The following is a 144,179-nucleotide window of genomic DNA, read 5'->3' on the forward strand; positions in this document are numbered from 1 at the left end:
ATGGGGCAAAAGCATGGCGCTGCTATCATGTCGTAAATCAGGGTCAAAACACAATATTGAGTGGAGTAAATGATCAACCAAGGTGAGAAAGATCAAAAGACAAAAGCTACAAGGGAAACAGAGAAAAAAAAACGCTATATATTCATTTAACTTGCCAAAAGATGAGAGAAACGTCTCAAGAAGATGAAAAGGAAGAAAGCTGCAAAAGAAACCAACAAAATGAGGTACTTGGTATGTTTTGAAATAGACATTATGCATGAGAGGATAGTGGTATGATTGAATTTTTTGTCTGAATTAAATTAAAAAGAAAAAAACATTTGTTAAATCTGTTGTGGTCAGCATCACAGTCCATCAAATCAGAAGCTCATGCTCATGATTTCTATTGATGTCTTGTGGTAAACCACAGTGGACTGCTGCCTAAGGAGACAATCCCTATGTCACATCATTCACATATGGACACGGCTGGAAATCCTTTTTCATACTACTGCTATTAGCGTACAGCTCAATCTATAATCAATGTCTGCATGAAGACAAAATAAACTTACATTTACATTTTAGTCATGTACCTTAGACTCTTATCCAGAGTGACTTACAGCGATGTGCAGCATCAGAATACACTTCAGCTCCATAATTGACAACATTGCAACCATAAGAGTCAGGAGTGCAACTGTCTAGCCACAATGCTCAGACAATGAAATGTGAGTCAGGGAGAAATAAAGCCTATTTTCTTAACTTTTCCTCTATTACTTAGATTTAATACTGGCGAAGAGTAAGAGCCTGATCTTTTCCGGACAATATTACATCACATGGCTCAAAATTCATCCTCAGCCATCAGTCCTCATTCTACCAAATTCCCCTGTACCTCCCCTTTCCCCTGACCCCACAGGGTCAATCCTGGCCAAGGGCCGAGCGAAGAAGTCAAGAATATATCACCGCAGATGTGAGACAATGAGCTGGTTAACATGTGGAACCCATAGGCCCCTAAACGGCACTTGGTTAATGTCATTGTCATTTGATCTGTGGAGCAATGACCTCAATATGTGGACAATTAGGGGCGACCGAGGGTATAACTTCCTGCTGCATTTTGTTTCAGACAGACAAGAAATAGACAGCATCGTTGGCTCTGTGGTGACAGATGAGTGTTTGTGCCCTTACAACCATTACTGTCGAGTCAGATGAACAAATGTGTGTAGGCAAATTGAGCCTTTTGCAATCTGAGCACACTCCAAATTCTAGGATTCCACAAAATATGGAGGCCAAAGGGAAAACCGTTAGGCACATGAAGTTACTGAAGCATTATGTGCAGAGACCTGACTCTGCACATCTGGTGGGGAAACAAGTTAAATACTGAGGGATGTTTCATTCATTAACCATAGCATCTGTGGAGAATTAATGAGTTTGTGGGTAGCTACGCTAACCCCAAATAAGCTGTCCGGTGCATTCATTTGGCTCATTTTAAAGCATAATAATGTGCCGTAGGTAATAAAAGCTAGTTAGTGGATGGGTGGGTGAAGCTAAAGTGATAGCTGAAGGGGCATTGGCACCTGTTTGGCATGCAGCACAGGATCCTATCGCTAACTCCCCTGCAGTGGTTGTTACTTTCTGGCCAAGCTGCAAGTCTGGAACTTGTCATTATTTTCACCTAAAAAGCTAACTGCGACCTCATTGTTGCCCCTATGCCTAACCCCTACCATAAATAAGGCATATTTTTGAGATCAGTTTTTGAAGATATGGCATTTTTTTTTTACTTTGTGGCCAGTATATGGGAACCCCTCCCAGAACAGGACTTCTTTAGAAGGATATGAACTCTGGAAAATATTGGCCTTTGTGTAGTAGGGCATAACATTGTGGAAATAACTGTGGACAATGGAAAAAAAAAATCCTTGGATTATACTCTCACAAATTGCACACACATTATACTGTGAGATGTAGTGGTAAAATCAAAAGTGAGTGAACTGTGTGAACTGCCTTAAGGCCACCAACCATCTATGTAACAAAACAACTCTATTTTCAGAATAGTATTAATTTATGATTTTGTTTTCTATTCTCATGCAGCTTGCATCCATGTCAGTAATATGCCTTTTTGTCATAAAGACAGCCTAAAAAGGGGGTAAACCTCATTTGTCAAATAAAAAGATGACTAAACTGTTCAGGTGGGTTTACCCTCCACTACATCCCTGACTATACTTATGAGTTGAGTTGTGTAGTGAATTGACAATGAAGAACTGGCTTCAGATCACAGGTCGCAGTGAATATATTGGACCACAACTGGTTTCTCTTTGTCAAATTCAACTCTTTCTGCACATTCTCACTTGGGTCTTGATCATGAAAGAACGCTGACAGTGGTTTAGTGGAATAAATAGCTTCACAGGAGGCTTGGAGAATGAATGAATAACACATCGGGGAGGCACCAGAGGAGTTACAGTAAAGAGATTTCGCTCAACACAACAATAACTTCATCTCAGGAGCTCTCAGATTCAGACGCGGCTTAGGCAGCTTGACGTGGACACCGAGCCCACAGCTCATTTGAATTGACTCCATCAATTATTCTTCACATGTAGGAATGCACTGAGAAGATGGGTTGTAAATGAATCTTGTTTTAATAGCGAGTCCACTATGTTTCCAGGTGTGCTTTACACTGTTCACTTATGACTTGAATCATATTAAAGTAATACAGGGAGTGTTTTTTTTTCTACATTCAATATCTGTAAATTTGGCAATTTCCATGCCAAAAAATTGCAAGTAGGCATTCATTGTTTCCCTGAGAATCTTAATTCTTGGCAGGGTGGGAAAGCCTCAGCATTTAGATTATGGGACACAAAAACTCCCCATTGAAAGCCATACAGTAGGTAATGACATTCTTTAAGTTTGTTAGAAGCTCTTTAAGGCAACGGGATCTACCCCACCTAATTAACGCTAGAGGATATTCTGGGATACATACCTTTAAGTAGAATATATATTATCGAACAATTAAATGAATAAATAAAATGTCCAAAGAAAAGAATTTCATTGCAGGTTTGTTATATGTAACTGTGGTCAGGAAAGAACCTCCTTCATATCATCAATCGATGACATGACCGATATCTGGTATTCAATAAATGACCAATATCGCCCCGATATATCAGTCTAACCCCAAAATTGTGGTTTTAGCTGTATTGTATCCAACTCTTGTTTTTTTCCCTCTGAATGTTCCCTTTAGTGCGTGAAAGCCACCAACTTCAGAGTGTGTTTTTAAAATGAATAATAGCCATGACTTGGAGAGTCTAGATGTTTTGTGTGAAGTCAAAGAAGAAGAGCTTACAGGATCCAAAAGCGTTTCCGGTGAGCCCACCGAATCTAATCACGCACAATACTGTGACATTAGTGGCCAAAGGAGATGAAAAACAAGAGTCCTTTCACACGTCCATCAAGTGTGTGTTAGACTTTACGTGCCCAAATGATTAACGAGAAGCTGACCACATCATGGCCAAGGAAGTCCACTTCCTCCATTAGGCCCCAGTGAATAATGGCTCACAGTCTATGCTCACTAGTCACTACTAACCTTTTTTTTTTTCTATCTGTGCTTTGATAATATTCTCCCACGAGCTATAATTAGGTCTACATACTATAGTTGCCAAATGTATAATGTAATATACTTAACCTTATGATAAAGAACTATAATGTTGTGTTTCTTCTCTTACACTAACAGCAATAAAATGATGAGTTGAACCACGAGATACAGTTTAGGTTCATTTACTGTTAAAGTGCAAATTCAACCACACAGGAGTCACTGTGCTTACAGATCAATTAGCCTATTAAAGGTATAATGCCCATTGTATCACTTAACAAAAAGTAGTGCCAAATGCCTATTATAAATACTGAAATAATGTATTCTTTTCCAAATACATAACATAGTAATCATATAATAAAGTTTAGAAGGATACTATACACCAATCACAGCAAAACAAGTCTCTATAGGAGTATCACAAGAGTATTATAGGAATAGTATAGTGATAAGAGATACAAAATACAATTTTGATGAGGGAGCAATAAGCTCACTATTGAGCACCACAGTCCTATAGGAATATTATAGGAATATTACAGTGATACCATAGGAGATACAAAATACCATAAAGTACAAGGTCTCTATAAACTCAGTATTGAGTGCCACAGAAACACTAGTCCCTATGTGAATATTATAACAATGTTTGACTGATGTTTCGTTTCAGGGGTGTAATTGCATATAAACCTTACTCACATTTTCCCATTGGCCTAATTTAAGTTAATCACATATGATGGCAAACCTAAAACCCTGAAGTCATCTTTTATTTTTTATTATATATATATATATATATATATATATATATATATATATATTTTTTTTTTTTTTTTTTTTTTTTACAGATTAATTCAGATTGATACCACAGATTATTTCCATGGTATCAACCTAGCCTCCCACTGCAGCACACAAGCCTGCCCCACCAAATGTGTGGTGGTCGAGGCGCACTCACTATTGGCTCCGGAGCCTGTAGGGGCGTTGCTTCTGCAGTTGGTGAGCGCTTAGGGTGCAAGGGCTGTTCTATGGATGGAAGGGAAAGCGTACTTGGCACAGATCCCTCCTTTCTGTATAGACTACAGTTTACATTAGACAGCAATTTTTCCTGGGGGGGAAGGAATGTATCATAAATAGTGCGTGTTTATAGAGGGTAGTGGATGCATGTTTAGCAATGCGATGAGGCCAGTGCACTTTGCAAGATTTGCGCTGCAGAGAGCCTCAGCAGATCCCACGACCTGTTGCTGACAAGCCGGGAAAAGGAGAGGGGGAGCCGCTTGGGAGAGAGAGAGAGAGAGGGTACTGCCTTGGAGACGACAGCCTTGGTTTCTTCGCGGAGGAAATCATGCAGTTTGCAATCTGGCTGGTTGGACTCATGTGTCATCTGTCAGCACTTGTCCGGGACTCTTTGGAACACCGATTGCATCCGAAACAAGGTAGTATTTTGTTGTGATTTATGAGGATATCACACGGTTAAGTGATAATGTTGAAACTGCTTTAACGGTAACCTGTGGTGTTTGAGAATGATGTCTAGAGTGCTTCAGGCTGCATTTGAAATTATTACACTGACGCGTGGATAATATGATACCGCTACCTTTTCCCTGAACGCCTGACTATAACAACTTTCTCTCCCTTTTTTTGTTTTTGTTTAGAAAGCTTCATCAAGCAGCTGTCATCCTATGAAATCATCACCCCGCTCCGTGTAAATGATTTCGGAGAATCATTTCCCCACAAGTTGCACTACAGAAGGAGACGGAGAAGTTTAAATGATGACCTGTCGGGTTTACGGGCTCACTACAGAATTGATGCATTTGGGGAACGCTTTCATCTCAATCTGACCGCAGACTCCGGCTTCATCGCCCCCTCGTACACGGTGACACACTTGGGAGCGGAGCACAGCAACGCCACGGACTCCCACTTCCAAGACCCCAGCGATATGCGCCACTGCTTTTTCCGCGGACACGTCAACGCCAAGACCGAATACACCGCCGTCTTAAGTCTGTGCACTGGCCTTGTGAGTATGACTTTTCACCCTCTCTAAACTTAGATACTTTTATCAGGCGATGCTGACAGGCATCCAGGCTTCTTCCCATTTCAACGGATTCCATCCATGCATATCCCCCCCATAACCCGCAGCACAAGTGAAGTGCATAGGAGTGTAATAAGAGCAAGTGTTGCTGGACAAATGTCATTGGCCAATAGGCCTACTGGGAGGGAGAGCAGCCTTGCATCCCAATGCCTGTGGGGTGATGCTGTTGCACAGTGTAGGACTACACCTTGGCATTCTGGGCAGCGGGGTGGTGTAGTGGTAAGAGAGCGGGGTTCAAACCCCTGTGACAGCAAGCATCCTCCCTGCTGAAGTGTCTTTGAGCAAGACACTGAATCCCTACCAGCTCCAGTGTGCTGCTCTGAAGCTGAGCCTGCACTCTATCCATCAATAACGTATCAAATTATAATTCATTATGATTGCAAGCTACATTAAAGGGCTAAATTGCTGTCCAGTGATTTTGTATCATGCATGTGCTTTTACTTTATCAAGCCCGTTTTTCCTCACATCAGTTCTAATTGCCTCAAGATCAGTGCAAACCCCATTTGAGATAAGCTTTTGAGTCAACTAATCTCTAAACCTTCGTAAAGCAATAAAGTGTAATAATGCTACAGGTGTTCTCATTAGTAACTTTGCTTTAGACTTAACAAGAGTATCATTAATACCAGATGTATGCTTTTTGATTGCCATTTATTTATCATTGGGATCTTACAGGGCTGTAATGGAATTATTGCGTGATAATGACTTTATAGCCCCATTACAGCATAGGAGAATCCTGATGCCCAAGTGATTTTGTTTGCTGAGTCCTGTGTGAGAGAGTGTGATAAGTGTTGAAGGGGATGACTTCATGGGTCAGATAAGGTTACTGGTACAGGGGCAGGGGGTTGACCTCAGTCGCGCCAGCCGGATTCTGGTGTGGATTCTAGTGGGGGTGTTTGGCTGGCCACAGCAACAGAGAGAGAAGGACCATAGCCTTGGAGTCTCCCTCTGTGCGTCGCACAACAACCCCTATCAGTGACATAATCCTTATTTTAGATATGTGCGCTGTGTACAGTACCAGGATAGCATGTCACAGAATAGGTATCAGCTGCAGTTTTAGGCTGTATATCATCACTGGTACATTCACAATGCATTAAGTGATTGTACTCTTGCTGAAAATTGGCACACCGCCCGAAAGAACATAGTGCAATGTAGTTCACTGGTGTTTGATTCCCAGTCTATACACTCAAGGAGCTTTTGATAAGAGTGTCCACTAATTGAAATATGTTATGTTTCTTTCATATTTGTATAGCCATTTAAGATGTGAGTTATGCTGGAATTATCAGGGTAATAAGCCCTTAATTGCCCCTCTTCCCAACTTTGATGTATGACTCACTTATCCAAACATGTTTGCATCCTTTTTCAAGCAATCTTTGTTGGTTATCCGCATCATCACTCATTGAGAATGACAGGACAATGGAGACAGCACCAGAGGCTATTGGGTCATAAATGTGTCCGTCTCTGATCACTGGGGCTTAATGGCCAGGCACATTTTGTTGGGATGAGGTCATTAAGGAATGATTAAGCCCTAAAACAAAAGGGTCATTCTAGAAAATGCAGGTTCCCCCTCATCCAGTGTTGCCCAAAGCCGTCCTCAGGGGGTAAACGGGGGGGTGGGGTTGAGGGGCTTTTGGCCTTTTCAAAGTGAGCTGTGACAGACAGAAAAGAGGAGAAAATGCTGTGAAGAGGACACAACTGCCAATGAAGGTTGTGAGGAACTTCTCGATTACTCACACCGTGGGAAATGTTGCTTCCCAAAGGAGCTTGCTCTCTCAGTCCACTCACATAATAGAAGTGCATGCAGAGTCAACCATGTCCTGAGAAGCAGGGTTATTTCTTCATTCCAGTGCCAAGTGATGTACATCTGTGTAAAGATCAGAGTCATGACACCTTTATGCCCTATTTAACTTAAGAGATTGACTGCTACTGTATGTCACATCGGATGACTCAGCAGCTGCAGGACTTGAGAGTGTCTTTGTGGGCTTTGATACAATAGATGTGTGCCAACAGTCCTTCCATCCATGTCATGAGTCTGACCTTGCTTAGAATCAGAGTCCCCCAATTGTAAGGTCCAGTTCAGCACCCACTGCTGAACAGCAACCATTGTGTCTGTCCAAACTTTTGCCAGATTTGCTGCTGGGCTAATGCTGGGAAACCCCGAAACTCTGGCCCCTCCATTGACTAGACAGAGCATTTGTCTGTTCAACCTTGTGTGAACACCACATGAGAACTCTCAACCATAAACATTAAAGTTGCTTCACCATAGATAGTGATTTACCAGACACAGGTGAACATCGACCAGTTGTGATATTGTTTCAATCAATCATTCTGTTTAGACCATTACCACAGTTATTACTCAGGGCACATTCTCATATTTAATTAAAGGATTCTTCCGGTGTTGGTGAGAGTTAGCCTTACTTGCCTGCCTTCCACCCAATGTATGCTGGGATAGGCCCCAACTCCTCTTGACCCTGAATAGGAATACGCGGGCAAAGAAATTGAATGAATGAATGAATTCCATTAAATGGGCAGTTTTTACCTGCCTTTGTTCTGCATTGCATAGTCACTTCCAATGAATGGCACTACTCTCAGACAAACCACAGAGATTGTTTAGTGAACTGAGTCAGTTTCTCCAAAGAAGGCATGTGTGACAGTGTGCTCAGTCTCTGACCTGACAGTCCAGTACCTGAGTGTGAGAAGTGGAACTTTGTCATCTATGGCGGACAATCCTGCACCTCATGCCCATCTGCCTGTCTGTCTGTCTGTCTGTGAGGTAGAAGATAATTGCTGATGGCCTTGTACAAACACTCCCAGCACATGCTGCCATGCCTCACAATGCCACATTGTAACTGGATTCTGTTAATACTTTGGTCCATGCCAGCACAGCAGCAGCAGCAGTTTCATTCATCCCCACTGGCTTGCCAGTCCTGAAGAGATGGGAGCAGTGTGGGGCTGCATTCAAGGTAGCGGACATAGTGTGCAATGTTGAGGCTCTCAGGGCCCATTGCCAGCGGTGAGGTTGTTTCTACCCTGTGTCGTGTTATTACAAGCTAGTCATTATACTGCAGCACTGAACACGTATAGCACTCAAAGCCTGTAGCGTTTTCAGAGATGTATGGGGCATGCCTACTAATCCTGCGCCGTTTGAAAGGCGGAGAGGAGGTCTTTCCATATCCGATCTGTATGTTTTCCATTGTCAAACGTCCATCACTTGTGGAGATGGTTATGGAATAATGCCGCCCAAAAGATAACATTCCAGTGTCCAATATCCTGTTTAAGTGTGCGCATGAAATTACCATACAAACACCATTGTGCCTCATGGCTGAGTGAGCTAAGCAGCTTTGTGAGGGACTGAGCTGCCAAATCAATATTAGCATTCCTTTGACAGCAGCTCTGTCCATGTATGATGATGTCACTCCTCCCAGTAGATGTCTTTTTGTCGCTCCTTTAAGTCAGGTTGTGTGGGAAAATGGATTTTCAGAGTCCTCAGAACAACCGCTACCTTTCAACTGACTGTGCATAAACGTATGAAATGCTTTACTAAATCCTAATGTCTTATCCTTTTCCTATTTTGTCCTTTATCCCCATGGAGTTACGCTTCCAGTGATGATTGACAGTGTCATTTTATCGATATTTTCTGACCTTTCTGAGTCAGCGTGTTCTTTCCGAGTGCACCTGTCAAAAAGAGAACTTGTTCAGAAGCATGGAAATAATGTGTTCAGTAGTGCCCAAGGGCAACGCAGAATGATTGCAGTTAGACAACAACTACTTATACGAAACTATGCCATAATCTGTGCGATAAATCTACACACATATGCACACATGCAAGTACATGCTTCACACTAAAGCCCTCATAACACCTTTTCTCTGTTGCAGATTGGAACGTTTACAACACAACATGGCGAGTACTTCTTGGAGCCTCTGATGAATGCTGCGGGGGAGGAGTATGACGAAGAGCACAACAAACCTCATCTTGTCTACAGACATGACAGAAAGAGGAACAGCTCTGGCAGCAACACCAACACTGAGCCCTGTGCTGCCTCAGGTAACAGACTACAGACTGCCTAACTACACTGCCCGCAACCACTGTCTGTCTGACTTACACACTGTCTCCCCTTACACACTTACCTCCTGATGACCTGCATTCACTCTCTGAGCCATGGCAGTAAAAACTGCCCTAAAAGCGCAAATTATACTCAGTCACGATCTTTGGCTTGCAGGTTACCGAGAAGATTTCAGCCTCGATTAAGGGGTGTTATTGAAAAATCCTCGACTTAATTAAGCAAAACGCGTTCCAGCACCGCCTGGTGTTTTCACTCATGTTTTGCTGGAGCATTCACACCCAGGGCCATGGCAGGAGCACAGAGGGAAGAAATAATTACTTTTTAGTTTGCAGTCGGGGAAGAAAAGAACTGGAGAGGTTTTCTGCTTGGGAGGCTGCTTGAATGTTCCCCCAGTTTCATTTGAATTTTTATGGTTGAGGCCTTTGGGTGGTGGAGAGGCCCTCGAGAGAAATCAGGGTGACCGAGTAGAGTTCACCGCGACGCAAGGCCTTAGAGTGCCGCTTGCGGGGAGCTTTGTGGGCGGCCTTTGTTGCCTGATGTAATAAATCTTTTATGTGCGGGACGCTTGATTTGCTTGTTGTCTGAACTCGGCCATTGTCGCCTGGTGGCGGCCATTGTGTGAGGCAGAGGTTTAAAGTAGTTGGAGTGACCTGATGGGCCAGGCCAATACCTCCTTAATATGCTTCCCCCTTTCACTCCCTCAGTCTGTGTGTGGTAAACAGAGAGGGAGAAATCTGGAGGGTCTCTCAGCCCCCACTCTGGGCCGCTTTCAAATATGCTCTCCCTTAAGAACCGTGGGCGGGCGCTTGGTGAAAGACTTCTGATGAGGGTGTAGCCAGTCATCTTTTTTTTCCTTCTCACTAAGTCCCACCAACATCCAATGTTATCATCCAGTCATCCTTTAATATCTACTTAACCCTAAATGAGATACATCTGTGAGTTTTCATCTCACAACCTCAAGTACAAACCCCAAACTCCTTGTAATAAATCCATTCAGCGTGCACAGGGAGATAGTGGGGAGATAGCTGTGTGTACGGAGGAGACACCTGCAGGGCTTCATCAAAGGGCAGCAGGTAAACAATGAGCAGGAGGATTAAAAGAGCCTTTTGGGATGGGTTAGGACTATGAGGTGTCCCGGGCTGCGGTTCCTCAGCCTTATCAGATAGGCCCCTTTCCAGATGCGGTGATAAATGGGTTCTTTGAAGGCCACACTGGGCCAAGACTAACAGGCCTCCTGTCTTTTTATGGGAAGGAGTGCAGCACACACTGCTACTAGCAGGTTACATGTAAACACTGGCTTGGCGCGTGTCGTTCTGGTTTTGGTTTTAGCAATGCTACTCATGGTCTTAGATTCTGACTCATTTTGTCTGCTCTTGTACTGGCTTCTGTTTGGTGATGATTCAAGACTGTTGCTTTCGGGGATTGAATTTTGATTAAATCTTAGTCAGAGATGATGTGTAGCTCTGTGTACTGTAGCCTTGTCTTTGTCTCTTACAATCTTTGCTGCTTCCCTGTTCTTACCCCTCTAACTCTCCTCTACACCTTATGTCTGTCTCCTTAGTCTTCCTTTTGTTCCTCATCAGACTAAAATAATGTCTAAATATGGGGCTCCTAACCACAGTATAATTGCTGAGAGCAAAAAGTGTCGAGAAACACAGGACCACCTAGGAGAATGCTGGTTAGTTGAGAAATTAAGACCTGGATATCTAAGCGGCAATGTATTCAGAGGTGGTGAGGTGCAATCTAATATATAATAATCTTAATCTTATATAATAGAAAAATGCTTTTGCATCACATGTGGACAGTTCGATTCAGTTCAGTTCAGTCTTAATTATAACACCAAAAGGCAATTGATTTGTAGCCAATTATAAAAAACAACAACACATCACCTTTGAGATTTGGATCTATCTTATCACATCGTGTAGAGTAGAGAACCTGTGGTATCAGTGGAGGGTAGATCCCCGTCTTCCCAAACTCCTGTCCTCTCTTCTTGAGGAGGTATAAAAGCACTCTTTGTCAGGGTCAGTGATCTTATGGTCCTCTCTCTCTCTCTCTCTCTCTCTCTCTCTCTCTCTCTCTCCACTTTATGTTTCTGTGAACGGGGAGTCTTGTCTTGAATCAAAGTTGGTAGCTAGAGTTTGATTGCTGAGGGGAGTTGGCTGGTTTGGGACTTTGGAGGGGTTTGGGGGTTTAGAGGGGTAGTAAGTCTAAAACCTGCCAACTATCTCAGTTGGTCAGAACGCGCATGGAAATGCCAGACAGTTGCTCCAATGGCTCCAGTCTGCTGGCCAGCCACCCTCTCCCCTCTGTTAAAAAAGACATTTGTTTTGCCAAGCCCATTCACTTGCTGGAATTCTTGCCCCTCACCCCCCTTGTCTTTGCTGTGCTCTTCAAGGAAATGTATTTTTGAAAAAGACAACAATAAAACAGGCTGTGTTTTATCAAGCGGACTTCCAGGACACAAACAAAATGTGTATCAGCAGAGAGATACCTCTGGAGAGATAAGGTTTACTGTCAGACATGACGGCTCATGGTACTGCATTCAGTATGCTACATACAGCGTCAGTACAGTGACTGGGCCTACTGTATCCATTAAGGCAGTAAGAGTTTCCAAAGTTTGTATAGTCTCTCTCTGCACACCTTTGTGAAATGTGTTGAAAGGAAAGGAAGGCTATGTTTCCACATAGATGAAGTTAACAAAGAGGATGTTTAAGGGTGCCTTGTTTCCACTATTGTGCTGTCATCTTTGTCACACACAAATACTTGACATTTTCGTACATATGCCGTCACTACCTGTGAAGTGTTAAAAAGACAAGTGTAATGATAAGAGCTTTTAAAGTGTTACCTTGATGGAAAATAATGTTTGTTATTTCAGCAGTCGTGACATGGCCATATACCTGTCTTCAGCTGCTTTTCTTCACCGTGTGTGTTCATTTGTTGTTGATAAAGCAAGATGTCATCATTCTACGTATTGTTGAACGGATGTGACTTTAAACATGTTCTGCTGTTGGCAAAAAATGTTTCACGCAAAGTTTCCAATGAGCAACTGGGCCTGATATCACAACAGACCAACATTGCAAACTAGACAATCACAAGTATATCAAATGAATCTAAATTGCACCAAAATTAACCAGATTCATGTTTTTTCACACCCAGGGCCGTGTCAGGAGCACAGATTAACCAGTTTACCATGAACTGAGGTCTCCTTGACTCAACACTAGCAACTCTACCAGTCTTCTCTCTGTTGCAGCCAACCTGGGTGGCTTTGCCACTGTTTAGAATACCTGTAGAGTGGATAGCTGTTGAGTGGGTGATTAATGTTTTAAAGGCACAGCGTGTCTTGCTGTGCCAGGTTCGGGCTTTTAAAAGCCCCCGGGGAACAAGCTTGTCGGGCTCAAATCACAACACAGCTACGAGCTATGTGAATCCCTGTGTCATCCTCCGATGGAGATAGCCACTAGAATGAGGGTGGCTACGGATAGGGGCAGATTCTTCTGTTTCTCTTCCCTTTGCTTTCTGAAGTCCATGTGAAGACAAACAAGAGACGAAGCGAAGGAGAGTTATAGAGTATCTCTCTCACAAACATTGGCTGAGAGTCTGAGGCTTTTGGGTGTCATATTTTGTTTCACTAAGGAACAGTGAAGTGAATATAGAAAGCTTGACAACACAGATTACTAGTGGAAAACCAAGATACTAAGTAAAGGAGGTTATGTTCAAATGTTGGTTTGTGGGCTTCTCACCCATATTTTCAAACTGAAGCAGGGCAGCTGGGACAATGAAGTGACTGGCAACAGCTTTGATGTGACAATCCTTGGCACACATAGCATTTGTGCCCCCTAGCCCTGACCCCCAACACAATCGCTATATAGGATTCCCCCCTCGGTGCCCACTGTGTATACATGCTAGTCCAAATGCTAGCATCAGGTCTTTGGTCAATGGGTTCATTTACATGGAAAAATGCCCTCCCCCGCCTGGGGTTTGAACTAGCCGACTTGAATCGCTGCCCGCTCCCCCTTTGCGCTTTCATGTATGTGAATGGAAGCACTTGTTGATTGTGACCTCACTTCCCTCTTTGTTTGGAGTCACTCACTGGACGGGGGCATGTGACCTTGAGCTTTCCCCCCCTAGAGGTGCTCGTTTACTGGGCTCGCTGGCTTGTTTGCTGGGCCTCGGTTGGAGCTATGTATGCATTAGGCCCTTTGTTTTGCTCTTACGCTGGCTCTCGAAAGGGGTCAGGAAAGGTGGCTAGCTAGGGTGTGATGGACAGGCGCTGATCACTCAGACAACCTCTCTCACCTTTAGGGTCTGGATTGGGCTGGTGTGGGGGCTTCTGAATGTCAGTTGGCTCCACAAGGCTTAGGCCCTCTCTGCCCCCTCCTGCCCCCTCCTGCCCCCTGGACAGGCTGACCCTCCCCCATTCCAGGAAGCACCTATTGTTGCTAGGCAAAAAAGTTTGTTTTGGGGTTTTTGTGTGCATGCATGAATGTGGTTTGTTTGTGTGTGTGTGTGTGTGTGTGTGTATGTGTGCACACGTGTTAGTGATTGCACAATGCATCCATCACTGAGCATACACACAGTTCCATGTTATCTGTGTGTCTGAGTGCATGTCATCTCCCTGGCCCAGCAGTGGATGAAGTGTCCCACTGAGTGGTGGGAATCGCTGAGCGAGCAGTGGAGAGGAATGGGGAAAGGAGCTTCTTTCTTCATCTGTGTGAGCAGTCCTGGCCTGCGCTGCATGTGCCTGTCGGTCTCGCTCCACAGCTTGGCAGCGGCCCCAGCCTGTTCCAGAGCTCCCACTGCCCGCCTTTCTTCTTTTACACCTGCTTCTCTAAAGTAGCCTTCTCACCCACTGCATTGCCATTGGCCTACATACAACAGACTGTGAATTCCTGTCTTTTGATTGTCCTTATGAATGGCAACAACGTTTGCTTTAGACAGGAACAGCAGGTTGATAAAGTTGTTCTATATTGTGAAATGAGTTGAAAGTTTTTTTTGCATTTTGCCATCATGTAATGGTTGTGATTACGAGTCTTACTTTATGTGTGATTTTCTTTTTCGGGCATGAGACTCTGTCCCCTCATTGCCTCAAACTTCATAACATTGCAGACAGAATTACACAAGCAGCTAATAATACAGCTCATTGCGCTCATTGTCATCTGATTTAATGATAGCAGATAGCCTGGACAGGGCCGGGCAGGGCCGGGCAGCTATAGACAGTCTATAACTCTAATAGCTGCCATGTGTCTGCCTGCCTCCGAAGCCTCAGCCCTGTTGAACCCAAAGCGTTGTGTTGTCTCGGGAGTTCCCGTGACAAATTCCAGCTGGGGCTATTTTCTGCCACTGTCTACTGTCTGGGTATTCTAGACAGACGGGGGCTGATTGGAACGGTCAGAGCAGCTTGAGTGACAGTGACTATATGGTGGCATGGGTGACAGTCAGAGGTGAGAGGTGGTGACAGGTGAGGGACAGGTCCCCACCGAGGTGGCCTTGGCAGCGGCTGCACTGGGACCTGGCTGGTGAATCATCAGTGTCATCGCCTGTGGCTCTGGCTGTCCGTCATCTGAGAGGCCAGCCGTAATTCAAAACTGTAGGCTCGCTTTGTTTATGTCATTGAATTACTCTGTATAAATGTACTAAAGCTTTTCTTTCAGTCTCTTGTGCTCATTACTCACCATTCACCATTTTATCATCATCATAAGGAATGGGTGTATTGATCTGTAGTGGATAGTTTCCCATTTTATCTGTGTTCACACACTTCAGTGGGATATGTACTGTACATTATGCACTAAGTTCCCCTCCTCATATCTTCATTAGAAGCCAAAGACAGATGCTATGTTAATTGTTTCAGTACCTTGGTTTTATGACACTGTGGTTTTCAGCAGCCTCTCACCGTAACTGCACACTGTAGACCATAACTCACTCTCTCACAGTGGAGTGCATACGCAATAGACATACAGAACTTGCCTGGAAAAAAAGCAGCACCTGAAGTTCATCAATATCTAAAATACAAAGCATCCAATCTGTAAAAATTTTATCATTGTGTCAGCCAAGGACTTACCTCATCTGCTATCCTTTAAAAAGCATTAGTTTTAGTTTTATGTGCTATGTTTTGGAAGAGTTTCTTCCAAATAGTGAATATCTCATTAGAATGAAATTCTTAAAATCTGGCTGTCAAAAGACTCCCAACTTGAAAAAAAACAACAAAAACAAAACTCTGGGCCCCTGTCCATCAATTAGGAATCCAGAGCCATAAGTAGCGTTCTGTCTCCTCTGAGGAGGCCTGGTAGTCAAACACATTCTCCAACTGACCCACCATGCTGCCTTCAGCAAGTCTCTGGACTCAAAATAACAAGAGAGCTCTGAGAGTACTGTAAGTGTACAAAGCCCACCTTCTTCCAATGGGGTCAAAAGTCATGCCACTTCACATTTAAAAGCCTTCTCCAGCAGCAACAATTAGCTGCCTTCACTGCTCCCTGTCTAGCCACAGAATTGCACTTAATTGTGCTTCTGTCTGGAGGAGTTTCAACATTTTTTTCCTGCTTAATGTTGTACTGTCTGCTAAACTGCGGTAAGCAGTCTCTGACCTTGTATAGGACCGAGGCATTACCTATACTTAATGTAAAGTACACTGTCTATTTAATTGGCACCCAGGGGATAGAGTGCTTCAACTCTCAGCGGGCGATTGTAAAAGAATGTTAATTAGCTCAACAATGAAATGTATGTTCCCCATTGTTGGGCTCCTGGCATTGATACTTTTGACAGAGAGCTGATGGAGGGTCAGAGAGCAAACTCTTTAATCTAGATGGAAATCTCAATGAGATCATTTGGGAGAGTCTCATTGTACATGCATGGACTCAAACAAAAAGCTTAGGAGGATGATAACCAAGCACGGAAATGTTTTCCATAGCTTTGTGTTTGTGATTGAGTGCAAACATATGAATGCATTCAACCCCAACGAAATGTTTTCTGGGGATCTTCAAAGACCTTGTATGAAACTGTGTTTCTGGAGTGCTTGGTGTGCAGTAAAACACACTATTGAGTGGAGACATAAACATTATTTACAATATTTTGTTATGTTAAATCATTTAATGGTGTTATGGTAAAATACTTTCACAAGTTTACAAGTCTGGTAGGCGTTGGACCAGAAAAGTGAGTGTGGTTAGGGTCTACGTGCAAACTGGTGCCAACCAAACTGCAACATTTATAGATGCTTAACCGCCAGGGCTTACTTTATTGTACTCTGTTACACTGAACTGCTGACTTGGAGCAGAGTTTTACAGGCTCATGCTCATGAAATTTTTGCTAGTTTCAAGAATAATTAAATGGATTGCATTTTGATGTTTTGAGTATCTTGGCAAAAAATTCTAAAATGTAAAACCCAGAGATGTAGATGTGCTAGTGATGTTGACTTGGTGCCCAGTGCAAAGTGGGTGATGTCATGTCTCTGTGTGTCTGGCGGGTCAGGGCAGTCACCCCTGTCTTCTCATGGTGTAAGTAGCAGCTCACTACCCAGTGAGAGGGGGATTTGAACCTAAGGCGATTTGGGAAAGGTTGTGTGTGGCTAATCTGAGCTGATTTAAAGGCTATTATTACAGTGGCCATATTTCCACCTCCTCCTCCTCCTCTCCTCTTTTTTCAACTCGCACCCTCTCTCTGAGACTTAACACTAAGTACTGTAGATGCACCAGAGTCTTTTCTATGCTTTGATAATCCCTTTGATGTCAGACTGTCTGCAGTGATGAGTCTGTTTCAGGGGTTTAGAGTGAAGTTTGGCCCCAAAGAGGTTTTTCCTGGAAAATACAAGGCTCAGTTCTGGCCCAGCTGCCCGGGCTGTGTGCATGGGCACAGACAGGCTTGGCGCTGACTCGGATGCTGGCGCTGGCACGGGGCTGGGCCTCACGGCGGCAGGAGCCGTGTGCCGTTGTGCCAGCGAGTCACGCTCCGCCTCGTGTGCCCGCTGGGGGCATCGCTTGAATAATCTCGGAGCGCTTTTCGAGTTTTCCTTTTTTGCTTTCCTGTTTTTCTCTGACCTAACAGTTACACACAGTCTCTCTCTGTCCGACTCTGTGGAAAGACTGAGTGTTCAGAAGACAATGGGACACTTCACTACAATCGGGTTATCCAAAGGTGAAAAGAGGAGGTTGTTTAGGATGACGAACTCCAAAGTATGCTTGGCTCGTAACCACTGAAAATCATTTCATGTTTATTGAAAGTCCTTTTATGTTTGTTTTATATGGTTCGTGCCTCTAAATCATTAGTTGTTTTGTCTGCACGGTTTTCCTTTCCAAAAGATGGGCGCACTTCAAAAACATTGCAGAAAGTTACCCTAATGACTGTTGACTTACAAGATATTGTTTCACTCTGAAATTTATTGTCTAACCTTTTTATACAAGAACTGACAGTATGTGTCAGCTATCCATGAGCTCTAAATGTATTTTCATATAGTAAAACGTTTTTGATTTTAGTATTTGCAAACATTGGAGTAAAGTATACATTTGTGCTTTGAGTTACGATGGAATAAGAAATGGTCAAAGAAATTGCTGATTGTTCCTTCGCCAGCTGCTTGTGTCTGTGTTTTTGCATGATTTACCCTTCTTTCCTTCTACACTGATTGGGTGCATTGTCTGGTGGCTGGTGAAATCCATCTTCCCCCAGCTGTGAGACAGTAGAAAATATTGCAAGCGCTCTTTCCAACGTATCATCACATGTGGCTATACATCAGCGCAGACCTGGAGAGCAGGATCGCCTGCATGCTTATGCTTATGTCCTCAAATGGGCCTTTTCAACACAAAATAACTCTGGAAATCCATCCCATGCTAATAAATTATTGATCTTGGCTGAAACATCTCAGTATTTCAGACTATGCGCTGGAAAGGTTTTTGATGACGTGTTTGTTATTGGCTTGAACGATGATGATGATGAAGTTTTTTTTTCTTGACAGAGATTGATAGCATCCATTAGTTAGTTTAAAGTATGGGGGTGGTTTGCTGTGCAGGAATAGGAATACTCTGCAGCTGTAGTGTCTCCTAAACAATATGACCTTCTTATCGGGCGGCTTGAAGCTTGCCTGAGTGGAAAGTGGAAGGCTCCCTCCCCTCCCCGACCTGTGGCTCTTTCCCAGGCTACAGTCTCAGGAAACATCCCCGCTCACAGACAGTATAAGCAGCACGTGTAATTAAGTCCTCCTCTCCCTTAACCTTTGCAGGTTCTCCTCGGGGCACTTTTCTTTTCTTCCTTTCCTCCAATGAAACAAGCCCCTCTAGCTTTCCTTCTCTCTCTCTCTCTCTCTTAACTTCACTCTGTCATGGTGAAGGAATCCATCACTCATAGCCCAGTCGGCTTTGCTCGACACGTGCGGTTCAGCTGAGGTCCATCTGAAAGAGAGAAAAAGGTTGAAATGGATGCCAGTTAACCCTGCATAGTATATGGCTGTCTTTCCTTTTCTTTTTTTTTTTGTACCTCAGTCTGTTGTTAAAGGCATTCACCCTTGACCCATAAATAGAATCGTATCAGTCTGTTATGAGTTATGAATGTTTGATTTGTTGCATTTCAACATGATTGTCCACATTCTCTTTAATTTCACATAATATAGTGGCAGGGGTTAACAACGGCGGGATAGGTTGAGGAATTTTATATCCCCATATGGAGTGCATACTGGGGCCAGTCCCTCTGTGGCTCGGGGGCACAGTCGGTAAAAAAGTCGTCATAGGATTTTCCTTGTTTGTGTGGGTTGCACTCGGCCATAGGGGAGTGCAGCTCGCCTGACCTGAAAACTCTTAGCCTCAAAGCTCGCCAGTGACCCCGTGTCACTTGGTACAACTGTTTTCCCGAGCGTTGGAATGACACAATTATTTATGTGTCATTCCACATAAATACTTTTCGCCAAAGTCCAGTGTGCTGCTGTTATGTCATTGGAATGCAGCTAAGCCAAAACCCTCGGCCTTAACTGTAGATGTACCATGCTCTCTCAAGAAATGCCCTCATAACATAAAGTGGTGGGTGTCCCATATGGAATAATTTGAGTAATTTATAGTCCAATTCTGGCTTGGCTCCATATGTGTGAATGCCTCACTCAACTTCTCTGTAAGTTTATTAAAAGCCATATAGGCAAAGCGTCAGGTTTTTTGTTATGAATGAGTTGCAAACGTCTATTTCTCTCCACATACCTTTAACGACCATCACTTTTCTTTCTCAAAACAGAGGAGACTAAGAGGCCGGTCGCTTTTGAGGACAGCAGGAGTGTGGGAGAGGAGCTGGACTCTCTTAGAGCCACGATAGAAGAACGCCACATCGACCATGAAACACACACCAACTCCACCAGCGCACACCCAAGCAGACGCAAGCGTTTCCTCTCCTACCCCCGCTATGTTGAGCTGATGGTGACGGCGGATGTCAAAATGGTGCGTCACCATGGACGCAACCTCGAGCACTACATCCTAACAATCATGTCAGTAGTAAGTAAAATAATGTTTCTAAAAATTATTACTTGGTCTTAATCTTGAAGATATACTACCAGTCAAAAGTTTGGACACACCTGATTGAATGAACTGTCTTTTTCATGATCTTAAAGCCATTTTGATCTAAAGGCTTATGCTTAAATGCTTGAAATTTGTTTCTTAGACAAATATAAATAGTGAAGTTGATGCCTATGTATGAATTTCTTTCCAAAGCCTTTGCCTTTCCATCAAGGCAAAAGGCGGCTACTTTAAAGAATCTAAAATATAAGATAGTTTGTCCATCAGATCCATTTGTGTTATTTCATAGTGTTGATGTCTTTACTATTATTCCAAAATGTGAAAAATGGCAAAAAGAAATAAACATGCGTGTGTCCAAACTTTTGACTGGTAGTGTATATTTTCTTTATTCTGTACAGTATTATTAGAGGTGGGGGTGAATGTATACATGTGTATGCATGCACGCCATTTGTTTGTGCTTGTGTTTCATTTTTATACATGCAGCATGTACGTACAGTTCATCAGTATTTATTTTGAGATGTGAATCCCTCATGTGTCCAGTCTTGGCTACAGCCCAAGTCTGTGTGTTTCTACCCGCTGATTTTACTGTGCTGTATTTTGGTTGTAAACCCTGATGTGACCCTAGCATGCTGCCACATCGACTAAAGTGGGCCAATAAGTTGATAAACATCGGACTCAGCACCCTGACGTCTTTATGAGCCCCATATTAGACTGGGAGAGCCGGCTTGTAATCTAACCAATAACGTCCTGAGAAGCTAAACAACCACCAGTCTGTTTGACGGTCTGTGCACACATTAGAGTAAGAGTGTTGGGTGAGTGTCTGTGTCAAAACATGATAGGTTATCAGCTGTACTGAACTGTACCTTCCCCTGTCTCTCACTAGTATGGCAGACAGTATGTTCACGGCACTCATTAACTTATAAAGGAGTAATGATTGTCAGTGTGAGTGCTATCCTTAAGTAAGGTTGACAGGGTACAGTGAACGTTAAATAGCAATGTGCCACCCATTACCATCGCCAACTTGGAAGTCACAACGTTAGTCCTGCCATGCTTATGTACGAACACACACACACACACACACACACACACACACACTCATTATTCCTGGCAGTCTCTCAACTCTCAATCACTCGGCTTTAGCCACAATTCAACCAAACCAAGAGAAATCCGACGGAGCTATTTTAAGCAGAACGGACAAATCAACCGAGCCTGATCCATTGTTGTCATGGTGACAGCCAGTGAGGGTTTTCGGTCTTGGCCGGGCTAATGGACAGCCTTTTAGTTCTCTAATATGATGAAGTCATTTTGTTTACACTGACCACTGAAAAGGGGAGAGTGAGAGAGAGAGAGAGAGGAAGAGAGGGAGTCAGAAAGAGAGAGGGAATGAAAGAAAGGAAAAGAGTGTGTGTGTGTGTGTGTGTGCGTGCGTGTGTGTGTGTTGCTGACATTCCTTTGGACTTTCAGAGCTTGTTAGTGGCTACCTCGCTGTGTGAGACTGTGACTGCTCAGTACAGGCTGCAGCCCACCTCACTTCTAGTTCTTTGAACCACCGATCATGCGATTCACCTGGAGCAAGAGTACCGCTGGGCGATATTGAAAAAAATAAAATATCCCTATATTTTAGACCGAATACCTCGATATCGATAATGTGGCGATATTTTAGGGGAATGAGTATTCGTGCTTTCATAAGATATTTACAGACAAGAACATTTTAAAAATTAGTAATGATCATTATTAATCAGTAATATGTAATCACTAATAAGTAATATGGATATGATGAGCAGGCATAGCCAATCATTGTTCAGTTTACTCAGCCAGAAGAGGCTAATAAGTTCAGAAAATTGTATCACTTTACTGTAACGCAACCTTTAAGACCAGGAAGAAGTATCATTTAAGTTATTTCACAATATTATGATAACCAAAATCTCATATCACAATATCGATATTATACAATATACCGCCCAGCCCTATGAAGAGAGCATGCAGAGGAAGATCCAGTGTCACGTTTGGACAAAGAGCACGCAAAGACAAGCTCCCTTTGCCCGTCTCGCTGTGTCTCCCTGCTGTCCCGCTGAGCCCGGGCCTGTCCAGAGTGGGGCTCCACGTCTGCCCCCCCAGGCTAAGACAAGCTAAATGTTTATAGTGGGCTAATGAGTTCCTGTCAGGAGGCCGCACACGGCCCCAGGACCCCGCTGACCGACTGTGACAGGGGTGAACGAGAAAAACGAGAGAGGAAAAAAATACAGAGGGAATGTTTTGTTGTCCCCACAGAGGGGTACTGAGCTCCAGCTTTGCTGAAGTTTCACATTTGTTGCTGCATGGGTCCAGGTTTTATTTCATTTTTTTCCCTTGCTAAGGTCTGTAGGGGAATTGTAATTGCTTTTAATACCCTGTTGATTAAACTTCCCCCGAAGGACTGGAGACATTTTTTTCTTTCTTTTGCCTTCAGTGAACTGTTGCTATTTTGATTAAACCCCACAGAGCTTAGTCAAAATAGTAATAGCAATTGGCGAGGCTTATTCTCCCATTCCAAGTATTGAGTTAAGAAGTAGCCTAGCTTTCATTTTATCACTATCTGTGCTTTGGCTCAGGTTAGTGGAGGTTTGCATTTTTTGTCTGTGTGTTTTGTCTTGTTACAGGTAGCAGCGGTGTACAGGGACCCCAGTGTAGGCAACCTCATCAACATCATGATTGTCAAGCTAGTCATCGTCCACAATGAACAGGTGAGTGCAGGGTCTTGAACGCTCACCGCAGCCAGGTCTCCAATATGGCTGACGTCAGTGCAGGTGTCCCTGGCCTGGCCCTTTCTGCATGGGGCCTGTTTGAGAGGACACTGCCTGCCTTGTCAGTCTCAAGTCTCAAGAGAGGTCTCCTTGGAAAAAAATGATACCATAGTAGGCCAGCTAGCCACCTGCAAATGAGTAAGGGCTGAGGAGGCTCGCTGTGCTTTGCTTTGCTAATGCTAAATCACTGGAAATTACCTTTAACATGAGACTGTTTTGACAGTCTGGAGAGGCTTTGAGACTCACATGTGTCAATTTCAAATTTCAGCACAACTATATGCTCAGTTGCCTGTTTCTGTCACCCAACACAGGAAGGGCCAACAGTGAACTTCAATGCTGCTACGACCCTCCACAACTTCTGCGTCTGGCAGCAGAGCCAAAACGTCCAGGATGACAGCCATCCCTCTCACCATGACACTGCGCTCCTCATCACCAGGTACACACTCACCTCCCACCCTCACTCTGAACGCAAAGTCAAGATGCCCTAACTCAAGCAAACTTCATATCTTGTTTTGAGACGGGTTACAATGTTGTGCTTTATTTATGTTTTTTTTTCAGGGAAGACATCTGCCGAGCGAAAGACAAATGTGACACGTTAGGTAAACCATTGCCTTTTTCTTTTCAAAAATATCTCCACCTCCAATTCCTTTCAATTAACTTTCCACTCCGTTAACCACAGCTCATAAACTGTGCAGTAATGAGTTTATGGCAAGCTGTCAGCTAATAATATTATAGTGACAGAACAGAGTGGTAGAAAGGGGAGGAGGGAGGGAGGATGGAGGGAGTCGCTGGCGGCGCTAATCTCTCTTACGGAACCGAAGTTTTGATGGTTTAATCGCCTTTAACACTCGGGCAGCTGGGTTTTTTTTTTCAAGTAGCCATGTGTGTCTGTATGTGTGCATGTGTGTGTGCATATGTGTATGTGTGTGTGTGTGTGTGTGTGTGATCCTGTAGGGCTGGCGGAGCTGGGGACCATGTGCGACCCGTACCGGAGCTGCTCCATCAGTGAGGAAAATGGACTCAGCGCCTCCTTCACCATCGCTCATGAGCTGGGCCATGTGTAAGTAGCAGTACTGAACCTTGAGCCTATGACCCCCCCCTCCCCCGTCCCCCGTCCCCTGGAGACCCCCCCCCCACACACACACACACACACACACACATACACACACCAAGCCTTGACCAACAAAAGCCCTCTTATCAAGAGACGTAGGGTGCAGCAGACACAGGTGCAAAACATAATAAAGTGAAAAACGGGGGTTTTAATAACATGCCAGCCTTAATACCTTACTGTACGGCTCAGGGAGTTAACCCTCTGGGTGTCAGGGGTCTTTGTCCCGGGAGGAGGACGGGCTCAGCTGAAAGTCAGCACCGATGTGGTGGAAGAAACCCTCTAGAGTTCCACTGATTCGGAGGTTGTTGCTTAATACAGTGAATAGACCCACGGGATTTTATCAGACAGTACAAGGCTGAATATTCTGTTTAGTATTCAGGAGCTGACTTGTTCCCAGCCCTCTTCCAAATATCACCCCGAAAGACTGATAACACAACCTGAAGATGTCACAGTGTCGTCATACTCTACCGTGTTGTTGGCGTGTAATGGCTGTGTTATCATGACACGCCTCCCTGCCAGGAACTGTTTCCACAACAAGCAAATGTTGCAACATGTGTGAACTAGAAAAAGGATTCGTATGAATGACCTGCTTTGTGGTCAGATGACCAAGTCTCAACATATGTGTGACTGAATCTCTCATATGAGGCTCTGTGTATTCTAAACAGTGAGGCCCATCCATCACAGGCAGAAGAGTTGGAATATGATTTATGAAAGATCACACATCTCCCTCTCCCTGTCTATATATTTATCTCTTTCAATTCAATTCAATTAAGTTAATTTAATTCAGTTGAATTATTGGCATAAGATCAGGTTTAAGTGCATTACACACCAGTGCTTCTCCTTTCACACAAAACATCCCCCTTTCCCTCTCAACACACTCAATCCATCATGGCAGAATGGACATATTATGTGTTAAGATTGGCAAAACTTTCTCTCTGTCTGTTCTTTTCTTCTTCCTGCCCACCTCCCTCGCAGGGTGTAAATGTGAAACTGAATGGCAGTTTTACTTTCCGGTCCGCTCTGCCCATTTGTGCTGGGTAGTAAATAGGCCCAGTGTCAGTGTGAGCCTGTGAGCCACTGGGCAAGAATGAAAGTTATTCTGCTTCCTCCACTGTCCCGCTCACACATTCTTCCAGTGGAGAGACATCGGACCAGAGCAGCCAGATGGACGGGTCCATGGGCCTAGGGAAGGGGAATGCACCCCCCACCACCCCCCTTTCCCCTTGCATCCCGTGTGGATCTGTTTATGCTAAAGTTCAAGCAGCTGGAGGGCCAGTTGGCTCTGCCTCTTGGCGTGGTTAATCGCTGCGTTCACAAGCGTGAGCTCTCAAGAGTGTTTAGCACTCCGGGAAAGCCAGTGTCAGGTAGTGGGAGCCACTCGAGAGCGTTGCAGATTAAAGAAAGATTTAGACTAATGGATGGGAGGCCTTTCTCAGATGACTGCGAGGACGTGTGATTACTAATAGCCATCATGGGGATTTTCAGGCGAGGCGGAGTCACTTGATAGCTGTTCAAAGGTGACACATATATTGTAAAGCTTAATCAAGTTGGTCAATACATGTTGCCAAGTCTTCAAACCTTCAAAGTCTTCTTAGATCACAAATAATTCTGTCTGACATTTTGATATGTCATTAGGGCCCACGGCAGTAAACAGACTTTCTTTTTTAACATCTTAAGAAATATAGTTGAAAGACTACACCACAAAACTTCACTGGCATTTCAGTATCCTGAACACACATGGCCCAAGCAGGCTGGCTGGGAGGATGAAATCACTGGGGTTGTCAAAGATGGTTTCTATCGCGGGGCAATAAATTTGGAGGAGCTGAGATGGCTAATCCTCTGACGATGTAGCAATCCATCACGAGGCGCTAACTTCATTAGTCTTCAGTTTGTGTGGTGGCTCCTACTTTTTTTTTCCCAGCAGTGGGTGCTCTCTGATGTCTCTGAGCTCTCTCTCTCTCTAGAAGTGCTGACGAAGGCTGTTCCTGCAGACTTCACTGCTGGCTGTGACTTATTTATGTACGGCCTATCTGCAGGAATTCCCAATCAGGTCTTCATTGCTCCAGCAGCACGTCCTACTCTCACAGTTATTTATGGGCATTTCAGTGCAGAAATCATTTTAATGAGCGGGATATGAGGGTGTGACGTGCTGAGAGCAAAGCAGTTTGTTTTGTTGAAAGCATCAGCTGAAAGAGAGGACACACACTCTTTAAATAATGTGAATGGTGGATGGTGAGAATGCAACTCTGCAGTACTCGCTGTGCCCTCTCCCAATGAAATTGACTCTCTATTGATCTGCATCAGTATATTCCCCGAGGCTGCCAAGCAGCGAGCCACAAAGCTGCCTGATTTACAGCCTAATCACACTAAAAGGATTTCAAGCCAGTATCCTCATGCATGCTTTTCAAATCTGGGTTAAATAAATCATTAGCGTTTGTTTTAGCCTGTTCGGAGTACAAATTGGGTGGGGCTTGTCACATATCACAAGATAATAAGTACCAGAAAGTTTAGATAGTTACAGCAAAGTACTCAATAGTCAATTTAGTGTACTTTTCTGTGATTGCCGATTGACCTGCTACTATCTGAATCATTCTGATGCTGTAAACCCCACTTATCTGCTACGTTAAACCAAACAGTAAGAATTATTTGCAAATACTGCTTGACCCAGGTTTTATGCTTTTGTCAGTATCAACCAGCAGCTCGGTTTGTGTGTGAGGAGCTCATTACCGTGCCAGAGGCAGACCGTGGCTCAATTAGTCCCTGGGTGAATGCCCTCAGGCCCCTGGCTCCTGTGGGGTGGGCCCTATGCCAGCCATGCTGAGCCTTGTTTGTGTGGTGGTATGGTTTGACCCTCAGCCCCAGCCCAGAGCCCAGCACTGGCCCACATCCTGTTGTAAACACCATAAACATCATACAGCTGTGTGTGTGTATGCGCGTGCCCACATGAATGTATTTATGGGTATACGCCAGACCACAGCACAAAACAGGACATCCGCATTGGACGGCACTATTCTGGACATGAAAAAGACAACTTGCTTTATGAGACTGCCAACTCAAGACAGCCTGGATGAATTCATTAATTTGCAGATGCCGTGCTGTGTATCTCACTTTATACAGCTGTTCTTCTGTCAACTCCTCAATTCGTCATTTGTTAAGATTTCTATATAAGTCTGTCTTTTACTCCTATATTTCTTACATCGGAGCAGCATATGTGATAAGCATATGTGTGTGTTGATGTGCATGGTGTGCTGCCCCAACCTTTCCCTCAGCATTAAGCTCTTTGAGAATGTGAGATGGTGACCCTTGACCTCTCAGAGGTGAGCTGGAGGTGGTTCTCACTAGCATGTGGGCTTCGGTGGTGGAGGGGATATGCTGGTCAGACAGACAGATAGAGAGAGACGTGTTATGTAAAATGTCCTACCACCTACCGGCCAGGTGGAGTTTCACTGAAGCCTATCGAGGCATTTGAAAACATTTGGGTGATAGCATGAAGATGGAGTGTGTGTGTGTCTGGGTGTGAGAGACAGAGGCCGGAGAGAATGGTGCAGAGTGTGTGCCATTATTCACAGATGTGTGTGTGTGGCCGTGTGTGTGTAGATGCCTGCATCTGTGTGCGGCGGTCCACTGGGGTGGTGCGGGGTGATCCCTTGTTAAAAGTGGCTGAATATAAATCTTCTGACATTTATCCTCCTTGCTACGACTGATCCATTAAGCAGTCGATAATCGCTTTGTGTGTGTTCCCCCTATCCCTCTCCTCCTCCTTTCTTTCATGCCTCTCTCCACCAGGTTCAACATGCCGCATGACGACAACCCTAAGTGCCGGGAGGCAGGCATGAAGCACCAGTATCATGTCATGGCGCCCACCCTCAACTATGACACCAGTCCCTGGTCCTGGTCCAAGTGCAGCCGCAAATACATCACCCAGTTTCTGGAGTAGGTACCTCCTTTTAGGGTCCCAACCCTGACTCCAACTCCAACTCTACTTTCCAATGTTTAACTGACCAATCATTCGGACATATTTAGTTCACTGTGCTAGATATGGGCTTTTCTCACAAACAGAAGAAAAAGTAATGCTACTCCAATTCCATTCCAATCTTCAATATTCTCACATCCACTTTTTAATTGTGCATTTTGTCTTTAGTTACGTAACCAGCTAAACAAACCGCTGCTACCTCTCTCAGAGTGCTGAGTAGATAGGTCAGCACAATGTAAACTGTGTTGAGTTGTTATTGCCTGGTGTTGAGACAGTATTTCCTGTTTGAATCCGGGGGTCTTCCTCGGCTGACCTGAGCGATTGATCTTCTTCGCCCCTCCGCTGTCTCGCCACTCAGCCAGAACCCTGCTCTCAAGATGCTGGGCAAACAGTCATGTAGTCACTGGCGTGCTTTCCCAACCAAAACCCGTAACACAGGGCAACGGCTCATTCAGCGGCTCCCAAGCTGCGCGATGGCCACCGACCCTGGTGAAGGGCTTCCCTTTAAGTTGGGAAATGTCAGTTATAATTAGATCTTCCCTGGACATGACCCTTTGATCTTTGCCTCCCCTCCTCTGTTGATTGTGGATCCTCCACAAAGAGCTGCCTTGTTGACCAGATGCATCTCGGGAGAGCAGTGCTTGGCGACGCCTCATATAGGGCTTTAAGGTTATTCGCATAGTTTCCAGGCAGCGATGAGCTCAACTTTGAGTGGTTGGAACATTCAGCTAAGGACGAAGAGGATCTCCATGAATCTCTTTATTATTTGGGATGGCCCGTGTCAGCTGTGTTGGTCTGATGTATTTGGCTGATTGTCTGTCCTGCTGAAAGTATGCGCGTGAGGTAAATGTCAGTGTCTGTGAGCTGAATGTTCTGTGTGTTCCAAGGAATGGCCATTAGTTAAACATATGAGATATTTATAAACAGTGCAGGTATGAAGAGAGTAAAGCAGCAGCAGGTTCAGTGTGGGAGCCGCAGCGGTGGGAAAGGCTCTTGAGAGTGTAGCCCAACTGCTTTTGAAGTCTGTCTCCAGCCAACAATGAGGAGCATTGATTCAAACTAGCACTTCCAGCGCTCCTTCTCAGTGGGCTGACCTGGTCAAGTACGTCAGTGTTTTGACTGCCCATTCTCCCTGGAGAGCACTCCAACCTGCACCGCTCTCCTGTCACTTTAAAAGATGGAGGGCCGCGCCGCCTCTCAAACACCGCTTCCCTTTTCAGAAGCCGAAGGATCCCCCTCCTTCTCCTCTCATCTCACTATCGCTGTAATAATGTGAACTGAACTCCCACACCTGAAAGCCGATGAAAAGTGTCCTAGTGTTGTGCAGTGTTATTATGTGTCAACCGCCACATAAAGCAACCATTCATTCCAGCCCTGGCTCCCTGCCACTTGATTTAAGCCACAGAACCCTAATATAAAAATAAAATGCAAATCTTTGACTGTTGCCACCCACTAATTGTTATGTACGCTCGGTGTTGAAACCACATAATCATTAGTAGTGGGCAAGCCCTATCATTTTCCATTGCGTTGCCTAGACCCACACTTCACGAATTAGCCTAACCACACAAACAGCAAAGTATATGGCCCCCTTAAACATTCCCATGTGAAATCTATTCTCTAAATGCGTTTTTTTTATATCTGCCCTTTTTTCTTGATAAAATCAAGATGGATGTATGCACATGTTGGGTAGAATTCACCCGAAGCTATATGACATTATGTTCTTTGATATCTGGATGTACAGTAATTGGTACATGCTGTCAGGGACAAAACTGTGACATGGCAGCATTGCTACAGTCTGCTTGGCACTGTTTGATCAAACATTATACAGTGGTGCAATCCTCTTGAGAGATACAGTCATTCAATCCTCTGCACAAATCATAAATCTGATACATGAGTAGACTCCTGGCACTATCAGCTTAGGGGAAACCCAGTAAAGTCTTCATGGAATCTATTACTGTGTAGCTTCACATGACAAACATACAACAGTAACTATATATCATTTTCTAAATAAACTCACTTTCAAGAAGTCTCCCAATGGCTGCCAGGTGTGGAATCTCCTCCAGTGCTAGGGGAGGGGAGTTGGACTACTGTCTTGTCTCCACACAGCTGATCTTCTTAAAAAAGCAGATGTCTAATAAAAAAAAAATGACCACATTGACCCCTCCTCTCTCTGTCTGTCTGTCCTGGTTTTAATAATCATCCCATTAGGTTCCTGGACACTGATTAGACAGATGACCAACTGGTGAAAGACGCTGTAATATGGGACTGTCTTTATGAATCCTTGACAGGCTAGTTCATAGCTTTCATCGACAGTATCTTCCACTGCTGGTTTATTGTTCTTACACCGTCATTCCCCTACCACCAGGCACTCGTGAGCCTTTTTTGCTGAAACAAGGTCTCTTACATTATGAGTGGAAACGAAAGGAAAAAAAAAGACAAAGTGATGGTAACTCAGGATAATCCTGTGTAATTATTGGCCTTGTCACATCAGCTGGCGCTGTATGGAGCAGGTGTTTTAGCAACTCAGTCCGGGACGAAATTTGTAAGAGCGGTGCAGACCTGTTGTGTAATTACACATCTATACATGTCTCATCCACCCCTTTTTCGTGTTTCAAAAGTAAACAAAAAAAGGAAGAAATCCTTTGAGGCTGGGATTACTCTGGCTGATGGTATTTGACTAGGCTTTTGGGAACTAGGGTTAGGGTTAGCTAACCTTTTCACAACTGTGAAGTCTGGCGATTTAGGCTATTGGCATATACATTCAGTCCAGCTGTGCTTTTGTTGTCTCTGTTACTGTGTCGGGGTTCAGGGTGTGGCTGACATACAGTCTGTCATTATACTGCGATGTTGGCGCTGGCCCCGATTTATGTAACTTAATCAAGGTGCTTTATGATTCCAAATTCTCTTGTTTACTTTCAGCACAGAGAAATACACCTTGGATAAAAATGTGGTCAGCCTTCAGATCCTTTTCAGTCTGTATGAAAATGCTGCTTTATTCAGTCTATGGCGCCTGACTCCAGTTTCATAGTGACAGCGTTTACTAACAGGCCACTGAGGGGAAGTTGGTGTCAGTCTCACTGTTAGGTAACTTTACAGACCACCCACAGGGGAAAAACACATCTGAGGATGATCATCCATAGACAGTGACATAGAGATGTTTACCTTGCTCTTATGAAAGAGATGACATATGTTGACACTCGGTCCACACAGGTATTTTTATGATTAAGAAGGGCTAGAAAATACTAGGTTATCTTGAGAAATGAAGGTTTGCCCTGTGCACATGTGTGTGAGCGTGCACACGTGTATATGTGCATTGTGCATGTGTCTGTTTGTGCATACACGTGCCCACCTGTATGGTTTTGTACTTTCCTTTTCATTTACTGTACACACACTCTTACCTTATTTAGCACCGGCTATGGAGAGTGCCTGCTGGACGAGCCTGTAGGCAGGACGTACGAGCTGCCCACACTCCTCCCTGGTCAAATCTACAATGCCAACAGACAGTGTGAACTGATGTTTGGACCCGGTTCCCAAGTTTGCCCTTACATGGTAAGTTGGCCTGCCATCAAAGCGAGCAAAACCACATTGCAAATAGTGAAGAATTAAGGCTCCAGGTGGAAGTAGAGTTGAGATGGTTCTCTTCTGCCCAGAAGCCGCTTAGATACAGTACAAACTTTTTTATGAACCCTCAGGAATTTGAACAGACCAGTTAGCCAAACAGGCCTTCTGAATACTGTATGCAAAGGTATGAAACTGTATTCACTTAGTTGCATATGCCCATGTTGGTTTGAAGGCTCTTTCTTTTAATGTAGAGTGGAAAGAATTGAATCTGCAAATTCCTGTGCAGGGTGTTTAAAAACATGCACATGCATTTTTTTTTAAATATTTTGAAGCATTTCTTGATTGGTATTTCAAAGTAATTTCAAGAATCTCAGTTTAACTTGAATCCTAACTAACCTTCATTCCAAAGGGTTTTGGCATAGCATGGTTCTACAGCTTTCTTTGTACCATCTGGACTCAATTTTTGTGTGGCACTTTACACCTTTTAAAGCAACGTGTTTAGACATCTCATATGACTCACTGTAACCACATCTCAAATCCAGCCCTATAGCGCATGGCGTCATGCATCTCTTAGGTGCTTTTCCTCTATGATGAGGCTTTGCATGGTGAAGTCATACACACAACGACGTCTGCTGTTTTTAATAAGCAACCTGGATGACCGACAGCTCGGGGGACATTTTACAAGCCAATTAGCTTTGTTCAGCTTTAACAAACTGTCAAGGCGAAGACATTGTTGAACATCCTCAAAGGCAAAAGGCAGAGAAAACGACTCCCCCGCCACTCATGGTCTCTATTGAGTTCATTTTACTGTGGCTGCTAGCTACAGATTTTCAGAGTAAAGTGTGGCTAATCTCCCAGCACTAGTTCCAGCCGCCCAGGTGGATATAAAAGTTAGTGTCTGGTTTTCTGCTTTACTGCACTGTCCATAAAGTCAGTTACACACTCATTTCACCATAAAGTACAGTATCGTGTTAGCATGGGAGATCTATAAATGGTTTTCTTTAAGGCGGGGGATAATGCGGTAAGCTTTTGTACAGTGGGTGATGTCACGTTATTTGATGCATTTCCACAGAAACAGTGCAAGAGGCTGTGGTGCACGAGTGCAGAGGGGGACCATAAAGGATGTCGCACACAGCACATGCCACTGGCTGATGGGACGGACTGTGGACATGGAATGGTAAGTCGTAAATCTAAGCAGTGGTCCTGTGTAGTCGAAGTAGTCAGCTGTTGCATTGTGTTGCTCAATGAGTAGATCATAGGAGTTTGATTCCCAGTGGGGCCACCCATGCTAAACTTGTATGCACTTTTGGTACTTTTGGTACTCACCCTCATGTCAGTTGAAACACTGGTGAAGTTTGTATGTCTACATAACACAGCGATTTTCAGATAGATGATAGATACTACTGCATAGATATCCTGATGCAGTAAAGCCATCTGGTACTCAAAGCAGTGTTAAGAAAAATGCTAAGAATTACTTGCAGCTACTATTGAACCAGATCAGGTTACAAATATGGGTTAGATTTAAATAATTGTTTCAGTTCAACGTGCTTCTACACTGAATGTGCTTCCTTCCGCTCTCTAATCAGCATTATTGTTAAAGCCGGCCTCATTGGTATGTAGACAAAACACATTATTGACACAAGCCAAACCTCCCGTGCAGTCCTTTGAATCCTGATGCCTTTCCCTTCTAGTTCACTTCCTCTGCCAAGAGAAAGGAATAACTTAACATGCATTACTCTCTGCCCGCATTCTGGTCGCAGCAACCCATGTAAATGTGGTCAGGTGATGGCCCTAGTTAGAAACCTGAAGCTTTAGCCTCAGTCTTGTTGCGGGGCCCCAACCCCCATTAGCCTTCATGTTCTCCTCGCTCTGGGATGCTATGCTAATTAGACGGCTGAGACGGCGGGTCGGCCACTGAGGATACAGGGGGAGAAGGGCTGGAGGGGAGGGGGGCAGAGAGAGAGAGGGAGAGAGACAGAGACAGAGAAAGACAGAGCGGGAGAGAAAAAGAGAGAGAGAGTCTTGAGAGGGAAAGGTGAAGACGTGGGCCCTTTGAAAGAGGATGCCGCCCGCCGTTCACAGTTGAGTCACCTTGTTGTGAACCCATGACCCTAAAACCTCTTTAAAAGGCGGGTGAGTGGGTCAGTGGTCAGGCCGTAACGGAGCCCAGGGCTGAGGCCAGCCAGCGCTCACACAAAAGACCTCACATCAGTGATTCTGCAGAGCAGGAGGAGGGAGGAGAGGGAGGAGGAGGTACAGTGGGATGAGAGATATGGTGGGCTGGTGTTTAGCATTCGGAACATGCATGAGAGAGAGAGAGAGAAGGAGAAGGAGAAGGGGGAGGTTCTCTCCCTCCCTTCTCTCCTTAACCTTCTGCCCTCAAGGAGTCTCTTGCAGTGTGGGCCCATGTAAGCCTTATATCCCTTATATCCCTTCATCTGGCTCCATCTCCTTCCTCACCATGTTAGGTCCCAGATCAACCCGCTCTAGTGAAGAGAGGTTAACAGGGAATAGCTAACATCTTAATCCAACTACAACAACCGGACTATAGGGTAATGGTCCTGGGATAGCAGCTCCCATTCCGCTCTCAGCCGGTGTGTGGGAGAAACGCTTGAGGAGAGATGGTGTTAGTTTGGTTACGGCAAGTGATTTGCTTTAATAAGCTACAAAACCTAAACCCAATTCGACCCGACTTGACTAGAATAGCATAGAATAGCTCAGCTTTATAGGAAAGTATTCAGATTCTATCTATTGAAGACATTTTTCATTTCTCCCATCACTCCCCTGGCCTCATTTAAACAATCGTATCTGATCTTTTAGTGATTGATGTTTGCTTCATGAACTTGAATGCAATTAGGAGGATAGTTTTTCTTCCTTTTTCCCCTTTTCCCTCTGTGTGTGTGTAGTGGCACCACCTTTGTTTGTAGTGCTGAGGGCCCGATGTCATCTCCAGGCAGGGGGCTGTTTGAAGTAGAGCCAGTTGAAAGAGAGGGGGACCCTGCACCGACACTCACCTGCCCGTACAGAGCTCTTTTATGTGGCAACACAAGCAGAGAGCTTTCTGTGCTGTGTGTTTGTGTGTTCATCCTCATGCTCAAAAGTCAGAGCGTCGGCGGACTCGTTGCCTTTTTCTCCTTCCCTCTTTCTCTTCTGTCTCTTTATATTTCTCTCTCTCTGTTGATCTGTTTCTCTGCCTTTCTCTACTTCTCTCTTGTTTCCTCCCTCCCTCCCTCCCTCCCTCTCTCTATCTCCTTTCATAGACATTTTATAATCTGCCTTATTCATCACACCCTCTCACCTCTTCTCCTTCTGACCCCTTCCTAATACCTCTGGATCCCTCTCTCTTTCTTCCTGCCAGAAGTCATGAGGTTCGGGTCCAGGGGTTTACAGGGTCTGGGGTCGGGATCCTGGCTCTGAGGTGTCTGCAGGGCCCTGAGGGGGAGGCGTCAGATCTGGAGGATTAGGGCTATGGCCTCTATAGGGGGAAACTAGCAGCAGGTATTGTCTTAGTAACCAGAGCTTCCCCTTTAAGAGCCCTCTACCAGCCTATCATTAGGCCGAGGCCTGCCATGTCATTCCAAACCATTACACGGGAAACGTCATCTCTCGTAATTATGTCTTGAGAAATTTTGTAAATGGCTGTCACCTTCTCTGTCTGTGTCTTTTTGGCGGAAGTTCTTTGTTTAGAGCGAGTTACGAAACTAAGTTGTGATCTCATCGGGTAAATGAGGGCAGCACCCAAAAAGTGGGAGAGGGAGGCGTCCCCAAAATGAAGAGTGAAAAAAAAGTTTGTTTGTATACAGCTTGGTTGAAATAGGGCAACGGGCACTGTGGGGTTCATGGGTAGTTTTTTCCCCTCCGTTCCTCTCTCTTCTGACTCTGTTTCTCCTCTTTGCCTCTCTCTCTCTCTCTCTCTCTCTCCTTCCCTCCCTCTCCCTCTCCCTCTCTCTCTGTTGCCTGGCGGGCCCCCTCACGGGGCGCTGGAGTGAGTAATGTGGTAACATGACCTCTTGGCGGCGCGTCTGTCATCTGGCCCAGTGGGCCGTGCACTAACGAGGGCATCCCATCACTTGTTGTCTATAAATACCGCCACCATCCTCCCTCCCCTCCTCCTCCTCCCCTTCTTCTCCTCTTCTTTCTCCCCTACCCCCTTTTTGCTCCCTCTCACTCTTCAAAAGAACCCTGCCTGTGCGCGCGCGCGCGTGTGTGTGTGTGTGTGTGTGTGTGTGTGTGTGTGTGTGTGTGTGAGGCGGGTGTCATTTGTACGTGTATGTGTGTGTGAGTGGGTGGTTCTGTACGTGCGTGTGTATATGCTCTTGTGTGTGTTTTATGCATATGCCTGATGAATTTTCTGCATTTTGTGTGAGGGCACAAACACAGACGCAGGCGTGTGCGTGTGTGTGTGTGTGTGTGTGTGTGTGTGTGTGTGTGTAGATTAGGGGCCAGCCAGCGTGGTCAATCAGGACCTGTCAAGCCAAAACCAGGGGCAGCTTGGCCCTGGATCCACAGGCCGTCCCTTTGAAGCTCCCTGCGCTGCTTCTCATCACGTCGTCGCTCTGTGGGTGGCGCGGGAAGAGTGGCGGCTGAACTTGAATAAACCGAGATATTTTGTTGTTGATGTTCTCATTGTTCTCAGTTGTGTCTGTCTGAATATCAGCTTGAGTGTGGTCTTGACAGAAGGCTCCCTTGAGGTGCTTTTTCTGCAATTAGGTGCAAAATGGAAAATTAAACATTCAAGTGTTTTCGATTTTGTTCAATGTTATGACCGCACACTGAGCTTTTTTTAATACGCGTAAGACTTTCCCAGACTTTCTTAATAGGGGCTTAATTGAATGGTTCGTGTAAGTGAGGAAACGGGACGTTTTTTGATTTACAGAACATTCTTCGGAACAGAATGGCGACCTGCTCTGGTTTCAGCCAATTAGAGTGAGATAGTGAGGTCTTGAAAAGCGAAGCCAGGGCAGAATGGAGTTTGTTGGCTGAGGCGGCGAGTGTTGGCTGGGGCCTCCTGGCAGCCTGACAGACTTGTCGTACGATGCAGGGATGGTGTGTGTATGTGTGTGTGTGTGTGCCTGCACTGGAGCTGTGGATTGTGAGACTGGTATCAATGTCACTCTCAGCTAATCTCTGGATATTTGCAGGATGTTGCCACTTTGATTTGCCATCATCACAGACATATCTGTGGATTTGGGCTAACAAGAGGATTGTTGTTTTAGCATTCATGTAGTTTGCTGATGGAATTACTGTGTCCGGTAGCTAGTGAGTGGAGCTTTCATTGCTGGCACTGTAGATTGGTGGAGGGAGGAAGATTGGTCTGCATAGTATGATGTCAAAATTGTGACAAGCAACTAATCCATTGTTATTCAGTTGTCAAAATCAAATTATTATATGTGGTATATAGTACATCAGAAAATTCCCAAATGTGTTAAATAATCCCAAGAAGACAATGGTGAAAAGATTAGAAGAGGTATCTGTGTCTTGAAAGAGTGCAGTTGTGTGGAGATGATGATGATGATGATGAGTGAGGAAGACCAAAGGTAAAAGTGTCTCTGAAGTACAGGTGAATGGAACAGCTGATGGGGCCAAACCACTCATTCACTCTAATGACAACCTTTACACGGTTTAGAGAGATGTGGGGGAAGGAAGGAGCGCAGAAAAGTGGGACAGAGAGCATGTGAGAGGATAGGAAACAAAGTAAGGATAGGAGATAGGGTAGGAGAGGGGGCTTGGGGTCACAGTTGAGGGTTGCATCATTTTGCCTCTATCTCCTTCCTGTCATTTCTCTTCCTCCTGTCTTCACACCCTTTAAACCCAAGGAAAAGAGGAAATATGGAACTGACAGGGAAAATATGCATGCCTTGGCTGAGTGAAAAAAATGAGTTGGTGTAAATCAGGTCTGTAATAACAACTGTCATTTGACTTGTTTCCAGTCCTCAGCCCGCCCAGCCCTTTAAAGATCCCTAACTGTAGCTTCATGGGGTCTCTCTCACCTCTCACCTCTGTTTGCCGATCGCAATGGAACATCCATCCCTTCACCTTCACTCTGTTCAAGTTATTAGACGTATGTGTAATGATGCCTTATTGAAAATCAACGACGGTGGTCCGATGTAGTGTCGCTGTGAGAAGTGACCCCAGATGTTTCGGATTTTTATAGGACAGGAGTCTGTTTTGATTGTGCAGTGGAGAGAGGGCAGGCGTCTCAGGGTCAATCATCAGAGACAAAGACTCAGACCCCAGCAGGGTGCGGCCAAATTGAACTCCGAACCCAGAGCTGTGAGAAAGACACCGCGACATGAAAGGTGATGCCTTTTGGAAATGGCCATGTTAAAATGAAAGAGCGGAGGGCTTTTTAAATCAATCCCCTGCCCTCTCATTCCTGCGGTGATGTATGGCTTGGGTTCAGAAATGAGGTGCTCTCTGCAACAGCTTCCTGCCAATTACAGGGCGCTAACTTCCAAACCAGCCAGCCGAAGACCTCAGAGCAGATGCTGCTGTCCTTAGACACTTTTTCCCACTATGACTGCTGGGGAACTATTCTCTGTAGCTGTATCACTGAGTTGGTCAAACTTTGTTTAGCAGGGAGTGTTTGTTGGTGGTGTAATGGTGTGTGATTTGAGCATGAGGAGGTGAGGGTATTGTGCATGTATGTGTGTGTGCATGCGTACGTGCTTGTGTGTGTATGTGTGCAAATGCATGTGTGTGATGTGTGTGTGTATGCACACGTGCACATATGCATGTCTTGGTATGTGTTGGTGAGTCAGCGTGTGTGTCTTTGTGAAATTCCTAATTTGAAACACATGCGAGTGACAGCTGGACAGGTTTCTCTCACAAGGCCTTCAAATGTCTCACCACATTCTCAGTTGAGGGCAAATTCTGACAATCTTTTTAGGAAAGGGTCTGCCTTAAGTCCTTAATGCTTGTTTGAGCTTTGCAAAGATTGCCTTTCACGTCAGCGTTTTCCAAGGCTGTATTTGAGCACTTCGGAGAGAGGGGCTAATTGGAATTGAGCGTGGCCCCCAGATGCCTCCAGACTCTGAGCAATCACCCCCTCTCTCACACATACACACACACACACACACACACACACAACATCCCACACAGATGTTTTTTTCCTTCCTCTCCCCCTTCTTTCTTTCTTCTTTTCACCCACATCACCTTTTCAAGCCAAACAAAACGGTTGTAAACACGGGGTGCCAGCGGGGGGAGTGGAATGCCTTAAAGGCTTACAGGGGCTTTGGTCCTCTCTGACAGCCAGTCCGCCTTGTGTTTGACAGTTCCTCAGGTCCCGCCGCCTGGCTGCACTGCGGTGGGCCCTGCCTGGCCCTTGCAATCTCCCATAGGGGGATATAGGGGGATGGGTGGCAGTGGGAGGGAGGTATAGAAGGGACGCTCAGGTCTTGGCTGACAGTCCCTAAGCTGAGGTGGGGGAAGGGGATGCAAGAGCTGTCAGGGGAGGGAAACACTTATTTCTGTTGAAAATTAAACTGGATTTGGCATAAAAGTCATCCTGCCTAGCTCTGTTGTGCCTCAGGTCTCCGAAAAGTGCCTCAAAATGTGTCTCATGCCAATTCCCATTAAGTCTCCAATTTTTGAGCAGAACTCTTTTAGTCCTAAGGAGTTTGCTCAACACAAAGGACCAAGGACTGTATGCCTTATCACCATATGGAAACCATTTCCAACCACTGTTTTTTTTTTTTTTTTATCACATTCCTTTTTGTGCCTTTTATTTGAATTGTTCTCCGAATTCATTGCTAACACTCATAGAAAATGATCGGTGCCCTCGGTTTGCACTTACAGCGGAGTCAGAAAGGAAAAAGGCCCAGGTCATTACTCAAGCCAAGTCTGCATTATGGAAATGTTTGTGGCTTGTTTAGTCCATAGCCTGCAGCTGTTAACACCTGTCTGTCATTGAGCATGGACTTTACACTCCATCATTAGACCTGCAAGTGTGTTAAACACAAATGCTCTAGCATACTCTAGCCCAGGACAGCAGAGACAGCAGTGCCAAATTCTTTATATGTTTGCATGTGTTTGTGTGTATGTGGTTGCAGTTCTGCATTTCGCAGATGTTGTCCTAAGGTCATGGCCACAATTGTTGTGCATTTATGCTCAGGCAGACACTGGCCAAATTGGCCATTGTCCAGTATGTGACTTTGATTGATATCCTCCCTGGCTTAATAGTCTAATTGTGAAAATCCACTGAAGGATCTCACACTGTTCTGTTCTCTGTTCAACAGGGGGTGTGGGTGTGCACAGTCTTCAGAACAGGCAGTCTCAGATTTTCCTCAGAAGTAAGGGATTGAATGTCTTGTAGTGGAATGGGCGTGTGGCCAGTTGAAATGATAGTAGTTGAATTTCTCATCTGGAAAGAGCTGGCAGTGGAGGTAACAACTCAACTTGTTCGTCAACATCACAGACTAAACACTGAAACATAGTGATAATCCATTTGAACACACTGTGTTGTCCACAAAGAGCATCCTCTTTTCAGGTTATAGGTTTAAAGCTGTGTATCTGAACACGGGAGAAGAGAAGAGACTTCCTGATGTCAAGCCAGTAATGAACTTTGTTCCTCTTGTTATCACAACTCTAGAGTTTCCTTATCACGGTGCCACCGCTCCCCGTGCCTGTGTGCCCGGACGGCGGGCTACGTACCCAGACAGACGCCGTCTTGTCCTGCATTCTTTCAGTGAACAGGACCCTCCGCTATCTTAGCCACTGAGAAGGGGATTTGGTTTCACACAAAGGGAAATGGCCCTGCCATGCTTTGCTTATGAAAGCACTGTTAGCACTTCTTGGCACAGGTTGGTTGGTGGGTACACCCTGTTTGATACCAGGCGCCTTATTCTCCATGTCATATTGGGCCTCCTTTATGAAAGATCCCTGTCCACAAAGTTTGTATTTATGATCGAATCCAAGCCAAAGATGATTTAAGAAAAAAATGTCTGGATTTTTTCCAGTTGTCTATGGCATATCAAAGGATAACACTGTCTATCATTATCCAAGGTATGAATGCTATACTGTTGATCTAATTTTCATCTGTAGACTTATCATAGTTGAAATAATTGTGCGTTGAAATCTAGAATAATGTCAAAGAACATGAGATCATGTCCCACCATGGTTATTATATGGGAAACAGAGTGGCCAGGTGAAAAAAGGTATGAATCTGTAGAAAAAAGAAAGGCTTATAAGAGTAGCAATACGTTGTGAGTGTTGATTGCCACGGTTAGTATTAAATCTCCTGTGTGGGCCAGTTTTGATTCCATGAAGTGTTGATGGGGGAATGTGACACCAGCAGAGGAGGAATTTAACTGTTACTTGACTTGGCTCCTTTAGAAAAGAAAGCCCCCCAACTGCATTTGAAGATGTTATTTGCTGCCCCTTTGGTCAATCCATGATGTAATGAAGACTGACATCACAGAATCGTCGTAGCATATATAGCGCTGCCTCTGGTTCTTCTCATTGACACTGTCATCTATCTCCCTCTCACTTTCTCTCTCTGTTTCTGTCTCTCTGTCTGTCTCTCTCCCTCACTCTCCCATTTCTCTCATCCTCTCCACAGCTGGGGAGTTGGATGCATTCCTTGAGGGTAAACGATAGCAGGATTAGCGTTTCTTTTAAAATATAGTTTTACATCTAAACAGGGGATTAAGAAGGCAAGGAGAAACAACAGTCCCAGCTGTGCGTGCACTAAATCTGCACTAGAGCTGCGCTCGACACAATCTGTGTTTGTCTTCTGGACTGTTGAGTTGCAATCATAGCTGAGTGGTGCCACACTCTTTTAACAGGATCCATGTATGTGTGCGCGTACGCGTGCGTGTATGTGTGTGTCTCTGTCTGTGTGTGTGCATGTGTGATCTTCCATTGCAGTACTGCAGACACGGGATGTGTGTGAACAAGGAGTTGGACCTGCGGCCGGTCCATGGGGAGTGGGGCCCCTGGGGGCCCTATAGCGTTTGCTCCAGGACCTGTGGTGGAGGAACCCGGAGCAACAGCAGAGACTGCAACAAGCCTGAGTAAGAAAGAATCAGTCACAAAACAGACGTTACACACCAGTCATAACTGTCAGTCAGTTACACACCTTGAGTGAGACTGCAAACCAATAGCAGCAACAGTCAAAACAAGGCTGTGCCTGAATAAGAGTCATAAACAAGTCTGAGTGAGTAACAGGCCTGTAAGTCAAATTCAATGAGCCTCAATCTGACCTTAAGTGGTAGTCCGGCAAAGTTTGTTTCCTTACTCTGGACTTAGTGCAAGTTTAAAGGGAAACAACCTTGGTTTGAACTCATAAAGCCGTCAACACCAGTCAAATTTAAGCAAGCTAAGACTTTAAATTTAAAATGAATTCCACAAATGACTACATCTACATGATTTAGTGTTCTGTAATGTTTTACACCAGGCCCAGAAATGGTGGTAAGTTCTGCGTGGGTCGCAGGATGAAGTTCCGCTCTTGCAACACTGAGCCATGTCCGCGAGGACAGAAAGATTTCCGCGAAGAGCAGTGCTCTCATTTTGACGGCAAGCACTTCAACATCAACGGTCTACCTCCCACCGTCCGCTGGGTCCCCAAGTACAGTGGCAGTGAGTACACCACTGTAATCCTAAAGCATATAATTAGAATGCATAGAATGTCTTGTGGTAATTTGGGCTGGTACATCAAAGATGGCTACTATTTACATCCAGCCATACAGTTTGCTTTGAAGTCAGTGATACATTTGGTGAATGTAACTTAAATTGTTTTGTTTAAAATGTTTCCCTTTGAGATTGTTTTTTGTCTGTGCCTTAATCATTCATTGTTTACTCTCAAGTGTGCTTTTGTACACTTTCCATAAGATATTAAATCCACATTGAGGATTGGAGAGGAATACAGGGCAAAGCATGCAGAATTGCAACATGCTTTTATCTACTGCACTTGCATCTAGAGCACTCAATATAAAGACATGAGGTGAACAGATATAAAATGCATGTTGGGGAATGGATGGATATGGATGTCAGAGCATGTAAAGTTATGACCTGCTTATCTACAGTCTATTTTCTTAATGTAAAGACATGAGATAAGATGATATAAAACATGAATCCCCTTCTACTTCTGACTTCTCCATCCCACATTCCGTCCAAAGACAATTTCTGCTTTCTGCTCTTGGCTCGGCAGATGCTGTTTCTGTCAGCGTGTCTTTCCTTTGTCATAGTTTGCATAGCCATGATAGGAAGGAGCACGGGTAAATCTTTGGATTACACTGAACAACAGCAACATTAAAGCAGCACACAGCCCTTCCATCCATATGAACTCCCTGGCTGCTTGCCCTCTTGTAGGAGTATCTCATTCCTTACTGGGATGGCTTGCTCAGCTACATGAGATTACCATCTGGCAAAGACCACCATGTCTAAGTTACTGCAAGCGATTCATTCATTTAATTGATGCTATACAAGCAAACAGGCCAAGCCCTGGAGCCAGTACGCTGTCAAATACAAAGTGATTTTTCCAAACAACTGATACAATTTTGGCTATTCTAGCGAAAAAAAAAAAAAAATGTAAATAGCCTTATGATCAAAAATGTGAAGTGTTTTGTTTTATTTTATTTAAGTGGCACGATCAGCTCTTCTCTAGGCATTTCATCTTGTTTTTGTTCTTGATTTTTATTTTCCTAAGTCTATATCTTATTAACTCAATGAGCTATGGCCCAGCTTTTTCCAAAGTTTATGTTCTTTCTCCATGCAGTACTAATGAAGGATCGGTGTAAGCTCTTCTGCCAGGTTGCTGGGACCATGGCATACTATCAGCTAAAGGACCGTGTCATCGACGGCACGCCGTGCGGACCAGACACTTACGACATCTGTGTTCAAGGCCTCTGCCGGGTATATTTCTCTGTCTCTCTTTCTCTTACACACTTACTCATTCACACACACCAACACACACACACACACACACACACACATACACCCTTCAACATCAATGTCAGCTTTCAACCTTCGCTCACTCTCACACTATTATGATCTGGAGTGTCACTTATGTTTATCCGTGTCAAAACGACATTTTCTCTGATGAGAAATGATAATGATGCTGAAGCAAAAATACAAACTTGCACTCTCAGCCTTCTCTGGCCTTCACATCATTCGCATTTTGTAATAGTTGGAAAGAATGAAGCTTGAATTTTCTGTGAAATGTTTATAGATCACAATCAGAAACACCTTTATCTGCCAAGTACATGTCCGTGCAGCTGCAGTGTGTCCAGGTGAAACAGTGCTGACAAATGCACAGCTAAACAAACAAATTGTTGGAACAACAGTATGGCTAGAGAGTTTGTCATATTGCTATTATGATAAATCACACCGTTCAATCTTCTCCTCATCTGTGCTCCTGCAGCAAGCGGGCTGTGACCATGTGCTCAACTCGAAGGCCAGGAATGACAAGTGCGGGGTGTGTGGCGGGGACAACTCGTCTTGTAAGACGCTGGCGGGGACCTTTAACGACGCTGAGTACGGTAAGTCCCGCTCCTCCTCAGATTACACCGACGGTGTGCTAACAGCTGACTGCACACAAAGCAGGTGTTGCTATTGAACATACTGTATGTCAACAGCTTCAGCAGATGGGCTGTGATACATATGATATGCAGTAAACACAGAACAGCTAATAGAGATTTCAGCCGCACGTGGCCACAGCGCTGACATTTGGACACTGTGTATGACGACAATAGGAACTGATGTCATGTCTGGATGTGTTTAAACGTATTAAACTTGATTTTCAGCAACAATACGTGCCTCAGCCAAATTAGGGGAATGCATAACACAAAACTTCTCTAAAGCCTTAGAAAGTAATAAACAGAGCCATCTCACTCTGTCAGGTCGTACGATAGCATATTCAGACCTGACATCACCCCTTTTGAACTGTCCTGTTAAGTACTGTGCCTCATCTAGGGCCAACTACTGATTGCATCCAATCCTTTTTTAAGTCTGGGCAGCAAAACAGCATTAGCATAAAGGCCGAGGGTGTGGTTCCCGTCATGTTTACTCCGCATTAGTTTGGCGCTGAGCTTTCGCGTCTCTATCTCTCGGCTTTCTTCCTCCAGTCTGTTGGCTAGTGGGGGTACAGCGCTGAGGACTGTATTGAATTGAACCAGGCACTGACCCCAGCCCTGAAAATTTGGCTTAGCCTAAAGAAAGGGAACTTGAGTGGGAGCGCAGCCCAGGCAGGATATCCCTCTCCTCCCGGGTCTGGGCCTGTCTTTCTGTCTTTCACCGTGACTGTCTGTCTTTCTGTTTTTCTGTCTCTGTCTTTGTCCATGTCCCTTCCTCTCTCTCTGTCTCTCTGTCTTTCTGCTTCTCTGTCTCAGTCTCTCTCTCACTCTCTCTCTCTCTCTCTCTCTCTCTTTCTTCCCACTCTTCACCAGACCGGGCCATCTGAATCCCCAGATAAAACCAGCCAATTAACTGTCCGTAACACTTGCACAAGACCCAGTGAATCCTTAGTCGCTGTACTTGAGTTTCTAAGTGATAAGTGATCCTGATAGAGGCACTCTCATTTAACTCTGCATGGTTTTGTCCAAGTTTCCCTTGGTTTTTGTAGTGTTTTCTGCACATGAAACTGAAAAAAACATAAAAAGTAATGAAAGGTAATGAGCAAATGACGTACGAAAGAAAAATTGCTGTAGGAGTCAGTGAAACCCACAGGGTTTATTGTGTGACTTCTTCCCAGAAAGAAAAAATAAATAAATCACAGTAAAGTCAATCAATATCCTGCTGTCTTAATTTCCCTCTGCAGTCCATTAGCACTACTACTTTTTTTTCCCCCCAGTGCCAGAGAGGAGCGTTTTTGAGGTAAACCGCAGCAATCTTAGAATGCAACATGGTTGTGTTTTTTTTCCCGGGTGATGTGTTTACTCTTCATTCCTGGTCACTCTGTGGTGGCGGAGGATTGTGTGTGTGGTCAACGGTTAAGCTGGGGGATCCTGGGAGCCTCTGAAGGCCTGCCGATACCATGTGGCTTCCTCAGAGGGGGATCCTGTTGGCGGTTTGCAGAGTTCATATGCCCCTGTGTACTTATGTGCTTATCCTGTCCTCACTGGTTATGGAGGGAAATTGACATGATGCTTAAAAAAAAGTAACAGTACATCACACCACTGCATAGAGGTTTTTGGTGCTGCAGTGAATGGGATAGAATCAGTGCAAACTAGTTACGTTTCATGTGTTTAAGAAATTAGAGTAGGCGTCAGGTACAGTTTAACTTCAAGCAGAAAAGTTCAATTGTGGTTGATGTGGCTTGTGATGAAGTTAGACTGTATGAAATGTGCATGTGTGTGAGAGTGTGTGTGTGTGTGTGTGTGTTGAGAGATCTGCTCAGCTGATGGGAGGAAGATATGTAAACTTTACAAGTGCTGCCCCCGAGTGGCTCATGCTGTCAGGCTAACTGTGTTTTCACACCAACCCACACCTTCCCTCTCTCATTCCTCTCTCATTCATTTCTTCTCTCAACTCGGGGGGCGACAGTAGTCTGAAAGTCAGAGCGGTGGGCTCCCGGCGGCAGGAGGCTGCTGGTTTGAATCCCCAACCCGAATCGACTGGGAAAATCACAGTGAAGGGAGTGAATGGGTTAAGGATAACGCTCTCTCATCCATCAACAGCTGCCATTAAAATACCTTTGATCGTGCCTTTGAACCCCGAACCGTTTCAGTGCAAAGCTGTGGTTGTACTGGACAGTTGCTCGGTGTGACTGTGTGTAAACCTTCCTCCCTCTGCAACGATTCCCCCGGTCTGTTGCTGTAAACAAGAATGTATTCTCAGTCAACTGATTAAATAAGGGTTAAATGCTCTTTTTCCTCTCGCAACTCTTCTCCTTTCTCCTTCTCCGAGTCAGGTTACAGTTATTACAGATGCACAGAACCTGTAGCACCAGCTCTTTCCTAGAGCTCTTTTTTTTTTAATCACCTATCTGCAGTTCTATCTCTCCTCCCTCCCTACATTTTTCCTCTCACCTCTCAGCTTTCACCCGTATCCACGTTTACTCGCTCTTGCTCTCTCTCGCTCACTCGTTTTCTATGTTAGTTTATCATGGGACAACAGGCCCGGTGAAGTAATTACAGGCCAAAGGCAGGTCCAGGGAATAATTACATATCATTTCACGGGTGGGCCTCTGAGACTAAAACAAGGCCTCCTGCAGGTTATTTGAGAGGACTAGACTTTTTTTTTTTTTTTTTTTTTTTTTTGCAAGTGTGACATTCAAATCCCCAGCGGTTGTGAACCGGACTTCCCTGACTGAGGTTGCTGTAGCATAGTGAAGCTATTATGAAAGTCAAGGTGTGACCGCTCACTGCTGTTAGTGGCTACTTTGTTCATCTTTGTGTAATTGTGTAACTTTCCATGCTCTCTGTCTCATTCTCTTTTTCTACCTGTTTCTCTCTCTCTTTCTCTCTCTCTCTCTCCCTCTCTCTGTCTTTCTCTCCTCCTCGTCTGTCTCTTCTTCAGGTTACAACACAGTGGTGCGGATCCCGGCGGGAGCCACCAATATCGATATCAAACAGGTCAGCTACTCTGGAAAGCCAGAGGACGACAACTACCTCGGTGAGTGTACTGTATAAGTGTGTGTGTGTGTGTGTCTGTGTGTGTGTGTGTGCCTGGGTGTGTATTCAAGCAGTGCAGCATCAAATTGCAGGTTTTATGAGGGAAATCAATTCAGAATGGAAGCAGTCCAATCGGATAACATGTATAATTTACACTCCTTCAGTTCTCGTCTCACAGGTCAGTGCCATTATCGCCTCGCGCTACCATAAAGCACCAATACTTGCTGACCCCAAGGTGTAAGGGCAGGCTGTTAAGTGAGGCTACATGGGCCAAACCGCTGCCAATCCGCTGGTCATTTGCGGCAGTCAGAGTGTATACGGAGGAAGCGCGGAGGGGCGTCGGTCCATCTGGTCATGGCAGAGAGGGTTGGTTGGGAAAGCAAATGGAGTGTCAGGCTCGGAGCAAGATGAATGAGGCAGCAATAGGTGCTAATTAGAGGCATGTGGAGTCCAGGCTGCATGAAAGTGGATATAGGGGTATAGGGTGAGATGGACCCACCGGAGTGTGTGTGTGTGTGTGTGTGTGTTTCTGTGTATATGTGTGTGCGTGCGTGCATGTGAGAGACAGAGAAATTGAAAAAGAGAAGCCTGTTAGTGTGTGTTGTGTAAGAGAGAAAGAGAATCTCAGTCTATTACTATGTGTCTGTGTGTCTGTGTACAAGTTCAGCTGTGTGTGTGTGTGTGTGTGTGGGTGCATGTGACTGTGCAGGTGTGTGTGTGTGTATGTCTTTGTGTGTCTTTACATCACCAAACGCATATTTTTTCCCACCGCTGCAAGGCATCAGTGATGACAACCAGAGTCTACATCATTGTCAAAACCACACAGGCAGCCAAGGGGTTAAAGATGACTATGCTGGGGTCCCACACTAGTCTTGTGCAGACTTGAGAGTAAACAATGTTGCGTCTAGAGACTTAATCACATACATTGTTTCAGCATGGACTCTGAGATTGTAATTAACTGCATGTTTCTAGGAACCATACTTTTTTGAGGCAGAAAAAGAGGTCGTTGGTGTTCAATTTGTGTTTATGTGCTAGTCTGCCATGTGTGAGTGTGTGTAGCCGTGTGTGTGGATGTGTGTCTGCTTTTGTGCGTGCGTCCTTTCTGTCTGCATGTTTATGTACTTGTTTGTATTTGCAGCCAGTGGAGATCCTCTGTTTGCACTGTAATGTCAGTCACTGAGGAGAGTCACGCAGTCTAACTCTGCAAATGACTGCAATTTAGTGCCACCAGTGTTTCAACATACCTCCCCTGCAACAATGGCTTTGCAGAACAATAGGTTGCAGCTCAAAGGCTGTTTACTTAACATATGGCTTGGAATGATGAATGCCACATCTTGTAAACATTTCCAAAACCGCAATTGCACAAGAGTCAAACTGATTTCAGAACAAAACATTCCGTCTCTTGCTGTAAATTCTTTGACGTTTGGATTTCTGCGTTGTTCAGCGTCGCGTTGTCGAATCTGTAGATTCTTACCTGTGCGTTTCTTCTTCTTCTTGCATTTTGCAGCATTATCTGATAGCCAGTCCAACTTCCTCCTGAATGGGAACTTTGTGGTGGCCATGTTCAAAAGGGAAATCACCTTCAAGGGAACTGTCATCGAGTACAGCGGCTCGGACACCAAAGAGGAGCGCATCAACTGCACCGACCGCATCGAGGAGGAGCTCATTCTGCAGGCAAGGAGGAGGAAGCTTCTCTGTTTGTTAAATCCTACTTCTGTTCTCTTCTCTCTTTCTCCTCCTCCCAGGCTGTTTTAGTCTTGATCTCTCTATCTCTTTCTTCAAAAATATGCTTTCTTTCTCTCCTACTGGCATATTGGGCTAGATCCTTTATATCCTAGGCTCTGTCTAACAAGGCGATCCTATCTCTTTAAAAATAACCTACGCAGACTGAGACAAAATAAGAAAAGCACTGTTAAATCCTCTGACCTTGCCGTTCTCACCGTTGTTACCCCAGGTCTTGTGTGTGGGAAACCTGTACAACCCAGATGTCCGTTACTCCTTCAACATTCCCATCGAGGAACACAGGGAACAGTTTGTTTGGGATCCCTCAGGCTCCTGGCTGGAGTGCAACCGCATGTGTCAGGGTAAGAGCATGGCTGGTCACCCAAATATCTGTTGTTCCTACACCTGGCAGTCTGCAAAAAGTATGGATAAAGAATATGATCATTTCTTGTTGGCTTCAGATCATCTTAAAAAGCTTTGTAATTGCACAAAATATGTGGGAAACTGTGTAAAAATGTTGACATTCAGTCCCGATACACACATATAACAGGTGCAGGCCCACTTTTATTTCACAAATTATGATATTTGTTGTTGTGAAGAATAATTTTCAGCTATAGGATATATATGCAGTATATATGGCCTAGCTGACAGCCGCTGTCCCCATAAAGCATAAACAACACCAACGATAATCTTCAAATCCAGTCAAAAAGTGAAGGTCTGGAAAAAGTGTGGAATTTTGAAAGGGAAGATTTATAGCAACCCTAATGTTTCCTACAGCGTTGTTACAGTGAGTGAGCTGCCTTGGTGGCAGCTGCATGGCTTTGAGTCTCTGCACATTATGCTCTTACAAGTCTCTTGCCTACAATACTTGCCCTTCTTACTACACTCAGATGTCCAGTAAAGTTACTGACTGGCCTCACTACCGTTTGACTTTGTAGTTTCACATGATATGATCGTGTGACCTGACCGGGGAACGATTTATGATTTAAGCGTGTATGCAAATGGAGATTTTCCAACTTTTCACAATGTTGTGTCAGTGCTGTCAGCAACTCTTCCTCACTTGTGATCCGCTGCCATTTACATTAAACGTATTGTTTCTCTTGTCCTACCCAGTTTCACACACACACCTCTGTATTTAAAACCTTGCTCACCCATCCCCTCCTCCTAAAGCCCCTCCTGGCAGCCCCAGTGTGACCCCGGCCAACCGCATCTCCTCCTACACCTTCCCCAGAGCCTGGCCCTTAACCCGGCTAAGCCCCTCAAATCTCCCCTCTGGAAGCAGCCCAGTGAGGCTTCCTGTGGGTCGGAGCGCACAGCGTCATCAGCGGGATCCAGTAGAACAGCTTTTTTCCCGGGGTCGTAGACCGCCGCGGACCCCTGAGGCTGTGGGATGGAGGACTAGATGTCAGAAAGCCGATCGGACTAGTTAAAGGGGAGGAAATGCGATCTTTTGGCAAGCGAACCGTTTGCCAGATGTCGTCTAATTCGAACCTTGCCTTTCTTCGTGTGCGTCTGTGTGCGTCTGTGTGCGTGTGTGTGTGTGCGTTTGCGTGTATGCAGGTGAGCGGAGACGCAAGGCGGTGTGTGTGCGTAAGAGCGATCACCTTGAGGTATCGGACCAGCGCTGTGAACATTTACCTCGTCCCGGTGCTGTCACTGAGCCCTGCAACACTGACTGTGAACTCAGGTGCACATACATGTACACACACACACACAGACACAACCCACACACATACACACACATGCAAACACTTTCTCTCATGTATAAGCCCATATACAACAAACACAATAACACACACACACACAAACTAATCTAAACAAGCCAACGAACAAAAATGAACATCTAAGGATCTCAGATGCTTTGATGAACATGACATTTCATATCTCAAACCTGACAGCAATAACAATCCTTATTCTCTCTTTTGCACACGCTTTGCCCCCCTTTCCCTCTCACACAGGTGGCATGTAGCTGGAAAGAGTGAATGTTCAGCTAAATGTGGCCCAGGCTACCGCAGCCTGGACGTCCAGTGTATGAAGTACAGCCTGTTGAAGAGGCAGAGCGAGCGGGTGGAGGCCAGGGCCTGCGGGGAACTCTCCAAGCCCCAGACCAGGGAGTCCTGCCATGGGGACTGTCTGCTGAAGAGCTGGCAGTACAGCGCCTGGTCACAGGTACATGAAAGGATTATAAGTGCTGGCATGGTACAGGTTCAATATAATTTGAAAGAAAAGAAAACATGAGTCTCTGATTCATGTTTTCATGCAAGTGATATGCTCACTTTTTAAGCAGTTTAGGTGTTGCAAAACTAGTGCAGCAAAGACTGAATGTTTATAATCAATTCAAACATATTAATTGTCCAGTCCGGTACTGGGCTCTGATAAGTCATGTTTTCCATTTTCATACTGCATTTTTGGACAGAATGGATCTGTGGAAATTCTGAAAATAATTGCTTATTTGCTTCATTTCATTTTCCTCATTACTTAATTGTTTGCAGCTTGACATTACAAAATCAGTGCCTTATTGCACTGTGAATCATTACTCATTTTTTAATATAGAGATGAACATGTGGTTGAGGGGCTGAACCATTGTAAATATGTTGTATATGTTGTCAACAGTGCTCTAAGACGTGTGGTCGTGGGAGCCGTAGCAGAGAGTCTTATTGTATGAACAACCTGGGCAGGCGGCTGGTGGACAGGGAGTGCAGTGAATACCAGAGGGTGGTCACCGAAACCTGCAACGACCAGCCATGTCCCAAATGGTCTGCCAGCGAGTGGAGCGAGGTGAGGCTCTGACTCCTACACATACTGCACACACACATGCAGACATGTGCACATGCACACGGATCCACACTCACACATGCAGGCATGCAGGATTGAATCCTACTTTATTAATTATTATAAACTGATAACACAAAAACAGCCTTCACTGCAGTACAGCCCATCACAATACCCAAAGTGCAGTGTATAGCGCTAAGATAAGGAGAGAAAGATGAAGGCAAGAAAGATAGTCTCATGCTAGAAATTTGCCTCATTAAAATACCTAATCTCCTATTAAAATACCTAAGCAGCAGGCATAAGTGATCCTCTGAATCTTTCAGTTCTGCATCTCAGTAGAATGAAACGATACATAAAGTACTTCCATGCATGCATACATCACTGTATACTGGATGTTAGCGCAATATGTTAAGGGCCACACTTTCTCACCACAAACTAAACTACTGCACTGTAATCCAACTACCAAAATCATACCTACTGCAGTCTTCATACCTTACAATTAAAGAGTTCTCAAAAACGTAAATCCAGTTTTAAAGAAAAATCATTGCCTAACATTCATCATTCCTTATCTTAACAATATAGGAGATCCAATTGGTATAAATATTAGTGTTTTGACAGCTAAAAGGCTCCAGTTACTTGCTATCTTGAAAAAGAGGTGGATAGCCCATTTCGGATGTGAACACACAGACACTCATACACTTTCAACCCCCACTCTACCCCATCCCACCCCCACCCTCTGCCCCCCCCCAGTGCCTGGTGACGTGTGGGAAGGGGATGAGGCACAGGCAGGTGTCCTGCAGCATGGGAGTGGGGGAGGAAAAGCTGAGTGAGCACTTATGCGACCCGTCCAGCAAACCCCCTGCCGTGGGGAGCTGCGAGCTGCCCGAGTGTGCGTCCTGGCAGGTCGGCGTCTGGGGAGCGGTGAGTCACACACACACACACACGCACACACACACACACAGATAAAGACACAGACACACACACCGGGGTGGAAGTGACTCGATGCAGTGTTTGAGTGAGGAAATGGGTTTCATGTGTGCGTCGCTGTCTAGGAGTTTGACTTGTATCACTGTGTGTGTGTGTGTGTGTGGTGACATAGAAAGGGAGTGTGTGCAGGAGTGGTAGTGTGTATTCCAAGTTAAGTGTGTGTGTGTGTGTGTGTGTGTCTGTGTGTGTAACCTGATAGCCTGGTGAGTTATGGAGCAGTGTGCTCCGACTCCAGCTGCCATTTCCTCCATGGCGCTTTCACTTTGCCCTCATATCCTGTCAGAGTAAATCTGACCCAACACACACACACACACACACACACACACACACACACACACACCACCCTATACTTCCCAACCAGTTCTATGTCTGCTACTGGTTCTCTATAGGTTTAGATTTAGCACAAGCTAAATGAAACGTGTATGAATGGGCGTCTTTGGCCATTCAGAGTCTAGTTTATAGATCTAATGTCCTGCCAGACGTGTTTGTGGGTGGGAAAATCAGATAGCAGTATTTACAGAGCTGGAATATATCGGCCTGTTAATGCCTGTGTAATCATAATTTGCTGCTCAAATAAACCTATCCTGTGGCACTTCCTCTGCTCTCGCGTTGTGCCCAAACGTGGTCGGATCGGCTCAGAATTGGGTAAAGGGTCGAGTTTAGACTGTGTGTGTGTGTGGGTGCGTGTGTGTGTGTGTGCATATTGGTGATCATGTTGGGGGCTTAACCAGGCTCTGCTGAGCTAGACCTTGACTGAGGCCCCATCTAAGATATCGACCTTGACACACTTAGATAGAGTTTAAGATAGCTGGGGCTTGACTGTGCTTCTCTCTTCTTTGTTTCCATGTATGTGTGTGTGTGTGTGTTCATGCGTTTGTGTGTGTGTGTGTGATTGTGTCTTTCAGTGTGCGGTGACCTGTGGCCATGGCTACCAGATGCGAGCTGTGAGGTGTGTGTCGGGGGCCTATGGTGACACGGTAGACGACAGAGAATGCAATGCTGCGGCGAGGCCCAGAGACAGCCAGGTAAGAGAGAAAAGAAAAACAGAAATCACTCCTCACACACTCTCCAAACTCTTTAAATAACCATTCAAGGTTCAAGGTTCAAGGTACAACCTTATTTTTCCCCAAAGTGGGCAGTTTGCTTTGCAGAAGGGGTTAAAAAAAACAACCCAAGCTGCAATCAGCTTCATTTCACGTTCGTGTCACCCAATCCTGTGTGATAGGCCTCTTTGAATTACATTTTATCTCCTGTTTTGCTTTGGAAGTCCAAGTCAGTGTCAAGTTGGACGCAGACCATAAGGCCACTGCACTAAGTACCTGAGCAGCTGGAGTTAAGTGTCTTGCTTATGGGTGCTTGAACATGGATGGACACTGTAGGTGCAGAGTATTGAACTGCTGACCTTTCAGTCTCCAGCCAGCTGATCCACCTCAGCGGTTGGAATTAGGTATCTTGCTCCAGGGCACCTCAACATGGATGGACATTGACTGTACAAACGTGTGTGTCAGTTTGGGAAATAGAAACAAAGATTGTAGTTTTTTGTTTTTTTTTACAGCAAGAGACATATCGATCGGTGTATAAGCAACCACCTATATTAAGCATCCCTTGTGGAAAAAAGTCAATTTTGTTAGCCCTCTCACAACAAAACAATAGTCTCTCTGTTATTTATTCCTTTTAGATTGTTTCACAGTTATCATTACAGTGTATATCTTCACTGATCAAGACTGTCTCTAAAATATGTTTAGTAATATTCGTGCTATAGACTTTCATTGCATTTCAATCTAGTGACCTATGAGTCTCCAGTCAGCTGATCACCTGAGTAGCTGGAGTCAAGTGTCTTGCTAAAGGGCACTTGAACACTGATGGACGCTAGGTGTGTGGAGTTGAACCATTGACCTCCTAAGTCATTCAGCACACGCACACAAACGCGCACTAACATTTAAGTTGATAGACATATGCTCATTCACGGTGTGTGTGCATGTTTGTATTTGTAGGACTGTGAGATGCCAGCGTGTCCGTGGGCCTCTCCTCCGCACAGCACACCTCGTCCTGACAGCTCCGGTCAGCTGCTGACTCAGTGGAGATACGGCTCCTGGACTACGGTAAGGAAACATCAGCACACGTTACAATCCAAAGAATACACAAAAGGAATGTGTGCTGTGGTGGATAGTAAATTATTTCTAGTACTGTTTTGTACATGGCAATAGTGAGCGCCACTGTCATGTTGCGAAATGTAAAAAAACTGACATTCATCATTGCTGGAGACATCCTCATCTTTCTGCATGAGCAGCTTGTTGAAAAATGATCTGCTTGGTTAGCACTCTGATGCAATCAAAACAATGGAATCGGACTTACTGCGTTTCACAAATGAGGAAATATGGGATATTGATTTGGCAGTCTCTGTATATGTGTGTGTGTGTGTGTGTAATACAATGCCACATATGTCTCCAGTAATGATGGGTGTCCTCAATATGTGTTTACAAATATGAGGATGATGTATTAACTTTCATTGCATATCCCAGTATTCCTTTGTTCAGATAGTACACACTGTACAGGCCCATACTGTCTATCTGGCATTGTCTCTCATACCCCCTGCTGTATACACATACACATATACGCACACACACACACACACACACACACACACACACTCACGCATACATACACATGCACAAGCTCCACTGTCTGGGTTGGGAGGCCCCTCTGTCTCTCTGGTGCTTTGCATTGTTGCCGGTTGCAAATGAAAACCAGATTTCATCTAAACATGAGTCTACGGTTTCTAAGATTGAACCCCGTCTGTCAATCTGAAAGTCGGTGTGAGCTCACATGTCAAAGGGGCTAGCGCCAGTGTGGTCTTTCAGACACACATGCATACACACACACACATACACACACACACATAGATTCAAACTCTCTCTCTCTCTCTCTCTCTCTCTCTCTTTCTCTCTCTCACACACACACACACACATGGGACTGCCATCTTCTTTGTGTGAAGTCATGGAATTTAGAGTGTCATTGATATGAGTGGGATATTAGCGTGCGTGTTTCAGCTGGAGCCTTTTGATTGCATTAGGTATTCATCCCCTCAGCCATGTTTACTATGATGTCCTGTTGAGTTGGCTGGGGTTCAGCTGTAGAGTATCAGCAGGTGAAAGTCGCCTGGGGGAGTCATTTCAGGGCACCAGAGAGGGTAGATCATATCCTGGATGCCTTTATTTGTGACGCAATGTTAAAGATCCACTGTGTAACACTCTCATGAAAAGATGTTTCATGAGAGTGTTGTTTAGCCCAAGAGTGTGCTTGGGCTAAACAACAAAGAGTGTGCTTGGGCTGAACAAGGGAACATCCACCCATCAGTGATGCGTAAGACCACGCACACGAAGTGATGAATCAAAAACTGGAAAATGCATGTTTTTTGAGCATCTTAAAAATAAAAATATAAGATATCAAATTACCTCAAAGGAAGGCATTTCCATGTTTTTTGGAAAATGTTAGATCTTTTGCCTCTCGTTCCTTTGGTATCCTTTGGTATAAAGCATTCACAGCCCGGCAGGGTTGGTAAACTTGAGATTCCTATGCAAAATTTACTGATGTCATCTTGCATACAGTATCGCTCTACTGCAGATACTGTAAAACTGTAGATACATGCATACATACAGTTACCTCTCACTGCCATTTGGGGCCACCAACAAAAATTACATAGTGCAGCTTTAAGAAAACAGCCAGTGATCAATTTGGTGGCGGATGATAAATTGCTCGACAGTTTACCTGAGAAGTTGATTTTGCGTCGCACATCCATGTTAAAATTGAGTCAGAAAGCGCAGAATGCTGTTGATGGCATCTTGGAGAAGTTTAAGACCTACAAGATACAACTGCACATGCAAACATTTTTGAAATTCCAGCCGAGAGGGATATTTATTTCAACTATGCGTGTATGTGCGTGTCCTCCAGTGCTCGGTGTCCTGTGGCAAGGGGAAGCGGGCGCGCTACGTCAGCTGCAGAGATGCCCAGGGAGGAGTGGCCGACGAATCGTACTGTGCCCACCTGCCCCGCCCCCCGGAGTCCTCCGCCTGCTTCAGCCCCTGTGGCCAGTGGCGCGCTGGAGAGTGGTCTCCTGTGAGTCATACATCCAACACTGTGTCCAATCAGTACAGATGTTTTTCAGTACGAAGACTTACAGTAATCACTCAGTTCTGATTTTTCCAATAACTTAAAGGGGAAAAGTCGCCCTGAAACAAAATGGCCATTTGATTTTCTTATGCTCTTGTACAGTTCAGTCTCGATTTGTGAACGTTAGCAAGTCTTTCCCAAAGCAGGAAACAAGACAAGGCGCGTTAGATGATGTCATTAAAAAACAAATGTTATGGTTGTTTCATAGGCACTGAATGGGAGACCAGCTTTGTGGACACAGTGACATTGCTTGGTGATTTACAATGATATTGACACCTTTTCTGATTCATCTCTATTGATGTTAACGAATTGAAGTTCATTCAACTTCACTGAGAGGACAAAAGTCAAATCCTCAATTCATTGTATGTCAAGCCAAATCAAGTCAAATCAAGTTTATTTGTATAGCCCTCAAACACAATTACAGGCTCAAAGGGCTTCACAGCGGCCACACCATGAAACAATACATGAAAACAATAAATGAGAACGACACCCCCCAACCTCAGACGCTCAATGAGAACAAGGAAAAACTCTCACGAAATCCTCATTAGGGAAGAAATGGAAGAAACCTTGGAAAGGGCCTCACAGAGCGGATCCCCCTACCAGGACGGCCAGGCGTGCAATGGGTGCAGAGACTTGGCAAAAAAAAAGATGAAATACTGATAACAAAAAGTAACAACCAAAATGCACAGAATGAAGACAATAAATCAGGGGTTTTGTCCTTTAATGACATCTCAGATTAGAGCAGGGTTCGGTGGTTTCTAGCTGTGTGAGAAAGTTGTTCATGTACACAAAAAAATTTTGAGCTGTCTAAGAGAGCTGTCAGAATTGTAGGAAAATGTGACTTCTGTTTTTAAGGTTTAATTGTGGTATATAGATTATTTGCTTTTCAAATTGATAGTCCCCCTCCCCAATCTCGCCTTATAGCACATCACAGAACTTGATGGATAGAACGGCCATTCCCATTGCGTTGGGCTAGCTTCTGTATAAACTGACTTAACGGCAAGTCGCTGAGGAGAGGAGAGCTAATATGCTAATGTTGAGTACAATCTTTGCTAAAGCTACGTTAACATTGTCGCTAACGTCAGCTTTCAGTTGAGTTTTGACAGTTGGCTAAACACTCGTGCAGCAGACACATCTGCACAGTTCTCAAGCAAGTGTGACAGACTTTACGGCCTTAAATGCCCAGACTTGTGTTGTCACCATAGCAATTAACCCTTAAAATTCCATAATCGCTATTTTATGTTTTACTACCCAAATTACCATGGCAAACAGTGGAGGGACCATTCTATCCATTCAAGTTCTGTGAGCACTATGTAAAACTATAATGCCGGGTTTTCAGACTGCCCTCTGTCTCTCCTGTGCCCAGTGTTCAGTGACATGTGGCGTGGGAAGAACCACCAGACAGGTGGTGTGCAGTAACTACCACCAGCCAGTGGACCAGTCTTTCTGTGACCCGGACGAGAGGCCCAGCACGGAACAGGAGTGTACGGCTGCGCCCTGCCTCTCCGTCTACCAACGGCAGCGGGTCAACGACCAACCCTACGGATACCCCCAGGACCCGGGGCACCACCCCGGGCACAGCAGCTGGAACGTGCCCTCGGCTGACAACCAGTGGAGGACGGGACCCTGGGGCGCAGTATGTCCAGCATGTCATCTTTGAGGAAATTGTGCCACGTAGAAGTATTTTGTCCTGTGCTAAAATGATCTTAGGAATCAGAATTTGAATCACTTTAATTGCCATGTATAGGAATTTGTTAGTTTGCAAAACCTACTGAGAGATTACAGTGTTTCTCATGGAGGCCGCTTGATGTTCTAAGAAACTGTCTTTATTGGTACAAAAAACTGAACGTGTTTCGTCAGAAAACCTTCATGCCTTTACCAATAAAGACATTTTTTTAGGAACAGCCATTGGCCGAGTAGCTGAAGAATGGCTGATTTTGTTCTTCCTTTCTACCTTTTTCCCCGTTCATGCACCTTGGTTGTAAGGTGAAGTAGTGTAAGTTTTGTTTTTATAGGATAAAGGGATATACATGGTATAGGGAGAGTAGGACTTTACAAAGGGACAGTGCAAGACATAAAGTACCAACGACTGTAGACTATAAAGTATGTCACTCTACATATAGGCATTCAGTAACCAAGAAACATTCTAGGTTCCTTCAAGTGGGATGAATGATATGTTTTTTTCCTTTTTCTGAAAGGCCATGAGGACAACATGGTTCTATTTTGAATGCCTTCCCACCAGAGTGTTTCATCTCAATACGCTGCTTAGTCTCATAAAATGAGCTTGTCTGAGAGCGCTGCTGTTCAGGCTCACTTTGTCCTGTCCTCCCTCACATATCTAGAGGTCTGACTGTACTCACTCCCATAGACAGTGGGGATGTGTCATTTTAATTGCATGCAGAGTGTACCTGCTGCTCCGTTCAAGGCTGAGTTGTTCAGTGTTTCAGATCGGCCTTCAGTGGTTTATGTTTTCCATCTTTGGAAGAGTCCTTTTGCATAGTACAGCTGGTTTTGGTCTTGGTTAAACTTAGGTGAATGTAGCATGAAGGAGTGTGTGTGTGTGTGTGTGTGTGTGTGTGTCTGTGTGTGTCTGTGTGTGTGTGTGTGTGTGTCTGCATTGTTTCTGGATTGGAAGCATTGAAAAGACTTAGAAGATAATAATTTTGGAAAATCCTGGATTGAGGCTATAATATTGAGGTGTGTTTTTATCAGACCTGGGTCAAACAGTGTTAGCAAATACTTTACGTTTTAATACTCTTAGGTGACAGAAGGGTGAGGTTTAAGACACAAAGTAATACAAATGAGTGCCACATTATGTGAAAGTCGATTTCATATACTTTTCTATGGAGCCTGGGAGTAGCTGTCCTGTAGGGAAAAAAAAAAATCATGGTAATGAAGTATAAACCTGTGTGCACAACCTGCTATTGTGAGCCCACAACATATAAAATGTGTGCTCCAGTTGCATAAAAAGTGGGCGTATAAATAAGTTAATATGTTTAATCGGTACAACAACGCCAACCCGCTATCTGAGAGCTTGATGACTCTGTTACATCCCTCCAGTCTGCACATTGATGATGATGATTGAAGAGCCCCTTAACTGTAAATATGTCAGTCGTCAGTTGTTTTTACTACTAATAATAGGTAATGCCTTGATGACTCATCCTGAGTTTTTAACCTGAAGTAGAATTTCATAAATAAATCCATACATTATACCTATGTTTTCAGTAATTCAGCAATAATCAAGCTAATTCAACTAGCCTAATTATGGCGAGTGAGTGATTTGACTTGCTGCTGTAGCTAATCGAGCGCACACTTTAAATGCGCACATAATAATGAAAATGAGGGCACAAATTAACTAAAATGAAGGAATAGTATGTAATTGTTCACTCAAATTAATTAAAACGAGGGCACAAGATCTATTTTGTGTGCACGCATTACCATCCCATGCTCACAATATAGTTAATTGTGGTCTTGAATTTATTTATTTTTTCTCCACTCCCAAAATGCTCTGATGCCTGCTAAACCCCACCCATCTGGTACTCCAGACAGTTTAAAAGAAACGCTAAGATTTACAGTATTTGCCCAGGTTGGACCCAGGTCATGTAAGTCCTCATGCTGTCACAGTCCTCATGTAACACACTGTTTGTGCTCTCCAGTGTTCCAGTACATGTGCAGGAGGCTTCCAGAGGCGGGTGGTGGTTTGTCAGGATGCGGACGGCCGCAGCAACAGCTACTGTGATGAGAGGGTCAAACCTGCCGAGTCCAAGAGCTGCGACTCGGGGCCTTGTCCTCTGTGGAACTATGGTGTCTGGGGAGAGGTGAGGACGTGTTTAGGCTCAGGGACACAGTTTTCTGTCTACTTTCCCCTTTACTCATTCTGAACCCTCTTCCCAGATCCATTTCTTTCAACCCCCTGCCTCCCTACATTTTCCCTCTCACCTCCCGTCTTTCACCTCTTCTCACCTGTTATGCCTTCTCTGTCTGTCTCTCTCTCTCTCTCTCTCACACTCACGCACACATACACATACACACAGGCACCTGTGGGTCGAAGGACAGTGTTCTTGTAAACTCAGTGCTAATTCAGTCCAGAGTGAGACACAATAAAAGAATCCTAAACTTTATTTTTTTATTTCTCTCCTCAGTGCACCCAGACCTGTGGAGGAGGGAGGAGGACCCGCCTGGTGGTGTGTCAGCGGCCCAACGGCCAGAGGCTCAACGACCACAACTGCGACATCCTGGACAAGCCGCCGGACATGGAGCAGTGCAACCTGCAGCCCTGCCCAGGCTCTGCCTCCTGGCACCGCCGACCATGGAAGCCGGTACGATAGTACTTCCTTATTCCCCTCCGACACTTATGTTCCTCGCTGGGGGCGCGTCGCTGTGAGTAGACGTGGTGTGTGCTAAAATGACAGGGAGAGTACTTCAGACCTGTGTGCCGAGTGTTTTTTTAGCCTTAAACTGTAGGAGATTCAACTGAGTGCTAGGTATCTAGCGTCACTGTTGGCCTGCAAGCCCCGGCCCACCCAGACGGGCCTGCAGTGGCATGGTGCTGATTAGAATCGAGAAAAAAAAAAGGAAAAAAAAACAGAATGCTGCTCCACTTAGGGAATCATTAAAAACACATGGATCCCATTTCGAGCCTCGGCTCCAAATTAAAACCTATAAATTAGAGGGACAGTGCTATCCAATAATGCCATATATTTGTAGCGGCAATAATGAATAACTCAAGAAGATATTTATTTCATATGTGAAGCGTGAAGTAAACGTTCTTTGTTGATATTGCTGTCTTCATCCTGTATCCGAAGTACACAAGTGTATATTTGTGTATAAGAGTTAATATTATGACCTTTATTGAACAGCAACAAATGACTGTTACTGTATTTTGTATATGTATCTTTGTACAGTATGAATTTTTTTAGTAGCTAGTTTTCATAACTGAATATTATATTTAATATTTTTACTGGTGCTCTTGATCAGACCTCTCGTCTTTCTTCATGAGTAAATACATTTGTACAGAGGAAAATATTTTCAAAACAACATGTTTCATTAGTATTTTTGATATTGTGGAAGTTTTTTTTTTACTCATAGGTGAAAGTTGAAATACAATTCAAAATGGATTCATCTCTTTTAGGTCAAATATTTGAAACAGTCTACATTGACATATGTGATATCCCAGTAGCAAAGAAAAGTTTCCAACAGTCAGTTAAAAATAAATGGCTTGATGAGCACAAAGATAGAAAAGTAATCAATATAGGAAAATATTAATTCATTGTTAAAATATATTTTATTTCAATTTGCAGAGTATATAGTCTAGTATACATACTGTACATGAAATGGGAAAACAGGCTGAAATGCCTTAGAAAGCTACACTGTAATTATAATTTGTCATCATTCAAACATTTTATCATACCTGGTCACTTGTATAAAACCCCAGATAAGGCACAAGTCATCGTTTTCGTCATTTGTCAGTCTCTCACTAAGTCGATCAACAAAGTGTTGACCTAAACAAATATTTTATATGGTGAGCACTTTGGACTAAATATTACTTTACATCTGTGAACGGAGGACAATGTGAGATTTGCGCAAGATAAGATTTAACCCATTATCTCCGGTAAAAGCAATGCAGAAAACAGAAAAGTCAACATTAAAATGCAATTTATCGTGTTTGCCATTTTGATCTTTTTCCTGTGATTATGACATGGTGCTATAGAAACAATTACAGTATACCGCGGTGGGCAGTTTGTATTGTGAAAAGAGTTTTATTTTAGCACGTTTCCAGGTCTTACAATGGATTTATTTATTCTGGTAATGTGGAGTCAAAATCAATGCAGTTTATTAAACATAAAACTATCAGTGCAGTCAGTAAAGGTTACGGTTCAGCTGTTCTATTTTAGCTTTCATCTGAAAGTCTTTCGGTATATTGTTCAACTTCATCGTCCATAAAAACAACCTGAAACACACAGATACCTCTTCCTTATGATATTGTAGTCATTTGTTGCTGTTTCACTTTTTTTTCCTTTGGCCAGTTTTTATATTTCTGAAGGATTTTTTTTTTTTTTTTTTTTTTTCAAATGAAACTTATTTATTTGTTTACAATAGATTATTCATTGTTGCAGCTTTAATGTTTTGTTCCAGTTTAGACTGATGTAACACTTTACTTGAATTATTTGTCATTATCCACACATGTCATCTGAACACTGAGTACTGGTCTGGGCCTTTTATGTGTAAAGAAAATGGGTTCTTACCATAGACTGGTTTGCCACGTCAGTCTCTACAGTCATGTGACCTGACCAGTGATCCAGATCACTACTGCTACTCGTAAGGTAGTGATATACAGGGCAACTCTTTAGGCAACACTTATGGGCAACATCCCTGAGGGAGTTGCCTCAGCGTTGTTGCATTGATTACACAGAAACCTCTTCTTGAAATCATTTATATTAATTTTCAGACTCTGGGCCCCATTTTGTTTCCTATTGCTGATAAATATTGTCAAGCTCTTTGCCTAAAAAAATGCCCAGTGTATCTCAGCCTTTAAAAGCACTATGCAAATGGGACTGTTATCAGGTAGTAACTCTTGTAATTCTCAGTAGTTTACAGCATCACATACAGCTGCATTTTATGGCTAGTTAACCTGTCAACGCAGTATATAGCCAGATCCATTTTAGCCTTGCAACGTGTTAAAAAGGATCTGCTCTCAATACTTTAATCTGTTATAGTCTTACGGTCAATTCACAGTTTTAGTGTTCTGTGACAGCCTTGTAACATATCCAAGTGAATTTACAGTTCTCACATCAGTAGCTCAATGCAAGAGCCACTGTACTTTTGCCATATATGTGTATGTCCTGGACTCTGCTTTGAGACTCTGCTGTGAGACAGGCACTCACAGATACTTTCCAATGGTTGTGCAGCTTTGCAGATTCAGGCTCTTCCAAACAATTTGTGACCAGTTTGAGAATATGACTCTGCACCGTATAAGCACTCTGAATTACCTTTTAGTTATGGCAACATGAAGATATTGTGACACATAGTTCAGGTGAAGTGTTGCACTTGGTTCTGTATTTATGTCGGTACCCTCCCCGCTGAGGATGTCTGCAGCCTCTTTCTTTTGTTCCTTGGTTTCTCTCGCCGTTTGTGTCGTTCCCTCCCAAGACTCCAACCAAGACTCCTCAGCCATGGCAGTTTCCCTTGCAGCTCTTCATTTTTAACCCCATGGTGCACAGTTGCCAGACTACAGGGAGCAACTCTGCTTTATTTTGCATTTTTGGTTTCGTTGTTGTTCTTTTTGCTATTTATTTCATTCACGTGCAAAAATACATAAACATGTTGAATTTAGCTTTTCCCACTGTAAAGATTATTAAAGAAACATAAATGTGAAATTTGTGTTGTTTCTCAATGCAATATTCTACTGGCAAACTTAGCAAGGATTGTTTCTTTGGCAAACGTCCATCCCTTTAACAATATTAATAGTTGCTTTGTACTGTACGCTCAAAGTAAAACACAATTTATGTTCAAGGTTATGAAGACATCATATAAATCCCACAAAGCGTTTCACTTAGAAATAGCATTACAAGACAAAATAAGACGCAGTACATTACAAAATGGTAGCAGTCTACTAGTTTATTGCTTTAACATGGAAACATTTTGTTCAGTTTACATTTATATTCAGTAGCTATTGTAGATACTGTAGTTTTCCTCTCACCAATAGGTTAGAAGTTGCACAGCTCACTAGCACACTGACATGTACTGGTGAGCCATGTGTATGCAATTCAGCAGTGTGTGTTTATTCACTGTACAGTATGTACAATGCCTCAAGGTCAAATACTGTAATGTAAAGAGCTTATAGAAAAGACTTGACTTGTAGGTCATTTTGTGGTATTTGGTATTTGACCCACAATTGGCTTCATTCCCTGGAGCATAATCATTGTATAATGCTAACTTTGGTGGCATACTTGAAATCTTTTTCTATATTACCTCTGTGACTTCCCATACAGCTGCATAGTGTAGTGTAGAACAGACTGCAGGCCTTCTCCATTTATATTATGGGTTTTAGCATTTTATTTTGTAATCTCCCGAGAGAAAACATACACAGTCCAAATCAAACTTTGGCACTGGGTGGCACATCTGTTTACAATTGTATTAACAGAGCTCTCCGTAAGGCCTTTGGCAGGAAACCGACAGTGTATTACTTTTACTACAACAATAATTGGTATTAATCAGTGTTGGCAAAGATTGTTTAGTTGATGAGGTCCAAAATCAAGGCCTGAAAACAGAGTGTTTATGGAATATTGCTGATTGATTCATTTGTGCATCTGTCATATTGTCATATCTTCTAAGGAAGAGATCATTCTATCAGCACAAATATTAAAAAGCACCTGGGCGAAAAGTAATATCAGACAATTTAACTGAAAACATCTGTATGCCATACCAGAGGCCTCAGTTAACAAGGAAACTCAGAAAATAACAAATTACTAAGTTTGACAGTTGTTAATTTACCCAAGTGCAGTGTAGTATTCAACTAATATAGCTCTGTACAAAACAATACTGTACATGTTGTATTGGAGAGTTTTGAGCTGATTAAATTTAAACCTGAGGCCATCATCTGTGATAAAAAAAAAATGGCCTGGACATTGACATTGACATGTGACATTTATCATAAATCTGAATTCAAAAGCACTGGAAGCTTTAATAGGATTCTCTGAATTGTTGTGATGAAAGAGAAATGGTATCAGTTCATGTCCTGGTGAAATGTCATGTTTATTAGCAGCTTATCCTCCGTCTGGGGAGAGAGGAAAATAGCATGGCCTTGGATCCTTTTGTCACACAACATGGCCACAATATTTCTTATGGCTGTGGAGCATGTCTTACCTTGTGTAGTGGCCTCTTCTGTTGACAGCAGTCCCGAGTCATTTTTCTTTGCCACAGAGAAATACTAGCATTTGTGTACCAGTGATTAGCAATATCAATCAAATATGTTTGCAGCAATAACCCATAAGCTTGAATTATAAGGTTCTATCTGGGTGGAGTGCAGTTTTGAGATCTTGAGCATTAAAGATTTGACACACCAGCTGACAAAACTGTTATGTGCTTTATACATTTTTAAATATTTAACTCCAAATGGAACACCACAAAATCATAAAATAACATTCAAAGATCATGAATATGTGGATAACTCAATTTTGAAAAAAAAAAAAAAAAAAAAGTCCAATAGAACCTTATAATTGAATGAAATCCTGGTATTTTTGCCACAGTTATTTTTAAATTCTTTATATGCAATCAATTCTTTAATCAAATATATCTCACACATGCTTTGTATTCTCTGTTGTATGTTATAGATCTGCCCCCTCTTATGGAATTAGCCAACAAATTAGTTATCACAGTTACCACAGACGTTTTAGGCTGTTTAGGCTTTTTTTGTCAAGTCATTTGTTTAATGTTTTTTTATTTTTTTCTTGTACTTTCCTGGCAAAAAATGTAAGCACACCTTAACAGGGAAATTACTTTATTTATGGTATACTACCATCTCAACAATATTCACAACTGTGCATTGCTTCTTGGTAAACATTTGATCAAAATTAGTCATTTTTGTGATGACAATACATGACAATAATGTGCAAAAAAGCAATTTTACAGATCAATCAACAATCCAGTTTGTTGACAAAATATATATATATATATATATATTTTTTTTTTGAAAGCCTTGGAAACTCTTTCTCGATGAATGATAGCCAAAGCAATGTTCTTTACGTACTGCAATTCCTCCGAACACATTTCTCAGTTTGAACAGTTTTTGAGATATAAAAAAATAACCAGACACAAAACAAATATTTCTCATTTATTGCACAACCTTTCGGTATGGAGCAGCATACTTTCACATAAATTAGCAAGAATGTAAATAACTAATGGTGATTACCTTAAAAGCAATGTTGATGTCAGATGTGTGCAAAGAGCAACAATACGGCTGTGTGTGATGAATTGGCAACCGCGCCACCATTTTAGTAATTTATGCCTGTTTGTTGCTAACAAAAACATACCATTTCCTGCCGAGAGCGGGTTTCCCATGGAGGGGGATCGTAGTTGAAGTGACTCTGAACTAAACATGCTGGTTCAAATGAAATCCACATGCACAACATTGACATACTTGACTTTGGCCTGAGGCCACTGGGCAGGAACATTCTCCAAACCTGTCACCCTGGGGTCAGTTGGTCGTGACATCACTGGGCTTGTGTTTCCTGATCCTGCCCATATGCCAGTCTAGTGAGCGATTGGAGTGGTGGCTGGAAGGTTCCCCTGGTCTTCACCAACATTGCTCTTGTCATGGCTGTAATTGAAACCTGAGTTGGGAGCTAATGTTACATTTGGGCCTTTACGTTAGTTTTTTGTAGCTGAAACCAGCAAAATGATGCAACTGATGGTTTGTTTCGTTAAAAATGAAGCACTATGGCTTGCAGAATTTGGCAGACCAGTAGACTGAAGCCTTGGGAGGCACAAAACCAGATGCTGTGAGATGTTATCTGAAGATTCAAAATATTTGGACTAAAGCATAGCTTTCACAGCAGGAATGGAAGTCTATCTCAGGTCAAGTAGTTGGATGACATGGATAAAAGTTGCAACAATATATTGCAATAAAATATTTTTCATTTTAGAGTATTATTTTTCCCTTCACTCAGGTTCCGATCTGTTTTAAATCATTTTGTTTTGGCCCTGGATTTCATTCCAGAACGATGTAATTAGCATGATTTTCTTTGCCAGCACTTGTGTAAACAATCTCACAATTTATTGTAATTCAGAGAGCAATTAAAAGATGATACCACACCTCATTACAAAAAAATAACAAATGACATGTATCGCATGCTGTGATTGATCTGTGTTTCATTCTCATGCATGCACTGACAGACAAGATATTTATTTTGTACATATGGCAGATAAAAATTGAGCATCAGGAGCAGCGTGTCTTTCATGTAATGACCCTCCTGTTTTTATGGACATCTGCTATTGAGCATGGTTGACATCAAACGTTGGAGTATGAAATATAGTCTGTTGTATTGCGGCTCGGTGCGGTGCACATTTGAGTCTCATTTAGATGTAACTATTAATGCTGCCGCTGTAAGGCCAATGGCAAAAACGCCCCATCTGAGGGAACATGAGTTGACTCAAAACCACAACGAGTCTTTGCAGGGCATTGGTAGAAACGAACAGAGGGCAGATAGTGTTTGCGGGCGATCCAGCTGGGGAGAGATGCAATGAGATGAAATGAGAGGAGACAGGGTGTGAAAATCTGGAAGCATTTAAGTCGGGCTATCCCCGGCTCATCGAATGATAGGGAACATGGCCTTAGTTTGACATGGCGTCTGCTTTTCCTCAACTGAACGGTGAAGTATTTTAGAGTATTCTTAAGTCTCTGGGAGTCACTTCGCAGACGGCACTTAAATGTATATTCTTGTCACATGCAGACGCGATGGGGCCTGGTCATGTTTGGGCCTGTCGATGCTATCAAGTTGATGGAGTGGACTTTGGAGTTTGTGGAATTGTCAAAGAGCTTTTTTTTCCCCTCTTACGGTACTCTGGGAAAGACAGTGATAGATTGGGTGTCTGAGAAAATTGTTCTAACCCACTCTAACAGGGAGTGGAGGTCTTGTTTCATTTCACCTTTGTCTTATATACTAGACTACCGTTGCTGATGTGTGGGGAGTTAGCAACACTATAGACGCCAATTTACTTTCTACCAGAGACGAAGCTGTACTCGTACTATTTGAGTGTGTGTGCTGTACGATCCACACAAGTTAGCTACCTGCCGGGTCTGTTTCTACTTGCTCACCGTTCTGCGTTAGCAGAGCCGCTGGTCCACAGATGGTGAGGAAATTCCAGTACGTCAGTCAATGTCTGATGCACTATTCATCAAAGTTACATATTCAGCCTCTTCTACGCTTGTTATTAAAAGACACCGCTATTTAAAGGAAAAATCCACCCTTGAATACACTGTTGCATATCATTGATTTGTGATGTTCAAAGCATCCCAGGAGTTATGTTGTGGTGAAGTGTTTCCCACTTTCCCTCAACCTGTCTCGTTTATTTCTACTTAAGATAGTGAGTTCCTACATTTCCCAGAATGACTTTCAACAGCCCCCAGAGAATGGGGTTTTCTGTGCTTTATATCTGTAGGCGGAGAAAGAACAATGCAAATAAATTACAAAATTACAAATTACAAAAAAGGCGTTGTATTTCACACCCAACCGACAACAGATCGGAAAACATGTTAAGCTGTGGCTGCATTGTCCTCTCAAGTGTTGTCATTTCAGGGCTTTCGGATCCATTTTTTTTCCATTTTCCATTTTTTCCACTCGTTCTGTTCTTAAAATGGGTGAAATAATTGAATACTGAATTTTTAAAACATATTTTGCTAACCGTGATGCGGAAGTTGCGTTATTCTCACACCACAAAGCCACAAAATGCTGGAATGCTAAGCTAAGTAATGGCTAGAGATTTTTTTGTTTTTTCATTGCAGCTTCAAAACCCATCAGAATCTAACTCAACAAATAAACAAATGCATAATAGAGGAACCCTCAATAGCAAAACTAGTCAGTATTAGCATTGGGCGTAGTTAAAGGCAATCATTTTACACCCCTATCCGACCCCGGCGGGATCCAGAATCCCTTATATGGGACAAAAAATGATGTCTCGCTTGAGAGGACAATTGCATTATGGTCTATTGAGGCTACTGTCAGAGGAAGAAATTGGTGTCGCTGCCTCCTCTGATTGTTGAACATCTGTGTGAAATGGTGGGTCTTGAAGAAAGCCCTTGCTGTTTGATTCTGATGGCTGCCGTTGATGTTTTAGATAGTTGAAAAAAAATTCTGCAATCAAACTAAAAAAAAAAACTGCTATCATTGTAACTGTGCTGGAAACTATCTCGACCTGATGTCCTGTCATCTACGTTTGGCCAGTTACCCGCGAGAATAAGAAAAATACTCCACCAAACAGCAAAATGGGCCAATAAATGTATATTTCGCCATTTTAGCAGTGTTTTAACAGTGTTCTAGTGTGGATTTTTCCTTTAAATCATGGAACATACCTCTTTGGAGGGCATATTGCCTTTTTCAAGACTTAGTACCACCCATGGACTTGGCTGAGACCAGGTACATTAACAGGTTTTCAAAGTGTGGGGGTGGGGGGTGTTACAAAAGGGGATAGTAGTTTTGGTAAACAGAGCGATTTGCACTCAAACACAAAAAAACCACAATCACCCTCATAATACTTCCATAAAACGGAGCGGTGTAAACACGGTTCTGCTTGGGGATATGTGGTAATGAGACACAGAGCAGGTGTGGAGCTCCAATAAAAAAAATAACAAAATAACTGTTATAACTATGGCATCTTCCCTCCCTTGCATCATTTCATAACTTTTTTGTAAACCTGTAAAAGTCAAGCTCTTGTACATCTTGGAGCTTTGCCATCCCTCCTTGTATGCAAGCTGTGGCAAGCTGTTTGCTATGATAGATTAAGAAAAGCAGCCGGGTAACATTTAACAGGAAGAGGGAGTTTGACTTGGACATCCTATGTCAAAGGTCACTACTTTATAACTGTATGCCTGATCTGCTGTTTTTATTCAAGTTCTGTCATCAAGAATTATTATTATTTTTTTTTTTCTTCGCTTTTTTGCCATCTGTAGTAAACTGCAGCAGAGTATTCAGCTGGGCAGTGCTAGATGTTTCAGTATAACATGGTAATGGAAAAAGCTCCCAGTGGAATGTTTAGACAGACGGAAAAACTAGGCTGTTTTGTCATTCCATGTTGACTTATGGTTGCTCGGTGTATCTTTTCTGAGTGGTGTTGACTTAAAAGGAAACTGTGCTGGAGAAACTCTATATGCCCACTCAACCGGTTGTTTATTTGACTCTTTAGAGATGGCAAAGTCGTGGAGTGCAGACTGTGCCGTTGAGTTTAGTTGGCTATTCATCTTGAGTCGCAGGCACTCTGCAGCTCCTGTAGCCGACAGTCTATCAGAAACTGCAGAAACTGTATTGGCACAGAATAATTTCCACATTATCCTTTTCAATCAGCACCACCCTGGAATTAATGCAATGGCAAAATCAACATGTCCCAAATGAATTTTTACACTGGGTGTTGTATATTTACTGCAAAACAAGATTTGTCTGTAACCCATTTCATTTTTGTTGAATACATGATATGATTTCTATAGTTTACAATGTCTTCTTACCAGATTGGATTGGGTATGGACTAGGTTAGACAGTGTGAGGTGAGTTGCACATATATCATTAGTTTAGCCTGCTCCTGTGCATGGTTTCAAACAAGTCTGGGTGGCTATTTTGGCCTGATGGATAAAAGATCTATGACTCTTGACATTCCTCTGCCCCATGACGCCGCTCTTACCAGCTGTTCCCGCGTTGACAACATGTGTTGTTTTGACTTCTGTCTTTGAAACTTCCCTGCAAAACAGCACTTGAACAGAAAATCAGCCTTCATGCTCTGTGACCATATGTCTCATTCCCCCTTCTCTCCCCCCTTCTCTCTCTCTCTCTCTCTAATCTTCAGTATATCCATGCACTGAAGAATACAATGATACTCATAAAGTTGTAACAAAACACCCATATCACTGTGTTGAAGTGCATCAAGTTCCCTACTATCATTTGGCCTTGCTTGATATGGTGTCTATGCATAACATATTGTCTCATAAATTAAGATTTTGCATGGCCATGAAGAGCAGATAACTGTGTTTGAGATATCTCACAATCTTGACAACTTGTAGTTCAGGGTATAAAATTCTAGACTATCTTCACGCAGCCTTTACTTGCAAGTTTGTTCTTGCTCCAGGTCAGCACTGAGCTCCTTTGAAGAGTCAGTGTAACTACGGTTACCATATGCTTGGTATTACCATCATCTTGCATTGCAATCGTGCTGCAATGTGATCGGAATTCGACCTTGGCACTCACACATTCTAAGATATGGTATTACTTAGAGCCAGTAAATATAGGATAGATGCAACCAAAAAAAAAAACTATCCTTTGTGGTCTAAAATTGCGTTTGAACAGGCTTTTCCTTTACGCCTAACAATGCATCTTTGTTCTGACATGAAAAGTTGAACAACAAAAATCCATTTAAAAGCTGAAATCTAAAGAGGTGTTAATAACTAAACTGTAGTCCTGTGAAAGGCTTTAGTTTCACAAAACAATTTATTTCATTATACTGTAGTACATCAATGTAGTGATATAGAAGCAAGCCGAAACTGAGAGATAAACCAGCATATCTGTTAAGTACACTGTGGCCAAGGGAAGATCTGGCAGATCTGGCAGAGCTCACATTGAAGCTCTTTTTGTATTGCAGATTCAGCATAAGACCAATGTTTCACAAATGTCAACTTGTACCACTATCACCAAACAAAAACACACCTACGCTTACAGTTCTCACAGTAAAAAAAAAATGTTTGCACACACAGTTTGCACCCATAATAAACAGTGATAAAATGAATGCCTATTTAAACACAAAGCAGTTATGATCTAATCCAAAGTTTATAGTTGTGTTTGTGGAATTCCCCATCTCTCTCTGAGGTGCAGTATTAGCTGGTTTGATTGTCATATTGGCTTAGTGACAGATATTTCAACACTAGTGATGTTTCTCATCTGTATCCAACTGTTTCCTTGTGTCTTATTGGCTTACCTGTTCACAGTAAAGGAGTGGGTGGGGTCTTCTTGAGGGTGCTGCCTGCCAGTCCTACACAAAGACATTGCTGCCCATAAAAGAAAAAAAAAAAATCAATAGTTGCTAATGTTTGGATGTGTTTCGGTCTCATTATACAGTTAAAATGTACCTGTAAGAAATTATTTTTGGTAATTTCATTGAAGTCAGACATCTGCGCTGCAGAAATCCAAGCTGTTTTATAGTCAGGTTTAATACCATGCAGAATAAACGTGAATTAGCCAGATTTGGTTTGGCACTCAATTATGTGAATTGTTCCAGAACCATGAAACACTAGCAAATCAGGAATGCTTGAAGGCATTAAGCAGAATAAGTAAGAGCTGCCTGGCTGTTAGGTATGGCTTTAAATATCACATATCTCTTTCTGTGCAGTACTTCTGTTCTGCTTGGAGAACCTCGTTAAACAAAAGCCGTTTTAATTGGGTGGTTTTCAACATTGTGCCAAATTCAAGGCGATTGTGTCATTCCGTTTTATAGTAATCCATATTATGCCTAGATGAACCTCATCGGATTATAGTAGATTTAACCCACCTAATCATGTGAAATTAATTGCTGTTACAACTTGGGAGGCCAAATCTGTCTCAAGAGAGTTTCATTTCCCATGTGACTCATTGTTTTACATGCTACTTTTCTCATGGAGATTTGTCTTCATGTTGTAGAGACCTTGAGACGTTTTCTCCATATATATTCAAAACATTATAACACCTGTGTCATTTGAATTAGTACACAAACAAAACTTGTTAATATCTAACACAACATATATAAAAATGCAGACAATGTACATTTAATGTTACTAGTAACACAAGGCATTAGATCCTATCATGCCTCTGCATGTGCCTTGCAATTCTCAGTCACGTAATAATCAATCCTGCAGCAAGCTCCGAAGGATATGCACACATCCATTTTACATCTGACATTTTCCAAATGCAGGCACCGCTATTTTTCTTAAGTACAAGTTAGAATAGCAGCTTGACAGCGCACTTGTAGCAGCTGAAGTTTGGTAAGTGGAATAGTCTTACCTGAATGGGTGCTGGTGAGTGAAGCAGCCCAGCGGCAGAGCGGTGAAGCAGAGGTCCCTGAGTCCTTGCCCTCCTCTTGCTCTCAGAGGTGAAGCTGTCCTCTGGTCCCACGCGCTGTGCCAGTTTTCTGTGCTCTGTGTTACCAGCCCTGATTAACTAATGGCTGACAGATGAGGTTGGCAGGGTAGAGGGAGGAGCACACCGCCATATAACGTCTTTTCTCCCACCGTTAAACAGCAGATACAGTTCAGCCGGGGAGCACAGCCCGTATGGCTGCGATTTCCTTTCTTCCTCCCTTTTTTTTTTCTTTCTCTCGTTTTTTTTTCTCCTTCTTTTACAGCAGTAAGGAGGGGCTAGCCCCCTCCTTATCCCCCCAACATGTTTGCCTGTCTCTGCTCTTGTCTGAGGTAGAGGGAGTTCTGTTATCATTTTTGAGTGAGTGTGCAGCGGGTATGTGAATCTGCCGTGCTCAGGATCAGTCGCTCAGCTCTGGCCCGGCTTTGATGTTCCCCGTCAGCTGAGCCAGCCCTGTGTTTAAAATGCCTCGGTAATTACAATGCGTATGATGCATGTGTGTGCAGTGTCGACCGCTGCCCGCACCACACTAAAGAAGAAAAGGCAGGAGGTGACTCTATTGAAGGGTTCAAATGGGTACTCCAGACGAGTGCACTCACCTAAGTGCTACTCAAACCTTGAGCAGCAGAATGTTTTCTTCAGTTAGCAGGGGGAAAAAAACTCTCTTAGCTCTTAGAACTTGGAGACTAAGAGATAGGAAAGGGAAAAAAAATGCTTCAAGAAATTTCTCCAAAAGAAGCTCTTTCATTCCATTGTCCAGTAGTCTGTAGTATGATGAGCACAAGTGTACCATGAGCACACTGTAAAATGCATGTTTGGTGTTATGCAACATTCTGAGATCATAATTAGAGGACAATGCAATATTATGTTTATTATCTGGACTGGAAAATATGCTAAGACAAAACGTAACTCTCCTCGTCTTGTGTATTCGATTCCAGCACCCCATTTTGGAGTGGCTTTGTGTAGGGGCGCTCATTCGTCGAGCAGAAATAGCTGGCATCCTAATTGCTGTCTGGCCTCATGAGGACGGAAGAGTCTAGAATATTTTCATCTACCGTCTCAGGCAAAGGCCTTTTTCAATGCTTTCATCAGTGTCTCTGGTTTTTATTCATTATGTTTTTTTTTTCTTCTTCTTCTTCTCTCTAGCTTTCCTGAAGCATTTCTAGGTTCCTTATTGGAACCAGATGATTGTCTAGCCATGCACATGCATCCAGGTTTCTCTCTGAATCTTCTCTTCCTCTTACCCATGTCTCTACCATTCGCAGGGGCTTTAAAAGTAATTCCTCTGTTTACAGGTTAAATAGTTGGCTGCATTCCACCAGTGTGAGTGTTTGACAAAGGTTTTAGCAAAATCCATTTGATTTGTTTAGCTAAAATTTGTTTACAGTGTGTTCACTTGGCCATGAGATGCAACAAGTAAGCTGTTGGTGCACCCAGTGCTCTTGTCTTGAGATCTAAATATGTACATTATGTTGAGTAGAACATTTTATTGTACGACCATGTTTATGTCCATGGCTTTGTTGACTCTGTCTCTCAAGGTCTATTTTCTCTCTCTTAAAAGTTTCTTTAGCCTTCAATTCACCCTTATGTACTTAAGGAATCCCCCTGCAGCCGCCAATAAACTACACTGTAGATTAAACAAAGGAGTAGATATGGAAATATTGACTGCAGTTTAAAATTCAATATAGCATAACACAACTTCACAGCATCTGATTTTCCACCCTTGTTATATTACCCCACAAATTTTGTAACTGCACTGGATAACCTGAATAGTATCAGAAAACGTTACGTCATCATGAGTGTTAGTACAGATATAATCTTCAATGGGACTGTGCTAACACCACCCTCTTGTCTCTTCTCCTGCCCCCAACACCCCCCCTCCCTCTCTCCCTCTCTGTCTCTCTTTCTCTCTCTTCAGTGTTCGGTGAGCTGTGGTCGGGGGACCAAGCAGCGGGAGATAGCCTGTGTTTATCAGAATCAAACCCAAATAGAGGAAGAGCACTGCAGTCATCTGTCACGGCCGCGGACGCAGAAGGCCTGTCGGGCGAGGGGATGCCCCAGTTGGAAGGCCAACAAGTGGAGGGAGGTATGTGTGCCCTGGGCCCCTCGGGGACCATGCTAACAGTAACTGCTAGCAGCTGAGACACCAGCACAAACTCAGCCAAAAGCTTCCCAGAGGTCGCAGATGTAGGACATGTACACACACAGCACCTGTCCAATCACCAATCAGTTTACACATGTTCAAGAGCAATGTGCCATTTCCTCCAATGTGAGCTAAACACCACAGGCTGGATTTACAAAACTGTTTATGCAACTTGACCTGTCTACTTGAGGATTAAAATGTTCAGAAATAAAAAGTTCAAAATGTTTTTGCAAGTTTTATCTTGCTCGGTTTACAATCAGATGAGTTCTTCTTTTGAAGCTCTTTTATAGACCTGCATGTTTCAAGAGCATTTTTTTTCGCACCAATGCAGCATGACACACAAAAGCTTGCTCATGCAGTTCACATTCAATTAAATGAATCCTATAACAATTATTTTGTAGCCCAAAAGCATAGTAAATGAACTTACTGAACTTACAGATACACACGGAGATCCAGAGCTGCAGCTTATGTGGCCAAGCTAGCCCTCCCATACAGATGAAAGCATGGCGTTAAGAATGACAGAAGTCCCGGGGCACAGCAGGTTTCTGTAGCATTGTAGACTGGCGCAACCAGACACTGGCAGGGCAAAGGCCACGCACAGGAGAGTCATCAGGGGAGTGAGGTCACAGTCGCGGTGGAGCCGACCACACAGCCTCGGTGTCTGCTGCCGAGCGGCTACTCGTGCTGCTATGACACACTTTTGGCCCGAAGTCAGTGGGCCAGGGCACGGCCCAGGAGGCAGCACGGGGAGAGAGATGTTAAAACCCAAATTTATCACAAGGACACAGAGCAGACTGAGTGGAGAGATGCTTTGTCATGCTCTGACAAGTTACCCAGAGGAGCAAGTATCTGTTCAGAAGCGCACAACGCACACAGAGGGCTTGCATTCTTTGTGTCTCAGGGCGGGTGTGATGTGAGAATAAACTTGCGCCACTTCTTTTCTCGCACTCCATGGCTGAAAACTGTTTCATGATCTCCAAGTGCTGAAGGCTTTGTCAGAGATTTCAGGAGATTCTCAAAAAATCTTTCCATGTCCTGTATGAAATCTAATGTCTCCTTGCCCCCTGCTGGGTAGCTGTGAAATCCCAAAGGGTCCACAAGGACCCACCTCTGTCTCCCTCCATGAGACTGCTGCCATTCCCCAGCCTTAGAGAACCTCCTTCGCCCTCTCACTCTCCCTCGCTGGTGTCTGGAAGCAATCATCTTCCTCCACATACCACCAGTAACCATGAAATCCTCAACTAGAACATAAAGACATGTTTTATATCTTAACATCCATGCCTGTGACAACTTTGAAAACCTCAGCACCAACCGTTTGGGCTATTGCACAGCTACTCAGCCCTCTCACTCACCTCTGACTGGGGGTGTAATGGGCGTCTGGGGGTGAAGGTTGCCCATTGAGCCTTATAGTGTGGGGTATCCTGTATTGAATACTTCAAGGACACAAGAAGAACGCTTTACCTTTTACTGGCTGCTTTAACTTATTCTAATTCTGCATTGTAAGTCACTCTAGATAAAAGCATCAGCTAAATAGGGAAATGTAAATGTTTATGTATTGTGAAGTGATATAGACCTTTATAGATATAGACTAATAAACCTTTGATGTCTGCATGTGTCCACCCGCCCCTCCACTGTCATACCTCTTTAAAATCTCTACTGTGTCTTCTCCCCTCTCAAAAAAAACAAAAAAAACACTCATATCGTAGATGGCCAGGCAGCTTAAGTCTGGAGCTACTCAACACTAATATGAAATACCCTCCTCATTTTTCATCTACACTTGTAAGCCATTTCTAACAAGGAGAACTATAAGTCTTTTGCAGGAGAGATTAGAATCAAGTTTCTTAAGCCATAACAGTTAACAGCAGCCATGGCCGTCCTAATAGCAGGTTCTGTTTTAATGCTTTGTAGGATATTGAGAAATTAGGCCTTTTTTTTAATCTTTGTCCAAGGTCAGATTTCCTATGGTGCCTTTTGTTCTCTTTCCAAACTTGAGGACGTAAACCTTCACATTCAACCACATGCTCCACAATGATAACATGCAATTCTAATGAGAAATGAACAACACAAATACATCTGGAAATTTCTGGAAATTTGATACTCACTGTATAAAGCACAGCTTTTCTGGCTGTGTTGAATCACTGAGGCCATGCAGTGTTGTTTGAGGTCTGTAGGAACGTTACAATGAAATCAGCCTGATCAGCTCAAGTGCTGAAGAGTGCTTCCTCAGCATGCAGGTATGCTTCTCAAAGGACATCAAAGAGATGGATGAGATAGACCTGTGTGTGACCCCAGCTATATGGCTCGCAAAGACGCGACAAACTGGCTTTGGATTTATTAAGTACATTGTTAAGGAGCATCAAAAATTCTGACACAGCAGACCAAACAAAGCATATTTTAAAATATTGGGGTAAATTTTCCATGGGGAAAATGGACATGTCTGTGGGAATGTTTATTTATTTATGAAAGGTTTTAACAAAACAAAGTTGCTTAAATTAGAAACGAATGTGACTGTGTGAGTGTGTTTTTGTGATTTTATGTTTTTTGGAACATACGTGCCCTGGCAGCACCGGGGCAGGATCAGTGGGTAAATGACACTCAAAGAGCTCAAACATCCCATAAGATAGGTGGAGAATTGATGTTGCATGGCCATGAAAATAAGTAATTTAATACATCCTTGCAGCTGTATACTTTTGGGAGATATATGAGAAACACAAGGCAAGGAAACATGCAGTATATAAAGTTTCCTTTTGTTGCCTTGCTGTCATTCTGATGTGCGTTCTGTGTTTCTTGGTGTTTTGTTCTAGTGTTCTGCCACCTGTGGAGTCGGAGTCCAGAACCGAGATGTGTACTGCAGGCTAAAGGGCACCGGACGGGTGAGAGAGGAGCTGTGCGATGCTCGCACACGTCCTGACACTGTCCGGCCATGCCAAACTGCAGAATGCACCCATTTCACTTGGGTTGCTGGCGAATGGGAAGAAGTAAGCAAAGACTCTCTCTCTCTCTCTCTTTCTTTCTCTCTATCTCTGTCTCTCTATCTCTCTCACATACTCTCTCTCCCTCTCTCTCTGACTCCCCCTCCCTCCCTCTCTGTCTCCCAGTGTTAGATACAGATGTTAAATCATCTTATTGAGGTTTTTATTTGGCGGAGATCTCACCGAACTCTCTCTCCACCAGTCGTGTGCTGAAGGTCGCCCTGCACTCTTGCGTCAAACATGAGGGCTTTGCTGATAACCATCACTTGCCGATAAATCGTATCAAAACCTCAAAGCACCGATGGCATCAACCCTTTTGTCTTGTTGAGTATCACTGCATTCTGCGTCATGCTGGCAGACTCTTTCATGTCCCCTGCTTTGTCCTCAAAAGTGAAGCATGAAAGCGGAGCGCCATGTAAGGACTCAGCGCTGTATCCTCCTGCTGCAGGAATGTTTGCAGCGTTCAGACTCCTGTCTGCGATGCTGCGAGAACTTACAGCCTCCTTGCTTTGGCCATGAAATCTTTTTTTGTTCTCATGAGATTCAAAGTAATTGTCATGAACTCCACACACACACACACACACACACACACAAGACACTGTGTTGTTTGATATGAATTTATTTTAACATCCTGGTCCCTGTGATCACTTTTGATTGCTCCTATAAACCATTGCTGCGCTGCTCGAGTCAAACCAGCTTAACATTCAGTCTGTGATTTGCTATTCAGTTTATGTTCGCAATATCACTGGAGCAGATGTTTGGGAGTATGGTGTTTGAGAGCTGGCGTAGCCTTCGTCATACAACACTCAATTTTATATTAACTCTACCTGTTTAAATCTCTACAAAATAGGGGATTTGCAATTCTCAGACAGAATAGTTTCCTTTTGGCCATCTGGAGAACTAAAGAACCAGCTAGCAGGAATCTGAGACCTCCCTGTGTGTCGCTGCTCAAAGTACAACACTGCCCCCTCTGCCTAAAATCAGGCATTGAACAGATTTCCAATCTTACTGACTTGTCATGTTTGATCTTCCCTGTAGTGTAATGCCACCTGTGGGGAGGGCGTGAGAAGCAGGGAGGTGGTGTGTGTGGGTCCAGGGATGACCCCCGTCCAGGACGACTACTGTGAGCCCTCGTCTCAGCCTGCCGCGCTCCAGACCTGCAGCGCAACTCCCTGCCACTACATGTGGATGACAGGGGAATGGTCACAGGTAGGAAGAAAAGGAGACAAGCTTGAGTTTATAGTCTATATTTAAACAGAAGTAGATTTGTGCTTAGCCTTAATAATATCCGAGTCGACACGTAAGAGGAAAAAGTATCAACCAGATAACAGATTTTCACAAATAATACCTAAATACCGTGGCTTGGTTGAAAGAATACATTTCCATTTTAATAAACGTGCGACCAGCCACAAAGTTCACAGTGCCAAAAGGAAAAGGTGCAACAAAGTGAAAAGCAAACATTTTAATTTAGTATGTCATACCCAGTGTACTATCAATTACACTGGGTATGACTGGGTATGATATTATATATTTGCAACTACAAAGGTGCCCAGTACTTAAATAACTGTCCTTAGTATTATTACTGATCTATGCAGGGAGATGCTATTGATTGTTTATGTGTGTGTGTGTGTGTGTGTGTGTGTGTGTCTCAGTGCTCTGCCAGCTGCGGTGTGGGCTACCAGCAGCGCATGGTCTCCTGCTCCATGACGCCCTCCTCCCAGGCTCTGCACCCATACGCTGCCCAGTCCTCTGCCAGCACCCACTGTCCCGAGCCCCACCCTCCTGGCACCCGGCAGTGCCTCCTCAGGGACTGCCCGCACACAGCCTACTGGAAAGTTGGCCCGTGGAGCAAGGTGTGTGTGAACCAGAAACGCTTGTTAGTGCCGTGAGAAATCCTCTCTGCCTAATCACAGATTTCACAAAACATTTTGATGACTTGTGTATTTTACGGCTTCTACTGATAAATCTCATTTGTGGATTTGGATCTGTTTTGTTAACGGCTCTGTATCCATTGGAATGTTATTGACGGTGTGTGTGGGCATGCTTTTGTGTTTATGTGTGTGTGTGTGTACCAGTGCTCCCAGACATGTGGGGCAGGCGTGATGGAGCGCAGGGTGGAGTGTCTGACCTCCAAAGGCCAACCGTCCAAACACTGCCGTCCAGCAGACAGACCGGAGTCTCAAGCTGCATGTCGAGAAAGAGAATGTGAGTCAAACTCCTTCTCTTCTCTTCTCTTCTCTTCTCTTCTCTTCTCTTCTCTTCTCTTCTCTTCTCTTCTCTTTCATTCCATTCGAATCTATTCTCTGTGATATTATATGCCCTGAGGACATGTTTGGCTCTTGAGTTAAGTATATAACTCAAAATCTATCATCCTTGCCAACTCTTCTGATCCATGTAGTGCTTACTGCCGAACAGGAATGTGTAGAGTAATGGTATTAAATTGACTGTGCTGTATATGGCAGCCAAGTCTGTATCTGATTGTGTTTATAGAAAGCCAACTTGTTGCTTTATTTTAACACATTGAGCAGAACTGAGACCTCCACTTAAAACCTCTCGGAGTGATTGCTCTGTGGAACAATAAATAGACAGTCAGCAGTTTTCTACAAATTGTGACATGGACAGTCTGTCAAAACGCCTCTGGGGTGTGTGCCGGGGCTGAAGCTGCCTTCATTGTCGACTTGCAAGTAGAAGCCGGCAGCGGGCCAAAGTTTGCAGGTTCACTCCCCACATTTCAGATGTTTAGACACGGCCCCGAGGTTTGCGCTGGAGCGTTGGGCCATCGGTCGGCTTCTGCCAAGTCAGGCACTGGTGGAATTAAAATGATATGCTCGGGTGACGGCCAGTTCGCCGGTCAAATATTAATGCTAATCAGCTAATCAGAGCGATCTGGCCTCCACGGCACCCTGGGACAACAGAGGAGGCAACAAAAATAAAGAGACATTTCCCTTGTTTTTCTTCAGCTCCCACTCAGAACAATCTTTTTTGATTTGTGGTTTTTCTTTTATTTGCTTTTGCAGTCTTGTACAGTTCTGTATCGCTTTCATGATGGCCGTGTATTTTTTTTTTAGGTTTTCACCAACTTACACAAGTAGAGTGACTAAATTATGACCAATTTCAAAAGTTCTGGCAGATCTTACTGGGAAAGATTTGTGTCTCCATGCAAAATGTTTCCTATTGCTTGCTGTTGCACATTTCTCTTCCATCTCACAGCAGCACTAAAACCTCTCCCTCCGTTCCGTCATATTTCTTCTCCCAGGCCAGTTGTTCGCGTCCTGCCGAGAGGTCCAGATGAGACAGGGTGTGAGAATGGACGGGGAGTACTATCTCAAAGTCAAGTCCCGGATCCTACAGGTGTGTCAGTCCTGTCAGTATTACTCTCACACACATCATGACTCAGCCTCAAGCTTCCCCACAGGGTCTCATCTGTTGTCTCGATGTGTCTGGCCCCAGATTTACTGTGCTGAGATGCAGACTGATTTCCCCAAGGAGTACGTGACCTTGCGCAGCGGTCAGACAGACAACTACTCCGAGGTGTATGGATACAGGTGTGTGTGATCCAGAGTGACGACTGATATCCACGTGAGCTGTGACTTAATTACACAGCGTGGCTTCCCATAGGGATTTATAATGTGTCATGCTGTATTATCTCTTACTTGAAAGTAAAAATAAGGTAGAATATTGTTTTTTTAGTATTGTTTAGAATGTATTTTCTCATGTATGTGTTAAATTAATGTTAATATACATTGTTTTTAACACTTAAGGTTGCTGAACCCTTTCGAATGCCCGTATAATGGCAGCCGAAGACAGGACTGTGACTGCAGGAACGACTACTCAGCAGCGGGATACACTCTCTTCCACAAAGTTCGTCTGGACCTGGGCTCCCTGAGGATAATGAGTGAGTAATTACTGTGTGATTGCCCGACGCGGTCTACTGTAATGAGACCACACATCGGTGTTGTTTTAACCCCCACACACTTCGCCCCGTAGTACTTAATAATGGCTCGTGCAAAAGCCGGCGCTGTCCAAATGTAATATTTGTTGCCTTTCGCCACACTCTCCGCTCTGAAATCCAAATAACGGTCTTCCAACGGGCCGTGTTCACATGACGAGGGAAGGGAATTGAAACTGGGCCTCTCGACAGACACGTGAGCGCAGGAATAAAGGAATGCATGTGTGCTCATACACACATGCGTGCCTGCTCTCAAGCTCAATGTTGCCCCACACACACTTTCCTTTGGCCTGCATATACATGAAGACATGAAGACGCACGCTCACACACACACTCACACACATCTTCAGGCAATATTCCTTTTCTCATTACAATAGTCGGCCCCACCTTCCCTGTTGTGTCCATGTATGCCTTTGATTAGAGCTCACATGTGGATTAGTGGTAATGGTGTTTGGTGTGTATGTGTGTGTTTGTATTTGTGCATGTGTGAGTGTGTTTATGTGTGCTTGCATGCTAGCAGGGTGTGTGAGTATGAATGCGTGTGATACCGATGTGAATGCATACATGGGGTGTGTGCGCTTGCATGCGAGCGAGTGAGCAAGCGCACGTGTGTATGTCTGTGTGTGTGTGTCTAGAGGGGAAGTTGGCCTAGCACTCGCTAGAACCCACACAGTCATCCTCCTATCCTCTTTGTCTGGTCTGAGTCCTGACAGCACATGTTCCCACCCTCCCTCTGCATGGTACTCATTTGGCTTTCAGGCGGCTTGACGAGAGCAAGGGGGAGAAAAAAGAGAGAAGAAATAATGAGTTCAAGATGAAGGGAAGATTATGAAGAGGCGCTGCTTCGCTGTGTGTCTTGTGGTTCTCGTGAACTTCATCATCGTGTCACATAGGCAGCGTGAAGGGAGGGCAGGAAAAAGCCCTGGTCATGGTTATTATGTGTGACGATGCAGTGTAAATGCGAAACAACTAAAAAGCCTTTCACTCTTGTTAAGACCTGAGCAGAAGACTGTATGGAACAGGGCTGGGGTCAATTCACTCAATTCAAAATGTAAAATGAAACTGTGGTTCACGTAATAATGATTGCACATTCGTTTTCAATCATATCCTCATAAACTGGATATACTATAAGAACTTTTCTTTATTGCAAAAGGCTTCTAGGAACAAAATTTCCTGGATGGATACAATAAATCAACCCTGCACTGAAATTTAATTGCATGAACAGTATTTGCTGATGTTATGTGTCTGTTTTGTTATTTACCATCCATGTTTATATCCATTACTGCACATTGTGACTGTATTTGTGTCTTTATGTTTACCAGCCACAGACCTCCAGTTTTCCCAGACCCTTCTCGGTCGACCTGTGCCCTTCGCTACAGCAGGAGACTGTTATAGTGCAGCCAAGTGTCCACAGGTAGGTAAAATACTGTACCTTGTGGCCTCACAGCAATGCGTCATGTGTCGGGTGTTGTGTGCCACATGTTGTGAGCGGGCAGCAGCAGCCTGAAGGTCAGAGAAGTGCGCTTGTTACTGAAAGGTTGCCGCTTCAATTCCCTGGACCTGCTGGGAAATGTGTAAAGGAGAAGAACAACTCATGCCTTTGAAATCAGAACTACCGATGTGCCACTGAGCAAGGCACTGACTCCCAACTACTGCACTGGAGATGCTCAGTGGCACACAGTACAAAAGCGTGATAGTACAGGGCAGCTTGCATGCGTGAGAATGGGAATGTTTTTTTTTTGTTTTTTTCCTTTTTTCTCTTTTCCTTTCCCACTTCACTTCTCTTTTCTTCCTTTATCCTATAGCATAGAAATGAATATGAATAAGAATTGTGAAACTTAACAGTATAACTGACTTTTGAATAACACAATAAAGTAAAAAAAAAAAAACAGAGAATGGGAATGTGTGTAAGTCTCCCTCTCTCTGCAGCTCATTGCAGAGATCATTACCGTAAATGAGAAATGTGCTCTTCGTCAACTTGCCTGGTTAAATAACAGTTCAGTAACTGAATCTGGTGTGTGTTCGCAGGGCCAGTTCAGCATTAATCTGATTGGGACTGGTCTGAAAGTGGCTGAGGCCACCAAGTGGACGTCTCAGGGCAACTATGTTTCCGTCAAAGTCCACAGATCGGAGGTAAGAAGCTAACAGGAGATTCTTATTATGTCTGTCTTTGACATATGGCTTTTGTGTGGCTTACACTTGTACGGACTGTGTAATGTAAATTTACTTTGGCTGTCAAGTTACTGAGCTGTAATTGTGCTTCCTGTTGGGTCTTGATCAGTGTTGGAGTGAGATAGTTGAGATTGTTGGCACTGAAAAGCCATCTGAATTGCCATGTTGTATTTCTGTCTGATTCACTGAAGAGGAATCCCCAGTGACATTTATAAAGCTCTTATTCTCCATATAAAAAGCTGCTCTTTGCCCACTCCTTTCCTCTCTCTTTTGTCTCTGTCCGTAGGATGGAACAAGAATCTACGGTCGCTGTGGTGGTTTCTGTGGGAAGTGCATTCCCCAGGCTCACAACGGCCTCCTCGTTCAAGTCCAGTGAGGGCCAGGCAGGGACCAAACCCTAAATCCAACCTGATCACAGTAGTGACCCAGGAACATGCAATAATGGTGATTCGTGGGACCCTTTGTACTTCATCTGTGAATGTGGACTAGGAACATCTAACAGTGCTCATCCTACAATAACATCACCCGTTCCCAAATGGCAGCTAGAACATGCGGACAGCAGGACACTACGTACTGTGCGTCCATGTAGGGTCCTTCATCCAATCTGATAACTGAAGACGAGCCAGCTTGTTTTTGTCCACAGTGTTGTGATGCGTCTGTGCATTGGAATCTAAAAATCAGAGTGTTTGCTCTGATACTGGTTAAGTATTTTCAGCTTCATACAAAGGGACACAGTACCTAACAGACTATCCTCTCTCATCATCAAGAGAGAGATTATCATCTTATAAAAGCAACATTTGCTTGTGGTATTCTGTGAAATGGAAGAGGAAATGTGTATTCTATTAGTATACAGAATTGCCAGAATTTGTCATACAGTACATGGAAGTAATCTAGTTGTATGCTTCCACAGTACATGAATATTTAGATTTACAGTTACATTTTGGGCATTTAGTTCTTGCTCATATCCAGACCAACATACAATGAATGAAACAAAAATAAGTGAATATTTGTATGCAATCATCATTGCAAACGAACAAGACATTTGGATAGTATTTAAGGGATGGTTGTCTAAAATGTTCCGTGTTATTGCCTTATGTGCCATGTAAGCCACTAGGCTGATACAGTTCAAAACGATTAATACTAAAAGACATATTTGTTGATATCGCGACTACTGAATGAGCTACACTGCAGATCATACATCCTGACATGAGTTTTAGGCTCAAGACTTTAGGGAAAGAGTGAGCTAGCAGCTAGTTGTTCTGTTGTGTTCTGTCCTGTGGAAGTTTCTACTGATATCCTCCCAGACCTGCCTTATCTCAGAGGTCAAAGTTGAGGGGTTGTGAGCCGTTAGAACCACTACAAATGACTGTAGTTCTCATTGATGTGTATTACTAGAGTCTGCCTCCTGTCAAATATTGTCGAGTATTTTATACTACTACTGAAAACTGCATAGACAGAGTCCAATGACTGACTACTGGGACGCTTGAATGACACACAACTATGTCACAGAGAGACAGAAAAGACAAAAAAATCCCCGGTGCTGTGAGGAAATACCAGAAATATTTGTCAGTGGTAAAGTTTGAAAGTTTTTTTTTGTATCTTTTAAGCCGTTAGTATTGTTTTTTTTTAAGTCATAAGGTTAAAGGACAAGTTCTCATCTGTTACACAGTGACACAGTATCAGGTGTGATGTCTCTCTTCACATCCTCCATTGTCTCTTCTTGGGCCTAGGTACCTGCAACCCCTACCTCTCACAAGCATCCATACTCTACTGAGATGTATTGTACTATATTTATGTTTGACCATATTTATTCTGTAATGATTTGTAGATATGTTCTATGTTTTAAGGTACAATGACTACTACCAATGGAGAAGCCATTGTCTGATTTTTTTTTTGTCCTTTGTCTGCATTGCTGAAAAGGTATTAGCCTACCGTTTGTAGTATATAACCACTAACATTAAAAGAGGATCTTTTGAATGGTGCTTTTTAACTACTGGAATTACCTCTAATCTTGAGAAGGAAAACACTGGCTTTGGAACTGATACTAGCTGCGGTCTGACAGGGTTTGGCTCTAAGTTTCTGTAGCTGCACTGCAGAATGATGCCCAAATTACCCCGTCTGTCAGGCATGTCGCGGTCCTCTTTATAATGTAGCTGAAAAGCTAGCTGCAAGGTTGCCAGATATTACAATTATTATCACTGCATAAGGAAATCCGTCCTTGAGTAGTCCTGTCATCATGAATGACTTTCATGACCACTACTACAACTTGGCAGATCGAGCAACCTAACATGCTGGTACTCTGATGTTAAGCTTTAACCAAAGTTACTAGATAGATGCACATTAGAATTTATTTTCTCAGACAATGCAGCTTCTTTTGATTTAAGGAATGGCTGAAAAGTAAAAAACAAAACAAAACAAACAAAAAAAAACACTTACAACAGTCAATGAGCAGCTAGAAAACCTTTGGCTATCATTCATTTTTATGATGGTCAATTGTGCTATGAGGTCTGTATCAGAAATTTAAAGAATACTTGATGCACTATGTGCCATAAATTTTGTAGAAAAGTAATCCTGTTTGGTTTTTGTAATAACAGTTAAGATTTGTAACTTATGATATATGTGTATTTTTTAATATTCATACTTGAAGTGTAAACGGTGTGCTGAATATCAAATGGGCATTTGGTACTGAATAAAGACAATGTGCTTGTTTGCCATGCTTTATCCAAAGATGTTTTTAAGAATCATATGTACCTACAGTATGTATGTAGCCTGTATAAAAAAGATGAATGATTGATTCTGGTGCTATGGTTACTAATCGTACCAATACTGTATGTCTCGCTACTATACTAACACTGTAAAAAGCAGTAATAAAATATTTTAATGCTTTTCAGCTGACTCACACATCGATTTATTTGTGCATGCATTTGTGCAATGCAGCGGAGAAAAACGCTGCATTCACAATCTACTTCACAACAGCAAATACTGCAGCAAGACAATTAAGTAAAAGTAAGTTTAGTGAGTAAAAGGTTTCCATTTATTTTCATGTGTTTGTTATCATCATATCAATGTTGCACTCTACCACAGAGAGGCCGATTGGTTAATAGAGCGGCACAGCAGGTCAGCGCTGGCTAGGTGCTTGTGCCTGCCAGGGTGTGGGTCCATGTGGATCCAGAACACCGCAGGTTGCATTTCCACAACATGACTTTCTTTCAATTCCACTAAGAGACGCATAAACACAGCAAATGCTTTTAGCCCATTTCTCACTAAAAGCGCAAATATCCTTGAGTTCTGGAAACAGCTGGAGCCGTCAACTGCCCAATGACTCACCAAATTGTTATGTCAAATCAAAGAATGAGGTAAGTTTTCAATAGGCTTTGAAAACTTCACCGAGAGCCAGAGAGTGCCATTTTTGAGGAATTATGTCACCGAAAACGACTCGGTAATGAAGGTGCAGGTACTTTAGCAGAGGCAAGCTGTTTATGTACAAGCCACTTTTGCAGGGCTCATTGCACAGAGATAGCTTTGTACATTAAATGAAAACAGATACTGTGGTCCCTGAAGAACTACTTTGATTCCATGCCAGGAGCCTGCCTTGGTTCCTAAAATCTAATCTAAGGATTTGGAAGAGTCTTGAAGCACGACAACAGCTCCGCTCAAAAGCAGTTTTCCAGTGAAACCAAGCTGTGCTGAGGTCCTTCCAGACTCTCCAGGCTATGGAGAAGTTAAAAAAAAAAAAAGAAAGCTTCCCTGGCCTGCTTGCTGTGAGCAGAAACCAGACATCTTTAATGACTGAGCTGAAAAACACAAACCTGCGCTGAGAATCCTCATAAAAGACACTAATGATTGATGTTTACCATGAAGCACAGTCTGCTTTGAGCAAACAGCATCGGCATTCCACTGCACTCTGCAGTACTGCAACCTGCAGCACTGCAGAGTCCTGATTCACACCGCTGTTCAACAGATGAACGAGACATATCCTACATCTTAACTGTTACATTTGAAATCTTTTATGCAAGTGATTTTAAGGTTAGGTTTTTAGAAAATTCTTAATATTGAAATTGCACACAACACACTAGCTTTCCCTTTAGGACAATTAGGCTATGATGCTGTATCACGCATTAAAATCTACAGAATAAATAGTTGTTATTCCACAACTGCAATGAAATAATTATCTGCCAGTTGAAATTCAGTCATTGAAGAGCATCTGATGAACCTTTAGCACATCTCACACCACACCATTGCATTACAGCTATAGTAATAGCAGACTATACTAAGAGATAAACATCCAATGTTGCTTATTTTGCCTTTTTCTGAAAATGTTCACTGTTCCTATAGTTGTAACCCAGACAGACATGTATTTTCTTGAACTAAGCAAACAGTGACCCCTAGTGCACCAAACAAGATATTACATCTTGTATCTTCCATTGTCCCTTTTGAGGGGAGGGCAACTCTTTCAACAGGGGGTGCTATACTGCAATTATGGACTTGGGTTTTAATGTGGCTAAGGTCGTCCACCAAGGATGAAAATACACCTATCAACAACACAAAAGTGGTTACCCAAGGGTTTGAAGAGAATGAGAAATTATCGTTAGCTATTTGCCAAGGCTTTCTCAGCAACCAGATATGATGACAATTAACCATTTATAACAGACTCAGAAATGGCACAATTTTCCATCACTATTGTATAGATAGAAGGTGTAGATTATATTAGAAACCTTAATGATCTCTGTGGGGAAACTGGGCTGTTGCAGCAGCAAGTAGTAAGAGCATACGTCAAAGTGTAATAGGATATAAATAAGATTAGAGCAAAATGGCGGTTACATAAAATACTCAACCAACAATTACAACACTTTTAAGTAGAAATGTATGATTGAAAATGTATAAATAAAAAGATTGAATTATTAAGACGATGTGCAAAATAGTAGCAGTAGTATCTGTAACATCAGAAATTACTGAGACATAAGATGATGGGAAATTTGTGCATTATAAAAAGCTTAAGAATTATAAAAATCTAAAATTAAAATTACACCAATATGAGAGTATGAAACAGGACATGTGTAAGATTACAGCATGCATACAGGGTGTGCAAAAATGTGCTCCTATTCACATGAACAGGTCTACAGGGGGCCATACTTATGTTCAAAAGTGTCTAGACCTATAGACATGCGTTGGGAGAACTATACATCTTCACTTCCCTTTACAGATGTAGATGTACAGATTTTAACACTTATAATCATAACTTGCTATATAGGCCTACATATGTACTGAGGACATATGAACGGTGCAAGCTGTATAGATTAGTCCACAGCATAGGTCAGTGGTTCTCAACGTGGGGTCCGGGGACCACCAGGGGTCCTTGAGGGGGTTCCAAGGGGTCCCCAGCAAATTGATGAATTGTTAAACTTCACCATTACTTCATTTACAAGAAGTTAACACAATTAGAGAATGTAGGAGAATGACTGTTTTGATCATAGTTTCACTGTTATCTCTCTACCTACAATGCAGATAGACATGGAATTCTGGACAAAATCATATCTAACAATAAAAATATTCTCAGATTTCGGTGCGAGAGACAAAATCACATCAAATGGAGGTCTGTGGCTCTAATGTGGACTAAATTAGGGGTCCTTGATATGAAAAGGGTTGAGAATCACTGGCGTAGGTAATACAGTATAGTCCAAAATCTAAATTATTATTGAATTATTGTTGTTGTTGTTGTTGTTGTTGTTGTGCAGTAAAATCTTTTGTACACTTTTTTTTTTTTTTTCACTATATTTTTGCTCTCTCCTTGCACATTCATTGTATCTGCCACCATTCATCATTTTTAAGTTTATTGGGATCTGTCTCTTTTGTATTGGTATTGCATCTGTGTTGTCATTGTGTTTTTATTGTGCCTTGCTGCAAGCTGAATTTCCCTGGAGGACCGTAAAAGTGAACTGAACTGAACTGAACTGTAGTAGGGTGAATACTGTATGTCTTGGCTTTTTCTAAAATATTATAATGCATCTTCCATTGCTGACCAGTAGATGGTGGTAAAGCATCACAAAACCATTGGCTTACGTCCATGGAGTTGATTCTGAAAACTCAGGAAAGGTTGTCTGTGAGCAAGAACACAGATTGTCAAATGATCACGTTTTTTTCACCAGAGTTATTCATAAAAATGTATTTTCTATTGTCATTTCTGTCATACTTGCACTGTCCTTTTGTGCTGTATGTGAGTCCTATTGTTTGTCAGCATGCACTGCAAATTGTTAATATGTCTCAGCATTGACTTACAAAGACACTGACAATTCTCAAATTTGTTGTGCTTGGAGATTAAAGTAATTGAATGACTGAAGTGATTTGGTTGGTAATATGAGGTAAATTTCATCTCCTCTCTCCAGCTCAGTTGAGTTTTGTCTGTGTTTTCTCTGTGTACCTTGGCAGTGTAAACCGCAGTGAGCAGAACAATCTAACCGTCTAGGAGTTCGAGTGTCCAATTCAACTGATCTTCAAATTATTTTCAGGATCCAATGTAGCACGCACAACTCCAATAAAAGTATAACATTTCAAGCTGGGTGCAGGGTCAAGTAGATATCCAAAAATCGAAGCAGCATGGGACGAATGCATTAATGCTGAAAAGCGTGCTTCAAGAATAAATAAGCCTGATCTACTGCGAGTGCTGGTACTACTCTTCAATTTTTAGTGAGAGAAGGTTGGCAAAAGCGGTGTTCGAATACCTGATTCTGCCCATGCACACATACACACTCACCCACCCACCCACACACACACACACACACACACACACACACACACACACTAATCCTACAGTAGAACACTTGGCCTTGAACAGTATCAGTTTCATCTTTTGATCCACCATGTCTGCTTCACAACCCATGAGAACCACACACGATTACATGATTAAACTCACTGCCAACTGGGTTATCAGTATTTTGGGTTTATAAGCAATTGGCGCCTCTCTATAAGGGCATTATGGACTGTACTGTCAGCGATGTTGCCAATGTTTTTGAAGGGAATAGTGTCAACTTTGACTGTAACTGGGTGAGACTGAATGAGGTCATTTTTAGGTATTGTGTTACATGTCTAGAGTGTCCATTTTGTAACAGCTGCATGCGATGTGTGGGGGATCGCAGCCCCTGGTCCAATGTCGACCACCTATTCACTGCACATGGCTCGGTGGTGTCAAAGATGGGCATGGTCCAACTGCAGGAGATAAGAAGGGGGGGGGGGGGGGGGGGTGAGTGGTGGACCCTTGGGGTTCAGAAGTATGTGCCAATAGCCTATATGCACATGTGGTGTGAAAATGGACTTGCATTGTTTGATCCCTGAACGCGAGACTGTGGTGTGAATCGCACATTAAGGCTAGCAGAAGACAGAACACAGTTACTGAAGTATGTAGGGATTTTCACATTTGCTCAGCGACCTTTTTTATAACTCCATGCAATACTTGGCGGGCAAAACTCAGATAACTTTTGGACATATTTTGTAGGCCTAGGCATTACTGAGGTTCATTCTTTGCACAAACAAAGCTGATATTTTCACATTGAACAAAGCAGAATAGCCGTACGAAGCATGCTGACAGTCATTTAGAACATGCACAGAATTATGACCAGTGGCAGTGTTTTAGTTGTGGAAAAAACTTTTCCATTGTAAAACTTTAGGCTGTTAAGCAGCCTGGAAAATGTTGCCCCACGTCCACATAGTTAGAACGAATGAGACATGACTATAGACGGGAGCTGTGACCGGCCTTTTGTGCGTGAAACGAGGCAAGACACTTGATAATAACAGCAGAGGAAAAAAGCTCATTATTTTTAACAGCTTAACACTCCAATCAAGTGAGCTATCTGGGGATTTTTACACACTGTTGTAGCCCACGTCACCAGGGTATTAAACCTCTTAACAGAATGTTGTCTTTGTTCTGCTGCAGTGAGACTAACAGGCCTGTGAGGTATATGCAACCCAGTTACTCACACACAACCAACGTGATGACACAGACAACGGGCCATACAGGCTACTGAGAACCTCAAAAAAATCCCACATTTGTTTCTTTTGGGTTTTGGTATTCTGTGTGAAAAATAAGCTACAGTATTTGCTATACATTCTGTATGTGTTCAGTGGAAAAGTTTGCAGAGCTTATGAAAAAGAAGTTAGCGGTCATGGGGGAATTCCTGTCAAGGTAGCACAGAAGATACTGTGTGCATTTTTCCAAACCTGATTGTTTTCCTGTTGCAGAAGACAGATCCATTCAAACTACAGGGGACGCATCAAACTACAAAACTTGAAAACACAGCCAAAGAGCCCTTGCTTCTTTACTCCCATGTAAAGACTCACATCTTGACAACTCAAACTGTCACAGCATTGTATGTCTCCTCTGATGTTAAAGAATGACAATGTTACTGGATGGAGAATTGCATTAAACCTGTCACATAAGAGTGCGGTTGCTTTTCAAGATGCATTGCATACTGACAGTCAAACTAATGATGACCTGTGAGATTTGTGGTATAAGATACTTTTGTTGTGACATTGAACTCAACTCAATATATTTTCCAAAAATGGACACAATGTCCTTGCTTTATATGAGCTAAGGAGGGCACTGTTGTCCTCATCAAGTGTGCATTACAGGATTTTCTCATCTTCTTACCTATAGTATAAACACCTTTCTATCCCTAACATGGTAGACTGAATGGAGAGAGATATTCTGGACATGCAAAGCAGCAGCGGAGAGGGGGAAGAGTGTATCAGTCCGATCTCAGAGTGGTAGGTAAGAGCATTTGGAAATGATTTACGTCCTCTTTTGCACTGATCCATAACCCCGCCTTTGACAGGGTTAACTCACATCAATCACTTCTCTGACGGGTCCTCTGCTCTACGAAGCCACTCTTTCTCTGTGCTTTTACTAAATAATAGGTTCTGTTTTACCCGAGAGACATTGGGACCAGCCCTCCTCTGTCAATGGTAGATACAATCTCTGGACAAGAGAAAAATGGGAAATTCTTCAAGTCTCAAAAGTTGGGTTGCAGACTCTGTATCACTGCGACTCACTGAAAAAAAACCTTTCTATTCGGATTATCTTTCGATTTTTCAGTCTTTCCTTTTCTGTATAAGGGATTCATTGTATTTTACCCACAAGAAAGCTCCCCTATCTTCCAGCTATTCCTCCTTCAAAAGACCCTCAAACCCCAACAACATCCTTCCCCCCAAAACATCTCCACCCCTCTGTCTACCTGCTCTAATTAAGAGCCAGTCTAAGTGGCCCTGTCTTCCTGTCTGGGCTGGAGAGAGTGTCTGTGTGTGTGTGTGTGTGTGTGTGTGTGTGTGTGTGTGTGTGTGTGTCTGGGTGTCTCTGTCCGTTTATTGTATTTCTTTGAATGTGTGTGTATGTCCACCCACACTCAAATATGCCCATAGTCTTATGTCTGTCTCATTGTAGTGCCACTCCAGTGCAGACAAAGCCACTTCAATAGGCCACAGAACAATGACAATGACAGGCTCTTATCACACTGTAGTCTCCCACCAAGCTCTCCAGACTCCATTTGCTGTCTGAGGATCTGGATATTGTATAATAGAGTAGGCTTATACGTATTTCCAGTGCACTTGTATCAATTTGAAGCATATCTGTAGCTATCCACTCGGTGCATATGAAGAGTTTCGTGCCAAAATGAGATGACCACCATTTAAAAAAAAAAAAAAATGACACCCACGCTTCCAAGCATTGACTGCTGGCATGAAAGTGAAGCACATCATGCGTTAGTATTGAAGTTAGGAATCATCTTAAGACATTTGCTTATACAGTAGTTCATTTTTTGAGGACAGAATCACCATATTTTTCAAATACTGCTTGATGAATTTCAGGTAACATTTTTTTTCCAAAATGGATCTTGAACACTTGATATACTTTACATTAACTAGGTAATTGTAAAGGCAGATAGTTTTGGTGGGAGAAAAGATATATGCACGGTTAGCATGGCCTGTGAAGACTGCATTTTCGAAGATGTGTACTGTTACTCTGCTCTTACTCTGTTACACTGCTACTCACTCAGTCGGGATGGATCTGGAAATCTTTTCTCCAGAATGGAAGGAGTATTCTGGGGCCAGAGGCTGTCTGCTGTGAGAAATGAAGTGTTCTGTGAGCACCGAGTAAATCAGATACTGGTGACTGTTCAGAAATGTCCGAAATAACCAACATGCAATCCTAACTTTCATTTTAGAATACTGCAAATCAATCTTTCTGCCGGCACTCTAAAAATGAACCATGTAGCCACCTTCCATATACTAAAGAGTCGCTGTATTGTTTTCAAAGCAACCTCAAATTCAAGCCTCATGCCTATAACCCAGACCATTGTTCCCTTTTCATACATGATCCATCTAGACAGTGTTGACTGAAATGTACTGTGCACTGGAAGATAGATTCATGAGGTTCTCACATGCCATAATGGCAGTAGGATTTTTGATTTTGCTTTAGCACTCCATATGGTGCCACAATTCAAGGAGGTTCACTTCCCAGCTGCTTGTGACACATTTATTGGCACAAAGCGCAGTATCAATGGCCACTTTGACCAGACTGTCTGTCAGTTGCCATAAGGACAAGATTCGACTAAAATTAATTGGCCCATATGACTTGCTAGACGCATGATGAGATGTATTCTAATTAGACAATAATCCTTGGTACAATATTAACCCTTGCTTGCTGAATTTGAAGCTGTGAGTGAAATATGTCCCTCGTTTGTTTGCTATACTCACTGATTATAACATTTTCTATTGCTTTGTCTCTGTATTGCACAGATTGTGTCCTATCTGACCGCTGCTGGCTGCACAGACAGCTAAAAATACGCTTTAAAGACTGTTTGTTGTAAGTGACTCATGCTTTGTTCCTGCTTTTAGCTGACAGTGAGATTCTGGCTCATTGCAGAATTACCTCAGTGTGGATGCGCTTCTACATCCTCACTTATCAAAAGGTAAGGACTGAATAGAAAAGATGAAAGTAATAACAAAGTCATCAGACATACTGGCATATGTCTCATACAATAACAACAGGTATCCTTTCGTACTAATTTAGAGGTATTGTAGTAAATGTCTATACACTTTGCTCAACTTTTGTTTGCATGTTTACTTATACTTTTGTTTTGAGAGCCATGCATGCTAACAACCTGTCTCCATGACAACAATAAATAGCCCACAAACACACACTTTTTTCCAAAAGTCCTTATCTATTTTGGTGATAAAGTGCTTTCCAAGGCTATTTTCCAGTATGAGGCCATTACAGAAAGCAGAGTACCATTGAAAGAAGCGTAAGGAAACTGAGCCCACACAGAGAGGCCATTTGAGCGCTGTGTTGATGCTTTGCCAGATAAGCATGGCATAGCCAAAGCAAAACGCTCTGTTGTTATCCCTCTGTCCCACCTTTACACCTCTCTCATCTTGAACTATTGTTGCATGGCCCTTCACTGACATGCTGTTATCCCTGCATGAATCCACACACACAATGAGGCTTTGGGGATCCTTTTCTCTGAGAGGAGATGGACCCATAGACCAAGACAAAGGCTTCAAACTATCCAAATTATCTCTACTGGGTGTTCCTCAAAAGGTATTATAGCTATCTGGGGAAATCATCTTAAATGCATTTGCCCCAAATGTCAAAGCAAAAAACTCTTATTGTGCAAAAAGGCATCGCATCATAGCAGAAATGTAGGTTGGGTATTTTTTTTTTTTTTGCCAGGTTGTAATTTCGAGTTGGCACACACACAAAATATCTCCAAGAATGCTACAGAAATGTTTGATCTCAGTATGAATGCGGAGTCTGAGCGCGGAAGATGCTTATTACAGTGGGAGGTGGAATTTTTCTCCCATCTGATTTATATCAGGTGCAAGACCATGGATGGGTAATTTGGCTGATAGAAGCATTTTTATTACAGAGCTCTGGTGTTAGTGGAAATGATAGGCCTGCTTTACAGTATTTGTGGACTGGAGTTTACCCCCTTTCTTTTGTCTCCAGCTGATTCTCCTGGAATGTTTGTTTAGACTCATCCCCCCCGGTACGGGAGCTTCGCCTGGAATTCGCTGCAGCACCCGAGATGGAGACAAGCTCCGAGATACACCTGGAGAGGGATAACAGGACAGACAAGACAGGATTAACCATCCTGTTCAGTGCTCTAACCCTTCCCTTCAACCACTGCAAAGACATTGTCCACACAATCAAAACAAAATGTCACTGATATTAAGTCAAGCATTGGTAGACAGATAGCATTGGACTGGGAAAAATGGTAAATGCATTCACCATTGTTAACTGATTTCTATGCAAATGTATCACTTATGTATTCGATAAGGGTGTGTGTGTGTGTGTATGTGATGTGTTTATGCAAATGAGACTAACAACAAGCAACTGGTAGTAAAATAAGGGATAATAATGCTCAGTTCAAATGCTGATTCATTCAATCTTAGATGTGTTTATCCAACTAGTACTATAGTAAATGTATCAGGCTGTATCTGGCATAATGCATAACCCTGTTTGAGACATGACCATGTAGAGACATGAGGTTTATGTCTGCAAATTTAATGATAAACCAAAATACCGGCTGGATAAACCCATTCCAGATTGTCCAAAAAAACCCTTTTTGCATTGAGCAGGAACAAACATAGATATTGTTTCCAGTCATTCATACCTCTAAACAAAAGTTAGGTGTGTTTGCATTTTCAAAAAAACTGAATGAAAAATTACTATAATTATAAAAGTCTCAGGCTGATTTATTCTTTAACAAGATGGTAGTCGTCAGAGTTCACGCTGACGTCGATTACGGTGGTATGCGTGAACTCAGGAATGAGTGGGAAAGTAGCAGAACCGGGCTTTAGACGGGCTTAAGACGCTGAAACAATACAGCCAAATGAAATTGAACGGCTTGGTTGTATGCACAAATAGCTCCGGGGATATCTTGACATTTTTCCTGGCAGTGTGTGCACGAGATTTTGAACTGGGCAGTAAGCATTTTCTGCCCTTCTTGCCACCAAAAATATTATAGTGACAGTGCACTCTTCATCTGGAGAGGGTTGCCAAGGTGATATGTAAACAAGAAGCATTGGGGGAAGGAAGGATGGAAGTTATCCAAGAGATCATCCAGGTGGATCCTCTAATTTAGTTTTAGAGGAGTAATATTTTGGTAGCTCAAGGGATTGGATATCCCAAGCACTGAATTATGCTTGTGGTATGGCAACAGAACAGATACAAATTCAAAATTTGGACTAATTTGCTGGCTCAAACAAAACAAAGCTATGATTTTACTGGAATAATAAATTGTCTTAAGTGTCCAACTCAATATTCCTGAGAGATCCATACAGTATCTTTAAATATAACTCAAAAGCAACGTTTTCGATTTCAATGAATATACTGTAGGCAACGATGTGAGTGGCTCTCTTTGCCGCCCTGAAATATGACTAAAATATCCGCTGAGAGCAGGGATGTTCTGTATCATATCTGTAGACCTTGGCGCTGTCACATTCCTTCACCGGCTACAAATGGCAGCGGTGCTCCTGTCTAGGTCTGTGTCTGACAAAGGGCCGTTGTTTTCCCAGCCTTTTCTCTTTTCACACGCCAGCCCTTTGGCTCAGAGCAGCTGCCGGGGCATTAGAATGAAATTATGGGAATATTTGTTCTGCGCTCCGTCGATATGGTTTGAGCATTGATTCTGTCCATCCCTTCTTCCTGCTCGACCTATGATTCTCATTTCCTGGACACATGATATGGTATCAAAGTGATTCATACATGCATTCCTAACCGCAGCGAATGCCAAATTTGGGACCCCACCGCTAGTTTCTGAATAGGCTTTTGGAAAGTTGGGTTTAAGGTGATATGGATGGGTATGCTCCTCCAAAAGGTGAAGCCCCCCAACACAAAGCCATACCCAAATTTCAGCTTTTGGATTTCTCCTCCATGACCTTAAAGGACCCATAAACTCAGTTTTCATTTTTTTGGAACTGCACATGTACATTATAACAGCACTTCAGCTATGAAACCATGACGTTTCAAGGACTCTAGCGCAAAACAAGATGTGCATCCAAAAAAAGCGTTTCAAAACAAACGCTGTTTTTTTTTCATTCCCTCTGTTAAAAAGTATGTGCTTTTGCAACCTTGAGTCATCCATGACGAAAATTATAAAACTGTTAGCCTGCAGATCACAGGCGAAGTGGAAGCCCATTTGTCACGGGTTCTCATGGAATCGAAGCCGCTGCAGGAGTCTCCTCCACCGTGTCAAAGCAGACAAGGATGGAGTACTTGGCAAGGCTGCAAGAGACAGACTGAGAAACTGCTGTGCTAGGGAAATCCGGGAAAGAGAATCCTTTTATAAACAGGGATTCAACAAGCCAACCTTGTGTAACCATGACAAAGAAACACACACAAAAGTCAAACTTTCCTAGGACAGGATGTGTTGTCATACAAGCTTTTGGTATGCACTTGACTCCATAGATGCTGGGTGATGACCTCCTTTCCTGGAGCCTGTGTAGATTATATGTGAGTGACACATATTGATTTTCAGGGACTTTCGGGAGTCATATCAAAAGTCTAGTAGTCGGAAGGTCCCTGCTCTGATCTCCCATGATTCCAAGCGAAGATTCCATCCCTGCTGATGTCTCCATACAGACACTGAAAAAAATCCCTTCTACCTCTCTCCTCTCAGCTCTGATTTCTTTTCCTATAGCACTTTCTCAAAACATCATTATGGGGTAAATGAATATTGTCAGTGCACTACAGCTCTGACTCTTGCACTCTGAATAGCTTTTAATAAGAACTTCAACAACTTAATGCCTAAAATGTAAAATGTAAACGAATCCCTGCAATCTCCAGTGCCGCTGACCCTGTGGTCAGGCGAAGACAAATTTGCCTTCAGGGATCAATATCACACAATCTTTTAATCAGTCAGTGTACATGTTAGAAAACTACTGTATTCCCAGCATGGCTTTGGCCCCAGCCCTCCAGTGTCTGTGAGGTGCTAATTCTTGCTGAGGTCTGGAAAGTATTCTGCCTCCATTAAAAATCAGTGCAGCCTGATTCCTCAGCAAATTTACGAAATTGATTTGGTGTGTTGCAGACGACCGCAGACTGTGCAGAGCCAGTCCACAAATTACACATGTGCTGTGTGAAAAAGTGTGTGAAGAAAGTGTGAGGTGTACAGAAGGGAGAGAAAAGAAATAGGCCTGGTGTGTTGACAGACATTGTGGGTTTGATTCTAAATGCTTGGGCATTTGAAAAGGGATTAAACACCTTAAACACCTTTTTCAGTGCAATGCAATGATATATTCCATAAGCCCACATGTCTCAGCTTACTACACAACGTCTTCAAGACCATCAGATTGTGGTTCCTCGCTAATACTGTCAAAATCACTGCATACTCATTTTCCACACTGGGTTTTAAAGGCTATTACTTTCAACAACATGGTAATCATGATCATAAAATCATTCTTTGAGTTACAAGAGCAAAGGGCCTCATTGCTTTTTCAATAAATTGTGAGCTGATTGGACAATTAGGGCTTCAACTAAATAAAGGTCATGACTACTATGTACGCTTTAGGTTTCAGAGAAAAGACCCGAGGTCAAAGAGTGCTAAGTGGGCTAAAGTATGCTAATAGGTCATAATCATTTCTCTGTGTTTTCAGAAGTTGAGCAAATCAGATGAAAAAAGGTCACTGGACTGGCTGGCCTCTGATTTTCTGATTTGGTTCATACTTATCTTAGACTTGGCAGTCTGTGGCAGCAAGAGAATTGTAATAGGAATGATCCGACGTGAGTATAAATAGTTTCCATGGGTAATTGACCCTTTTCCTGGACACACACACTCCAAGATCAAAAGGGTGTATCCTCTAGACTCTGAGAGCCACTGATTAAACACATTTCACAACTATTTCCCTTCCATTTCCAGGGTAGATCTGGCAGAGGCATATGAGATGTGTTACATGAAGCCGTTTCATGAAGTATATACAGTAGTGTGTGTGTGTGTGTGTGTGTGTGTGTGTGTGTGTGTGTGTGTGTGTGTGTGTGTGTGTGTGCTTCTGTGTGTGTGCTTCTGTGTGTGTCTGTATCTGTAGGTCTATGTATGTACAGTATGTGTGTGTGCATGTTTATCTATCTGCCTGTCTATGTATATCTGTGTGCATTTCTACTGCTTGGCGAGGGGAAGTGACGTGGCGTGTTGCCAGCCAACTCTCAGTCTTGCAAGAAAGACAAGTGGCATTGTTCCAGCAGCAGATACCAGCTTTACTCCTAAATCCCCGCCGGCTGGACTGAAATTTCAGCCATGTAAAGAGAGCAGGAGTGGAGCAGGGCCTGACAAAAGATGACATTGGCTTGTAAGTTTTAGGCGATGACGCTCAGGGGGATTCCATTATGTGGCTGTCACACAGCGTTAGGCGAGACAGCAAACACTTTCATGTGTGGATTACCATTTACCCATTGGAGATAATAGATATTTGCCTTCGCTAATCCATTCCTCTATTGATTTTTTCCCCCCTTTAATAACTTCTTGCAAGCAAGCAAATTTTAATAAGTGCAAGAATGCTGACATGTAAGAAGCTGGAACAAAGGGTTGTGTTTGACACAGATAAGCTGCTTAATGTATTTTTCCATACAAATATGAGATAGTATAATATCATTTTTGACAAGTTGATTATTTATTTCAAACATCTTTTTTAAACATATCATGTGATTATATTACAGACAACCCAAGAGTTATTTTTCAGTGCTTTGCTCTTTCTTTTTTGCTATATCAAAAGCATTTAGGCATTAAGCATTTTAAAAGCATTTAATGCAGTTCTCTGTGCTGTGTCTCTTACGCTGTAGCTCCAAAGGTAAAAAAAAAACATTGCCATGTATGCTGAAAAAAAACAAAAAACCTTCCTTTTCCTTTTGCTACATCTCGGGGTTCCCTTTATTGAATTGTAGGGTGACATTGTTGACAATGTGTGACACTGTGTCACCTCACCTTTTTACATGTTTCAATATAATATCGGTGGAGCTGCTAAGGATAGGCATACATGCAATATAATGCTTACATGAAGAAGTAATCCATAATGTGAATAGTTGCCTCTCAGCCAGAGGAGATATAGTCATAATAATCATAACAAGTATTTCATATATGGCTGTTTTCAGTCTATTACCTCATTGAAATATAGTTTTTGTGCCAGCTAATATAAAAAAGAAAATATATCTGTAACAACTCACCTGTCATACTCATTATTTTACACACACATTTCCTTTATAACCATTCATTATTAGAAGCAACCAACAACAAACCAACATTTTAACAAGATATTTTCTCTTATGTTTTTGTTTTTCTTCATTTTGGTCAGTTTGTATATAGAAGTTGGCTTCAGTTTGGATACATATTCTTTCCAAAAATTTTGTGAATATCGTTTGTATATCAAACATTTTTTCCAGCTATATAAACAATGAAGCATGTGTCCATCAGATTGGAACTCATACTGGGATGGAGAGAGAGGGAGGGCTCGTTCAGTTGACTGGTGCCTGGTGGGTCTTCATCCTGGGCTTAGGCACTGGTGAAGACTGTTCCCCTTCAGCGGCTCTGGATCCCTGTGGAGGTTTCTCTTGAGCCTGGGCTCCAGCCTGAGAAACAGCCTGGTCATAGGCTCTTGGTGGCAGTTTGGGGCTCGGGGTGAGAAAGGCCTCAGTGGGGTGCATGGTCTCATATTCGGGGCTGATGGGGTCAGGTTGCTGCTGCCGGTTCATTGGGATCATTTGGACTTGCCCTTTGTCTTCCAGGCTCAGCAGGGCTTTGTTCTGTCTGCGACGGCAACCCAATATGAGGATGATGATGAGCAGGAGCAGAATCAGACATGCTCCTCCTGCTAGTGCTGCCATCACTACTTTGCGTTTAAAACAAAGCAAGGCTGGTGGTGCTGGCTCTGAACCTTTACATGTTAGACGGATGGTGTTACTTTTCTCCTTGCTGACTGTGTTTGCTGCACTGCAGGTGAAGTTGGTCTCCCCTTTCAACTGAGCCAGTGATATGCTCAGTGTTTGCTTTGTTTCACTGCTTAAGGTCTTCTCATCTAGGGTCCATGTGAACACCAAGCCTTGAGGTTTGGCTACATGGCAGGTAAGGGTTACAATGCTAGCCTTAGAGTCACAGACAAACTTCACTTCTGGTTTTAATACCGTCTCCATCACACAGAGATGACGAGTCAACCCTTTAACAAATGTCCCATTTTTATTGAGCACAACTGCTTTGTAAATCCCTGCACTTGAGGCCTTTATGTTCTTCAGCTGTAGAGATCCAGCCGGAGAGATGTCCGCTGGCTTTCCAACAGACACTCTGCCTGTCTGTCTGTAGAAAATGATTGAGTCATTGTGTGTCCATCTCAACATATCTGTGTTGTCCAGTGACTTATAGTCCAGAGACAGAGTCAGAGTCTGCTGCCCAATTGCAGCATAGAAGTCACAGGTGTCCTTGTTAGCTGCTGAGAGGTTGATGAATCCAGACAGAATGATGACACCAAGTGTGGCAGCAAAACACGCCATGATACGTCCTCCAGGTAGTCCAGTGTATCGTTGCTGAATTTTGTTTTTCCAAATCACTTCAAGTTTGACTGTTGAAGGTATTTTTCTTCTGTTATAGCATCTGATTAATTTATCCTAGTCCATGACTCTTAACCCCCGGCCGAGAAAAAGCCCTGTTAAGACGAGTGGATACCTCCAAAATCAGTGTTGATTCACTGGAACCAGTTTGCAACTAAGATCATAATTGGAAATGCCACACGTTGAGCTCCTTAAGTTCAGACCCAAGAGAGGGAAGTGTATCGTCAGAGGGAAGGAAACTGTTACCCAAGAGTCTATTTTCAGTTCTCTGTTGAAGTCAAAAAGTCAGCGTGACATAGAAGACTAGATATTTGCCAACATATGTGACTTACTTGATCACCCGCTATATACGTAATTCAGCAATTTCACCATCATGTGCCTGATGAAAACCAATGGTGGTCAAGACATTGCTGAATAAACCACTAAGGGCACATCAAACAGTTTACAAGTATCTCTTTAAATATCACTGCACTCTTACGCCATCCCAGTAACAAATGGCATTGTTCCCATCCTCGTGTCATGTCAGATTAACAATCACTGATCATTTTCCTCCACCAATATTGGCTTTTCATTCTGAAAACACTGTCCAAATGTAAAAGTCCTGTGATCATGTGTTGTAGGAGGAAAATCTGGCCCTTTACAAGGATCAATAATCAGCACTTGAATAAAATCTCTTTACAGTTTCCTGGAGCAGATGTTTGAGGTGGGCAATTGACCGACTTTGCTCACTCGCACCGATAGTGGCCGAAAACTCTGTTGGTCATCTGTAAAGCAGTGGTTTTCAACTCTGGCCCTCAGGAGCCCAGAGTACTGCTGGCTTTCTATTTTGTCAAGTAGTTTTTATTCTAGCTGGGACTATTTAGACCTGCAATGACAGGTGAACACAATTAACTACTTGGTAGAACAGAAAACCTGGAGCTGAGAGCTACTGACCTAAAGGGCTACACTGACTTTTTGGGAGTCGGTCACCTCACTTAATATCTGATGTGGGGATTGGCACCAAAATCTGTGTCTATGGTAGATAGCTCATTTAACATTATGTTAAGTAATTGTTGGCAACTAGCAAGTATGAAGATAGACCTTTTAGTAAAGTTGGTTTTGGTTTTTATTCCATGTCCTGTATTCAGAACTTCTGAAAACAAAATCTCAGCCTCATCATTAGTTAAGTCCATTACAAATCAACAGCGCAAAAAACTTTAGCTGTCTGGCTAAACTTCCTGTGTTAATAAAAAAAGTTACACTTGAAGTCTCATGAGAAGAGACATCTGGCATCGAAAGTTGTTCCAAAGAGTGCATTATTTTTGTCTATTTACCCTAACCAAGCCTTAACACGTCATTAAAGTTAACTAACCATCCAGCCTTAGATCTGCTACAAGTTCTCATTTTCTCACTTTGCCTATGATTACTTAACATACTGTATGCTAAAGTGTTAACATGCACACCGGACAAAGCTACCAGACTCACAGAAATGATTTTGGTGCCAATCCTCCTGTCACCTGTTTGGTAAGTAGAACAGTAATAGAGTAATAGAAACTGTAAATACTGTAAATATCAGCTAATATGAGCTGTTGATAAGGGAAATATCTATCTCTATATTAAACAATGTCCAAATAAAGTTGAATACAGGGACAGCCAATAAAAAACATGGCTTACTTCAAGCTCTGCTAACTGTAGGGGTGAATTTTAATTCAGACCTTTCACACATTTTGAATTATAGATTTGGAAGAAACCAACTGAGTAATTGAGTTAGGTTATAACTGGCTTTGTGTTCTGCAATTAGAGCACAGCAAGCAATACACAATATATTAGGCTGTTGGAATAATATAAAAGGAGTTCAAAGATTTATCATCATTTAAATATTTCCCTGCTGGCATTTGCATTATTCATCCTGGTTATTGGTTTTTGCCCACCACAGAATACAAATGACTTTTACTTGTCCACACTCAATTGGTTTAGTCATGGCTGCCTTTTCTGATAAAGCAATTGAATAATGAGTGGACGCGGCCTAATGTAAATATCCATTACAAATGCTGTTATTTTGGAGCCTTGAGCTGTGCGGCTCAACTGTAGAGAATGTGTATTTTGTAATTAGAGATGGTGGCCATGCTGTCAAATAAGGGCTGACGTGAAAATGAAATGAAATCATTTCAATAAATCTTCTCTTGAGCAGTGAAAGAGCCCTTGTACAGAAAGCCACACAGGCACTACAACAGTCTTTCACATTTAACAAGCAATAACAGGAGCTCTAGCCAAGCCCAGTAATATCCTCAACACATTTGGCTCAGTGGTTTCCATCCAACAAATCTCCATGTGACACACTTTAGCTAATATAAGTTTGCTAAGGTTTTTAATTTGGTGGATCTGAAAAATACATCATGAATCTGTGCTATCTCTGTTTGTGTTCAAGCCTAAGTTGCAGCAAAAGTCCCTTAAAAAGGCTTCAATGTTCAGTATATGAAATTGTTATTTTTTCATGTTATAAATCATATTTATTAACAACAATTTGCCACGGAAATGTATTCTCAATCATCTTTATCATCAAAGCAAGTGAACTTTCTGTAAACCCCCTAAAGCGTTTCCAGTATACGAGAGTCATTGTTCAGTTAACATTTAGAAATACCCTTGTCATTCCATAATTCATGGCATCAACAGCTCCCCAAAGTGCTATTATAGCTGTACTGGCTTGAGCTACATTAGAATGAGTTCATTTTGCACCCCACATCTATAATTTCATGCAATTAGCAGTGATTCACAATCTTTCCATAACTCTCAGCACCTTCAAAGACACCCAAAGCAAGAGGAACACCTGTTTCTCTTAGTTTCACCATCATTACACTTTTTTTCTACCCTGAGGGAATAGATTGATGTAAAATGTTAGCTATTCAGAGGGGGTATATTTGACAGCTGTATGCAATGAATTCCTAGTTACAAATGTTGTAAAGATTATATCTTCAAGAATTTTCCCCTGCTAGCTCAGAAATAGGAACATGTGTGTAAGTGTGTGCTTGCATGCGTGTGCGTGTGTGTGTGTGTGTGTGTGTGTGTGTGGGTGTGTGTGCATGTGCGTGTGTGTGTGTGTGTGTGTGTGTGTGCACGTGCTACACATGTGTGTACAGTCTTTCGGAGCTGAGACCAGCAGGTTCACAGATACAGGAATAAAGCAGAGCACACATATGGCATGCTTGTGTTTTATATCATAGCTGTCATGTGCCAGAGGAGGTGCCTATTCCCAACTCTGCACCTTTTTGATCAATGTCTGCAGTACTGTACTTGGCAACAAAAACTTAAATAGCAAAGCAATGAAAGTTGTCAGCTGAAAGAGTTTCATGACCCAGCTTTTCACATTCCCTGTTGCAGCACCCACTGCAGTTGCGTCAGCACCTCCCACCAGCAACAGAACCTTGCATCAAGAACAATGAAAAACTTTACTCAATGGCTTCATAGTAAATGCCATTATATAATGGTCCATCTGGATCCCATTAATTCATGCCTTTGTGGATCTCTTGCCTCTCACAAAACAAACGCTTTTCACTGACGAATTACTGCCCATTAACAGGAAAATTGTTCTGCAGGAGAGAAACAAGTCCATGCATGCACATGTTGGATTCTTGATTGTGGCTTGGTGTGAAAAGGAGAGTGTAGTAGCTTGGGGTGTGTAGTTGATGAGGGCTACATAGTCATCTGAATCATCCTAGGCATCACCTAAACAGTATGCTTGTACATGTGAAGATAAATCCTTGGCACATTAATTGGGGCCAATCATAGCACCACTGCATTCTAGACCTGTGCAACCTTTACTCTAATTACAACTGATGAGAGCTAAACCAACCGTAGCGTCTGATGTCAAGGCCATGCTGCCAGATTTTTTCAAAGTTCAGTGTTTTCAACTGCTGAAGGGAGGAATCATTGAGAGCTCTGTAATGCTCACCTTCCCGCAAGCAAATGTTGTCGTTAGCTTTTTGATGCTCTCATTCCTGGAAGCTTACAGAAAACAAAAGCTCAAGGAGACGCAATTAAAACCTGTGATTATCCAGGGCATTCTTTGTGAGTTTACCTAGACTGCGCTCATAATGACTGCAATCATCGTCAAGGACAGCGCGCTCCCCTGCAGTCACTATGATTTCATCCTAACGGTACCCCGTCTGCCTGATGTCAAATCAAACCCTCCCATTTTAACCATCCCTTTTGATCCCCTTCTGTAATATGCCCTCTTAATTGGCTACAAAGTAAGGTCTGAATAGAACAGGCACGGGTTAATTGGCCTCAATTCCTGGTCCCCTCAAGCTTTCAGGCAGGGAGCCCTTCTGCCTAGCTGATGTTTAATTCAGGGGCCCAGATGGAGGCATAACAGCCCGGCTGTGGGAGGATCTAATCCTTGACTCACACTGTCACCAGACCTGGCTGTGGCTCTGGATGGCCCTAGGGGATCAGGGGGTCCGGGTGCCCCCTCCTGCTCCCCCAAGTCAATGCGATTTGGGGACAGTGATGTCACTCTTAGCCAAGCGCTGGTACCTTGAACTGGACGGACGGAAGCCCGCTAAGCCCCCCGCTAGCAGCAGAGTCAACACCTCCCCACATCCCCTACGCTGTCTGGCCCTCCGAATGGCGGATCCGGCCGGCAAACTGGTTCTTTTGTCTGCCTCATTGTCACTGCGGAAAACCCCAGTTGCTCCCTGTCTGGGTGATGGAGCTGAGGATGTTTTCAAATGGAAAGGAAGAATCTCCCTCTCTCAGCCGACTCTCTTTACAGCATTGAATGAGCGGCCAAATGTGATTGTCCCTGACTTTCTGAATGCACGTGCATCTGCTTAAACATCGCATGTCAGTCATCTGACCGGAGTGAGCAGAGCTAATTAGAGGAGAAGGGGGGAGGTTTGTTTGAGATTCATTAATAGAGAGGCCACAGGTCCAGACACAGGTCACAAAGTTAACTGAGCCAGACATGTGCATTAACCCCAAACGTAAGAGCATTAGACGTATCCACCATTCAACACCAAAAGTAATCTCACCAGCCTACAGTGTGCACACAGAATAATCACATTAGCCCCTTCATTTACATAATGCTGCATAATCCCTCACGCTGCTCTATCCCATTAACCTTGTAATTTTGTTTGGATTATATGAGAAGCCAAGTGATATTAGACAGAAAGTTTATTTCCTCAAATCCTCATGCTTGTTAGAAAGAAAGTCCTAGGTGCAGAAACTGAAGGTAGACTTAGGTAGGGACACAAGGAAATTTAGATTAGGTTTCTCCCTGTTGAAACAGCCATGTGAAGATCAGATCTTTGCCACAAAGACTTTGAAATGGATTTTTTTGTTCCTGGTAAATACAGCATCTGAAGTGGAGACTGGATCCTCGCTTAGCCTGTGTCATTCAGGCCTGGAGCACTGTCAGCTAAATCCAACGGGAAATTGTGCATCCCACTAAATCGTTTACCTCCACCTTGGGTACCATCCAGGAAAATTTCCTCTTTTTTAATATTTTCTGTCCATATGTTAGGTCTGCAGTCACGGCAGACTATACTTTATAAAGCATGAGTCATATGAGAGGCATCTTAATTCAGCTATTGTGTCTGTCAACACGTTCAGTGTCGTGTTTGATATTCATTGATGTCATATGCTGTCCCGTTCTGAGATAATGCTAGAGAGATGGGAATGGTTGATTTCATTGTATTTTTTTAAGTTTACACAGGATCCAATATTTGTATGTGTGTGTGTCTGTGTGTGTGTTTCATCAATAGGCATCTTGAGACATCTTTAGACTGTATTTCAACACTCAGTGGTTGTCTTCGCAGCATAAGGGGAAGTGTGTAATTGTGTTGGAGAATACTGTGGTGTTTCATTATGGCAGATCTAAATCAGGTCTCCATATCTTCCACAGGCAACAGATGAAGGAGGAAACAATTTGTCACACTTTCAACTCACTGAGGAGTCTTTTCACATGTATGTCCTTTTTGTTTTATGTACATTCACATCCTCCTCAAGTCCATTACACTTCCCCCATTCTCGCTTGCCGACGCTGAGGCATGTTTGAATGCTTCACAGTGACTCCGTACAAGTCAAAGTCACTCCCACTACTTCCCCAAAATGGTTAGAAAGACAAAAGCCAGACCGTTTTTTTTTTGACAGGGTTCAAGAGATCACGGTTTATATTTCCTCTTGCATTACATGCGTCTCTAAATAGTCTGGTTTCGGTGGTGGTGGCGGTGGTGGTGGTGGTGGGGATGCTGCGCTTCAAACACAGTTTGGGCTGGGGCTTATCATAGTTGACTGCTCTGGTGCCGCCACCTAGGAGGAAGCTGCTTATATCATCTTTGTTTTGCTCTGGCCCAGCTGTTTTTGCTCACCGGGTTAACCAGCTATCTGCTGATGCTGAGGGTCTTTGATGTGCGCAGGGAGGCGCTGCATCGAGGGGAATCACTCTGGCACCGGTGACCCCAGAACTTATCTCCCATCAGCCTGCTGGAGTTCAAGTTTAAACAAATGGGAAGGATTGTTTTGTTCCTTTCTTTTAATATGGCTGTCTCTTGCAGGGCATCTGTTCTTTGTTCTCTTCCCTTTGTGTCCATCGAGACTAGCTAATGAAAACTGAGGAAGATATTTAAGAAAGATGTTTTTTAGCTGACCAAGAGCACTGGACAACGCCTCTCCATTGGGTTAATGCACTTTAGGCCCAAGTGTAAAAACGATGTCCCCTAGTGCAACTAAGTTTACGCTAAAACAATCCTCCAACAATTACTTGCCAGTTTTTATCAAAACAAGATCTCTAGGTCCATCAAAGCCAACTGTATAAGTTCTGTCATAGCAGAGTTTGTTTGACTGCTGGAGAGAATGAGAAAACACTTGTTTTCTGAGGCTTCACCACGGATTATGTCATTTGTGCTCGCCTGAAGGTTATACTGTGGTCTCCACTTTGCTTTTATGACTAATGAATGCTTAATCCTCCACAGATGAATCATCCAACTTGTTCCAGGGCCTTTTTCTTTTCTTTACGCTAACAATGCTGCCAAACCTGAACGTTACAATAAAGACCATTCTTCTGTTCAGTGACTGGGGCTTTTGTTTCTTTCATTTCCTCTTCATCCCTGCACTGCTCTTTTTTTGGGAGGGTGCAGAAGTCTCGAGCTCCTCTCTTGAATTCATTGACTTTCAGATGTGTCTTTCATTGTCATCTTGATTTGTTTTTTTGCTGTTTTACTTGTATATTTGCTTGTTTTCTTTGTTTTGTTTAAGCTCCTTGGGGGTTTTTATCTCATCTGCTCAAATTGGGGATTTGTCTCTTTTCTCTGTTTCTCTCTGTTCTCTGTTTTCTATGATTACATTTTATAGCTTTGTTTATTTATCAGTTTGCGTTTTATCACTGTGCACATAATGCTGACCCAAACTGGTACTTGGCAGGTGGGATCATAATGAACTCATAAAGTTTCATCCAAACTTTTGATTTCCACCATTGTGAACCTGCAGTCTCTTCTTTAATGTTGTGGAGCTGTGGAATGAAGGTTCCTCTTTTCTTATGAGCAACAGATGGAAAGAAAGTGGCGTGGATGAGGAAACAAGAGCACTATCAGCGATGTAAACAGTGAAAGGTGGAGTTTTTGGGGCGAGGGGTTGGGGGTAAGTCTGGAAGCCTGTGATTAAATGCTTGTTTGGCTGCTTAAGTGACTCTGTTCAACAAACTAAAATACAGTGTGTGACAGACTGGCCAAAACAGACACACTGCCAGGCCATAAATCACTGCACAGCTGGAGGTGAGAAATAGCCGCCTGACTAACAGTGACAAATGGACAATTTTATCGCGTTGACAACCCACAAGAACACAGTGTCAATATTATTTATTATTCAGGCCTATTGTACTGAGAGTCTGGGACTACTGCTTTCCGAGAGTGGCTCTAACATTTGGCTGTGGAATCCCACCATGATTCAGCTGTGGTACTGTATACAATTTATAACATCATGTGCAAGTTTGGTAACATGATATCATTTGTTGACATTTCTATAAACAGCAGAGGACCAGGTCTCGGTGCTCTTTTTAATGGAAAGGTAATTACAAGTCAAAGTGATTTAGTCAGGCACAACTTTACAGTACCACAGCAGGCTGAGACCCTTTCTTTCATCCAGGTTGTCGTTGCTAATATAAATCTTCCCATTTGGTTCATGGCTGTGAGGGTGTTATATCCCTCGGACTTTCCCTTCTCCCTTTCACTTACAGTTCTGACAACTGTAAGTGCTAAACAATGCTAAACAAATGGTTAACTGTTTCATTATGAGGAATCAACTGCAGCAAAGTTGTACTGTTGTGAATTGTCAGTGCTTTGTGACAATGAGACCAGCTGTCCCAAAACCAGCACCATGATCAGCTTTGTCTATTTGACTTGCAATGGGACAAGAATGAACCTATTAACTCAATCATATGCTATCAGTCATAATGATCACTGGTTTCAACAATAGCTCCAAGAAGTGTTTCCCCATTGATAAAACTATGACTTTTGTTGTCTTTTTTGATCTTTGTAGATAATTTTGAACTATATTCTCAAGTTTGCTGATCTGCAGCTGTGCAGGAGATGCTGTAACCCGCTGGCTGTTGGCAACTAGCGACCTTGCCAGACACTGAAGAGGCTGCGTCTACATGTGCAGTCCATCCATCACTCTTCATTCCTCTCTTCCTCTTCCGCCTGGCTTGGATTAGCTCACAGGAGGACAGGATGCCATATTCTCCACCTTCTTTGCATAGCTCAAAGCCTTTGATGTGGGTTCAAACGTGAGAAAAGATCAAGAGATCAAAAACGTAGTCACATTCGACAGATAAAACTCGTGGCCATGTCTGTCAGTTGACTAAATCTGACAGAGTAATAGACAGGCTATGTTGCTTGTTTGGAGATAAGGTGCAGTTGCACGGGTATCAGCAAGTGAGACTAGACAATCTTGGCTTGAATGATGCTTGGGTGTGGTCCAAACTGATCAAATCCATGCAAACAGCTATTTACATACAAGACATTCCTCAGCAAAGGGGATAAGCCGAAAGGAAACCAGTAATTCTGAAGGTGATTGTTCTCCTCCCAGTTCTTTGAAGTGTTTGGCCAATGTCTGCTCATGACCTCAACGCGAGGACAACTGGGATGGAGCGCTTCCAGAGATTAGCCTATATCAGATCCAACATCATCCAACCCTCACAACCTGACTGCTGAAACATACCCAGGCTCTCTTGGTTTTGTTTGGACAAATCGATGGCGGCAGCTTAAGAAAAGCACAAGATTTTATATTTTGGATTTTCTGTGTAATCTAGTTCAATTAATCACAGCAAAGTAGAATAGCTGTTGAAAGATATGGTTGCCATGTATACTGGTTACATTAAGCTGTTATTTTAAATCCAGGATATTTTTCTCCTGCATGTACACCTATAGAAAGTTCACAGCAAATGTGAAGAAATTCTTTTTAATTTTGATAACAGAGCACATAAGTATTTGGCTTCCACAGTAAGAGCTATTCCAAAAGCTCCAGAAAATCAAAGGGACTTTTCAGAGCGGATTGCATGAAAATTGGAAAGTATTCCTAGAATCCAGGCTCCAAACAGATTTCAGGATAATAAAGTGCTGGGATTGGGTCTGTCTAATATTAGGAGCAAAATAAAATCCTTTTCCCCTCACGTACCCTTGCCAGAAACTACACGCAAACTTAACAAAAATGTATCTTTGTCACACATGTTGTAACCTGGCTCTAAAACAGCATTCCCTTCATTCTTTTATCATCATACCCACAAGAATGACACTACAGGACTCCAAAAGGCCTCCTGTAGAGTATGTCTTATCGGGCCTAACCAGAGATTCATCTAATGCAGAGCTTAGCTTCAAATGATTTCTGAGGAGGATATGGTGACCAGTAAGTAGGGGTCATCCTCTTTCCATTCAGCCTTGCCACTTTCAGCTGGGTTAAACAGCTTACAGCACTCGGGTATGGTGCCCTGCCCCTGGCAGCTGGGACTTGGCTCTCTTCGGAGACAAAGAGAGTGAGGAAGGGGGGCTTAATGCAGGATGAAGGCCATTCTCTCTGTTCCTTGTAATCCTCTTGCTCCTTGCTCATGGGTTGTAATCGGGCCTGCAGCATCCACCTCGCCCAACATTCCTTGAATACCGGACCTTCTCTGCTTAGGTCGAGGGAAAAGTTAGACGACAGAGGAAGAGCCATGCTGGCTGCATAAATGGCTGAAAAGATGGCGGTTTGGAGGTACTTGGCCCAACAGAAAAACACAGAAGAGGATTGCAATACTGTTTAGCCCAGACTACTTGTGACAGCTTGTTTTACAGCACTTATGGAAGAATTTGCATTTTTAACATCTTTCAAAACCAGAGGCAGTGAATTAAACCACCAGACTCCGCATCAAAGGCATGGCATGGTTAGATTCTACAGATATTTATATTAAATACTTTCTAACCCTAATTATAACCCTTGTGACAATGTCTTAGGATGCAAATGATCTATTTCTGTGTTCAAAATCTCTTAACCTGGCATCGGTTTGTGTAGAAGGAACAAAAACAAGCTTTCCTCTTTGCAACTGAACCCAACAGAGGATTTCCACTGTTTAATGTTGTGAATGCATGTATTAAATATATAATTTTAATAACTGTAGCCTCTCTGCGGTGTTGAGGTTCACACAAATGGCTCACTGTCAAAAGAAATGAGCATAGAAGGAGAGCATGACTTCCAAAACACAAAACAGACTTGAATGTAATAATAATGGCATGAATGTTCCACTGTAGAAATAGCAGAAACTCAGCTGTGATGTCATGCAGTGCTTTGGAGAAACTTGGTTTCCCCAATAATTGAATTCATGAGCCTTTCTTGATGCATCACACTTGCTTTCCATAGCGAGTGAGGAGCCTACAGTACATCATCCCTCTCTTTGGAGTAAAGTTACTTCCCGTGAAAGCAATTAAACTCCAAAACTCCTCAGTCATTTGAGATTGATAGAAACAAGAATGATAGAGGCAGTTCTGAAGAAGACATAACTAGTCGTAAAAGAACAGCGACATTTAAATATGGGAACAGAGAACAAAGGCCGAAACCGATTGGTATCTCCTTGCTCGGAAAAGAAACCTTTAGTACACCAAGGCTTCTTGTAAAAAACTCCCCCTGCAAATGAGTCTCAATGATGACGTCTCAAAAAGGCCAAAAACTGAAAAAAAAACTCTGAGAGAGGCCAACTCCTCTGACCCCAATAATCTAAACGAGCCAGAGAGATGCAGAATAATTCCTAATAACAATATGATAGCAATCATAATAAATTTCCACTGATAGGGGAGTACAACAGTGAACACCAAGCATATTACCCATCATATTTCAACTATACTCTATAGTGCCAGAGGGAGCAGAGGGAAATAGGAGAATTTCAAAGTGGGCTGTACCTACAAATCACAGAGATAATGGGCACATTAGTAAATCTTGTGGAAGGAGAGAGAGAGAGTTGAAAAATGTGTCTCCATCTGCCCTGGTGTGGAATGCGGTGTCGTCTCCGATAAGAGCGAGGTCTCTCTGCAAAGCCTGAACATGCCATGGGGGCAGAGGCCTTGGAACCATTGCTGATCTAATGATACGCTACACTCTTACTTTGCACGTCTGCCAAAAGAGAGAGAGATAGGGAGATAGAGCGGGAGGGAAAGAAAACACATGAGGAAGAGAAATCCCCTATTTAGAACGGCATCCTTCTGAAACATCACTGCAGGGACACAGAAGGAATTGTTTAGCCTAGCAAAAAAAAAAAAAAAAAAAAAAATCCAATAGTAGCAGAATTACTTTGCTGTATTTGCAGACTCATTCAAGATCCTCCATGATTTTTTTCTTAGAAGTTTTGGAATTAATTCACATGCTATGAATATCAAATGGGAGTCTAGATGGCTACTTTCCCTTCCAATTATGGTCAAAACTAATAAATTAGAGGAAAAATGTGAAATCCCTTTCTAATCTGGCATAATAATGAAGTATGGGCCAGCAATGTGTGTCATATGGCCTTTACCGGTGTCGGCCATGGCCGCCCATACAGCTTACCAACCACAGGTAAGATAGAGTTCAGGGATAATCTGGGGATAGCAGAGGCCTTATACACTCCCGGACTGCTGTGTTTGTGATAACATTCCCAAAAGCCTTGGCAAAATATTGCCAATGGTTCCAAAACCACCCTAGAGCGAATGAGAGTAAATTGGTGTTTTTTTTTTTTCTTCTTTTGAGAGTGCAAAAGAGAGAGAGACTATGAGTGGAAAAGAGAGTTTACAAATTGTGTTATTTGACCCCACTTATCCAAATTAAGTGGCTTTTCTGTCATTTATGGAAAGGACAGCTGAAGTATACAAGTGTGTGTGTGTCGTGTGTGTGTGTGTGTACGCGCTCATCATTGTGTGTGTCTGAGTGTACGACAGCTTGTTTCTATACGAGACCACTTTAAAGTCAAGAGGGATCTGTGAGCATTGTAATAACCTTGTGTTGAGACACTCCAACTGAAGACTTCTTGAATAGCTTCTTTCTCTCTTTCTTGTTGTTTCTGCAATTCTATGCCTGCACAGGAACTTTGCTTGAACTTCTTTGCAAAGCCACTACAATAACATGAACTCAGTCAAATGTCCCAGCACGTTTTGTCACCGTATAAAATTGATATTAACGTTAATTATCTTAGCCCATTACAAATCTGAAATTGGTTTTCCTGACCTGATTGCCATCTCTGAGCAGTGTAAACATCGTGACTGTTTTGAGAAATGTGAGTCTTGTCCTAAGGCGGTGTTCGTGGGGGGTTATATGACTCAGAGCTTCTTCTTCCAGGTCATTTGTTTGACATATTGAGTCTGGACGCTGAAAACAGCTGAACATGATGACTCTCTGTTCCTTCTCAGTTGAAGATAGTGAATGTGATGTGATGCTGTAAACCAAATGTTGATCAACATGACTACATTCACCAGCATTTTATCACTATTTTTCGCCTTCGGAGCAAAAGTTACTTACAGTCCGCTGAAAATCATCACTTCACAGAATCCCTCCTTAGCTGGGATGCAGCTTCAAGGGTTTCGCTCTCTTGAAGTCTCTAATATTCCGTAAACTCAATACAGTGAAGATGTCACTCCCAATCCTCTGCACAAGAGTAAATTTATCGCACCTCACCAATCCCCCATCTACCCCAGCATGACAACTCTCACAAGTTGTTTACTCATGCAATCGCTGATGAACCGCTGTCACAAGGCACTTTATTTATTTACCTTCAATTTTGTCAAACTGTCAGCTTTTGTGGCTTCTGTGGGAGAGTGGGGTAAAAATAGAGCTATTATTTACATATTTCCTGTCAGTCATCTCACAGCCTTTGTGAGTTTAACCAAAACACTGTGGGTCCGCTTGCTGCGGATTTGTTTCCTGTTGATACACAAAATATAAGCGCTTAGGATAGGGATCAATGGTGCTTGGCCAGCTGAAAGCAATAATTCCAGAGCGAGAGGAAAACATAGTAAGGACTGAATAATTACGTGGCATATTTAACTGCAAAGGGAGTGTTGTTGATTATGTCAAGGGTGCTTACTTGCTCACAAACAATGCTGAGTTGGAATTTTGTCAGCCGACCCAAAGATTTATGAGACAGAGAAGCTACATATCTTACTCAAGCATTTTTAACGTGAGAGGCATTAAGCCGGTTGATTAGCTCGCAAAATTGGGAGATCATCATGAATTCAGAACAGCTGGTTGAAGTTTGAGATCCAGTCCACTCTAACTTCTATAAAACCTTGTACAAGCTAATCTTGAAGGATTGGAAAAACAGATGGGAGAATTTCTCCTGCTTTTGCACTGTCCTGACCCAGTGAGTTAAGACTGAGAGCCAATGTAACAGTGACCTCACCTGACCCTCACCACGCTAATAAAAGCCAAATGTTATCTGGCTATCAACAGAAGCTTGGCCCTGCAATCCTCTCCACTTCCCTGTTTACAGGTACATTGACCCTCCTCTGACCCCGTAGACATTTGGTGAGTAACCCTAGCTTACCTCAGGACTGGGGTTAAGAGGGCACAAAGAAACGGTCTGGTCGAAGGTCAACCTGTTGATTTCATGCTCTAATTTAGACTGTCACACAGATTACAACTGCAGACAGTCAGAGAGTAAACTTAAAACATAGTTGGCTTGGCTTCATTTTCCCTAATAAGGCTTGTACAAATCAAAGAATTGCCTGTGACCCTTGCGTGTAACTGTAGCTTGCAGCTGAGCAAAACAATTAAGTCATCGAAGGTGCTGTGTCCAGGTACCAAAGCAGAGAAGCTAATTCAACTTGCAAGACATAAAACATTGCTACAGAGTTCACACATTTATATACAGCACCGTGTTTGCTCTCCTTCTACGCCCATATTTGTTTGAAAGGATTTTAATGGATGTTCTTCAGCATGGACATTAATGAGAATGCGTGAGGGTGTGGAAGCCGAAGAAGTGAGTCTGGAAGCGAGACAATCTTTGCACACTTCTAAGACTCTGAATTTACTGCCCATCTAATAGTGTTTAAGATGAAATACATGTGGGCAAATCATGCAGGAATGAAGGGAGGGGAAAATAGTGGGTATATTTATTCTGCACACAGGCTATACATTTCAGAGAGATTCAAGGTCTGGAACATTCCGTGAGATCAAGCTTCAAGAGACGGCACAACGCAGAGCTCTTCAGTAATCTTCACATTCCTCACAATTCAAGTAAAACAATTAATTTAAATTATGTTCATAGAAAAAAGCTACGCCGCTATGTAGCTATGTTCTTTTTCAACATTTGGGTAAATGTAAGGATTACTTTATGATAATCATGCACATTTCCTCTTGAAAAGTTAGAGTTCATATCCTCATTGAGATCAAGACTTACTGTACACTCTCATTTTGGTAATTAAATTGATTTACACAGCAATTACAGGGGATGAAATATTTCCTCTTTACATGAACAAGGATATGAATTCAATGAATCAGTGTGATTAGAGTGCAAAGTATCAGAAGTTTTGGGGCGACGTTCAACAATATCATACAAAACCACAACTCAATCTGCACCCATTTTAGGTTAATGGAATGTGCCTTGCATGGGTAAAACAACAATAAAAGCAGAAAATCACCCTGAGAGAAAAGAACAGAACAAGAGAGCAGAGCAAAAGTACAGCAGTGGACAGATAGCATCGCATTCATAGCAGATCTGAGCAGCTCTCCGTGGGCCGAGCCACCCAGGGGGTCGCAGCCTCCCACTTTGGCCCACCCTGGACACTTCCTGTTGGGCCACTCCTCCCGTCTCAGCTGTGGGGAACGCTGGAGCACAGTGGAGCCTGGCTGCACTGAGAATTGGGCAGCCGCTTGGCTTGGTGTGATTGTGGCAGAGCTCGGAGGAGTGGAGGTGGGTTCGATGTTATCAAAGGTCCTAAGGCTGGCGGGGGTGGGGGGTGGGGGGGGTGTGTGTGTCTGGAACGTGGGCAGCACCCCTCGGTCTAATGACCCTCTGTCGACTGGTAATTGTTGCCTTGGCTTATGCTCAAGCCTTTGTGCGTTCCAGGAGCCAGCAGTCATGATCAAAGTTGTTCTTAACCTAGCAATACCTTAATCCCCTCAGTAATAAACAAGGCTCGGTGACAGAGGCCGCTCTGGTTTCACTGTGGATTAAAGCGGCCCTCCAAAGCTCCTGCTCCTTTATTGATATCCCGCGCTGTGCCTTTAGCCAGACAGAACATTGGCATTGAGGATTAACTTGCTCGGGCCGGACTAGCAATCAAGTCGTACCTGGATCTGAGCCATGTCGGCGCGGCCAGTTTGCCACTCATGTCCTAATGACCAATGATGGATACTCTAGTCAACAGAAGGATTTCTCAGTTTTACACAGAATCCTTCTCATTGACAAGATGAATGAAGCTATTCTTTATATCACCTGAGATATGGTAGGACACATCTTATCTGAGTGGGATTACAGATAGATCAAGGCAATCTCATAAGAACTTCTACAAGCCACTTAGCCATTCCATAGATTCCTCTGATACCAGGAGGGATATGGCATGGTGATGCAGAAAGAAAGGAATATAGAAAGAGAGGTGTTCCCAGTGAAAAGCAGCCTATAGGCTTTGTTCCATATTACCAGCATTCTTCTCTGTGATCATTGCACTGCAGGCACTTTATGATGTTTTCCTTGTTTATTTGGGGTAAAATATTGAGGTTTAATGGAAATTATGAGTCAAAGGACAAAGTTGGTGATCTGCTTGTTTGATTAGTAAAGCTAAAATGCACTGTAAAATTAATTCACCTATTAATAGACCTATTGAGTTGCCTATGCTGTGGAGAGGCAAGATGTTTCCATTTTACCCATACAATAGATAACACCCTTGTCTTCTAGTCCATTATACCGATTGATTATATAGTTTCGATTCTCTGATACACCTATAGTGCCAGTGGACATTCCAAAAATCAACCCCAAAAACACGCAAAAAATGTCTTTTTCAACGCACCGGTAAAACACTGGTAAAATGATGTAAATGAAAATGATCTGAAGTCACGCCTTACTCGTACAGTTTTGATGCTACCTAGCCATTGCTTTAACACTGCCTTGTTCACTCTTTGGCTTCTGTTTATGTGCTTCCCACCACTAGTATGAAGGACACGCCTCCGGATCAGTTGGGTGAAACGGCAACAGAGGACAAACATTAGCAAATATTAGCTAGCTAGACTAAGTAGCTAAGTAGACATTTGGTTACCTTACCTGTCCAACAGAAAGCAATCTCTCTTCATCCCCTTCAGTTCTTGTATGTAATTATCTTTTAAATCCAAGTCGACTCTGGTTTTTGAACGAGCCCTGTCTACAGCTCTTTTTGCTTCACTGAATTTTATTTATTGAAAAGTAAGCTGCAAAGAGTGCACATTACACTGTTTTGAAGAAATATGGTGGCTACACCTACGTGAGCAGAGCGCCCACACAGATTGACAGAAAAAGGTTAATGCCCAGAACACAACAAATGCAGGCAGAGGAGGCAGAAGGAGGGAGACTCGACACACATGGTTATTTTTATAGATTGCCAGTCCAGTAAAGTGGTGCTAGAGTGTGGTCATTTTAAAATATTTAGAAAACTGAAATCCTAGTAGTATGCCTTTAAGACAGGCACATAACCCCCAGTTGCTCCAGCAGAGCAGCAAAGTGGACAATAGTGGAAGACTGGCTGTACTGGGCAGCTCCCTGGTGTGAATGTGTGTAACTGTATGAATGGGGAACAGGGAAGTGCTGATAAACAACATGCATGTTCAACCAAAGCCTTCCCTTGATAAATAAAGGTTAAAAAAAGGTTTCCTTCCTGCATCTGATTATTTGAGGCAATGAAAATACTTCAAACCCATAAATCCTTCAATATCCTTCAGGATATGGGCATGTATTCTGTAAAAGTCCAATAGATTTTCCTGTCACCAGTGTAAACATGTTATTGCGGCAGACAGCGTTACAGCAAACACACACTCACACTCGCTGGCTATCTGGCATGATTGACAGTGGTGGTGTGAGCAGAGGCGCCAATTTACGACCCCAGAGAAATGCTGAATGTCACACAAATATGCCCCTACAGTCTGAGTGTCACCACAGTGTTCCTCTGCGGTGTACGTGGTCTCGCTTTATCACTCCGTACCAAAAATCAAATTTGGCTATTGTAAACACAATTTTCGATATCCCCCGTGATCTCCTCTCTTGGTAGAACGGCAGATCGTTAAACATTTTCAAATATTTTCATTGTTAAATAGAGAACATATGAGTTGCAGCGCAAGCAGAAAAAAACACCCCTTGCAAACACATCTGTATAGATACAGACATACTGCAGTCAGTGTATGTCTCCATACCGGCTACAGCACTGGACACCTGTTTCCACTTACACAACATACCAGTATCCACTTACTTAAGCCAATAAACACTCCAAGTCAGATGAAATATTGTACTGTAAAAAGTAAAAGTAGGAGCAATCAGCTTGCAATTTTCCTTCCTTAGTTTGAGAATGTTAATAATTTTCCACTCCTCTGGTGAGAGCTGTTACAGTCAAAAGTGGAAATGTAAAGTCCTTCACAAAAACTGACTTCTGTAGAGATGTAACGCATCTTACTATACTTATATTGACAATGCAGCATTGGAGCGTAGGCCAGTGAATCATGAGGATCAAGACCACGCTACTTATGATGTAGTAACTGTGTAGAAATATTGGATATCTGCATTCAGTAAAGGTGGGATCATGTCCTGCCAAAAAGCTGTCAGCTCTTTCTAATTTTACTTAAAGTCAAATCAGAAACTGTATCGGGGCATGAACAAAATAATTAAGAAAACTGGAAAAACTGATGAATTCAAGGATTAACCAAATGGCAAACACATGGAGTTGCTTCACATCAGTGAACACGACTGGTTTTTACTCACTATACAAAACTACAGTAAATGCGTTGCTGTACCATGAGCGGTGCTCTTCTTTCATCTTGTTCGCCTCAGAGCGTGGCCTGTCTGTACAGAGCCTGAGGTTCTGGTGGGTTTAGTCCCGTCTCACGAGCCTGCTGTCACAACAGTCATCACTCCAGAACAAAAGGCGTAAACAGCAAGCTCCCTGGTATATTTCTGTGTTCGAGTTCTTATGATTTATTATCCAGCTGCCCCCAAATATGCTCCAACTTGGCAGGGACTATCGCTGAGGATTAGCAGCAGCCGTGGCTAACAGGCAATTAAATATTTATATACTGCTGAGCAGTGGCAAACAAACCCCCTTTTAAGGGTCAGCAGTGTGAGCTGTGAAATTGCTCTATTTACGCACTTGTTTACATATCTCTTACAATATTTGCATAATGAATGAATACAAATCCTATCTCAATCATGGCATGGCTTGAGGGTTAAGTGGTGACAAAATGCATAATCATAAAATGCCCAGGGACTAGTCAAACAATGTGTTCTTTCTGCACAAAGGGCTTTGATCTAGGGGTGGTCACCCATTGGCCAAGATGGCCTCTTCAACAGGGTCCAGCCAATGAGGTTAGGGAGGGCCGCATGGTGTTTGCAAACACCAGACAGGCTGTGCATGGCAGCAGAACAGGGATCCTGCTCTGGTCCCTAACCCGAAGGTGTGCATATTAACCTAGCCCGGCTAATCCTAATGCCATAGAGAATAGAGGAGGGATTAAGACTTTAACCCCTCCAGAGAGAGTCCCACTCTGGACTGGAGCAGAAAGGGCCCTTGGCTGGTCCCTCTCTGCTGGGGTTCCTCTCGGACTCATTGTCCCGTCACGAAGGCCAGCTGTCAGTGTCCTTGGGATGACGAGATGAATGAGGAGCCATTGAGCGGTGCGTCTGCTCCCTCTGTTTACTGAGGGGCCTCTCGCTGGGTAAATCACATGACTCCAGGGCAAAACGGGGCTTTACGTTGCATAAAACCATCAAATTACTTTCTCATCTATAAATGAGTCTAAAATTCACAGGTCAGAATACTTCTTTGTATCTATGAGTTGCTCCCTACAGTATAAGCTAAAAAATGACCACTTTAACCACAGACTGTTTCTTTGTAAATGTTTTGCGATAATTGTAAAAGATGGATATATTACTATCTGCCCTTGCCTGCAGTCCTATTTGTTGCAAATTACTTCTAACTTACAACTGTTATTGATGGTGAAAAGTTAACCAGATGGTATCATCACCTCTTATTTGTCAATCATTAATAACTTTCATTCCAACGTTGACTTTCACTCTGACATTGATTTAGGCCTACTGCAGTAAAAGTACCAACTGTAATATAAGTGAAATAAGTATTATCAAGTGAACTGCTGTCAGAAAACTAATTGATAGCAATAACCCATCATTCTAATAACATGCCCTTTAACTATTTGGTCAAACAGACAGGCCCCCCTTTTGACTGCAGGAATATATTCTGTATGTATCTGGAGATCATTTTAGGCCCTCATTAATCATTCATATTCTGGCAACTAGCCAGGCACTGAGAGTAAAATAGAAAGATAGAAAGAGAGAGAGGAGGGGGAGGTGGGACATACACACATGCAGCTTGTTGGCTGGCAGCCACTGCTATCTGGTGGTACACCTGCAGTGTTTTATGAGGGACTGCAAGGGGAGTGTTTAACAGCGCGTCCTCACATCTTGCTCCTGCAGCTCGGACCGTAGGTGGTCTGGTCCCCACACCTGCCTCTGGATCCCGGGCCTGCCAGCCCGGGCAGCTGCACCACATAACAGGCACAACCTTGTCACTCACTTAACACCATGTCTTAACAGCATCGCTGCATCACAAGTATTCATCCCATCTGCTCCCCCTTGGGCTTACATCACCTGGAACCTGGAGGGGCTCCACTGAGTGATCAGTGATCAAAACACACACTCACTGATAAGGGTGCTGGGACACCAAGCTGAAGCGGTCTATTGGGTTGTTTGGACGTAGGGTCGATCGGTGAACCCACTGAAATAATGTGAAATGTTTTGCTTCATTGCTGTGCAATTGGAGTGGTCTTCCCTTCCCTTGCCTCCTGCTCCTCTTGCTTCACTTTTCCCGCTGATCTCCATCCATTGTGCCACCTGAGGTCCCGCATGAGCCTGCATGATCAGGCTACTCACTGTCACTCTCTCAGGTTCAGTGTATGGCCATGCAAATACCACCAACATAGAAACTTGAGGATTTCTCACAAACAGATGTCCTGAGAAATCCCTTACTTAGGCTTTCACAGTCACGCTACAGTCATCCGAGACTGTCAAAGGTCCCATTGATGGTGTAAGCTTGAGATAACAGTAAACTGTCTGGGATAATGGTTGTTAGTAATGGGAGTGTCGATTCCATGTAGTTGACTCAGCTCTTGTTAAGTGGGATGAGCCGGAGAGTAAGGGAGGATGGGTGGAAGACCATCTGTTTTCCCGGTGGTTAACGCAGAGGTCTGGGTCCTGCCGATGATCCTCGCCCATCCTGACCTAGAAGTCAGTTCTGCTGTCAACAGCTCTTGGGAACGGACATGTTCCCCCCTTTCATCTTGGAGTGATGAGTCTCGGTAAGATTGGCAGCGCATTCCCACCCATCACCTCTCCGACAGCTTTTAGGGAATGAGCAACTGTTGCCTATGGGGCATGTTAAGCTGATCTTGCATGTTATGGAGTCATCTAATTGTGGCTTTGTTTAAGAGTTTAGAGGAAGTAGAGGTATTCATTTCAGGTATATTTTACTGAACTTTCCTGTGACATAAACAGTGAAGTATTCAACAATTCCAATGATGATTCCACACAATAAAAATGGCCAACATTTTGTATCAGATACAGTTAAACCTCCACAGATACAAACTACACACAGAAAAATAAAGGTGCGAACTGGAAATGAAAATGGTTCTTCGGAGTGATGCCATAGCAGAACCATTTCTGGTTCCACAAAGAACCTTTCAGACCACGGTTCTTTAAAGAACTATTTCTGCACTCTTTTGCTGAGACTGCATTGTGTTTTTGTTTATAAAAGTGTATAGCCTCATTTGCAATTGCACAATATATACTATGGAGGGCTTTGGTTATTTTCCACATTTATGCCATCACCCATCATCCAATAACTAAGAATAAAGAAGATATTAAATGGTTCTTCTATGGCATCACTCCGAAGAACCGTTTTCGGTTCCAGTTCGCACCTTTATTTTTCTGTGTGGTAGGCTGACTGGAGTAAGCTTTCAGAGATTTCAATAAGAAGCTGATATCTTAGGGTGGTTAACCAGATATGTCCCCCTCCCCCCAGACTGCCTGCCCACTGTTTTCAGTGCAAGTGCTCTCCATTTGTCTCTGTGGATCAAATGTCCCAGGGACTGCTCTGTTGATCAGCTAGCCTCCTTATAAGGTCTGAGCAGGGAGAGCAAAGCCCTGACAGAGCCCTACTAACCCTTTCCCTTTATTTACATAGACTCTGGGTGCACACAACCATGGAAAATCCACCTCTATCAGACTTGCTTCATGGGCCCCTGGAATATCTTTATTGTTTGAAAATCCTACTGTGTCACAGCCTATCGCAGCAGTTTTGGCTTTATCATATTATTTGTGTGTCCTCTCTCAATTTCGTGCCCAGAAGCTGGATACGATTTACACAGTGTTATGTTTAACCTCGAGCTGCATGCAGAAAAAAATGTTTTCATTGCCATTCCCTTAAAATGGGCTGTAAATATATATGTGTGTGGCTCAGTATTTAAACCATATATGAAATGGTAATTGACTGACGCGATGCCAAACGCCATGGAAAGTCAGGTCCATTTCTTCCATCTATGAAACCTGAATGACTGATTTCATGTCATATCTTTTAAATTTATAGATTGCATTTCCAGAGGTCATTACACCACAGATCAAAATTCATAATGTGGCTGATGCAGAAACGGAGGTGTCCTTCATAGCATGTGAAACAGGAATTTCCTGCGCTAGAGGGCTGTTAACCTGAATCTTAGGGTTAATCTGTCTGGAAAAAGGTAATATGACTTTTTTTTTCTGCTCAGATTTGGACATGTGACTGGTTGAGTAAACACGTATTCAGAGAGGGCCTTGTGTGAACAGTACCTGCATTCAGCCCGGCAGTCTCCCCTAGTCCCTTTAAACCACTTGCTACAACTCAAGAGAACATGGCCTTGTACTGTTAAATTCATTTTAAAGAATTTTGAAACTTATTTTTTAAGTTTTGTATAAACTTTCATCTAACATATTCATAAACAAGGCCATTTATATGAAAAACATACATGGAATTCAATTTGAGTTGGTGTTTTTCTCCATAGTCGCTAATGAATTTTTATGTGAATGTGAGTGCTGATTTATGTGAGCGCAGAATTTATCAACCAGACATTTTTGCCAGGTCAGATAGTTAATATGCTTAAAGGCTTGAACATGCTTAGTTTATTAGTGAAACACTAATGGAACTTAAGGTAACAGGATTGTGAGGCTTTGCCTCGGTAGCAGCTCATTTGCCAGGCTTTTAGATTTTAATTATCACAAGTTCCAGTCTAGCCCCAGTCAATTAAAAATGATGTATGGTTTTATGTTAAGACGAGTGCTGGCTCTCAGGAAACGCACATCCATCAAGCTAACAACACGTCCATTTACCTCTTAGCGCTAAACGCTGAAGATCGGACCAGCCTGATTGGTTGATTCGGCTGCTGTGCTGAGGACAACTTCAAACTGAAGGAAAACTGTGTGTGAGGGGGATGTTGTTATTGTTTCAAGGTCCAGTCAATTGAAAGGTTGTTATTCACCACCGCGTTTTCTAATTACTTCAAGTTTTCATTTAGACTCTACATGAACATGTTATACTAAATTCACAGATTCCACTGGGTTTTATTTGCAGATTTTTAGTTGCATTGTTCAATTAATTGCATCAAATTAATTCACCAAAATTAGATTCTCAAATTATGCAAATGAATAATGAAATTTGTCTGTTCTTACACAGCTCTTCTTTTCATAATACTGCACTACTCAGTGAAGTTTAATTTGGCCACCCAGACTCTTTCAGGCATTGTCACTCCAGGTTTATTCAGCCTTTGTTTTAATCCCCTGACGTGACTCACCTGCTCAAGGGGAAGCACAATCTCACACACACAGACATGTGGAAGCATCACCATACATGTGGCTAGGGGCAAAGAAGTGTGTGCTCTGTGTGTGTGTGTGTGTGTGTGTGTGTGTGTGCTTCAGTCAGAAAAATGGAGCACATTTCACATCAACTTGCTCTTTCTATGATACATATTTGAGCTCTTTTTCACAACAAATTGAATCAAGCTATTCGGAAAATTCAGTGAAACATCAGAACAGGATCAACATAATTTATTGGAACAACATATTACCTAATGTTCTCATACCATCCATATTTAATAACAAAGCTGTAGCTCAGCATGCATTTTAAACAGAATCATGTTATTCAGCAACTCAATGAAGCAAGACGAATGTATTCATGTTCCAGAGGTGAATTACCATGACTGGGATGTTTGTCTGCATTGTGGAGACTTGGCTTGGCCACTGAGCTAAAGGTCTCAGACATGCAGTTACACAGATAATGAGGGAGTGGAGCCGGACAGGGGACAATCAGACCTGTGTGTGTGTGTGCGTGTATGTGTCTGTGTGTCTATGTGTGTGTATATGCATGAAAGTGTGTGCGCACACAGGCAGAAACAGTCAGGGTCGTCGGTAGTGCGTCAGTCCGGTGTCGGGGCTGGCAGACAGTAACGACTACTACACCAGACAGCAGCCTTCAGCGGTCAACACACCTTAATGAATGCATAGGGAGACTCAGAGACTATAACAAGCAATGCTGCAATGCAACAGTAGCACCGGTACCTGACTTGATTATTCCCAATATGATCACCAAATGACAGCATAATCATGTTCAGACTGATACTGATTCAATATGGGACTAATCACAAACCGCGATTAACACAAAATTTGGATTTCATGGGAATTTATCTAATGATGCAGTTGAGTACATCGCATTCCTTCTGCAACACTGTCAGTAGTTGACAGGAACAGCAAAAGTGAACGCATCCAACAAACTACAACACAAGCTGCTTTCCATTAGGAAGAATACCTCTGCTTTGAGTCTGAAGTTTTACGAAGGTGAGTTTACAAGCCCCTTGTGAATGCGCTTCGATTCATTAATGTGGGGTAGACCTGTTAGGAAATGCAAGCATGTTTCTTTGTATGTCTGTTAGCCAGTAAAGTCAGCCAGCCAGCCAGGCAGCGAGCGGGGCCCTAGGGCAGTCTGGGTAATTACTGGCGAGTCATGAAGGCCAAATGGAATGTTTACTCTACCCTGGGGTCAGCAGGCGTTATGAGAACACTCTCCAAAAAGCCTTGACAAGATTTGCAATAGGCCCTTTTTGTTGTCCCTCTTTAAAAGCGAATTAGCCCTTCACCATAGCTCCATTTAAGACTATGTGCCCGCCTTTTATAGGTTGTAGATGGTATCATTGCCGATGAGTATACAAGAAAGTGTCATGTTTAAAGCAATGAGGACGATTTTGCTGCTTCGCCCTGACCGAATGATTCAATTACAGAAAGCTCCCTGTCATCGCTCTCCAAGTCAATATCCTGTGTGTTTTCCTTGAGGAATAATAGGCTGTAAATTATGTTCTAGAGGCAGGACTCAGGTAAACACTTAGGCCATAAACAGCTTTGTTTGAAGATCCTGCCCATGCACTATGTAAACCTCACAAATCAGCTTGCTGAGTATGATCTGTAAGCATAACTGTCGGCCGCTGCGGCTGTGGCCTGGCCCTGGGCTCTTGACCCCTGACCTCTAGGCACTGAGTTCACTGAGTGGTGAACCTTGGAGCTCTGAGGGCAGGCCCTCCCTGACTGGATGGGAACTCCAGGCAGACGCCTCAAGGGCCGAAGGGAGACATCAGCTCTTATGTCCATATGACAGAGCCATGAGTCGGTTAACTATATAGCTACACCTCAAAGCGACAACAACCTCGATCCCTGCACATGTGGGACACTGCTGAGACTGTGGAGTATTTTAATAGTGGGTCACCTTTCCCTCTTGCATCTGCACATGGAGTGTCGTGTGTGGAAAAGCGAGCCAATTCTAGCATTACGATGTTTATTGGAGCCCTAATGCGGCCCTTTGAACATAGGGCCCCTGAACTCAAGTCTGTGCTTTAGATTTATCCTGTCTAGAGTAGATAGCCATTGACAAAGCTGAGGAGTGTTCATAATATATGGGAGAATATCCTCTGGGGGCTGAAGCACAACTCCAAGAAAGCCTCTCCTCCAGTAATGTATATTCTTTGAGTAATACCCTGTTCAGGCAAGTTATAGCCTTATAAAACTTGAAATCAATTTATTTTTAATCAAACTTGGTCAGTAAATTGAGTGTTCCACGAGAGCCGAGGACCCATTCAGAGAGTGTCAGAATGATCTTGTTTCCTCGGCTGAGTTGCTGTTCTTGGCAGTAAACAACTCGCCATGTCCAAGCCAAAGTCTGTGTGGTCGTAATCATTTTCCCCTTCATTCTGAATTGGCGTTTTTGCCTTCGGCTTGTTTTCAGCAGTACGTCCAACTTACCAAACCCAGTGAGTTTTTTTTTATGTATTCTTGTTAAAGGGAGGAGTAACATGTCTCTCTCTTCTCACTGTGAATATTTTCCATTTGGCGCGGTACAATATTTAACATGCAGCTCTTGGATAGTGTCTTAATGGTACCCATGTGCTGTGGAGCCTGGTGCATTATCCTGGTGTGTGGGAAACCGAGTGTCCGCCCTGATGAGTTACATTTTGTGGAGAAAAAAAGAATCAATGCTCTATGTATTTCTCTCTATCTGTTCATATGATGTAATGATCTGAGTCACTGCAGCCTCTGCAAACAATCAACTGATGAAATTAGATAAATATGGGTTGAGTTACCCCAGCGATAAGGAAAGATAGGATCTGTTTCCGCTGGGCAAGGTATAGGGGAAGTGTGATGGTACAGTAGCAACCAGCTCAGGGGATTTAATGTGAAAGCCCCTCTTGTTGGCTTTCCCGCTGTCCGAAATCCATGCGACGGAGATCTCTGTTAGGATAGCAGCGCTGCTTCCCACCACAACAAAGCTCCCCGGGGCCTCCTGCTTTCAGGCCAATACTTCAGCAAAAACTATGCCGGCCCATATCCGCTGGAAACTGAGCTGTGAATCATATCAAGATCCTGCGAGGAGGGAATGTAATGTATTTCAGCTTCCCATACCGGGCTTCTCAATGCTCTGTGGAAGCGTGAGCGGGCTGAGGCTTGGGGAGAAAAATGAAAAACAGAGAGAGGACCGGTGGAGTAAGACATACGCAGTGTAGCTCTAAGGTCTGGCAGAGTCTTGGCCTCCGGTAACCTGCTGGTAGTTCAGCAGAGACTCCCTCACCTCATCTGTGAATCACAGCATCAGGGAGGGAAAACAGAGCGGGGAGAGTTGTTTTGAGAGCCTGCCCTGTGTCTGTGTGGCGTTTGAATCTCAGGGCCTCGTCAGTACAGCGCATCTCTCTGGTATGAGGTCGTCTGCGTGATCCCCAGCGCCATAGGGGCGAATCATGGTCATGCATGCCCCCGGAAAAGAGATATGTAGAAGAGTTCACCCTCTCATCCCCTCTCTACCACCTGCAATAGCACAAGTCATTTAGTAAGCATGCTGGTACAACACAAACAAATGACCACATAGGCTTGATAGGCTTAGGGATTTTCTCATGGTTCTGGTGGAAGATATACTGACGATAAATTGTAGTTTTTGACTCAAACTTGTTATTTTACTATTCCAGAGAAATATGTTATACAAACTTTGTATGTGAAGTAGAAGTGGCTTTTGTAAGTCATTAATCATCGGTAAAAGATTAACTGTTGACAAATGCTTCAGAAATAACTAACTTAACTAAATAATTAACTTTAGGTTTCCAATGCAAAGTGCAAAAATCAGCTATAAAAAAAAAAAGGAAATATTGGCAATCATTGCACATTCTATATGGATGGAACCCACATGAATGAGAAATAACAGACCAGCTTTCACCCGACACTACAGAAATTAAATATGCCAAGATCATATGAGGAATGAGTTGAAGCGATGCAATGCACATGCGTGTGTATAGTGTATAGGGAGCATATAGTCTAAAAACCAGGTCAGTGTGGAACTGGCAGATACAAGTGGTACCTACACTGACAGAGGGAGTGAGGCTGAGGGACAAATGCACTCTCAGTCCCAAAGGTACACGGTTGGTTACACTTGCCGTGATTCTTATCATCCGATCACACCAGGATGCATCAGCTGACAGGTCCAGCTGCACAAAAATTGGATTTTGCTCACACTGTTGGATCTTCAAAACCAAATAGAAGCAATATGGCTTGCACTGTGTATGGAATTCTATCTGGACGCAATCCAGCCACAATGCAGCATATGCAATGCAAAGAAATGGAGATGGACAGTGGAAAAAAGTAACACAGACGCACATTTAAATCAATACAGCCACAGGAGACGCATAACAGCCATTTTCAGGCCAAGAGTGGACAACCAGCAATGTGATCTAATAAAATCCAAATGTAGACTTAGATTTTTTAAAAATCGTAACAAAGTGAAATGATATGTAACCGTAGCCAATTACTATATGGTCCTACGGTTCGCTGCGTTCAGCCAAGACTGATTCCTGTAAAAGGGCTGTGCGATGACACATCACATTCAGCCCAACCATCTGGAGAACTGCAGGCCAGGCTCAGGATGTGCCAGCGCATGCCAACTGCTCCTTATAGGCCGCCCAGTCAGAGAATGTCAGAGAATGTCATCTGGATCAAAGGAAAAGGCCATCGAAGAGTCATTAGTATGGGCATGGAATAACAATGTAATGCCAGACTCGATGATAACATGATGTGTGAGGTTAAGGAATAGTTGATCATGGCGTGGTCGTAATTATCTGTTCCTGTTAGCTTATACTTTCAGCGGAGGTTCAAATCCTGACCCCAGGTCATCTATACTGAGCAGCAGAAAAAGGAAAAAAATGGTTCTTGGAAAACAGAATGTGTGTAGCTTTATTTTGGGAAGGATCAAACCAAGGGTGAGCTGCCTAATGAAAAGCTAATAAATGAATATGTACTGGAGGAAGTCTCCTGTATCTTCGCCCGGACTGCACTCTGATCAGGAATGTTAGCTCACTTCCTTACCTTCTGTATTTGACTGTAATTACAGGCCTTGATATTTCCTGGCCCAGTTTACAGTGCTAACAGAGTGATAAAGAGCCCCTCTGTGTGTGTAAAATCATGTTCATACAGTTATTTTGAACAGTACAATTTCACTACTGTCCAAGATAAATGTATATTCCTCTGCTAAATGAAGGATTAGGAAGCATGTGTTTAATAAAGTTTCACCTACGATTTGTTTGCTTACCCTGTGTGCCAGAACGATTTAGAATTCATCTTGTGCAGAAGAAAAAAGTACATATTTTTGGGCTGTGCTGCATAATTGAAAAATGTTGGGTATCAAATGAACGGCCGCGATCCAGGTGTGTGTAAGTAAATGCTAGCAGTTTTTTTCTGGAATGCTGAGGCTTGAGAAAACATTTTTTGTGCACCTAGCAAAGGTGGGGGAATGAAAACAACATGGAATGAATGCAGGGCCTCAGAGCGCGGTGTCCGGCATGTGCTGACGAGAGCCAGAGACCAGACCTAATCCACACTCACCCGGGCTCACGGCTCTCACATACACACACACACACACACACACACACACACACATGCACCCAAAAAAAACTGCTAATGTTTCTCAGCATAGGCAAAACTAACCAACTGGCACCAGGTACAAAATATCACACCAGTTTTTCAAGCTCATTTGATAACTATCCAACCAGGCGGCTAATTGTATCGAGTTAAGTAGCAAACCAATGGATAACAACCATATCTGATTAAGCACTGTATGATGTCAAGTGAGAGGCTAAAAGATGGGTTTATGCATTTTCCCAACATAGTGAACATCTGGTGATAGTTTAGCAGTTTGGACAGCATTCTAGCAAGGTGAAGTTGGGATGATGACACGTAAAGAACTGGAATATCCTTCGTTTCTGCAGGATGAAGTCATAAAATCACCACAGAATTCCCAATATCTCTCTCCTTCTTTCTCTCCCTCACTTTATTTTACGCTCTCTGAGGACCGGACGAGAGTGAATCTACTGCAGACTACTGTTAAATGCCCTAGAATCAAAGTAAATTGACATGCGGTATGTAACAAACTCTGTCCCTCTGTCTCTCACAAACCAGCCTTTCATTTAATGAGACCACTGCTCTCTGTGGGCCTTTCAAATTGTCTCTCTTTGACAATAGCAGTCTGGCTGTCTGGGATAAGCTACAGTCCTGCGGTGCATGACTGGCCAAGACCCGGCAGGACCAGAGGCCATAAAGCATCCTCTTTATTCATCAGAGAGGCTGCCCTGGGGTATGAGTGGGAGCTGTGCCTGGTCTGCTAGCACACAGGCTGGCCCTAACTCATGTATCACACATCCTCCTCCTCCTCCTACTTCCGCATTGCCTAAACACACGTTCTAGCAGGACGACTCTTCACAGATGAAAAACTATTTGATATGCAGCTTCTGACGGCCTGTAGAAGAGTTGAGAATATGTAATATATGGTTCAAAGTAATCATGAGTCCAATAAACAGATTTTCCTGCGTCTCTCACTATGAAATTAGGCAGATTCAAAGCTTGAATTCTGTCTGATCTGAAATGTGAGAGCAATCCCCAGGTGTTTTTCACCCAAACATGTAACGGGGTCTCGTACCCCTCGCGACCCTGTCTGTGTTCCCACAATGAAGCGGTAACAGTCGTGCCTTCATGTAAAAGTAAGCTGACTCGCCCCATTTCAATCACTGGGCAGTTCATTAAAAAACCCTCCCTCACATGGATACACAGGGAATTCCTCTCCACTGAGTTCTGTTGTGACCTAAATAGGAGACCACACCTACGAAAATGGAAACATGAGCTTTACAGAGCGCATGTAGGAAAGTATATTCCTCAAAGTGAAACCATATGACTCAATCCCTCGCTATGTTTTCGGCTACAGCATGGCCAGTTAAGGGGAAAGGTGTTGGGGAACACAGGGCTATTCTCAGCACGGAGCCGACTGCAAGTTTATTATGACCTTCACACATTTGAGCAAGCTGAGCACGGTCCTCTCTTCTTTGCGGTTATTAATACCGTATTCCCAGATCCCAGTGTGAGGAGAGATTGGATTCAGAGCACGTTTTGCCAGTTCACAGCCACGGGTTGCTGTGTTTACATATTTTGCAAAGACGTTGACAGATTACTGTCAAACGCTGTAGAGAGGCAAAGCCACCATGTAAGTTCAGCTATTGCATGACCAGCGGGAGTCTGTACTACATGGTCCCATGCAAACTCAAAATATCTGATGATAGACTGAAGGCATTTGCGTATCCACTTGACTGGGAAAAGGCTATGCTGGCAAGGAGGTTTCCCGCATCATATTAGGATTATTAACCAAGATATACATTAACTCAGCGTGATCCAGGTATTTGCTGATCATTGTAAGATAAGAATACTTTTTAAGCCTGCAACAACAAAATAGCACCACCTTATTCAAGTAAGGAAGATAGATGAAGTTCAGCTGTAAAGTAAAAGGCATGAGCATTGAGTATTTTGGATTCACTCCTTCTCAATTTATTGTGCACATGCACCAGTGCATTTGGGAACAATTGAGTCCATCGTTTCCTATGACAATCTCTCTTTTAAGAGTCTCTTGCCATTATTCATCGGTGGCATTCAATTTGTCAACATAGTATTCCTAGTCATCTATTAATGTCTGGCTGCAGCCCCATCCAGATGCTGCTCAGCCAGCCCCCTGAGCAGGGATTGCTTGTTCTCCGTGCTCAAAGTCGACATGGTCCCTTATCACAGCTCGCTGAGCTCACGTCTATTAAGACACACCATCTGCACAGCAACATCTCTCTTATTTCATCCAGTTTTTCATTGCACTCGCTCCCTCGGCTCCTTTTGAGGAGATGATACTGAAGTGTATCTGCGTGACAGGGAAAAAAACTTGACAAGGCAATAGAAAGCCAGCATGCACACTGTGGATGGCTTTAATTACTGCTTTCTTCTTTTTGCCCAACAAACCAGCATAGCCTATTGAACTTTAACGACACCCAAAGAGGCACAGTTAGACCAAGCCAAGCGTTTCATGAGTTTAGTTCCACCAACACTTAAAGTGGCATTCTGCGAGGTTATTGTTTTTTGATTTTGGCGACATTTTTGCTGATGAGTGGTCATTGCTGTGGTATTTTTGCACTGCACTTCCTAGAGATCGCAATCAAACAGTGTCGCCAGTGCTGTGGTGTCTTTTTCCTTGGATTTTCTGTTGATGAAGTTTGAGTTTCTGTAGGTGGCGCTCTTTTCTTTGTCTGTTCAGCCACGGTGGCTATCACTGCTCATGCTAACTACCCAGTTCTTCCTCTATTTATTCCAAACAAACCGCTGTTGTTGCTGCTGGAAATATAAAACACAAACACATCAGTTCCTGTGTGCCAGAGGAATATGATGTTGATGAACAGCAAATGTAAAAGCTTTTATGAACTGGGTTTAGGAATCACTATTGAATCGCTACTGTGTTATATCAATCGGCGATAGAAAACGGAAATTTCTTTATATGTAAATGTCACAGTTTATTACTTTAAAGCAGAGCACCTATACCCAATCTCTCTACCTTCCCCTGCCTGTATGAGCGGCTGAGCTGTCAGAAGGAGGATGGATGGGCCTAGGGCCTCCACATGTCAAAAGCAGAAGTTACTGTAGCGTGGAGAAAGCTCTTGGTACACCCCCAGCTGACCTCTCCCCCCAGCACCAGCCAAAGCCTGCAGACTCAGGCAGAGGGTGTGGGTTGTTTGGACACAGCTGGAGGACAGGCTGTGGGCTCCGAGAGAGATCAGATTGAATCAAGCAGCGCTGGACCAGCTCTTGGATCCCTCCCTCCACACCAAAGAGTAATAGTCATCATCTACTCCACCTTTACTGACCGGACTCAAGTGGGATTTAGGTTATGCACAGGGAATTGACTGCTATGTTGTTATTCTGCTTCTATATTAACGTTATCCTGCCTTACCCTGATAATAAAATTGTTGCACTTTTTTGTCTTCCCCATACCTTTAGCACATAAAATGTTCTGGATAATTCATGCTTCCTTCTTGCACCAGTTGAAGTGGTACTGACTGCTTGAGGGTTTGGACCATGTTGGGTTATTTCAGCTGTGGTTTATGCTCAAGCAAAAGGGTGTAAATCCTCAGAGCATAAACCCCCACATAAATCTGTACAGGCTGTCAGATCTTATTGTGTTTCCAATATAGTTCTGGTGATATAGCTGATATATGTTTTGTATTTCAGTATGAAAAACCTGAGACGTCTTGGAGGGGTTGGAGCAGCAGGGGTGATCTTAGATTAATCGTAAACCAATACAATGACAGCTCATTAATGTCTTATAAATATGCTATAAGTCATTTCAAAAGCCGAACTTGCAGCTGCTACTTTACTTGTGATTCGGGAGATCGGTAAGAGTAAACATTATTCTGAGTTTGTCTTTTTCCTATATAGCGCGGTGCTGGTAGTCTCATTTGCAACTGTTTATTTAACAGTCTGCAGTAGCCATTAGGATGATTTTATGAATGACACTTTGAACACTGATGCATTCAGTCCACACACAATCAACTCCACTGTGTGTTTACACTGCCTTCTCCCTATCTTTCTCTTTCTGTCTGGTTCTCTCTCTCTCTCTCTCTCCCTCTCTCACACACACACACACACACACACACACACACACTCTCGCCTGCTCTGTCAGCCCAGAGCTATACTGCTCACATCTCCTGCTTGGGCAAAGCAGCCAGTCTGAGGGCTGAGTAAGAGAAAGAACAGTGAGGAAACAGTCCACAGAGTGACTCATGTCTCTTTAGCTATGTCACTCACAACACCGCTTCAACCCACTCATCATGGATTGTCTCATTCGCAGTGACATCTGTCTGGCATTGTACTGTGCTATCGCCATAATAACAGAGTGGAACAAGTCTCATTTGCCTCATGTTGCCTTATTGTAATGTTCACCAGAGTCTGACTGCCGTGAGGGAAAGTCATGAATAGCCCTTTACATTGGTTCAAAATCAGAAAGAGTCCCTGTTTATGTATAGTAAAACAGTAAAAACATGCAGATTACTTTTAGAGGTTACAATAGGCTGGATTTATGCCTTTTATCATCAGTGATTTAAGATCCTCAGCTGCCATAAGCTACAGAAAAACCTATCATTCTGCACAACCCATAACCTAGATACAGCCGCCTCCGTTCATCTCAGGTTATTGTATAGGAAGAAAATATCTCTTGACCTGATTTGCAGTAGTCTAAATGAGCTACCTCCCCCCGCAAGCACAGAGCTTTCAACCTTGTAGACGAAGTGTTTGAAGTAGCCCAGTTGAAGGGCTGCCTTTTCTTTGTTGCACCGCAAACAGCATCCATCTTAATAAGTAAGTTAGCCTAGTATTGAATCTAAAATGGTTTCCTTCAGACAAGTGAAAAACTATGCTAGTGGTGTGGTAATTTCACTAGTGTTCCAGTGCAGTTTCTGCTGTTTTGAGAACCTTTTTGAAACAAGAGAAAATATCTTACTGTAAAATAAGGGGTATCACTCAAAATTTTTGAAAGAGACTGATTTACATTGGAAACAAGTGAACACTGGCATGATTTTCGACTTGTTTTAAAATAAATACGATTTCAAAACACAATATGAGACTAAATAATGCCTTTTTAAGATGGGTATTTTTTGCAGTGTGCTCGGTCCAGAACCACACTCTGGAGAAACCCGTTGCCTAATATAACCCAGAACAATACGTATGCCCTGACAATGAATTATGCTCCTAGTTTACCCATGTATTTATATCTTCATGTTGGCTTTATCGGGCCCATTGTCCAATTCAATTGCTATTTCAGTGCACTGAAAAGAGGATAATTTGTCTTCATCAAAAAGTGCCTGCAGAGAATGTGGACACTTAGATTTCCTTAAACAAGCCTCTTCCATCTGGGCTTTAGAGAGCTCGTGTTTTTCTTTCTCTTGCAGGCGTAGTTTTAAATCCCATCCCATTATGATGTTGACAGACTATATCCTCAATGATGGACAGAGCTCCAACACTCCCCCACCACCTCGCTGCCCTGAATGTGTATAGGTGTGTGTATGTCTGTGTGATTGTGCACATGATCCATAGCTGAGTGTCTCAAATGCCTGATGCCTGAAGTAGGAAAAAGGAGGGCAATGATACTCTCTCTCTCTCTCTCTCTCTCTCTCTCTCTCTCTCTCTCTCTCGCTCCCGGCTGTTGATTCCTCTCGCTCTTGGATCACTCCACACCGTGCTGATTGTGCAGGAGACAGTAAGGGTGTGTTGGGCTAAATTGATGGAGAAACACTTGAACGGGAGAAAGAAACTAGTTGACAGGCATGTATACACAGACGTTATGCTACACCACCTGAGTGGCAGCACCTTTTGTTCCCCTGGCGGCTTCTCAGACTTCACCATAACTGATCTGCAAGTGGCTGCTGCCTCTATTGTATGGCCCGCTGAAAAGCCCCAAGGTCAATAATTCCTGATAGCTGGTCTCACATTTACATTTTAAGCAGTGAGCTGATGTTCTCATGCAGTAAGTAAGCATGTACGGTTTTGGTGTCTTGTTCAAGGATACTTAAGTACAGTGCATAGCTGTTGAAGGGATTGAACCTGTGACCATTCAATGACGGGACAGTCTCTCCAACCATTAGTCCACCCAGCTACCATTAACTTCACCTCCCTGCACTGCAAAAAACATCCATCTTAACAAGTCATTTAGTCTCATATTCAACCTTCAAATCTTATTTTTCTTAAAACAAGAGACAAATTTTGCCAATGGGATGAGATAACACCACTGGTTTCCAATGCGGTTTCACTTCTTTCAGGAGTTTCCTAGAAATGAGTGTCAATATCTTAAAACAAGTCAGAAAAAGGCAGATCACTGCACTACTATCAATAAAATGAAACTTGACTGTACAAAATACTTGAAACAAGTTGATTTGCATTGGAAACAAGTGAAATAATTTAACCCTAATGGCAGATTTTTTCATTTGTTTTACTAGACTAGACAGGTTAAAATGGAGATTTTTTGCAGTGTGACACAAGTCACTTTCAACTGCCTCAGTTTAAAGTGTAAATCAAAACAATTCCAGATTAAGGCTGCACATATGAGGGGTACAGAAATTGTGTTTTAATCTTTGAAGAGGTTCACATCAATAAGACCATGCAGGGACAGTAGGGATAGCCTATAGACAGCCTGCTATACAGATAGGGCCGGATTCGGACTGCATAAAGTTACGCATTGAGATATTCATATTTGAGCTTTTTCTTTTCAGACTTGGACTATTTGAGGACCACAGTCAGGATTTTGGTTGTGCCTTGCACACAGGTTTATTCAAAACCATGGCTTCTTTATCCTTCCCATCTGAATCTGAAAAGATTTTTACAAAACTTTTACAGAACCTAAAATTCTAAGAAACCGCAAATTTTCTTTTTCATGCTACTTTTTTTTTTAATGCTAAAAGTAAGTTTTATATCAAAAGATGAGAGTCTTAATTCATGAAATTTTGTCTTCCTATTTCTATAAAGTTGTTCAGTGCACAATTCATTTCTTCCAAGTTTTTGTGACTCAGCAGTTCACATCCTGTTTGATGTCTTTGGCGTTTATCAGTATGTAAATTTTAAGTGCTAAACATTCTGCAGGGTTTGGGGCGCCTAAGGAAAGGAGCGTACAGATGGGCTTGGGTCAAAATCAGAATCTGTTTATCATAATGTGAATGCTGGCACGCCTTGATTTTCATATTCATAATCTCAAGTGCACATTTTGCAGAAGGCCTAGTTTTCCCACGCATAACTCCAAGGTTAGAATGGGTGCAGTACTGGGTGCGCACGTAAAAGCCAACTTACTTAGAGTCAAGGTCGGACCCATACTGAACAAAATGGTAAAGCTTAAGTACAGTGGGAGAATTGGGTTAACTTCATACAGGTCACTAATTATCTTTTTTTGACTGAATTGAAAGTAAATTGACTGCAACTCTTCTGTCTAGAACATGGCTTCCATTCTGTTCAAGGCTGCTGTTCACGAGTGATATTCAGTTTTGCAATCTACAACCAGCATTTGAGTGATGCATTTCATCAGACGGTCACAATCCATCACTATTTCCTCAGTCACTTCCACCCACATGTGATTTCCCCCAAAAACATTTATCTCATTTCCCTGCACATGGCAGCTTTTGAGAATGAGTCATAAATATTATAATAGTGTTTGTCTGTGAACGTCGCAGAAGACTGACTGGTAATGGACCAGTGTGACCTCGACTGTGTCTGCGTGTGTGTGTGTGTGTGTGTGTGTGAGAGAGAGAGAGAGAGAAAGAGAGAGAGAGAGGGAAATCAGAACAATAAAACAAGTCACCTGCAACACAACCAGACCCTCCATTTACACCTTAAATGGAACATGCTTGTGGGTGGCGACCTTGACACACAAACACACATACACAGACACACACAGACACACACACACACACACACACACACACACACACACACATATATATACATATTTAGCTCTGTCTTGTCTCCAGTAAAAGCGACATCCACCAGGCACCACCTGGATCAAGGGAAATGATTGTTTTCTAGTATATCAGATTCCAGTAATTCCCTGGCGCAGGTGTTGGTTGTTTTCTGAATCTCAGAAGGTTAAGTGGGCGTTTTGAGAAGCCGATCTCGAGGGAGGGTCCTCATATTGGCTAATTAGACGGATCTATGCCTCAAAGACCACAAGTTGGCTTATTTCAGGCCCAAAAGGAGTGAATTCACTTTGGTGACCCTTTAACGAGCACAATGTACAATAGAAATCACACAGTGGAAATGGTAATGATGTACTGTGACAATAGTAATCGCTTGATCATTAAGAAAAGCGCAGACGCCGTGCACATGGTCCAGCGTTCTTGTATTGTCCCCAGCTCATTAAATTCTTGTCAAGTGAGAGGCATGGATCGTTTGGAAAGCAAAGACAGCTAGACGACACCAGACGACCATCACAGATATACAGTGTGTCTAATTAGGAGAACGATGAGTGGCAGGCAAACTGTCTTGATCCCCAATTGTGCCGTGGCTGCCAGACTGGCTCCTTTGCCCGAGAAGGAGATATGAGCAGTATAGCTCTGGGCTGACAGAGCAGAGCAGAGGAGTGTGTGTGTGTGTGTGTGTGCGTGTGTGTGTGTGTGTGTGTGTGTGTGTGTGCGTGCGTGCATATGAAAGAGACAGACAGACAGAGAGAGTGCAATGGGATGTGCCACCCGCCTCTATTCTGGGCTCCTTTCGTCAAATCAGGCATCTGGGCGTCAGCGCTGGCAAAATCACATCTAGGACATTGTGCTCACCACCATCAAATATGAGCAAACACTCAACCTTTAGTGAAAGAACTAGACAGTTTACACATCTTTTTTTATTTATCTTTTTTTTGCTTTATAGCTCTGATCCTGAAGTCAGGCAGAGCATACTTTACCTAAGAAATAAGCAAACTGTAATAATCCAGTGTAATGAGGTGCTCAAGGGATGCTGCTGCATAGCACATTTGAAACTAATAGGCCTATTTTGATATTCTGATTCTGATATTATGTAAAAATTAGAGAAGGGAAATGAACCAAGTGGTGAATGAAGAAGAAGTTTAAAAGACAGAAAAATGAAATCACATCCAGTTGGTGTCACCCATGGTGTCTTCTGGTTTCCACAGTGGAGCGAGCTGCGATGGGCGCACGCTCTTATTCTCACTGTCCTTTACTGCCTTCCGAACCGTGGGTGGCCGTGCTTTCTGGGTAATGTAGTTTTGGAGTGTAATGAGTCCTGAGTGGAGGGGTGGAATGGGTCCTCTCCAGAGACTCATCCAGCCTGTTTGTCCCCATCCTAGGGGAGTGAAAGGCGACACCTCCCGCCCACAGCGACTCTCAGGCCTTGTGTTTTATATACTGCTGACATACTTTCCATTCACCATCACCATGCAGCAGCACCATCAAGGACAGCCGGGCAGTTCCACATGTCTTCTACACGTCCGCACGTCTTCTTTATTTAGTTATGTCTTCTTCTCTCTAAAGCCTGTTTCCATCTCTGTCTTTTACTCTTCTTCTCTTTCCCAGCTCATTGCTCTCACTCTCCCTAATTTTCTCCCGCCCTTTCTGTCTCACTTTCTAAGAATTTTTGCTACGTCTCCCTTTCTTTGTCAGAGGGTTGTTTTGACATTTCCTCTGTTTATGTCCTCCACAGGCACAACAATCTGTGGCTGACCCTGACCACACTGCGCTGTCCTCCAGGCATGGACCCATGTTATTATCATTCAGAGAAACATGCGTAGAGTGGAAAAGGATTGTCAGGACCACAACTGCACCAGGTTCACATTAGGACTGCAGAGAGAGGCGCACACAAATCCCTTGTACTGGCTCAGTGTTTGGTCAATGAAATAAAACAAAGGCAAATGGCGAGTCCGTGCAGGGATGGGTCTGCTGATAAAGATCTGTTAATGCCGCGTTTCCACGGGACAGAGGTTGGAAGGAGAGAGGGATGATGGGAGGGAGGGAGGAGAGTTTGAGCGATTGTGGAAGGGGGTGCAGACCGGGGGCCCCAAGTTTTCCAAAGTTACTGAAACTCCTGCTGGGCAACGACGAACAAGCTTCTCCGATTGAAACACGCTCCGAAGCAAGTCGCCTAGCAAGGAATTCAGGGAATGGGGCAGATTCCTCTGAGGGGCTGCTACCTTCAGACTACCTTTCCAACAACCATCCCCCCCTCCCCAAAACACACACACACACACACACACACATTCCCCCACCAGCCCATCTCGCAGAGGTGCAGACAGAACTGTCCTGGCACGGCCCCAAGTTGATGATCCTCAGGATACCGATCTACAAGAACACGAAAAAGCCTTGCATGGACAGACACCTTTCATCGCAGCAAATTCCATGGCCACGGCGCCACCACTTGAAACGAGGAAACATATCCCTGCAAGTGCTGATACTGGAAGCAGGTTAACGCCGGGCTGTAAATCTAGTTATTTGGCTTTTTTCGACCCCTTACAAGTCTGTAAAAAGTAATGTGTTGTACGTAAAGTGTCGCCCAGAAGTGCGGGTGACCTCATTTTGTTAATGTATTTTTTGTGGCGGAACAAAGCTGTTGATGGTATTTTACTGAAGCAATATGACCCAGCGCTGAATTCCACAGGCACACATTAAATTACAGCCTAGTGCCGCTGAAAGCTGCACAAGATTGCAGCCGAAGATGTGCAGCCCCTGTTATGAGGGAAACAGACTGGTCGGCCCTTTGCAAATGGTTCCCTTTGCAAAATAAAGAGAGGATAGTGCTGCAAAGGGATTATAGACAGTAGGGTGGAAAATTATCCAAACAGCTTCCAGAAAGACTTGCTCTCTTGCAACTAAACCTCATGCTTGTGTTGAGTGTAAAAAGTACATCTGCTTCAGTTTCCTCCCTGGATTTGTGATTATGCAATAACAAGCTCGCAACAGTATACGTATCTATACATGAAAAATTGCCTACAGACGAATGTCAGTCTTGCCAAGTAGTTTTGACAAGAGGATAACTGCTGCGGGCGAAATCCCACAGGAGGTGTTGGTTGCAATCACGGGTGCCGCAAGAGCAGAGTGTCAAAGAGCTACCAACAGTGATAGAGAAACCCGACACCGCAGCTACTATGCTAGTTTCACACTGATTGGACAAGGCCTGAAAACTCACACAAGGGGAGAAATGGAGCAAATGCTGGAGCACTGGGATTCATTCTAAGCGGTAAAGACAAGGAGAAAGGGGGGAGCAGAAGGGAAGAGGGAGAAAAAGAATGACAAGGCAGTAGACCAAAAAAAAAAAAAAATAGAGGCAGAGAGAAAGCAGAGGTTCTCTCATGTCCCTTATCTGGGTAACATAAGGAATCTTAATAGTGGTGCAGGTTGTGTGCTCTGTGCTATCTCACAGGCGACAGAAGGCCAGCCCGGGGAATGCAGCATGCCTAAAGGAGCTTCAGTCCACTGCTGGGGAATTAATAGCGGAAGCACTGCAATGTCTGGGATAAGAATGAAAGGCGGAGGGAGGACACAGGGATGGAAAATAGCAACGGAAACCAGCGAGCATCAGGGTCCGATCCCCCGACGATTTATGTTTGAGGCATAACGTTTAGAAGAGCGTGAAAAATTCAGCAGGGAAGCTCGCCCACACGAATAAGGATGCATAGCTCAC

General features: G+C 43.1%; 2 protein-coding genes across 4 annotated transcripts; one reads left to right on the plus strand and one right to left on the minus strand.

Moving 5' to 3' along the window:
- Window positions 1-4,840: 4,840 nt before the first annotated feature.
- On the plus strand, window positions 4,841-85,204 carry LOC139910231 (A disintegrin and metalloproteinase with thrombospondin motifs 20). 3 transcript variants are annotated; one of them, XM_078282910.1, is made up of 40 exons: window positions 4,841-4,968; window positions 5,185-5,546; window positions 9,495-9,663; window positions 10,861-10,876; window positions 17,082-17,108; window positions 19,917-20,136; window positions 22,797-22,880; window positions 23,252-23,376; window positions 23,499-23,539; window positions 23,895-24,000; window positions 27,838-27,984; window positions 31,432-31,573; window positions 32,658-32,762; window positions 41,453-41,598; window positions 41,982-42,163; window positions 43,302-43,438; window positions 43,947-44,064; window positions 47,042-47,137; window positions 48,644-48,810; window positions 49,091-49,220; window positions 50,419-50,545; window positions 50,817-51,027; window positions 51,472-51,636; window positions 52,381-52,551; window positions 53,523-53,642; window positions 54,612-54,719; window positions 56,569-56,733; window positions 58,154-58,423; window positions 60,444-60,605; window positions 60,930-61,106; window positions 75,511-75,678; window positions 78,540-78,713; window positions 79,746-79,916; window positions 80,783-80,912; window positions 81,964-82,058; window positions 82,158-82,252; window positions 82,469-82,602; window positions 83,979-84,070; window positions 84,685-84,789; window positions 85,115-85,204. In XM_078282910.1, exons 1-40 carry the CDS (start codon window positions 4,878-4,880, stop codon window positions 85,202-85,204), a joined length of 5,541 nt encoding a protein of 1,846 aa, XP_078139036.1. In that variant the 5' UTR covers window positions 4,841-4,877. The 3 variants fall into 3 exon arrangements, with proteins under 3 accessions (XP_078139036.1, XP_071753557.2, XP_071753556.2); XM_071897456.2 differs by lacking the exons at window positions 10,861-10,876; window positions 17,082-17,108 and adding exons at window positions 12,098-12,117; window positions 80,360-80,560 and having other exon boundaries at window positions 19,912-20,136; XM_071897455.2 differs by lacking the exons at window positions 10,861-10,876; window positions 17,082-17,108 and adding exons at window positions 15,141-15,151; window positions 80,360-80,560 and having other exon boundaries at window positions 19,888-20,136.
- Window positions 85,205-102,242: 17,038 nt separating this feature from the next.
- LOC139910323 (T-cell surface antigen CD2-like) lies at window positions 102,243-103,543 on the minus strand. Its single transcript, XM_071897596.2, has one exon. The coding sequence runs from the start codon at window positions 103,346-103,348 to the stop codon at window positions 102,320-102,322; it is 1,029 nt and encodes a 342-aa protein (XP_071753697.2). The 5' UTR covers window positions 103,349-103,543; the 3' UTR covers window positions 102,243-102,319.
- Window positions 103,544-144,179: the final 40,636 nt, after the last annotated feature.

This window comes from Centroberyx gerrardi, chromosome 4 (assembly GCF_048128805.1).
Source record: "Centroberyx gerrardi isolate f3 chromosome 4, fCenGer3.hap1.cur.20231027, whole genome shotgun sequence".
In the NCBI taxonomy this organism is placed as follows: domain Eukaryota; kingdom Metazoa; phylum Chordata; class Actinopteri; order Beryciformes; family Berycidae; genus Centroberyx; species Centroberyx gerrardi.

Excerpts from the sequence above, each read along its gene's own strand:
- LOC139910323 (XM_071897596.2), bottom strand. The coding sequence starts at position 103,348 with ATGGCGTGTTTTGCTGCCACACTTGGTGTCATCATTCTGTCTGGATTC.
- LOC139910231 (XM_071897455.2), top strand. The coding sequence starts at position 4,878 with ATGCAGTTTGCAATCTGGCTGGTTGGACTCATGTGTCATCTGTCAGCA. Across the intron at positions 41,599-41,981 it reads AGAGACTGCAACAAGCCTGA|GCCCAGAAATGGTGGTAAGT; the intron begins GTAAGAAAGAAT and ends GTTTTACACCAG. Across the intron at positions 54,720-56,568 it reads GATACGGCTCCTGGACTACG|TGCTCGGTGTCCTGTGGCAA; the intron begins GTAAGGAAACAT and ends CGTGTCCTCCAG.